This window comes from Mercenaria mercenaria, chromosome 16, assembly GCF_021730395.1.
Source record: "Mercenaria mercenaria strain notata chromosome 16, MADL_Memer_1, whole genome shotgun sequence".
NCBI lineage: Eukaryota > Metazoa > Mollusca > Bivalvia > Venerida > Veneridae > Mercenaria > Mercenaria mercenaria.
The window spans coordinates 43,133,897-43,254,183 of NC_069376.1; the positions used below are offsets into that span (position 1 = coordinate 43,133,897).

The window sequence follows — 120,287 nt, forward strand, 5'->3', positions numbered from 1 at the left end:
TCCCCCAAAAATCTTTTCGGGCGTCGGGGGATGGAAAAGGGGGATGATTTTTCATTTTTTGGGGTTTTTTTGACCCCCAAAAAAGATTTTTTTCCCATTTCATGTATCTTTTTTTCATAGAAAAAAATGTTTTCTTTTTATTTGGATTTTCGGGCGCATTTATCCCCTTTTTTAGGTTTACCCAAAAAAAGCTGTTTTAAAAAATTTTATCTTGGGGCCCACTACCCTTTTTTTTTCATTTCTATTAAACTAATATGTTGTTTAAAAAAACAAAAACGGTTGCCCCTTTTTAAAACAAAATTTTTATATTTTTTGAAAGTACTTAAAACGGGGGATGAATATAATTTTCCCGTCTTTTACGTTTTAGGGGCTTTTGGGCCCCTTTTAAATTTCAAAAAAAAATTGTTTGGGGGCCAAAAAAAATTTCGTTTTTTTCACCCGTTTTGGAAAGTTTAAAGTCAAGCCTTTTAAATTTGGCCCTTTAATTTTTCGTAAAAAATCGGGCTTTTTGGGGGAAAAGGGGGGAAGGGGAAAACCAGTCCCTCATTGGGGGAAAAGGGGTTTTTTGGGCCCAAGGGGCACGGAAAAAAATATTTTAAAAAACCAAAAGTTTCTTACAGGTTTTGGGCCAAAGTTTTTATCCCAAAATTTGGGGGGGGGAAAAGCCCCTATTTGGGCGAATTTAAAGGGGGTGACCCCCCCCTTAAAGTGCACTCTGGGTTTCATCTGTTTTTTATTTGGGGGGTTTTTGATTTTTTGGGGTTTTTTGGGGGCGGATTTTTTCCCCCTACCCCCAATTTTTGGGAAACGGTAGTAGTGGGAAAAGTAGGGGTCGGGGGGGGCAAAAGGGGCAATAGCTTGTTTTCCCCCCGCCCAAAAAGGGGGAAAAGGGGAAGGGGTTTAGAAGGGGCGTGCGTTTTGTTAATCCAAAATGGGCGGGGGGGGAAAAAAACGAAAAATTTTTTGGGATTGAGTACAAACCTTTTACCGATTGTAAATTTTAAATTTAAACCCCCGCATTTTAAGGTGATGTTGAGGGAAAAAAAGGGAAAAATTTAAAGAATTAATGTAGATGCTTTTTATTTTTGATTTTAAAAAGGGCAATTAAAAAATTTTTTTCGCTCAACTCGGGGGGGTTTTTCTCGTGCCAGTTTTTGGGTTTGGGCAGTAAAAAATGCGATGCGTGAGTGTTTAAAAACCCAGTTACTCCCGCTTTTACCCGGGAAACGAACGCACCAAAAAATTTTTTTATAAAAAGAAATTTAAATCCTTTTTAAATTTAAGGTAGGGAAAAAAAAACCCCAAATTTTAAAAACAAAGCTTTCCCCCGTGTATATAAATTTTTCAGTGTTTTAAAATGGGGGGGGCTTTTTCAAAAATTTAATTTAGGGGGGAAAAAAATGTGGATTTGGGGTTTTTTTTTAGTGTAATGGAAATTTGGGGCCCCTTCCATGGGTTTTTTCATTTTAAAGGGCAAAAAAAATTCAAAAAAAAAGGATTTGGGTTTAAAAATTTTAAAAAAACACCATTTTTAAATTTTTAAAAAAAAAAACTCCGTTTTTTCGTTTTGTATTTTATATTTTTTTTAAAAAACCCCAAAATATCAATTTTTGGTTCTTTTAAATTTTTCCTTTTTTAAAAATTTTGGGTTTTTTAAAAATTTTAAAAAATTTTGGGGTTTTTTAATTCAAAGGAAAAAATTTTCCTGAAGGTTTAAGGCCCTTTTAACTCGAAAAATGGGAAAAGGGCCCCCTTTGGTTTTAAAAACCCCAAATTAAAAAAATTTTGTTTTCTGCATGGCGTAAAAAATAGTTTGGGAAATTCCCCCGTTGCGTTTGGGAAATTTTTTTTTAGCAAATTTTAAAGTTGGGTTTGATGGGGAAATTTTAAACAAAAAACAATTTTTTTTTACTGTTTTTTGCCATTTTAACCCAAAGCATGAACGGAAAAAATAAAACCCCTTTGGGAAATTTTTTTCTTTTTTTTTTTTTTTTACTATTTACATTTTTACCCAAAACTTGTTTTTGTGAATTTTATTTCCGTTTATTTTTAAAAAAGTTTTAAAAATTAAAACAAAAGTTTTTTAAAAAAGCCCCCCCAGGGCCCCGGAAATTTTTACCTTTTTTGTGGTTGAGTTTTGGGGTTTAAAAATTCCAACATTGCTTTTGGGGTGGCCTTTTTTTTTCCCCCCTCGTTTTGTGGTCCTTTAAATCGGGGAAAAAGAAACTTTAAAAAAGATGGGAAAAAAAAAAATGAATTTTTTTTTAAATTTTAAACCTTTCCAAAACCCCAAAGAAAACTGTTTAAAAAAAAAATTTTTTTTGTGGGGAAAATAATTTTTTTTTTGGGTTTTTTTTTTGGGTTTTGAAAACGGGGTTTTTGGGGAAAGGTTTTAAAGTGAAAATTTAACATTTTTATATGGGGTTTTAAAAATTTTAAAATTTTAAAAAACCAGGTTTTGAAAAACAAGGTTTTTTTTATTAAAATTTTTTTTTTTATTTTTTTTATTCCCTTTTTTCTCAGTATTTATTTATGTTTTAAAATTTTGTTTTTAAAGTTGTCTTTTAAAATTTTCTTGTTTTTAAATGTACGAGTTTAGATCTATTTTAAAATTTTAAATTTTAAAAAACCCAAAACTTTACACCCAAAAAATTTTATCATTATATAAAAAATTTAAAGAATAATTATTAGTTTTTTTTTTCCAATTTTTTAAGGGCCATCTTGCAATTTTTAAAAAGTACCATGATCCTTTTGATCTATTTTAATTTATTTCCCAAAATTTTAATCCAAAATTTGATTCATTTTAAAAGCGTCATGATAAAAGAAATTAAGAAAACTGGTCAAATAAACGTTCTAGAGAAAAATGACCGAAATGTTTTAGATTAACCCCCCCCACTAAAAAAATTTAAAATTTTTTATTTTTTGCGGGGCCCAATTATGGTATATTTATACAATAGGTATTTAAAAAATTTGATTTTGGGCCCCGTAAAAATGAAATTTAAATAAAAATCATTAAATTTTTGTGAATTCCAAATTTGTTAATTTGGGTTTTGATTAACCCCACCACTTTCAGAGCTGCGCTTTTTACAAAAAATCCACGCACTTTTTCTAAAATTTTTAACAAACAGAAAAGAATATTTTAAAAAAAATTTGCTGATTTTTTGCTCCTTTTTCTCCCCCAAAAATCCCAAATCCCCCCAAAAATTATGAAATTATTTTTTAAAAAAGAGGGTTTTTTTTTGTATTGAGACATTTGTTTTAAAAAAAATTTTTTTAAAACAAAATCAAAAGAAAATTATGAAATACACGGAAAATAGCCACATCGAAAAAAGAAGGGAATTTTTTAAATTTTTTTGGAACCCTTGGGAAATTTTCTCGGACCGCCCATGATGCCCCCCATCACCTTGATTTTGGGGACAAATTAGAGGTTCCTCAATTCTTTCTAGAGAAATTTTTTCCCGGGACCCTCTCGTGCACTCAGCCCCCCCCCCAGACGGGTTTTTTTATATCCAGGGGTCGTGGTAAAAAGGGGATTTTGTTTTTTTTAAAAAATGTGGGATTTAAAGGATCTTTCCCAAATTATTGGGGTTTTACTTTGATTGTTTTTTAAAAAAGGGCCTTTTTCCCACAAACCCTTGAAAAACAGGACCCATTTAACAAAAAAAAACAAAAGTAATTGCTTAACTTACTCAGTAAGAGCGTTTGGGGAAAAAATTTGGGTTTGCAATAAAGGTGTTATTTCGAAAATAGTAATTTGATCAAGTTATTTATTATAGTGAAAAATTCTTTTTTAAAAAAATTCCCTCTACAATGAATTAGTCTGTGTTTGTTTTTTTTTCATTTGGGTTTTAAAAAAAAGGAAAAACCCTTTTCCCCCCGTATTTTATATTTTGTCAATGACATAAGTTCATCTATTGATTTGACAAAATTTACGGTTTTTGTTTTCCCCCTTTTTTGCCCGATGTCTCTTTTTTTTTGCGGGAGGGACAAAATTTTTATTCAAAACGAGCCAGCTTTTTTTGCAAGGGCGAAGAAAACGGGATTTTGAAATTCTTTAAAATGGGGGGTTTAAAAAAAAATTTTTAAGAAAACAAAGTAGGTTTTTTTAAAAAAAAGACGACATTTTCGTGACATTTTTTTTTCCCTTAAACGATAAAACTTTAGAGATCGTGGTTTAATTTTTCAAATGGGTGGGGTTTTTCACTACGAGAAATTTGTTGAAAACTGTAAAGTAGTATTTTTTTAAAGCGTAAATGCATTCTTTTCTTTTTTTTATTGTTTGACAAGTAAAAACGGGTTTTAAAAAAATTTAATTTTCCCTCTTTTTGGGATTCAATGGTTGCCCTTTCTTTTGTATGGCGCAGAAGGGGGGGGGGGCCCTTTAAATTTTTTTTAAAACTTTGATAATATTCATATAAAATTTTTGGGTAGGCGTTTTATTGGGTTTTAGGCAATAAATCCCGGAATAAAACGGTTTCGGTGAATAGGTAGTTTTCCCCGTTGTCAATTATTCCCCAAAAGGCGCCGTTAATTTTTTCAAAAAAATTTTAATTAAAAAAGGGAATCTCCGTCTTATAATATTTATAGGGGCCAATGAATACTTTTACAGGAAATTGTGGGTTCGAAAATTCCATTCCATTTTTGATCTTTCTCGGTTTTAGTTTACTTTTGGGAAACTAAAATTTTTGAGCTTTTTTAATTTCAGCCCTTTTAAAAGAGGCATCCGTGAAAAATATAAAAAGGTTTGGGGTTTTGGCTTTTAATAATTAGTAGGGTCTAACTTGTTACCTTGTTTTTAAAAGGGAAATTTTATTTTTAAAAAACCAAAACCAGCAAAGTTTTAAAAAGGGATTTCCCTGTGGGTGTTTTTAAACCGGGAAAAAGAGTGGGCACTTTCCCTCAAAATTAAAATTCTTTTTAGTTTTTTCGATTTGTTTAGCAATAACTCTTTGTAAAATGTGCAATCTTAAGGGAAATTGGGTCTTAATACCTTTCTTACTCTTACGGGGTTTTTCCCAACCCCTTTGGAATATCGATGAGTTTTTCGAAAAACTCAAAATCTATACCCGGGGTCTTTGATTTATTAAAAAGGGCGTTTTTTAATAAGTGGGAAAAGTATTTTAAAATTATTCTTAAAACGAGCACCTGCTCGGGACGTTTGGTTCATTTAGATTTTGAATTTTGTGTGATCCCTGGGTTCCGAAACCCCTGAAACTCCCCCGTAAAACCCAATCCCATCCAGACCTATAACTATAAAAAAGGAAAAAAACGTAGAGGGGGTTTAAACCTTTCCCTTGCTTATTTTCTGAAAAGGATAGCCCATCTTTCCCAATTTGGGCATTTAATTTTTTAAAAAAATTAAAAGGGGGTGTTCATTTTTTTTTTTTCTGACTAAATTTAGCAACAACGCAGCCATGATCGGGAACTTAAAGGGGTTTGCAGGTGATCTTGGTTTTGCATGGTCACAGAAGCAGTATCATTTGCCGCCAGGGCAAAAAGGGAAAGTATATTAATTTGTTTTTAAATTTTTTTATAAGATAAAAATATTCTAAAGAAATTTTGAATACCCTTTACTTTTAAGTTTTTTTTCCAAAAAAAAATAAAAAATTTACTGTAGAAAAATCCGTTTTCCCAGAAACTTGTGCAAAACCAAAGGGTTCGGTAAAAACTATGCCTAGGTAAAACTGCATGGACACGTTGCAATCAAATACTATTACAAAAAAGGAACAAACACAGTACATCCTAACATAATCCCTATGTGCTTGAAGTAAATCCTTTTTTGTTACTTGCCCCTCACGCTGTGGGTTTGAAGCCTCGATTTTGTGTGTATACAAATTTTCATTTGGGAACCCATCCGTGGCTTCCAAAAAAATCAGGTTGTTGTTCTCCCTAGGCGTCCGCCTTGGCTTAATGTTACCCGGGGGGAGAATTGTCAATCGAAATTTTATCTATAAATTTTGGGGTTTGTAATTTAAAACCCAAAAAAAAATCCTATATATAAATAAAGGGTTTTTAACAATTTAGGGAAAAAAAAAACAAGAAATTTTTGCAGATTTTATGTAACGTTATATTTAAAGGGAAAGGGAAAATTTTTTTCTTTTTTTAATTCCGTTGTTTAAATTTTTGAATCACTTAAAGAATTTGAAGAATTTTTCAAAATCGGCTTAGAAATGAGAAATTTAATGAGCTTTTTAAATTTTGATCAAATTTTGGGCAGCCATTTTTTTTTCCATGGCAAAAAAAAAACAAAATGGGGATTTCTAAAATTTCTAGTACATTTTTGCTGTATTTTCTTATTTCGGGTAAAAAATTTTTTTCCTTTTTTCAAGCTATAATGAAAGTAATTATCACGTTTTACTTTTACTCAAAAAAACATAAAAAATTTAAATTCTATTTTAAAAGGTTTTTTTGTTAAATAAAAAATTAAGCGTGTGTAAAAAAATGTCAATGACGTTTTTTAAAGACAAAAAAAGGGCGCCCCAGGGATCAGGCATTTTTTAAATTCAAAACTCCTATCTTTTTCAATAATTACCCGATTTTAAAAATTTTTTCAGGTTATAAGGGGCTTGATGACAGTTTCATCTAAAATTAACTTATTAAGGATTTTCTTCCCCTTTTAAACAGAAACGGAAAAAAGAAATTCCTCCATTTTATTCTTAGACAAGCTTTTTGGTTTTTCCCATTTTTGTCTCAAAATACAAATTTTTAAAAAATTTGTTAATGGAAAATTTTTATGGATAACAAAAATTTTTTGCTTTTATCTGTACATAAATTCTGTCTTCTAGGGTACAAAACAAAACTTGTGATTGGTTGGGAATTGTGGCAAATTTTCCCATTTTTAAAAAAAAAAATTCAGAAGTCGCAGTGCTAAAGTCTTGTAAATTTTAAATTTCCCGCGTTAAAATGTTTCTTGGGGGTTTTAAAAAGGATAGTGCCGTCTATCTTTTTCGTTTTTAAAATTTGCAGAGCGTATTTAAAAAAGGTTTCATCTCCTTCAGAGGGGACACCCCTTTTTCAACAGATGAGTTGCAAAATTCAAAACCCTGATGGTGAACATATTGTATTGTTCTAAAGTTTGCTGTTTTGTTTTTTGGGATTTTGGAAATTTTTCGTGCTTTCATTCTCATCTTTGTTTTTTCGTCGGGTTTTACACTGCAATTGCGGGGGTTTTTAAAAACGTTTTTTTTTGAGTTGGGACGGGACTGCTGATTTTTTTTTTTGGGCAAATATTTATTGGAGAAGAGATGCCCTTTTAAAATTTTTAGAATTTTGAGTGGGAATTTTTATCCCATGTTGTTTTGGGAAAACTAAATTTCAGGCTCCTGGACCCTTGTTTGAACAGGTAAGTTCTTTTTGGGCGGTTTGGAGCTTTTTGGCAGCATTTTTAAAAACCTAAAATTCCCCAATTGTCGACTTATTTTCACTTGTTGTAAACCCGTTCGTATTTTACTAAAAAAAACCCCCTGTCCTTGTTCTCCCTTTTTTGGGTTTTTCCTCAAAACCTGTTGAGGTGCCTGTATTAAAAAACTCCTCCCTTGTATTCTTTAAAGCATTTTTTAAACGTTTGCTTTAAGGGCCTTTAAAAGGGTTTTTTTTTCCCCAATGAAACATTTTAAACCCTTTTTATTTCTGTTTTTTTCTTTCCAAGTTCTTAAAAGGGTTTTTTGTCTATTTTTGACCTTAGTTTTCCATCATCTGATGCAAAAGCAAATGATTCAGAATACTTTTGCATTCCTGTATTCTGAAATTTCTTCCAAAACTTCTTTGACAGAAAACTCCTCAATTTTTCTTTGTACATGCCCCTGTAGGTTTGTACCCCGCGTGTATCTTAAATGTTGTCTTTTTTCCCTTTTCCCCTTGTTTTTAAGTTTCATACGCTACGGCTCAGCTTTATGATTTATTTTTAAAACCTTTTGTAGAACACTCTGTCATACTCTGCAATTTTTAAAAACAAAAAAGCATTTTAAAAAATTTATGAAAAAAAGGGAAAAGTACAGTTAAAGGGGACGCCCTTTAGTATTTTTTTGTTTTCTTTCAAACTTTTATTCACGGAACAGTTTGAAAGTAAAAACGTTTTCCCGCATTACCCGGTTTTACCGAAAAAAAAGTGTTTTTTGGGCCCTTTTTACGAAAAAAATTTTTTGGAATTTTGCCTGATTTGAATACGACATCACACGAAAATTGCCGAGCTTTTATTACGGGTCCACTACATAAAAAAAAAATTAAAGTTTTTGGAGGTGTTCAAAACAGACAAAAAGTTCAGAATCCCCAAACAAATGTTATTTCGTAATATTCTTTTAAACAAAGTGTCCAAAACTGATCCCAAAAGTATGCGGGAACATTGATATTATATTTGTTTCAAACATAATTTTGATAAATTCAAGACTTACTCTGATTTCCAAAATGTAGATAATATTCTACGTAGGAACTTTTGCGCTGAAGCTTGTGGACGTAGGTTTTCCAGGACCCTTCGCTCCCCCCTTTTTTTTCCGAACTTTAGGGGAAGCGAAATTTGGGTTTAAATAAAAAGGCATTTTGAAAAAACCCTTGGGCCTTTGGGAGTTTTCCTGTACAAAAAACAAAAGGGTTTAAAAAGTTTTGGTAAAAGCAAAATTTCAATACGTAAAAAGCAATTAAAGCGAAAAAAATTAAAAACCAAGGGAGCGATCGGGAAAATGTAAAAATTCATTGGGGTTGATTGTAACCTTTATTAAAGAATAAAATATTAGAAAAAATTTTACAAAATTTGGGGAAAATTTAAGGGCCAATACGGATTAAAGCTTTTTGCTGGTTAAAACAGAGGGCAATCCCGATTTATTTTAAATTTTGAAAAAAACTTGTTAGGGAGTCCCAAATCTCCCTTAATGCTTAGGGGTGTTCTACCGGGTATTCAAAAATTGAATAACAATATCTTCGTTAATCAAGTGATTTCATAATGGCCTAGTTTTTTGTCCGCAGGCAGTGTATTGGCCTGTGAACTTCATTGGGCTAATCACAAACCTTCGGCCCAAAATTAAAATTTCCCCAATATGAAATCATTTTGTTTAAATTTCCCATTGTATATTAAATTGAACAACCTTTAAAAAAAAAAAACATTTCTAAACCCGTATTTTTAAAACAAAAAAAGCAGAAAAAACATGTAAAACTAAAACTTTTGCAAAATAAAAATTAAAATTTATGCAGTAGGTTTTTTTTGGGATAAAAAAAAATTAATCAAAATTTTTTCTAAAAAACTGATTTTTTCAAAAAAATACACCAAAAAGGGACTTTAGGATATGATACATGTATCCAGATGTTATGAATTTTCCCAAGCGGGGTACTTTTCTTCAAACGTTCAGGGGTTTTTCCAGGGAAGGAATGTGCTTTGTGCTTGGGCTTTTTTTCCCCAACAGGGTTATGGTCTTCCCAGGGGGAAAAAACTTTACGGAAAATGGTTTTTTGGGTTTGTCCTCAGTTTTTTATACAAAATTTTTGTTAATTTTAAATTTTGAAAAAAATTTTACCAAATATCTCCCTTGACAACTAAAATAAAACCACCATATAAAAAAAAACCAGAATCCCCGACCAACGGGCCCAATTTTTGAAAAATTTTAATCCCCCCATATTTTTTTTTATTTTTTTAAAAATTTAACAGATTTTTCTATATTTTAAAACCCCCTTTTAATTTTGTAATCAATATTTTCCTTTAGTCTGGGAAAAGGCATAAAACAGAAAAAAGTAGCAAAACATTTTTGAATTTACTGGTAAGGTATTTAAATATGTTGTCATAAAATATGAAAATCACATTGAAAGAAAACAAGTTGTTTGATAAACCCTTATAAAATTTCTTTTTTCTTAACTAGTAGTGTTGTTTCTTTTTTGAAAATTTCCTGCTTTTTTGCAAAATTCCCTTCTTTTTTTTAAAAAACCCAAGTTTTTAAATTGCTCCCAAAATATTCTGCAAGTTTAAAGTTCACGGGAAGGGTTTAAATTTAGTACGGATAATTTTGAGAAGTCTAAACCCCTGGGTATCGATTACTTCCCCATGTGCTACATTTTCTACAGTAAGTGGAGATCGCTGCGTAGGAGGTGGGCAGTAGATAAGTCTCTAGAAGATTTGGACTCAACCGGGATAATCTTTGTGATAAGAAATAGTTTGATGATAATTTATCTTTTAAAAAGGGTTTTTTGGGAAAATTATTTTTAATTTGCGGTTGGCAAAAAAAGCCATTTTCATTGTTTTTTTGTTTTTTAAATAGAAATTTAAATTTTCTTTATCGTATTTAATTAGGGGGAACGTTTATTTGCCCAAAAATATTTCTTTTGTGTCAGTTTAAACGTTTGATGGTACTGAAAAACACCTTTATGTTTGTCAATCCGTTCTGTATTTTTTTTTTGTGTACAAAAAAAAAAAGGATTTCCCTTTTAATCTAGGAAATTTGTTTATAAAATGCTTTGGGGGAAGGAACCCAAAAATATTTTCATGTAGACACCCAAACCCCTTGACCCACTGCACTGTATTAACCAAAATCTCAAGGTCGTGATCACATTTTGTATTAATAAAAAATCTAAGCTCTGAAAAATTTAAAAAATCAAAGTTAAAGCTCTTGATAAATCAGTGGGTGTGTGATAATGGTAAAAGGGAAAAACCTTAAAGCGACTTCTTTGTCCCGTTTTCCATATGGTCCCACCCAGACCCGCCCCTTTCCCCCAAAAATGTGCTACCCCAAAAACTCCATGAACGAGTTTTTACAAAAAGAATTTTTCAGGGGAAACGTTTTTTGGGGTTGTAAACAAACGAAACCTTTTTTCCATGTGCATTTTGGCTCCCACTCGATCCTTTTTAGAGACGCTACTAGGGAAAAGTCCCTGAAAAAATCCCGTTAAAAGGGAAATTTGTTAGCTCAAAACGATTTTTCTTTTTTTATTTTCCACCCCTGTTTTTTAAAGAACGTGTCCCAAAAATATAAAAAATTGAATTTAATTTTTTTAAAATATCGTCAATTTGGGGTTTTCCTTTTCAAAAATAATTCGATAATAATTTTTGGCTGAGTTTTCTGTTGTCATATTACATTTTCCTTACAGTAAGTTTAAGGCAAACATCCTACGAATTTATTTAGTTTAGGACGTGGAAAACCGGCAAAATTTTAGTTATTTTCAGTTCATCTGAAAAAAAAACGGGGATACTCCCGAAAGCACCTCCCATTACAAAAAAAAACATAATAAAGGGAAAATTTCCCGGGCTTGCTTTTTCGGGCCTCCCCCCTTTTCCCCTGCTGAATTTCTACAATGAACTTGTCCGTCTTTCAGTTTGGACAGTACCTTTTAATTTTTTAACGGGGGTGTTTCCAAAGGTTACTGAATAAATGGGCCCCCCTCGGTACCCTGGGGTAGAGCGTCCGCTTCAGTGCGGGAGGGTCGGGGGTTCGACCCCCGGCCCGCGTCATCCCCAAAGATTAAAAAAATGAACTAGTGGGCTTCCTCGCTTGGCATCAGAATTAGAGGATAGTGTTTTTAAAACTGGTCAGTGCAAAATTTTTTAAAAATGCAAGGATGTGCAAGCTGATTTTGATTTCTTTAGTTGAAAGGGTAGAGTCAGTTGTGCCAGCATGATGTGGGAAAACAAAATTGTACCCCAAATCAAAAGTATTATATTTTAAAAAGGGAAATTTATTCGAATGGAAAAAAAATATTGTTATTCATTCTGGTGTTAAGAAAAAAATGTTTTCCGTTTAAAAAAAACTAAAATTTAAATTTTTTTTAGATAACCCATTTACTTTTTCCTTCATTAAAAAAAAAAAATTAAGCCTTTTTAAATTTTTAAAGTTCATAAATTTAAATAACAAGTTAGTAGTTTTGAAACCCCCGGGTCATCGCTCATTGCTAATGCATCGAGGGCCCTTTGGAGTACCGGGCCCAAGAGTGTCCGCCTTTTCTTTGTAAACCTCTAAAAACCGGCATTTTGCTCATCCCCTCGGACTTCAAGCAGTTGGTTTTTTAAATATACCACACTTTTAAATTTTTCGTATGTTATGAGGGGCTTAAGAGAAATAAAAGAAAAACAGTTCCCGGCTTTAAAATTTTAAAATTGGGCCCAAAATTGTTTTTTGGAGCCCATTTGAAAATCCCAGCTTTCGCCTGGTTTGTACCAGAAAATATATATGGGTCAAAGAAACTTTTCCCAATATTTTAATTCTCTTTCTCTTTTTTCTTCTGAAAAATTTTAAATTCTTTTAAAGCTTTACTGTGAAATTTTTTTTTAATTCGCGTAGGACTTTGGAATTTTTTCCAGGATTGTACGAGCGAGGTTGTGCGTATTTGTAGGATATATCGTTTTAAAAATACCCATCTTTTTTGAGCGGGTTTTCTTGAATTTTCCAAAAAAACCCTTCTTGATTTTCCCACAAACGGCAATTGGGGTTAAAAACCTTTTTAGAAGTCTGCACATTGTACCCTTTTGTCTCGGGTCAAAAACCCCATTAAAGTTATTTTGGTTGTTTTTTTGGCTGGAAGATATCAAAACAAAAGTATTTGCAAATGTAAGATATAAAAACAAAGGGATTTTTTAAAAAAAAAGGACGTCGAAAAAAACAAACGATTTTTTTTTTTTTGGGGGATTTTGATTAAAGCCAAAGGGGTTCGGCTTTTAAAGAATATTAAAAAAGATTTTTTCGTGTGGATATAACAGATTTTGTATATTTGATAATTATCAAATGAAGGAGTTTTTAAGCGTTATTGGTATTAAAACAAAAGCTTTTTTAAAACTTTATGGGGTTTTTTAAAACCCAAAGGGTTTTTTCAAGTTGTTTGAAATTTTAAAAAAAAAAGATTATGTAAGCTGGGAAGAATTTGTAAAGAAAAAAAAGTTTTTAAGCTGGATGGGATTAAGTTAAGATTTTTTGTACAAGTAAACCCGTTTCACAAAACATTTTAATTGAAACTATGATAGTTTTTATTTTTTTATTAGGGAAAATTTTGGAAAAAAGGGTTTTAAATTCGTTTTTCACGAAGAGCATTTTTTAGTAACCCCTTAAGAATTAAAATAAAATTTAAAATTTGGCCAAAGGGGAAATTTTTTCGCTTTAAGTCGTACGTTTAAAAATTAAATGAAACGACCTCAGCGGTTCAGTTAAGGGTTTCCCGCATGAAAATAAAGCAATTTACAATTTTCCTAAAGGGAAAAAATATGCTAATGTATATATTTTTTGGAAAATGAATAAAAGGTATTAAAATTTTTCCGTTATTCATTTGTTGGGACAAGTCGGGGGTCGTTTTTAAAAATTTTTCCCAAAAATATTCTGGTTAAAAACCGTCTGAACAATATGTTTAAAAATATAATTTTTTCGATTTTAAAATTTTTTTAAAACACATTACCCATAGATTTTCCAAAAAAAGTTTAAAAAGTAATATTTAATGTTTATAGTCGATTTGTTTTCGCGAATGTTAAGGTTATTGGGGTATTCATATTCAAAAATAAACATCTGAGCTGATATCTCTTTGGGCCTTTTGTTCTTGAAAATCTTTCTAGCTGGGATTCAACTTTTTTTTTTTTATTGATTTACTTTACCCAAAGATTTATACCCGTGAATTTTTCGTTGCTTTTTTGTGTGTATTATCAATATGACCGGGCTTTTTGGGAAAATTGGGAAAATAAATTTAATTCCCCGTTTAGTAAAAAACCCTTTGTTAAAATTTTTGTTTTCCGGGGGTTTTGGGTTTGTGGAGCACAGTTTTGTTGGTTTGATATTGATTTTATAAGACAAAAGGTTTGGTTTTCATTTTCTGGGGTTTTATTTATAATCATATCATCAACATCATCACCGTGTCATCTCCAGAAGGCCCCCCTGTGATTATACGTTTTTAAAGACAAAAAAAATGAATTCTTCGTGATTCATTTTTGCTCAACAAAAACCCAAATTTTAAGCCCCAAATTTTTAATGCGAAAGGAATGTTAACCTGTAAAACACAAAAATGCTTTGGTTTTGTTTATATAAAAAAAAAATCTTTTAAAATTTTAAAAAAGTATGTATCTGTGCCTTTGTGTTGGGCAGCAACCAAAAAGAAAAAACCCCTTAAAGAGGGCCCGGGCTAAACAGGCTAAAAAGAATAAATTTAAAAAAGCTCAGTCACGATGGGGAAAATTTAAAAATATTACATAGGCCCTTTTTCCTGTTCCATTAGACAAAATCAAAAGAGAAAAGTTTTTAGCGTCCCAAAAGTAAAAGGGCCCAAAGGGCCCCTTTAAAAACGGTATGTCTCAAACAAGTTTGGGTCATAAAACCCCTTTTAATAAAAAATTCATACTAAATCAAAAGGGAAAAATTTCCACGAACCAAAAAACTTATGTAGTTTTGTAAAACCCCATCCCATAAAAAAACGGGTTTAGATAAACATTCTCGCAGATGTGTTTCAAACTTTAGAGTACCCTTTAATTTTTAAAACCAAATCTGACTTACGAAAGTTAAATTTAGCAAAGTATTTACGTAATTTATAATAACGGTAGCCCTGTTGAAGAAGGTAATCTGTGATATTTCGATTACGTTCATTGAATTCCTCGACACGCTCTTTCAAGAAATATATATCCCATAAGATGTTGCCTGAGGTACATCAACACCAAATTTGGGAAAAATTTTCAATATACATTTAAAATCATTTCCTTTTAAAATCATATTTTTTGTTTAAATAAAAAATTTTCATTAAAAAATATGTAAATCTAGGAAAAAAAAGGGTTGTGTCCCAAATTTGTTGGGTTTTTCTTAATCCCCCAAATGATTTGTTTAAAAAAATGGCTTGGGACTTTTTTTCCCTTTTTTAACATGGAAAAAATTTTTTAATTCGTTTTAAATTTCCCATCTCCCCTAATTGTTTCCTCAAATGTTTGTCAAAGGTTTGAATATTGATGAACAAAGGAGAAAGTACGCAACTGTTAGGAATGACTATTTACATATATACCAGTTTTAAAAAGGAAAAAACAAGGGGACTTTTAAAAACACCATTTTTTTGCTTACTGCAAAGTTTTAAAAAAGTTAATTTTGATTTAGTGATAATATTGTGATCCTAAACCAAAAAAAAGTAACAGGAAAAATTTTCAATCAACCCGCGTTTTTCAGTCAATTTAAAATTTTATATCCCAAAAACTAATTATTTCAGTAGAGTTCATTCCAAAATTTTTCTTAAACTGAATTAAAAGGGAAAAATATTTAAGGGATTTTTCCCCCCACTTTTAAGGGGGGGGGTAGGGGTGGTTTAGAGGGGTGGGTTTAAGGGTGCGTGATACGTAGGTACTGTTATAAATAATTTTTAAAACAGGGAAAAAACCCGTCTGGTATTTTTTCCTTACCCTTTTTTTTTACCCAAACCCAACTAGGATAAAAAAATTTTTTTAAATTTTTCAGTGTTTTTAAGCTTTAAACATTTTTTATTAGTTATTGCAAAAGGTTATAAAAATCTCAACTCTTTTTTAAAAATTTTTAAAAGATTCTGAAAATAGTGAAAAAAAGCAAAGGGGTGAAAAAAAAAATGGTAAAGCCCCTTTTAAATCCCTTTTTTTTTCAAAATCCCGACTTTTCTAATAAAATTTGTTTTTAGGGGAAAATTTTGTGAAGGGGTTTGGGCCCTATCTTGACTTGTAACCCAAAGAATTTCGGACAGGTAGTAATATTATTATAACTATTTTTTAAAACTTAACAAAAAAGTCATCAATAAACTCTGTTGAGTGCGTCCATTTAATTTTTGGGTTTAAAGGCCCCTTTCCGAATGATAGAATTTATTTAAAAAATCTTTGAAAAGACAATTTACTTTTTTGAATAAACGGGGCAAAATTTTGCTTTTTAACATGGCTTTTCAAAAAATAATTATCCCCCTAGAACAAAAAGTAACCCAAAACCTAAAAGGTCTTTAAAACTATTTCGATGTTCCCAGAAAGTTAAAGCTTTGTTTTTTTACTTAGTAAAATTTTGGGTTTGGATTTGAAAAAAGTTTGTAACGTGTATGTTGTTTAAAAACCCCCCCCCCAAAAATTTCAAAAAAAAGACAAAATGGGGGTACAATTTTTGGATACTATTTTTATAACAAAAAAGGCCCCAAAATTTTACGCACCGTAAATTATTTTCGCAAACCCGGACTTGATATTTTGTTTTGATAAAAATCCGTGCCCCCAAATTTGGGGAAAATTTGGAAGATTATATCTCTTTCTTTGGTTTTTTAATGTGTGTTAGTCCAAATTTGTCAGAAGTTGACGCGAATGGTATTTTATAAGGGTTTTTTTTTTCCCCAAAATGGACATTTTAAAAAAAACGCAAGGCCGTCCGTTCCCCCGCATGGTTTTGTTTCCCGGGAAAAAATTTTCCGGGATTTTAGTTTCCTCTATAAAGGGGTTTTAAAAAATTAAATTTTCATGTTTACCTTTAAAGAGACGACCCTGTCGCGCAAAAAAACCCAGATTCTAAACTCCAAAATCAAGGTTTCCCCTAAAAAGGGCAAAATTTTTAAAATGGTTTGTTTGTGTCCCGGGAATAACCCCTTCCATTCATTAAGGGGTTTTGAAATTTTTTGGGTAAATGTTTTTCCTTTCATATTAAAACGGGCGTGTTAAGAGCAAAAACCCCGGGCCCCCAGCTCCAAGTTTAAGGTTTAAAAATTATAGGTCAAATGTTAAAATGGTTTTTTTTCTTGTCCCGGGCCCTATATAACTCTTCCCTCGAAAAAGGGATTTTGAAATTACACGGAAATATGTTTCCCAAAAATGAGATTTTGGTGGGCATGCGCGGGGGCCCGACTCTAGGTCCAAAATCAAGGTACACATAGAAGTCAAAGGTGTTTTACTTGTCAGGGTTTTAACTGCCATTTATCAAGGGATTTGAAAAATTTTTTGCCCCAAAAGTTAACATATTGAGATGTGTCAAGTTTATGACTGGGGCCCCTTAGGGCAGGGCCAAAGGGCACAAAAAGATATGTGATTTTTTCGGATAAACTTTTGCATTCTTGGGCCCACTTCGGGGGCATTTGTTACAATAGTGACAGTCTTTTTTCATAATTTTTTAAAAAAACTTTAAATTTATTTTTGTCTTTAATTTTCTACCTAAATATTCATTGCCGTTTAAAAAGGTTTGTATATAGATTTTTATTACATTATCACAAGGAAATTGCTTTATAATATACCGTGAATTTGGCCCCACGCCAAAAAGACACAACGAAATGTGCCCAAAAAACTGCGCGAAAAAGCATCGGGAAAATTTTATTCTTTATACCGACGGGGATTCCTGGTTTATTTTAAAGATGCTGGGAAAAACTTCCCTCTTACTACCCCGGGGAAAGAAAGACGGGTGTCTGTAAATTTACGTATAAAAGAACTAAATTGTACAGAAGATGTGTGTAGTAATAATAAATGTTTTTTTTAAAACGGGATTAAAAAATTTAAAAACTAGATGTTTCCCCTTTTTTTCATTTAAACAATTTTTGCGATTCTTTAAAACGGTTTTTTTAAGGGAAAAACGTAAGTTTCTTTTCAAAATGAAAAAAAAAAGGGGAAAACCGGAAAATTTAATTGTTTTTTCCCCTGTAAAAGTTTATGACATACTTCCTGTTTCCCGGGCGTAAAGTTTTTTTTCGCTTGTTAATAACCCTTTTCTATAAAAAAACAAGAGGGGGCCCTGATAGCCCTATACATCGCTCACCAGAGTTGTCTGGCCTTTTGCCTAGTTTTTGAAAACCCCACATGACCAAAAGTTGGAAAATTGACCTAAAGATCATCAAGGGAAAAAAATTCTGGCTAAAATTTTGGAAAGTTTTTGGGTTTCAATGTGGCCTCTAGAGTGTTTACAAGGTTTTCCCTTGGGTTTGAACGGTGAAATAGTTTTTGACCCCAAAATAAACCCCGATTCGAAGTTGATTTTTTTGGGGGTTTTCAAAACAAACCCTTCCCCGACTAAACCCTGAGTTTTTAAAAATTAAAAAATTTTGGTCTTAGAGTGTTGAAAAAAAATTTCTTTGATCTGGCTAGTGACTAGTTTTTTTTACCCCACATAAAACCAGGGTTCAAAACTTTACCTAGAATAAAATTTAAAACAACTATTTTTTGACCAGTTTTATAAAGGGCTGAGGGCAAAATTTTTGGGCCCCTTTAAAATGTTCCCCAAGCTTTTCCTTTATTTGGGCCCCGTGACCTTAAATTTTTTCCCCCACAAAGAACCCCCGTTTTTAAATTTAACCCAGAATTTTTTAAGACTAACATTTGACCATGTTTCATTAAAAATTGGGTCAAAAAAGTGGTCTCTAAAAATGTTCACAAGCTTTTCATTGTCTGACCCATGACCCAGTTTTGATTTCCCCCATGGGCCCGTTTTTAAAAATTTTCCCGGATCATGAGGGAAAACATTCTTTACCAAGGGTTTTATAAAGATTGGGTCAAAAAAATTTTTTCTCTAGTGTTTACCCAAAAGGGGGTTTTTTTTTTTTATCCCGGGCCTACTGAACCCGTTTTTGACCCCAAAATGAAGTTTCAAAAATTGACCCAGAGATCATCATGGAACCCAGCAAAATGAACCCAAATTTCATAAAGATTGAAACACAAAAATTTGGGAAAACAAATTGGGAACAAATTTGGAAAAAAAAATAGGGTCTCTAGTTTGTTCAAAGCTTTTCCTTTGATTTTAACCCCCCCACTGACCTAGTTTTTGACCCACATGGGCTCGTTTCAAACTTGACCTGAGATCATCAAAACAAAAATTTGACCAGTTTTCATAAAGAATTTGGGGCAAAAAATTTTGGGCTCAAGGTGTTAAAAAGGCAAATTTGGGGCGGACGACGCAGACGACAATATCCCCGGGTCTCGGATAAAAATGTTTACGCCGTCACTGGCTGGGCCCCGTAACCGTCTAAACGTTACCCCCGAGACCGGAAATTCCCATCGCACCCTACAACCCCCGGTTGGGAAAAAAAAAAATCTTATAAAAACCCTTTTGTCTTCTTGACAATTAAAGTAAAGAGTTCAACTAATTTAAGGGTTGTGTTCGAAGCCTCTGTTTTTTTAAATTTACTGGGGAAAAATTTGAAAAAAATTAAATTTTTTAGTTTTAAAATCGTTTTGTCCCCCACATTGATTCCGTTAAAAAGTTTTTGATATTTTTTGGGTGTAAATACAAGTATAGAAACCAGGAAAAATGGGCGTTTCACGAAAAGGGAAAAGGGCGACAAAACTTTTTACAGTGCAAAATATCCCTTAAAAAGTCAAATGTTAATTTATTGAAAATTTAAAAATTCAGCAAAATAAGAACATTTTTTTTCAGAAAACAAAAAATGTACGGAGGAAATTTTTGTTGTTTGTTTTTTTTTTGCAATTAAAATTATTATTTAAAAGAAGCATTTTTCCCCTAGGACGGACGAAGGGTTTTCCCGTATTAACTTTCAGGGCAAATATGAAAAAAAACAAAGACAAATATCAAACGGGGAAATTTCCAAAAAACAAAAAAAAAAAGCCCCCCCCCCCCCCAAAACCCCCAAAAACACAGCACGCAGAGTGCACACCACAAACCCCACACACATACACACACAAAGCCCCACCCAAAAGGACAAAAGAACAAAAAAAGGAAAACCGTGGGGCCCCGCCCTTTGGGAAATGTCAGTGGGCAAAAAAAACACCACTGGGGGGTTAAACCCGGGTTTTTTGTGCGCCCCAACCTCAATTTTTACCCCCCTATGTTCCAAAAAAACCCGTTCAAATGTTCAAAAGGTTTAAGGGCCCGTTTAGTTTTTATGTTTAAAACTTTTTTATTTTAATTTAAAATTTATTTTTAGAAAAAATTTTCAAAATATGTAAAAAAGGTTGGAATTTTTTAACTTTAAAAAGTAATGTACTTTATTTTGAAACAAGTGTACTTTATTTACGGAGTCGGGCCCGCGTTTTACCTTTTAAATTTCAGGGACGAATTTCTCTTTATTCTACTGGGATTGTTTCGGATGCTTACGGGTTTAAGTTTAAAAATTTTTTTTTTTGACAAGTGCGTGGTTTTTCACAATTTGGTTAGGGGGTTAGTGCATTGGATAACATCCGAGCGAGGGGGTTTCGCTTCCCCCCCCAGGCCCTTGAGATTTTTCGTCGTTTTGTGTAAACAGTAGGGGGTTTTGGACAGTCTGGAAAATTTTTTTAGACCTCTTAAGTGGTCGTTAAAATGTTTATAGACCTCATCAGAACAAAGAAGCCGGTAGGTAAGGAAACTTAACGCGCGAAACTTTAAAAGTATGAAAAACGCAACCCCAGTTATTTTTCTTGTTTACCAAAAAAAACACAAAAAATTGGATTTTATGGGCCCTGGGGTGTTCATAAACCCCTGGTTTTTTCTATGGGGACGAAAGGGTTATAGGTCCCTTGGGTTGCTGCAATTTATGTTGATTGCCCTGTGTTAAAAATATAAAATGGTGGCCCAAAAATTTCAAACATTTTTGCATTTTAAGGGGTTTCTCGTCTTGATGTTTCCGTACCAATGATAAATCCAAAATTTTAAAGGGTTTTTTTAAGGGTCCGGGAAATCACCAAATATTTTAAAATAATAGGTTTTTTTAGCTAAACCTTTCTTTACGCTTTCCCTTCACATTTCAAATTGGGATTTTTTTTTGAAGTTTCCCTCGGACGATGTCTTGGAAAAAAACAAAAGGGCGAAATCCTATCATATTTGGCATTTTACTCGTCCCGTTTTTAAATTTAAAACTCTCCCTCATATTTTTTGCCCTGCCTTTGTTTTATGATCTGCTCTTTTTACCACCGTGCACAAAATTTCAGTGCAAAAATCGAGCACTTTCTCAATACAAAAACTAATAAACCCATAATTCCTATATCATCTGCACTTTCCATCAGCTAAAATATGCTTAAAAAAAGCACGTTTGCATGGACCTCATCGACTGGGGCAAAAAACTTTCCCCTTTTTTTTCTTATTCCTCAATAAAAATAAAAAGAAACTTTAGCTTCGTAACAAAGTTATTTTTTTTGTCTAAACTCCTCCATGCTGTTTGTTAGCAATTTTGGGCTACCATATAGGGATAACTCCTTTCACGCTGACCCTCCAAACCCCTTTTTTTTTTGCTTTTAATACTGAAATCTTCTTCGTCAGGGCAACTAAAAAGTTTTTACGGTTGAACGATTTATCGTCCCGACAGAAACCCGGGCTTTGTTACCCGCTGTAACGATTTGTTCTCTTTTGTTTTGTAAATGGTGTCCCTTTTAAACACTGTTAAAAGTACCCCAAATCAACCCTTTGGTATTTAAATTTCTTATTAAATGCCGCCCGTGAAAAATTTAGAAAGAATAAAAGTAAAGGGGTTACTCACTATCTGTGGGGCTATACATTTTGGGGAATTTTAAACCGTACAAATCAAACTATTTTGATTTAAAATTTTTATAGCTCCTAAAAGCCCTTTTAAAGTACTTTTGTCCTTTCAGAATAATCAAAAGCATTGTAGGCACATCCGCCTTACACTGTAATGTAATACTTAAAGAAAAATGTCAAAAAACATAAAAAGGTATATTACAAAGGGTTTTAAAAAAAGTTTTTTGGGAAAATGAACCTTTTAAAATTTTGACATGCGGAGGCAATTTAAAAAGAATTCCCATAGTTTTTTTCCCTTCATAGAATTTTTTTTAATTAATATTTGATAGGAAAATTTTTGGGTGAAAAAATGAACAAATAAAAACAAAATGTACCCGGCTTTTTTTTGTGAAAAATTGTTTTGGGAAAACAAACCCTGTTGCTGAAACTGCCAGCGATTTTTCAACATTTTCATAATTTTCTTTCTTTTTTATAAATACCAACCCCCAAAAAAAACAAAACAGGCAGCACAATACGGTTTTTTTTTTTACAGATTTTATTTTTTTTACTTATTTGATATCATAGTATTTTTTGGGAAAACTCTATCCTTACAATAATGGGGACAAAAGAAAATAATTTGTTTCGTATTTACTTTTTTTTGAACTTTTTTCAATGAAAAATACCCCCTAGTGAAAAATATTTTTTTTTTTAAAATTTTTTAAAAAAAAACTCTTTCATAGAATTTTTTTCTTTTTATTCTTGTTATGATAAAATTTTATTGGAGCATAAAATGGCTTTAAAAAAGTAGGGGGGTCACCATGCTTAAAAATTTTTTGTTTTAAAACCGGTAGAATTTCAACACCGTTCGGACGGAAATGGCCCCGAACCTAGCCAAATTGATTAATGTATGTTGCAAATTTAAAAAAGTTTTTAAAAAATTTTTTTAATTCTTTCTATTTAATTTAATACTAAATAATTTTGAAAGGGGGTATTGTCTTATCAGTACTAAGTCAAATTTCTTACATTTTATAAACAAAAACTGTCTTTTATAAAATGCGATGTTTTTTTAAAAAAAAACAACCCAAAAAATAGCAACCCGCAGGCATGTACTTGTTTAAACAAATAAACCGTTCAAAATTTTATTACTGATATAACTTATCAAAAAAAGTTATTTCATTCAATATTCCTCAAATTTAAAAATTTTCTGTAACATGTTTCAACAAATGTTGACTTCAGTTCAGTTTTCCCTAGAAAGTGTCGGCCCCGCGCAGAAAAAATGCGCATAAAAAAAAATATAGGAAAACCCCTTTTAAAAACGGGGTTCATTCTTTAGGAAAATTTGGGTTTGGTAGACGTAAAAAATACGCCAAGAGAATCTAAATTTGTAAACTGGTTTTTCAGAAAGGGGTAGAGGACGAAATTTCACTTCGTTCTTTTGTGACCCGGCACCTGATTTCGAAAAGTGTACATTCCCGCAAAATATTACCAAAATGTAAAAAACACAAAAATTCAAATTTAATTTTGGGGAACCGAAAAAGAGTTTATAATTAAAAAAATTGTAGTTTATTTTTTTTTGCCTTTGAAAGAAGAAAATTATATTGAGCTAATATTTTTGTCACGTGTTCTGAATTTACGCCCATTATATTACAGTATTAATAGGTTAAGGGATGTGAATTTTAAAAGAACGTATTATTTCGATTTTAATGTCCTATAAAAAGTGTTGTAATTTAAAGGCTTAATTTTTATAGTTATGCTGCCAAACTGTTTGAAAAGTGTTATATATCTTAATCAAAAAGAAAATTATGTTAATACTAGACATATATTTTGCTATTCAATATTATCTTAACTGTACATGTATTTGTTGAATGAAATGATGAAAAAATACATTAATACTAAAATGTTTCTAAGAATACAAGGTAGCTGTACTCGAACATAACGCTTTAAACCAAGTAAAGTTACATATTGCATTACAACATATTGTCGGTATGACTAATATTGTGATATGTGTACACCAAATACTATGTCGTTATATATAATGTCTTGATATTATACTATGTGATGTCCTGAGCCTAGAGTCATTTTGTAAATAAAAGTCAAAGTTACAGATATTACAAATGTTACACTGGTTCGGTATTATGATGCCTAGGTAAAATTGCATGTGCAAGTTGCAAATTAAGTATGCTATAAAAAAAGTCGAAACCACACCATCATAAAATAATCCCTATCAGAAGCAATATATATCGCATAAAGTAATCTATTTCCAACCCATTGGCTCTATAGCTGTGAGTTCGAAACCTCGGTTTTTTGGGTGTAGCAACATTCTTTTATATGAGGAAGTCATCCGGCTGGTTAACGGAAAGTTTGTTGTTCAAGGCAGTTCTCCGTACTTAGGAGATGGAAAGTCATTATATGACTTATAGTTTTGTCGGAGTGACTATGAACCAAGTACAAGTAAAAAAGCATATATTTGCATCAATGAATATACAATTTGTAGAAAAATAGGTATACATTCACAGACATTATATAACGTAAATTTTAACATAACAATTGAAAACAAATATTCCTATATTTTCGTTTTAAAGGGCCATTACATTTACAGATAATCTATTGTGTACACACTTTTGTCTACATTGTCCTCGATGTCTCTCTTAAATATTCATCGAAGAGTTTGCGGATAGAAACACCTTTGCATATACAGTAAATTTGTTACACAGTTTTGTCTTCCAGCTACCAACATAAATAATGGGTTTTCGAACTTGTGATATATAAAAAATCTTCTTTATAAATTTAAGCAATCGCATGGCGCAAGTCCTTATACCGTTTCAATTCTTTGTTAAAATATCTTTATCAAGGTGTGAGAGGATAGAGCCATCTCTCTCTCCTTTTAAATGAAGATGTATTACCATGTTAATCTCCTGCAGATAATTTATATACCTCTTCCACGGTTAATCTGAAAATTCACATCACTGTAGCGAATTTACCCTGCTTAACCTATTTGAATTTCCAATTGGTTAAGTAGAACAGTGTTACATGAGGAGGTATAAGCTATCACATGGAGAAATGTACAGTGTCACAAAATGAACACTACCACGTAATCTGATCCAAAAAATAGGTAAAATTACGATTTGCCGATGACTCACATGTTTTCTTGGTATCATATGAAGAGTTGTTCTCTGACAGAAATAGGACAATAAAATGACCATGTAACGAGATACACGAATCCCTTGAGTTTTTGCTGTAATATTGATGAATGCGTCCACTCTGATAACAGGATTTCTGTTGACTATTACTGAAAACTATAAAGTAAAAACATCTTTATATATATATAATCATGTGACCTTATATTTCTTTGTTCAGTAGGCACTACCTTTCAAATATACTCCAATTGATGTGGCTTACAAGGCATCAGTATTTGATATATCCGTATTACCCCTGTTAAAACTTGTGGACCGATACCCCTAGTGATGTACTTGTAATATGTTACAGAGCTTTCTTTCCTTTTTTGTATCCTGCTTTTTCCGCCTTACTTTGCACTTCAGATTCGTTAAAAGTTTTATTTAGTTTTATTTAGTAAAGACTGACAGCTTAATTCTTCGTTTTGCAAAAAAAATTACTTGAGAAGAAACTGACTGAAGTATTTTAGAAGTTGCTGTTGATAGCTTTTACATTTTTATCCTTTGATGATATTTGAAATTGATTATTAAGCTCCTGGAGGTTCGGTTGTCAGTTTAAGAGTGCTTTTTGCTGCATATATGATCTAGATTCAATCACCGACATTTTTTTTTATACCCTGCTTTGAAGAGTTGGTATTACTACTACTACTTGCAACACTTCTGATTTTTCTGTTTTTGTTGTTGCACTCTATCTTGCTGGGTAACTGGTTAAACTCGTAATCACCTATCTTTTTTCAGAACGTGCTTTGTGTTCCTTTGAGCCTTTTCCTTCTTCAATGAAATATCCCTTTCAATCTGTCTATTCTGTTCTTGTCATAAACCAAATTCTTCAGTCAGGATACTGGTTTCGTTTCGTCATTCCGACGAGCATTTCCATCTATTTGATGCGTATCAAATGATTCAGAAGACTTTTCCATTCTTTTAATTCTGGCCATAGTTTAAAACATCTTCGCCAGTTAAACGGCCTCAATATTCTTTGCATTGTGCCTACAGGTTATACTCCGAGAGATTATCGTAAAAAAATGTTGTTTGTCGATTCTCTAGGTTTATTAGCTTTCATGAAAGTCTAGCTCATGCATATGATACTACTTCATACTGGTTTAGAACCTCTCGTCTAATTCTGTCAATATCTTTATAAAAGAAAGAAATTCAAAATCCCGTGACTTGACATGTCCTTTTCTCAAAGACTTTCACAAATGTCTGATGATGAAAGTACAGCTCAAGGTAATCACTATCACTTTTACATTTTAAAATGTCCTTAATCATATTTGAACATATTGCATAACAGTTCCTACGGATTTTATTCTTACGATCCAAATAGAGAAATGTGCATATTCAAATGGTTAGAAAGACACTTCAATTCACCCTTAATACATGAACTGAAACAGTCAGGTAATGATAACAATGATTTCAAAGATACTTTCTGTATATTAATCAAATATTTAAACCTGTGACAATAATAAAAAAAATCGGCAAATAGGATTTATACAAATAACCTTTTATTTTCATAACTAAAATCGGACAGCCGCATTTTTAAAAAACAAAGGCTTTATATTAAGGTTACAACATTTTAAATAATTTTCAATTTTTAGAGTGATCAAAAGATTCTTCTAAAATGTTTTATATGTTTTCTTGCGGTGTGAAGGGAAATACTTGAGTAATTTTAATTACATCATAATTATGTTTTCGTCTTATTACATACAATACACTTTAAGTTAAGCTACAGTAAAACATAAGCAGTCAATGGCTTTTGCCATCCTTATGTGCCAATTTCACATTGCATATTATGTGCGGTCATGTGATATTTGTTGTCGCGCTAAAATTTTGCTTAGTGATATTTTCAATCATACTCAACCATATAACAATTTTATATAATTCTTGTGAGAACTATAGAATAGATGTGTATGTAATAACCCATTGTATCGAGAAATAATGCCCTCCTACTTTTGGCGGAATAAGTTTGAGAGCTCCTGGAGTCGAGCCATCTATTTTCCGATGCAGAACCGGCATTTTTTGGTCCCAATACACCAATAACCCGTAAGTAGTTACAAGTGTTTCCTTCAGTTTAGTAGTATTCCCAATGATGTTTTCATTCAATGTAGTCTAATAATGAAGGTTTGTTCAGATCTCCAAACAAACCCAAATAATAAATGAACACCATCTGTAACAGATACCATTGTTCTTTGTTTTTTTTTCCAACGCATCGATGCAAAGACTCATATCTCTTTTCAATGTTACGCTTATCTTTTGTTGTATTTCTAAACTAACATTAGGAATCTGTTCTGGTCGGGTTTTCCACGTGTGATCTGTCCTTTCACTTTTATATGCGCAGCTAATCACTGGATCACATCCGAAATGGAATTCCGGCCATTAACATCAAGTTGATTAAGTTGTCGTAAACTAAGGTCCGCATATGCGTAATTCGTAATCATCGTTGGATTTCACCTTCACATGATCATATTTCTGCAACATGTGTGAAACGGAAGAAAACATTTTACCTTTTCACAAAAAATTGTTGTATTAACCTGATCAACATAAAAAATTGTAGAATAGTTTCTTGATCATCTTGGTCATTCTGAATGTTTGTGATAATGACCAAAAATAAAAGTTTCGAGAAATTTGAAATAATGTATTACACAACAATGACTATAATTGGATATGAGTCTCTTGAGTTAATTTCGCTCAACTTTAAATAGTTTCCCACTCCCATATTGATGTGGATCAAATCGCCATATTGATGTAGGAGCAAATCCTATTTGAGGATAAAGAATAGTTTCATGTCATGTTAATTATAGGAAGTTTGGAATAAGTAGGCTAAGTTTTGGCGTCCGCCCTTGCTTGCCTCTTTCTACACCATTTTTAAGCTTGGACATCCGCTAAAGACTCATCTCTCACTTAATGTGACATAACCCCGAAGACAAAAACTAATATAGATTTGATAAAACGTTCTGTCTCATAACATCAGCATGCCTATTTAGAATTTTACTATAACAAACCCACAACCTTTTATACAAATCACATACTCTCATTGCAATTGGAATGTAAATGAACATAAATATTGGCGGATGAAAACTATCACAATTATTGACCCTTAATATTTGAGACATATTGGTTACTGTTGAATTTTGTGATGATGCTAAAGAATTGTGTGGTGGATAGCCACATAACTAACATGTCTTGACAGTAGAGTATTCCGACCAAATGATCAAAACAGACGCCATTCAAGTCAGACTAAACTAGATGAATATTAACGATATTTAGATATAGGTAAATGATTTCCTTTATAGCCAAAAAGCAGATTGGTATTCAGGAAACAACATAGAAACGTACGCTGATTTCCAAAACGAAGATTATATTCCATATGCCAACTTCCTCCTGTAATGTATCCCATGCTTTTCATCCCAGTTTTGGACAGCAACATAATCCAGAACTCGAGTAACTCGACACAAGAGCAGCCTTAGTTGTGAGATGTCCAAAGGGACTGGAAGATGTCTTTGGCCTAACGTCCCTGTGGCAAAAAGTAATTAAGGTAATTGATTCTATAATGCCACTGGCAATTTCCGTACGATGACATAATCACTAATATTCTACTTCGGTATTATTGTCTTTTCATGCCGCGCCAGAGAATGACAATACCGTATAAAAGAATACAATCATGATCAACAGAAATGGTTAACAACTATTTGCTAGAAATATTCATTTTATAACATTTTTACTAAAATACCGTATGTATTTTAAAAAATCAATAGGTGAATACTCCCATCTCCAAACACTGTAATTGAAATGATGATATTACATATATCTCACTTTTTGGACACATAAATGACTTGAAGAACTATTAAAACTGTTCTGTGATTGTAACAGCCTATAACATAGGCACACAATCGAATAGTACGGTTCACCACCCTAAATTTGTCAGATATAAAGAATACTGAAAAGAATGTTTGCCTAAACTTGGTACCCCATGTGATGACTTTTTCCTCCCTCATGTTGCCATATTTCCGCAATTATAAAAATCACATTATCAATATATGGGCATTTGGTTTAATATAAGTGTTTTAACATATTTGTGTACTTTCTTTTCTTTCCTATACCCACCTAATATGTTGAAATACCTGTTCAACAGTTTTTGATATTTAACTTGGTTTCAATCAGTTTCAACCGACATAGACTAATTGCATTTATATTTTACACACAAACAACAATACCATTAAAACCAAACAAACTCTTATTTTCAATTGAAAGACTTTGCCTCTAATTCTTCCATATTCTATAATCCTTATTTTTTGTTTCATTTATAAGCATTGGCATGAAAAGGAAACATAGTCTATAATCCCCATTGGAAATGTCTAAGGGAATGCCTATGTTTCAACACAACGGCTATTTTCCTTCACACATCAAATACGGGGATCAGTTCCCCGTAGAATGCAACTCTACAAACAAAGCTTTTTATTCTCTGATCAACACAAGCTATTTTCGGTAAAACTCATCTAAACAGGCTAAAACTGGCAGCCAGACACACAATTATGTGTTAGCAATAACATAATGGTCCTGAAAACAAATGTTCTTTTTAAGGCATAGGAAATAGAGTTTTTTCAATATATTGCACATTTTACGAATCCACCAGTTTTCTGTATTACAAAAGTGCTTCTGTGTACATTTTGATCAATCAAAACCTGTATTATCTGCACTATTAATTACTTATGTACTCTTTCTCATTTTATTATTTATTTGGCCCTTGTTAAACGTGTATTTTTTTAACCATATATAAGTTTAAGAATCAAGACCATCTTTTGAGGGGTAAATCAAACACAAATGAATAAATCCTAAATGTTCTGTTTCACAACGTATGATATCGCGTTTAAAAAAAACAGTTTACTTTTCCCCACTCATTGTGTTTATTGCAAGGGAAGTTAACTACAAGCTATATCTCGCTTATAAGTACTAACCCAAGCAAGAGTTTTTCAAATTCTTTGTTGGATCTCAACATTAAATTAAAAATTAAAACTTTGTTATTGATATGAATCAAATTATCATAAACATTACATTGTGAAATCATTTTTTTTTTGATTTCAAAGGACTTGGGGAATCAATTCTAGACTTTTTTAATGTATTACTATCGTTGAAAATTTTTTTTTTTTTAAAAGGGGGTCTATCTCTAATTCTTTAATATGCAACTGATTTGCTGCACTGTACTATTAATTAAATACATTATATGTTTTAGGTTGCTATTTAACCGTCTACTAATAGTTTCCAAGCAGATGACTACTTCCTTAAATGTTTTCAAACAAGTTCCAGGTGTGGTGCTATTCCTTATAATTGAATCGTTTTATTCCCAAAATTATGAGTTTTGGTGGATATTGTACATTCACTAACGCAGTCTAGTGTGGCTTGTTCAGTATGTTCCGAGAGACCTATGTTCCCGACCAGCTGTATAGGTAACAAAAATTGTTTACAACATATTTTATAGGAATACACTTGTCCGACTAACACAAGGACTGTCCTGAATGTACATACTGGTACCACCTTTCCTTCTAGAACATGTATTTTAAAAATGGCATAGTGTGTTAAGTTACAATATCAACATAAACTTACCTAATTAACCATTTTTAACAAAAGAAGAATACGTGTGTGGGGGGTGGGGTGGGGGATGGTAGTAGGAGTGGTACTGCGTATTGATTGAAAGTGTGTACCGCTGTGGTGCAGTGTAGTCAACAAGAACACATATGTAATGAAAACGCAGTCCTCCGCACATGTTGTCTCTGTTGCAAAGTTGTCGTTGTGAGACATACTTTGATAGTACCAAAATACATACAACGCTGCAGTATACCGGTGGCACAGAACAGACAATAAAATACATTTGAACTTTCAATTGAAAAAGTCGCCGGAAAAACATTATACGGTTAAAATGGCAAATTCCACAATACTTTCCCTAATCCTGTTCCATAAATCCAGTACGGCGGCGGGCGAATGCTAGCACATGCAATAGCAACAAAGCACAATATTAAAGCATAAAAGAATGCCATCTAAATGATTAAAAAACAAACTAACGAACCTACACAAATGTTCGAAGTGTCTTTAAAAGAAGGCTGAGCAACAAAAGAAAAAACAACATTTAGAGTCTCGATAAAGCATTCCAAAAAAACAAATGTCCAAGTGGCTTTCGAACTTTTTAACATAAGTCCTTCATCACCTGTTTCTGGTTAGACATAAATGATGTCTTCTTGAGACTAACTTTTTTTCGTGTTTATTATACAATAGTATTTTCAGAAAATACTCGTCCTGATACTCAGAAGTACTCTGCAGTTTTTTTTCCGTTGTACTCCTTCTGTCTTGCCACGACAACACGTTTCTGCTTTGGGGGGATTTAGCCGCTAATATACGTAAACCTGTGGTAGAAATATGTAAGCAACATTTTATATTCACAAACCGGTTAGATTAGTTTATATCATAAGGAACCAAATTAAGGTGATCACCACAGTGTGAACACCATTGGAAGCATATGTGTCAGTCACCCACAATGTTGTTTTGACTTCATTTATTTGGGTGGTAGTATAGCCCAACATTTGTTAAAAACGTTGCTGTTAAATGACATTTGGAGTGAACATTTTCCTTTCCTTTTACATTAATCAATAGCATACAGTTTTATTACATACGCATTTCTTTTTTCCGTTCTCCCCGTAAAGTTACACTGGTACCGGAACTCAATATTTTTCCATCCACTGACACCCCTGAATTTCATATCGGTGCGTGACGTATAACAGTTGTGTGTTGTTTGCACTTTGTCTATTGTTCGTTTTGTCCAATTCTATTCAGGCTATTTTTTTATAATTTATGATATTTACAACATTATATTTAATACTGTTAGATGCGGTATGTTATAAAAAGGTTAGTATCTCTTTGCATCGGGAAATATGCACTCGTTCTTCAGGCGGAGGAATATTGCGCCCCTGAAGTCGAGAAGCAATATTTCCGCTGAAGAACTCGTGCATATTTCCCCGATCAAAGGCTAAAAACCTATAAAATAAAATTAACCTGATCCCCCTCAGGAATTGTTATGTAACTACCCTACATCACAGGGTAACTTTGTTTACCTACCAGCTCCTTAGTTCGGAGGGTGTAATAATTAATGAAACCTTAAGAAGTCTAAAACTTATTACAGCCTGTCCTTAATATCATAGAGGTATTAGAGATTCGTACTTACCTGTATAACTGGACGAGTTACTAGGTAAATAAAGTTCAACTGTTTTCACAAAAGCCAGTTGTAATATTCTAAACAGACTTGAGAATACAGATTTTAATTCATTTTTGTCCTCAGCATTTATTTGAAAGTTAAAAAACAGACATACTAGTATGATTCCATAGAACCTTCCGTCTAAATATTTGCTTTGTCAGAAGAATGGTTCATGAAACATAAAATCTAACAGAAATGATAATGTCAAATTATAAAATCACAAAATTAAAAAACATCAAAAATTTCCTCTGAGTTTATAACCATACCAGTGATGAAAGTGATGAAAATCGTAAAGATTTTTTTTCGTGCAATTCACAAGAACAAGAATTTAGTAACAAACAAATTTACCTATTCAGTATATATTTCTATTACTGTCTGGTTCTAAAAGAAATCCTCTGTTTCGCACGTTTAAAGACGACAAGTTCTTTCTTACGTGTGAGATTGAGGCGTTCGACCAAGCAAGAACAATTACGATTTTGTCGAATATTGTTTTCAAGTGCCAATCAAATTCATATTTTAATATTGTAAATTTTAGACATTACTCTTATTTTATTCTTCGTAACAAGTTTTGTCGTTTGTTTTTTCTCCGTCTTATGGCCGCTTCTATAGAATTTTATTCATGTAAATACTATCCTTTGATTAACATTAATCGTGCGAATAAGTAACTGACTAACTTCTCCACATAATCGGAAGGCGGAGGCGATGACGGAACCTTTTTACGCATAAACATTATAAAACAGAAGCTAATTTCAGTAAACATTGCTCGTATAACGAACACGGAGAACATTTGAAGCCTCTCAATTTTTAACCCTTCTTTTGAGAGAGTACGTGGCTCATAGGTCCCCCCCAGGCTGGACTATAATTGCCAATGCGATCCGGGTCGCGACGGATATCCCGAAATGCTAGAAATTTACAAATTAGTACTTTTTCCAGAATATCGCGGCCTTAATTGGATGCCAAGATACTTGGTAAATGTGATACCTTCCGTGGGCAGGCTGTAAACAACCATGCAGGACATTTTCCTTACTGTAAATTCTTATTATACATCTCTTATTTTGAAACAGTTTCGATAAATACAAAACATCCTACCATCACTTTACTTCAATTTTGGACAACATTTGTTCGAACATTAAAATGCTAAATACTCATTATGTATTTACAAAGTCTGGTCTTTGTTACCGTCCCCTTTCTACAAATTTATTCTCAATAATGTGTCCTTGAAATCCTTGATTAACTTGCACCACAACCGGCAAGTGTTTGTGAAATTGATCGTAGAATTCTGCTACACTGTATTCTTGACTCTCTGTTAGAAATTCTATTTCCATACTTCTAAATGAATCGTGAAAAAGGTGTAACAATTACATCATATAAGAATTATATCAAGAGCGTTCCTGTCCCATGGCCTTTCCTAAAACGTAAATAAATGCTTTAGCATTCCCCTTGGGCAATTTTGTTCTCTGTTAGTGATATGGTTATCTTTAGAAATAACTCATGCCAAAAGATATTTAATTCGCTACGTTAATAAATACGAGTTTTGTCGGTAGACCATTTTGTGGTGACTTGAAATGTGCATTATCCATCTTGTATACATGTCATAAAACCCGTCGAACATTTTAGTTTTTTTGTTTTAATCACTTTAATATCTGTGTAGTGCGGGTCTTAACATGTCGCTTTGTTAAGACAAACACTGTAGAGGGATGAAAAGGGACATATTCGTCTACCACTCTTTCTAATTCTGTCAATTTAATAAGGAGTCATGATTTTATCAGAAACCAAGACAGTTCTTTCACTCTATCTGTTCCATAACTAAAATTTTGTGAAAAAATTTTTGGGGGTCGATTTACAAAGAGAGTAAAATGTACTGACTCCTTAAATAGAAGAAAATACAATAGTTTACCTTACAAACATTATAATTGACCACTACGGCTATAGCTCATAGTCTCTGAACGGTGTCGCATCTTGCCTTCGATACTAATGGAAACTTAACAGTGTTACGTCTTTCATATATGTCTTATAAAATGATAGATGAATCTGGTTGAATAGAGTATGCCTATACGTATTATGTAGAGTCAGCTGAATCTTGGCTGATATATGTTATGTACGGTAGATATCTGGCTTGAATAGATGGTGTCATATGACTATGTTATAGTAGCTCAATCTGGCATAAAAAGATGTGCCTCTGCGTTTTATGTAAGCGTAGATGGATCGGCTAATAGAGTTTTGTTTTTCTTGTTCCTTCTCAAGAGATGAAACAACTATGGTGACTGTCCATCACTTGACGACCATGTTAGTGGATACAACAAGGGTATCGCAAAACAATCGATTTCCTAGGTGCCGGCTGCCCATCTTGGACTCATGCCTATTCATTACAGCCCTCGCCATAGTGTTTACGCATATCAATCTTTATTTCATCAGTCTTGCCCTTTAAATAAGTCAATAAACTCGTAAATAACAGAACAAGAAGACCAAGCATAAAGTTTAAATCATGTCACGTCTCGATTGTATATATTATAGTAAAAAGAAATTTGCAAAAAAAAAAAAGAAATTAATAAATGAATATTGCATCATCTTAAAATAGACCCCGCCAAACAAAAAAATCCGAATGATTGTCCCTGGTCACCGCGTGCTTGTTTTAGGCTTCTAACGTTTCATTCAGATTTACAATTCATATTCTTTTGCGTCTTTTTTACATGTTCCCTGAGATTATTTTTCGAATCGTAAATGCTGTACGAAATTTCTTTGTTTGAAAATAATCCGGAAGTAACTACATACTGCAATACAATCTCCATAGCAGAATAATGTACTGCACTTGCTTAGATTAAAAAAAAACTTAAGTATGATAAAACTGTTATACTTAGATTAGTTCTTAAATATCTCTAATTAAGTTTTGCACAAAAATGACCAAACATATGTTTCTTATTCGCATTGATCAAACATTTGTACATTAGCTAAAACATATCCCTTACAAGAATATTTTATATGCGCTAGAAGGAACCTTTTGGTAAGCTAAATCTTGTACGACGTATGTAATAGTAGCTGAATCTGGCTGAAGAGAGTGTGCCCATGACTCTTGTTTAATGATAAATTCATCTGGCTGAAAGGCCATCTGTATTTTATGTAAACCATGGTAGCCAAATATAATGGCATTTTAATCTAGAACATAGAATCAGTGCCATTAGTCTACTGAAAATAGGTAATGGTGTTTTATTCTAGGTTGAAATTTCCTTCCAGTTTCGTCTGGTGTGTGCATATCCTACTAGATTTGTCATATTTCCTTCTCCCCTTTTCCGAAGTCTAACCTAAATTTTAAGGCTTGTATATGGTTGTTGTACGTTTTCGATGGCAGGAGATACATCCATCAGGTGTATTGGCATTCTTTATGAGCGTCATGAACGTATATGTAATAAAGTAGTTATTAAAAGCTCTAATCGGGTGCTAGCGATACTGCCAATGTCTGCAAACTATTTATAGTTTAAGTCCACTACCTTAAACACGTTTGGAAACGTACACAAGAAATATCCCTGAAAAATTGTATCAACCTCCATGAAAGGTTTTAATGAGATATCGTTTGAACAAAATATCAGCGGACGGACATATTCGTACGATGATGGGTAGTAGGTCACAACACCATACCGTCCAAGCCCATCACGTTTTGTTCAGGTAGCGTTTACATTTTAGAACTAAAGGACTTTTGCTTAGCAATATAGATGCAGCTGCTTTGCTCAACCAAGTTGATCAGATAACCCAATTCAGTCTCTGAATTTAAGTATTAGCCTGACAACTAACAATCGGAAAAACATAAATTATGACAATTTTTCGATAATATTATGATAATGAAAAACGTAATATACAAAATTTAGAAAGGTATGGCAATATTTGATACTAGTAAAAATGATATTGTGTACTTTAAATACCGGATCTAAAGAAATGAATAAATACATTAAAATAGTACTCACTCAAAAGCGTAGATCTGAAAATGAAATCCTTTTGAAATTACATGAAAAGTGTGGGCGTGCGTGTAAACATTTAAATGACTGTATAGTATGTTAAAAGGAAGTATTTTGTTGACAGTTGATTAAATAATATCGACATGAATTTACAATAAATGATATTGTATGTTACTGCATAAAAGAATGGACGCGCTCTACATATTTGTTAAGAGTAACACACTGGGTAATAAGATCGTTTGAAAACATAGAGCCCAACCAAGCAAAACAAAAGCAAACTCGAACATTTGTACTTATTCTTTTTTTTCTTTTTAAATTCCTTTGGCAGCATAGAATGTAGCCCAGAAACGTAACAGCAGATTCGGTTTGATCGAGTCTGTTCATGAGAGGTTATGAAATGTACTCAGGAAATATCGCCACATATGATACTGATATGATTATCATATGATTCTCATATGAGACACTTCATATGCTATTCATAAAAAAAGCCAGATGTTATCAGCATATGGTAGCAGTACATATTTTTCATAGAACCATGAAGTCCAATTTCATACGAAATTGTTCTTGTCAACTGTTGTTAACATAATAAAATGATTTGTGAAAAAAGTTTTTTGGGTCCGGAATTTACAAAGAGAGTAAAATGTACTGACTCCTTAAATAGAATAAAATACAATAGTTTACTTCACAAACATTATAATTGACCACTACGTCTATCTCTCCTAGTCCATTGAGGTGTCGCATCTTGCTTCGATAACTAATGGAAATCTTAACGTGTTTACGGGAGTCTTTTCCATATATGTCCTAGGACTCATGCCCTATTTCCATTACAGATAGCTCTAGTCCATAGGTGTTACGCGTAATCAATTTTATTTCAGTCCTTTCATAATCAATACACTACGTAAAATAACAGAACAGAACAGACACAATCATAAAAGTTACATCATGTAACTCCTGCGATTGTCCTATATTATAGTAACAAAATCTAATTAATGAAATAATATGCATCATCTAAAAATAGACCTTGGCGCCAAAACAAAAATACTTAATGAAATTGTTCCTGGTCACGTGATTGCTTTAGGTTCTAACGTTTCAGATTTGCAAGTCATTTTTTTGCGTACACTTTTACTTCCTGACTTGTTTTTTCGAATTGTAAATGCATGTACGAATTTCTTTCTTTGTGGTAAGTGTGCAGGTACCGCTGGTGTGTCGCGTGATGAAAATAAATCCGGATGAATAAATACAGACTGCAATACAAATCCTCCATAGCATAATCTGTACTGCACCTTGCTTATTTAGAAAAAAAAAACAAAACAAACCAAAACTTTGGTTAGGATAAAACTGTGATACAATTAGTTCTTAATAGATCTAATTAAAATTGCACCAAAATGACAAAAACTATTTTTCTTTTTTGCAATTATCAAACCATGTGTAACATTAAGCTAAAACAATAATCCACTTACAAAGAATAGTTTATATGCGCTAACTAGAAGGAACCTTTTGGGTAAGCTAAATCTGTTAAGCACGTTGGTAATAGTAGCTGAATCTGGCTGAAGAGAGTATGCCCATGACTCTTGTTTAATGAAAAATTCATCTGGCTGAAAGGCCATCTTATTTTATGTCAAACGATGGTAGCACACACATAATAATGGCATTTTTATTTAAATATCTAGAACATAGAAGCAGTGCCATTAGTCTACTGAAAATATGTAATGGGTGTTTATTCAGGTTTGAAATTTCCCAGTTTTCGTCTGTTTGTGCATATCCCTTATATAGAATTGTTCATATTTTCGTAGGTTAAGGGAATTATGGCCAATGACAATTCTACTACCTATTTGAGGCAATTGTATAGGTTGGTTGTACGTTTTCGATGGCAGGAGATACATCCATCAGGTGTATTGGCATTCTTTATGAGCGTCATGAACGTATATGTAATAAAGTAGTTATTAAAAGCTCTAATCGGGTGCTAGCGATACTGCCAATGTCTGCAAACTATTTATAGTTTAAGTCACTCCTAAACACGTTGGAAACGTACACAAAAGAAATATCCCTGAAAAATTGTATCACTTCCTAAGGTTTTAATGAGACATCGTTTGAACAAAATATCAGCGGACGGACATATTCGTACGATGATGGGTAGTAGGTCACAACACCTCAGCCAAATCACGTTTTGTTCAGGTGAGCTTTTACATTTTAGAAGAAAGGACTTTTGCTTAGCATATATACGAGGGGTGTTCCAAAAGTAATGTTACTTGCATCGGTCTCCTATATTGCAAATGTTTTCTGATCATTTTAACTTCTCTGCTGCTGCCCCCCAAAATGCCTCCGTCGCCTGAATACACTTATGAACGGTCAATCCTCTTTTGTTGGTAGAGCATTGGTTCATACCTTCTATGGGAACACCCATGTCAGCTACTGATAAACAGCAGATCCAAGTCATTTTCGATGTGTATCTCTTGCTCACCGATGATATTTAGTTTGGGAAACAGAAAATAGTCCGCAGCAGGGGGGCCAGGTCCTGGCGAAACGGAGGGTGTGAAATGACTGTAACCTCTGACTCCAAAACGCGATCACATGCGTTGCCTTGTTGAGCGGGTGCATTATTCAGCAAAAGTCGGATGTACTTAAGTCCTGTTTTGGGGCGGCGACCTTTTGTAGTATTTCTTCAATTTTCCTTAGAACACTTTTTTTATGAATTTTCCCTTGACCGTACTGCCTTTTGGTACCGAATTTATGATTGGCCCCTTAATTGAAAAAAATACACACAAAACCTTCTTCATCGTTCGTATTCGTTTTGGAATAATTGGGCGTCCTCGCATTTTTGGTGACCCCAATTCGGTTGGAAACTTCACAGCTTTGGTTCAAAAATAATAAACACAGTTTCATTACCAGTAACTATATTACAAAAACCTTTTTGCTGTATTTAGGTACAATGTTCAGCAGAGTGTTTTTGCCATTGTACAACAACACGGGCCCTCTTTTGTTCATCTGTTAACAAATGTGGGGTACCCATCTTGCTTTATTTTTCTAAGTTTTTAAGGTGTTTTTCCTTCTTCTTCAAAATTCCATGAACTCGTGCTAAACGACCTTTTTTGTCAGTCGGCCCAATTGCCTTACGAACCGGTGATCGGGCACATTTTTTAGTCAATTGAGGATTTTTTCGATGTTACCTTTCGGACGTAGTTGTTGGCAGGACGTCTGTGTCGAGCAAGCATTTTTGAGTTGCTGCTGTCCCGGTCCTAAATTTAGCTAACCCACCTACAATAGTCCTGTGAGACACTTTGACCTTCTCCACAAATGTCGCATATCTCAGGGGAATATCACAAGCTTCATGCCGAGTAGCGACCTCCCTTTTATGTATGGCCCTAATTTTCAATCAAGCACATTTTCCAGCTCTTTTTCCCAGTCATTTGTGTCAGTGTAATGAATAACGCTATAAAGCAATGTACACGTACCAAAGTCAGTGAACGTGTGGAACGCGATATTTACCTATGTTCGATTCAGTGTCATTCTAAATCGACACGGGTGGTTTTGTGTACACTGACACTAGTTCCTTCCGCATTTAACACGAAATGACAGTATTTGTATGATGCGCGCTTCGCTCGCTCACCAATTGATCAGATTACCCAATTCAGTCTCTGAATTTAAGTATTAGCCTGACAACTAACAATCGGAAAAACATAAATTTTGACAATATTTCGATAATATTATGATAATGAAAAACGTAATATACAAAATTTAGAAAGGTATGGCAATATTTGATACTAGTAAAAATGATATTGTGTACTTTAAATACCGGATCTAAAGAAATGAATAAATACATTAAAATAGTACTCACTCAAAAGCGTAGATCTGAAAATGAAATCCTTTTGAAATTACATGAAAAGTGTGGGCGTGCGTGTAAACATTTAAATGACTGTATAGTATGTTAAAATGAAGTATTTTGTTGACAGTTTGATTAAAATAATATCGACATGAAATTTACAATAATGATATTGATTTACCTGCATAAAAGAATGGGACGTCGCTCTACATATTTGTTAGAGTAACAAGCCCCTGGGTAATAAGATCGTTTTGAAACATAGAGCCAACCAAGCACACAAAGCACACTCGAACATTTGTACTTATATTCTTTTTTTTCTTTTAAAATTCTTCGGCAAGCATAGAATGTAAGCCCAGAACGTAAACAGCAGATTCGTTTGATCGAGTCTGTCATGAGAGGTTATGAATTAATCAGGAAAATAATCGCCACAATATTAATACTGAAATATTATTCATATGAGACACTTCATATGCTATTCATAAAAGCCGATTTATCTAGCATATGACAGCAGGTACATTTTTTCATATAACAGTTAAATCAATTTCATACGAAATGGTAATCATATGAATTTCTGATGCGAATTGAATGTCCTCACATATGATATGGACATTATACAAATATGAAAGTCATATGTTAGCTGCTTTCATATGCTATTCATATAAATTCTTGTTTTAACCTGCTTTTCATACGTAACCTCTTTTAATATGCTTCTCCCTTCTATGCAGGTCATATTCTACCCATCGTTTCTTCTGTTTTCTCCCTCTAAGGCTGGTCAGATGCTAAACCCATGCTTCTCTCCCCCTCATGCCTTGTTTCATGAATGCTACCCATGCTTCTCCTTCTATTCTGGTCAGATGCCTACCGCATACCTCATGCTTCTCCCTTCTAATGCGGAATGCTGGCAATGCGAACCCCCTGCTTCTCTCCCTTCTATGCTGTTCCGATGCTACCCAGCTCTTCCCTTCTATGCTGGTCGATGCTACCCATGCTTCTTATATGCTATTCATGTGCAAGCTCCTTTCAAAGCTTATCTTACTGAAACATTTCATGGCTCATCTCTGTTCTTGGTTGATGCATTTATCTTTAAGAGTGGCGTCTCTCTTTCATGAAGACCGCTAGAGCCCTGGGACTAAATCATCTTTATAAAGAATAAATACAAAGGAATATACCTAGAACTGTCTTTATTATGATATTTTACAAAGAAATCAGTGTGATTTTTGTAATCTAAATATGAGTATGTATGACAATTACATTTTAATAGTAAGATAATTATATTCAGTAACACTTTTTAATAATGAAATGTTTTAATAATGAAAGCATGTTAATTAATGCTTTATATAAAAAAATGCAACAACATTAGCAAATAAACCCTGAGTGACACAAATGCAAGAAGTATAAAATATAAAAATACAAGTAAATTCCTACTTACGAACGACCACTCACTCACTCCACTATACACTCCGATATCCTGATTAGAACGCACCGCTGCTAATACGCCTGCGATTTTGCAAAGAACGGATATTTCCGTTCTTAAAACAATGGTCGTATTGGTTCCGAAAATATGCGACCATACCGCTAATTTCTCTAAATCGAAACCCGACGCGGGGACCAAACAAAGTGTCATACTGTTTGTATTGTTTTCACACTAATTAATCACCGCAATTACGACACTCACTTTCTTCTGTATGTTACCGCGACGCCGCGGGAATCAACCGTGGGGACTCGTGTTAACACGTTAAGCGTGTACATTTGTTATTTATCCGTAATTTGCCTACATCTTTAAACGTTATCAAACAACGTATTAATATGTTTGATTGTCTAAATTGTTATTTAAAAATATTTTGGTGTTTTACATCACTATTTGACAATAAGAAATTTGTTGAAATAATTAATTTGTTTGTAATTAGACCATGCCCGCCTGAGCGATGACTGGATTAAAACGTATTTTAATTATATCTAAACTTGTTTGTTTGTTATTATTGATGTAAATACGTTTTGGGATTTCAACGGAGAATGAAGTTTGAATTGTTTGATATTGTTGTAATTGTCTTTAAATGGAACGAAATTCAAACAAATTATCAGTGAAGTGCGTCCTAATGAATACTAGTTGATTACTCTCTGATTAACACAGTATCAGTATTTAAAGCTAAAAAATTAAAGAATAACGGTAACATATCAATTGAACCCTGTGTTTGCCATTATTGCGTCTTGATTGTATCCATGTGTTGTTATCTGCAGACCATACCCGTATAAGCCTTTTCCACGTAATCGACCAGACCGCTAATAAGACCAGTTTTACAAAGAACATGGGTGGTCCTTAATATTCGGAATTCTACTGTATCTACACTGGCAGTGTCATTGATTTAGTTTGTTAGCCCAATACACAAATCAAATTATTGACTCTCATCTGGAACTACCGACTGAGACAAAGCCAGGTCAATACTTTACTGATACGGGTCAATATCAATTCTGATGATACAATAATACAACTGGACAATCTTAAAAAGGGTTGAGAAGCTATTTTACTATTATTGTGACAGTGCAACCCTGCTACAATAACACTGAAGGTAGTCCAGAAGTTATTGCTCAGAGGATGTTTGCCTCTTTAGAGGTTGTGTACAAAGAGGTTAATTATATAAAATTTGTAAGTCAATTCAGCAGTCAGAAAGAAGGATTTACATATCATAACATCAGAGCAAATCATTCAAATCTGTCCCTCCCCACATTGTACAACAATAACTTCCAACAGCACTTATGTATCTAAGTGCCGCGAACAATTTTAACAAAGTACATGTAAGAATGTAATTAACTTAAATTAATACTTAATGTTTTAAAATTCGTTTAAGAAACTTAACGTTATTACTCTTAACTAATCATACCTTTATGAAACCAGATGTAACCAATAATAATTCTGCCATGAAATGGATGCTTAACCGTATCTTTTTCTCTGAATTCCAATTTGTTACTCTAGAGTGATAGTGTAGCAAAAATAAACTAACATTTGGACATAATTCTGTTTGTTCTAGACATAGTCTAGATGCCGACGCAATATGTTGGGAAAATACCCAGCCTCACAGCCCAGACCAATCATCCCTACAAACCCCAAACCCCTGTTCAAGTGACCGACCCGACAACAACCCTTCTTTCGGTTAGTTTAGATATTTTAAAGGTTATAATCCTGGGTCAGATTAGATTCCGAGCGAATGTAATAGGAAGGTCCTTTTCAACACAAACGCACAAAACTTCCGTAAACGCGTATTGGCTGGAATAAATTTACTTATAATTGAAGAATTCCCACCGATGGAACCGGATAGTAAAAATGTTCACTTCGATTTCAGTTACAACGCCGCATCATTCGAATATGTCCGTAACAGTTCTTTAAGGAGTCTGGAAACTAACGCTAAAGGAGTGGCTGAATCGTACGGTCCCGTCAGGAATAGGAAATAAACCCGCAGGTAGCTATCGTAACGGCAGTTTTGATATTGCACTGTACTAAGTAGTGTCAACCGATTTCATTACTTTATCTTAATTTTTGGTTGCCATAAACAGGAAAGTGATTTCGAATTTTAAGAAAAACAGCTGATTATTATGTGCTATGGCAATATTGTTGTCATGTAATGATATATATGCATAAATCAATGATTTTGTAATTAAGAATAATAAAATTGTCATATTTCTAAGTTTCACATCTGGTTTTTAAATAATCATGTATATGCTTACTTTCCATATTTCGCTGATAAGACTGGAACTTTATTATTGAAATTATTCAGAAGTGGTCTATCTATCTAATCTTCATAGTCCATGCGGGAGAGCCGTATTTACTATTCATATTACATTATTCTGTATCTTGTGTACGGAGGTTCCATCCGGATACGTTTGAGCACTAAAAACTACTGACGGTTGCTAAATACCTGGGTGTCACAGAAGTAAAAACTGAGTTGGTCAAAACATATTGTTAACATCCACAGTCAAAAGCAATAATTCACCTTATTCATTCGAAGGAATGTCAAAACAAGCAACGGGAAAGTAAGAACAGCTTACCACCTATGCTCGCATGGCTTAATGCTGCTCTTCTATAAAAAAAACATTGGTGCCCCAAAACTAAAATTTTAACATGTCTTCACTTGACATGGCAGTTTTTCCACAGTGACGGAGTAGGGCTATCGAAAAAAAACCAAAACAAATTTCGTTCCGCACCCCAGTAATACAAAAAGGGGCCTCGAAGCAGACCAGCAGTTACAGGAAACAAGTCGCTACTTTCAATTGCTTGCAACTGATGGAGCGTTTTGAGTATCAATACATTTTGATTTTTTGAATCATTTAGATAATAAATTTGCTTTCTTCCTTCCAACATTGCTTCCGTTGAAAGAACAGTTTAAACTCATTTAATTTTTTGATAATCGCGAAGCGTAAATTGACAAACCAATAGTATGGACTTTAGCAAAACTTTTGACAAGTCAATACATTGTTTGGTCTACAAGCATTTTAGTAGGTATAGACAGAAAAAGATCCATGTGGAGTAAATATTTCCTTAAAAGTAAACGAACACCAAAGTCCACCATCATAATATACTACCTTTGGTGTCAAGGTACCCAAAGGGTCTGTCCTTAAGAACTGCCTTTTATTAATTTAACATATCAGTGCACCTGTCGACTCCCTTAAAAGCAGCGCGTAAGACTCTTTGCTTCTATCATACAGTCGTTTCTCTCAATATCAATATCAATGCATGATTGTGAGACCTCCAGCAGGACCCATGATTAGAACGTAGGGGTAAGACTGGGTCCATGGGAACGCGAAGTTTTAATTCCTGACGAAGTGCGAAGGCATGAAGGATTATCAAACAGCATTGTTTTTCCTATAAGCTTCCATATCCATGAATGATATGATAATGCTCAACATTCAGGCGAACCATCAGTGAGGACTCACCGAAATCACTTTAATATTTATTAAACAGAGGCAATCAATACCCTGAAAACATGAAAAGGACATGTTAAAACAAATATTAAGTATAAACCTTGTAAGAACACCGTATAAACATATGCTCACCCATATTAGAATAATGCTCAAATGTTTGCAATCTAAACATATGAATTGAAAGAGTACGGATGGGTGCGCCAGTTATGTTCTATCACTATGACTTTAGACAAGCATCACAGGATTTTATTTGTACTTAAATGGCAACGTTAAAACAGGGGAGAATTATAATCCCTATTTTTTAAATCAATCCTTAATTACCATTTATTTTGGTAGATCCACCACAAACCTACTAGAATCTATGGAACTTTAACTTTTTGTTCCCGCCTCTCGCACTCATGATCACATGCATATTACCTCATTTTTTTCTAGACCATTAGACTCTGGAACACCTAAAATCTAACACATTATGCAAATCCAGTGCTTCTTTAACGAGTTAAGGAGTGGCCTAGGTTACTGATCATCTCACCTGAAATTCTGATTTTATTATCTTTAACATTTAACTTAAAATGGTATACTGACTGGATATTGTACACTAATTATGTTTTCAATCGCGCTTTATCGAACAAAGTGTCGAACAAGACAGTCGCCTCCCAGTCCAATAGTCATTATTCCTGTGAAGCTATCATGCAGCTGTACATGAATTGATTGTTCGAACGGGGCCGTACAATGAGCCACGCTAAATCTATTTCAAAATGCACACAAAAACATGTCTACAACATCCGTATCGCATTTTCTGTAAACTGAACTGCCTTTACTTTTAATTGAACAACCAGGCATAATTTGATAAAATAAATGTATTTTTTTGTTAGAAATGGCAGAGAAAAGCAAAATATTTGTAAATTTCTGCATTTATCTAACCGTGCTTTCACAAAATCCTATCACGGCCATCAGTCCTTGTTGTTTTTCGACGTATTAAATTTCGTCACGTGACACTGTCTTCGTTGATTTACGAATCGGCGTTAGCCTAGTCGGGTTAATTGTTTTCGACTAGGGACCCTCGGGTCCATAAATATTCTCTATTTTATAGCCCCTTCGTATTCCAACAAATTTCGAGCCATTCGAAAAAAAAAAAAAAAAAATTCAGACTAACGGGTGAAGTTACATTAGACTGTTTTCTACTCTAACAATCTACAATTTATTTGCTTTCTTTTTAACGGTGATTTTGAATGGGATTATAACAATTTAAAAGTAACAGTGTCTATTGTTATGATTGAAAAATATGGTAATTTTGGAAACAAGGGCTGTCATTATACAGCACGCGTGACTATTCGAAAAATGATACCAACATATCACTTCCTAAGGATCATCATTTTGACAAATGTGAAAAAATCGACAAAATAATAGCCAGTCCTATCAGTTCCAAAGACTGTAAAAGCTAATAGTGATTTGTTCTGACACTGTGTTTGTGACAATCACAAATTTCGTACTAATGGTTGTAGAAAAGATGTTAGATTTTTGTTTCATCTGAAATGCACCTCCTTTGTCACCGTGGTGTACCAGAATAATTGAATATATTTGGATCCTCAGTTCTTTGTCCTCAGATTAAACTGTTGTCATTTGTTTTAGAAGAGTAGATATATTTGGATAAAACTTATTAAGCTATTTGCCTGTTCAGACAAATTATTTCATCTCAATGAAAATTTGATTAAATTGCAATTTTTTAAAAACATCAAATATACTAAGGACATTCGCAAAAAAAGGTAGGGTCATGTGCTTAACGTTTGCTAGATTTATCAGGGAAAAATAATGGACTTCAAATCAATGTTTTTTATAACGGAGTCTATTTTAAGTCACCATTTGATGACATTTTGCATAAATAAAACATCTACAATGTTAATTTTAATGATACCACCCTAGTTGTTAATTAACGTATTATCTTTCATTAATTGGCTAAGAGAATTATAGGTTTGGCGTGTGCTTAAGTTCTAAATAATTGCACAACAACTGATGATTGTTCAGATATTTCAACTGCATGTATGTTCAATCTTGGAATTATTTTATGTCACGGTCAGAATATATATTCTTTATATATTAAGTAACCACTTGATAGTTTGTCAATCAACAGCAACTGTTTTCATTTATTCTTATTTATTTTACGCTTCCTATTTTTGATCTGGAATTTCCATACTACTCTCTTTAATAAATACGGAATCAAATAAGTGTCAGAACTTACCATACCCTTGTGCCCCCCATTAGTTCCATCATAAATTTCCTGTATGTTTTAATTTACGGTGCTCTTCTTTTTCAACATTCTGTTAGTGACACTGGCCGGGATTTTCATTTTTGTGAGATTATATTTAAAAGACTGTCCTATACTGTGCATCAAAGCTGTCTTCGTTTTAGTAGTTTCCATGTTCTTTTTTTCGCAGTGGTTTTTCACTTTCAATACATGTTTGCACTCGTACGCATTGTCACGTTTAGCGTTTACACATAATGCGATCTATTTCTGATAAAAGAAATGGGTGTGTTTAAGGGGAGAATGGTACTTTGTCAATTTTCAGATTTGCTATATCGTATATACCAAAGATAACTTGAAGATATTTCAAATTTGTATCGTCCTTTTAGAGGCAATAACATGCGTATGACGTTTACCATGACGTCGCAAACATGACCCGTTTTCGCGCGCTTTTACGTCCGTTAAGGTAGCACTAAAATGGTCATAAACTCGATACTAACAAACGTATTGTTTGGCGTCAATGCATTAGATTATATATCAAAGACAGAATAAAGCAATTTCTAGTGATCAGTAACATGAAAAGGTATTTTCTAATCCGAATTTTTCGAAGGAGGTTGAAAACAGACATTGTTGTTGAGAAAATTCAGTCAAAAATCGCTTCTGATTCCTTTACTAAAAATGCCCTTGGAATTTTTGCCATTTTGTTGTATGTAAAATTCATTTGTTGTTAATGGCTGTTGCCAAAATAGAAAAAGTTCACCGAGCGTTTGTTTCTAATTACACCGTTTGGAATTTAGAGCTTGTGACGCAATCAAAAAAAAGGGTTTTTGCGAAAATGGCCAAAACGCTAACCACTAATGCGAACCACCAATTTCAGAACTGTTTGATTTTTTCACACTAATTAATCACCGCAATTACGACCACTCAATTTCTTCTGTATGTTACCGCGAATCGCCGCGGGAATCAACACGTGAGACATCGTGTTAACACGTTAAGCGTGTACATTGTGTATTTATCCGTTAATTGCTACAAGTCTTTTAAACGTTATCAAAACAACGTATTAATATGTTTGATTGTCTAAAATTGTTATTTAAAAATATTTGGTGTTTTACATCACTATTTTGACATAAGAAATTGTTGAAATAATTAATTTGTTTGTAATTAGACAAATGCCCGCTGATCGAATTGACTGGATTAAAACGGATTTAATTAGATCTAAACGGTGTTTGTTTGTTATTATTGATGTAAATACGTTTGGGATTTCAACGGAGAATGAAGTTTGAAATTGTTTGATATTGTTGTAATTGTCTTTAATTGAACGAAATTCAAACCATTATCAGTGAAGTGCGTCCTTAATTAATACATAGTTTGATTAACTCTTTGATTAACACAGTGATCAAGTATTTAAAGCTAAAAAAATTAAAGAAAATAAAGGTACATATAAATTGAACACTGTGTTTGCCATTATTGCGTCTTGATTGTATTCCAATGTGTTGTTATCTGCCAGACCATACCCGTATAGCCTTGTCCACTAATCAGACCAGACCGCTAATAAGACCAGTTTTACAAAGAACCATGGGTGGTCTTAATAGCGGAATTCTACTGTATCTACACTTGCAGTGGTCATTGATTTAGTTTTCAGCCATTAAAATTATATTGGCTCTCATCTGGATGCTACCGACTGAGACAAAGCCAGGTCAATACTTTACTGATAAGGGTCAATAGTCAATTTCTGATGATACAATGACCATCTGAAAGGTTATAGAAGCTATTTTACTATTATTGTGAACACAGTGCAACCTCTCTGCTACAAATACCACTGAAGGTAAGTCCAGAAGTTATTGCTCAGAGAGATGTTTGCTCTTTAGAAGTGTTGTGTACAGAGGTTAATATACTAAAATTGTAAAGTCATTCAGTCAGAAAGAAGATTTACATATCATAACATCAGAGCAAAGCATTCACTGTCCCCTCTACACAATTGTACAACAATAACTTCCAACAGCAATATGATATCTAAGTGCCGCGAAACAAGTTAACAAAGTACATGTAATAATGTATTACTTAAATTAATACTTAAATGTTTAAAATGCGTTAAAGAAACTAACGTTATTACTCTTAACTAATCATACTCTTATGAAACCATATGTAACCATAATAATTCTGCAATGAAATGGCATGCTTTAAACCAGTATCTGTTTTCTGAATGTCAATTTGTTACTAGAGTGATAGTGTAGCAAAAATAACTAACATTTGGACATAATTCATGTTGTTCTAATCATAGCTCTAGATGCCGACGCAATATGTTGGGAAAATACCGCCTCACAGCCCAGACAAATTCATCCCCTACACCCAAACCCCTGTTCAAGTTGACCCTGACCGACAAAACCCTTCTTTCGGTTTAGTTAGATATTTAAAGTTATAATCCTGGTCAGATTAGATTCCGTAGCGAATGTAATAGGAAGGTCATTTTCAACAGCAACGCACAAAACTTCCGTAAACGAAGTATTGGCTGGATAAATTTACTTATAAATTGATAGATTCCACCGATGGAAACGGATATAAAAATGTTAACTTTCGATTTCAGTTACACAGCCGCAATCATTCGGATATGTCCGTAACAGTTCTGTAAGGAGTCGGAAACTACGCTAAAGGAAGTGGCTAATCGTACGGTCCCGTATGAATAGTGAAATAACCCGCAGGTAGCTATTCGTACGGCAGTTTTGTATTGCACTGTACTAAGTAGTTCAACCCGATTTCTTTACTTTTCTTAATTTTTAGTTGCACATAAACAGGAAGTGATTTCGAATATAGAAAAAGGCTGATTTTATGTCTATGTGCAATATTGTTGTCATCGTATGATATATATGCAATAAATCAATGATTGTAAGTAAGAATAATAAAATTGTCATATTTAGAAGTTCACATCATGGTTTGAATATCATGTAATATGCTTACTTTCATATTTCGGTTGATAAGACTGGAAATTATTATTGACAATATTCAGAAAGTGTCTATCTATCTATCTTCATTAGTCATGCGGGAGAGCCGTATTTACTATTCATATTACAGTATATCTGTATCTTGTGTACGGAGTTCAATCCGGATAAGTGTGAGCACTAAAAACTACTGACGTTGCTAAATACCTGGGTGTCACATTAAGTAAAAATCTGAGTTGGTCAAAACATATTGTTAACATCACATCAAAAGCAAATAATTCACTTAAATTCATTCGAAGGAATGTCAAAACAAGCAACTGGAAAGTAAAAGAAACAGCTTACAAAACCTATGCTCGCCAATGGCTTAAATGCTGCTCTTCTATAAAATGGCACTAAAATTTACATGTCTTCACTTGAAAATGGCAGTTTTCCACATGACTGGAGTATGGCTATCGTTGCCCCAGTATACAAAAAGGGCCTACGAAGCAGAACCAGCAGTTACAGGACTATTCTCTTACTTTCATTGCTTGCAACTGATGGAGCGTGTTTGAGTATCAGGTACATTTTGATTTTTGAATCATGTAGATAATAAAATTTGCTTTATTCCTTCCAACATTGCTTCCGTTGAAAGAACAGTTGTAAATCTCAGTTAATTTTTGATAATCTCGAAGCTGGTAAATTGACAAACCTAATAGTAATGGATTTTAGCAAAACTTTTGACAAAGTCAATCACAATTGTTTGGTCTACAAGCAATTTTAGTTAGGTATAGACAGAAAAAGATCCATGTGGATTAAATATTTCCTTAAAAGTAAACGAACACAAAAAGCCACCAGTCAGATATACTACCTGTGGTGTCAAGGGTACCCAAAGGGTCTGTCCTTAGGACTTGCCTTTTATTAACATATCAGTGACCTGTCAGACTCACTTAAAAGCAGCGGCGTAAGACTCTTTGATGCTATCATACAGTAGTTTATCTCAATATCAATATCATGCATGATTGTGAGACTCTCCAGCAGGACTCCATGAATTAGAACGTAGGGGTAAGATCTGGTCCATGGGCACGCGAAGTTTAATTCTGACAAGTGCGAAGGCATAAGGATATCAAAAACAGCATTGTTTTTCCCTATAAGCTACATATCCATGAATTATAATGATAAAATGCTAAACATTCAGGCGAACCATCAGTGAGGACTTCAGCCGGAAATCACTTTAATATTTATTAAACAAGGCAATCAATACCCTGAAAACATGAAAAGGACATGTTCAAACAAATATTAAGTATAAAACTGTAAGAAACACCGTATAAAACATATGCTCACCCATAATTAGAATAATGCTCAACTGTTTGACAATCTAACATATGAAATTGAAAGAGTACGGATGGCTGCAGCCAGATATGTTCTAATCAACTATGACTTTAGATCAAGCATCACAGAAATGTTAATTGTACTTAAATGGCAAACGTTAAAAACAGGGAGAAATTATAAAATCCCTAATTATTTTAAATAAAATCCATTATTCCATTGTTTTTGTAGATCACCAGCACCTACTAGAATCTATGGACTTTAACTTTTATGTTCCCTCCTCTCGCACTCATGATCACATGCATATTAACTCATTTTTTCCTAGAACCATTAGACTCTGGAACAACCTACCACATCATGTAAAATCCAGTGCTTCTCTTAACGAGTTAAGGAGTGGCCTAGGTTACTGATCATCTCACCTGAAATATCTGATTTTATTATCTTTAAACATTTAACTTGTAAAATGGTAGTACTGATCTTGATATTGTACACTAATTTATGTTTTCAATAGCGGCTTAATCGACAAAGTGTCGACAAGACAGTCGCCTCCCAGTCATAGTCAATTATTCACTGTGAAGACTATCATGCAGATGTAGATGAATTGATTGTTCGAACGGGGCCGTACAAAGAGCCACGCTAAATCTATTTCAAAATGCACAACAAGAACATGTCTAGCACATCCGTATCGCATTTTCTGGTAAACTGCCTTTACTTTTATTGAACAACAGGCATAATTTGATAAAATAAATGTATTTTTGTAGAACTGGCAGAGAAAAGCAAAATATTTGTAAATTTCTGCATTTATCTACCGTCTTTACACAAAATCCTATCACGGCCAATCAGTCATTGTTGTTTTCGACGTATTTAAATTTCGTCACGTGACACTGTCTTCGTTGATTTACGGAAATCGGCGTAGCCTAGCGGGTTAATTGTTTCTATTAGGGACCCTCGGGTCATAAAATATTCTATGATTTTATAGCCATTCGTATTTCAACAATATTTAGCCATCGAAGTCAGACTAACGGGTGAATATGTACATTAGACTGTTTTCTACAAATCTACCAAGTTATTTGCTTTCTTTTTACGGTGATTTTGAATGGGATTATAACTTTAAAAGTAAAATGTCTATTGTCTATTTGATTGAAAAATATGGTATATTTGGAAACAAGGGCTGTCATTTAGACAGCACGCGTGACTATTCGAAAATGATTACCAACATATCATTACTATAGGATCAGAATTTGACAAATGTGAAAAAATATAACAAAATAGCCAGTCCTATCAGTTCCAAAGGCTGTAAAATCTAATAGTTTTGTTCTGACACTGTGTTTGTGACAATCACAAATTTCGTACTAATGGTTGTAGAAAAGCTGTTAGATTTTTGTTTTATCTGAAACGCACCTCCTTTGTCACCGTGGTGTACTCAGAATATATTGAATATATTTGGATACTCAGTTCTTTGTCCTCAGATTAAACTGTTGTCATTTGTTTTAGAAGAGAGTATATTTGGATAAAACTTATTAAGCTTATTTTGCATGTTCAGACAAAATTATTTTCTCAATGAAAAATTTGATTAAATTGCAATTTTTTAAAACATCAAAATATACTAAGGACATTCAGCAAAAAAAAGGTAGGGTCATGTGCTTAACGTTTGCTAGATTTATCAGGAAAAAAATAATGGACTTCAATCATGTTTTTATAACGGAAGTCTATGGGAAGTCACCATTTTGATGACATTTTTGCATACAGAAAACATCTACAATGTAGATTTTAATGATACCACCCTAGTTGTTAATTAACGTATTATCTTTCATTAATTGGCTAAGTATAATATATAGGTTTGCGTGTGCTTATTTCTAAGATATTTGCACAAAACTGATGATGTTCAGATATTTCAAACTGCATTTATGTCAAATCTTGGAATTATTTCATGTCACGGTCAGAATATATATTATTTATATATTAAGAAACAAACTTGTTAGTTTGTCAATCAACACAAATGTTTTCATTTATTTCTTATTTAATTTACGCTTCCATATGTTTGATCTGGAATTTTCATACTATCTCTTAAATAAATACGGAATCAAATAAGTGCAGAACTTACAATCCCTTGCCCCCCATAGTTCCAGTCATAAATTTCCTGTATGTTTTATTTACGGTGCCCTTCTTTTTTCAACATTCTGTTAGTGACACTGGCCGGTGATTTTCATTTTTGTGAGATTTATATTTAAAAGACTGTCCTAGACTGCATCAAAGCTGTCTTCGTTTAGTAGTTTCCATGTTCTTTTTTCCAGTGGTTTCACTTTCAAATACATGTTTGCACTCGTAAGCATTGTCACGTTAGCGTTAAACATAATGTGATCTATTTCTGAATAAAAGAAATGGGTGTGTTTAAGGGGGAATGGTACTTTGTCAAAATTTAAGATTTGCTAATAGTCGTATATACCAAAATAAACTTGAAGATATTTCAAATTTGTATCGTCATCTTTTAGAGCAATAAACATGCGTATGACGTTACCATGACGTCGCAAACATGACCCGTTTTCGCGCTTTTTACGTCCGTTAATGGTAGCACTAAAATGGTATAAAACTCGATACTACAAACGTATTGTTGGCGTCAATGCATTAGATTATATATCAAACGACAGAATAAAGCAATTTCTTAGTGATCATTAACATGAAAAGGTATTTTCTATCCGAATTTTCGAAGGAGGTTCGAAAACAGACATTTGGTTGTTTGAGAAAATTCAGGAAAAAAATCGCTTCTGATCCATTTTACTAAAAAATGGCCCGTGGAATTTTTGCCATTTTTTTGTATGTAAAAATTCATTATGTTGTTAATGGCTGTGCCAAAATAGAAAAAAGTTCACCGAAGCGTTTTTCTAGTACAACCGTTTGAATTAGAGCATTGTGACGCAATAAACAACGTCGCTTAAGACATGACGTAAGCACGTGAATATTTACATTATTAGCCTTATTTTTACACCAGTGGCTGCAAAGATGGTGCTCTCCATACATATGTGGAACTATGCTTTCTAGCGCCTGTATTAATTCAGCTTCTCCTTTTTCTTCAAGATTTATAGAAACTCACTTTGCACTGGAAAACAAGCTTGCAATGGAAATTATTTTCTATTGTTAATTGTTCTTTAAAAAAAAAATATTCAGGACAATTAAAATGTAGAGTAAAAGTATGTTTGTACATCAGTCCAGAATTGCTTGCCTCTTTATGCAATTGAGCACGAATATCGGGCTCCATAGCTTTTACAGAATTGCTCCATTTTTTGGCATCTGTGAATTTGACCATATTTAATTGTTTTCGTGTAAACTTTGATAAGTTTTCACACAGTTATTGTTACTTTCAAACATTACATATGTTGCAACAATATTTGTTACTTATTTATAAACTTGAACCCATATAATAAAACAGTTATTGACTGTTAAGCCATCGGATATGATGTGATATTCAACGGAGGGGGACAATATTGACCTCTTCCAGTGAATACCATAGCATATCCAATGGCTCAAGGGTCAATAATAATATAATTTTCAAAACGAAATTACCATAAATAATTGACAAAAAACTCAATAAAAATATTGCTCTTTTTCATTCTAACTTTTACAAAATTATTAAACTTATATAGCAGTCATAGATAATTATCACTCACACTGGTGTGTTAAATTTACATATATATTATTTTTGTATGTGTATTTATTTTATGTAATAAGTTGCTTTGAAACAAACATAATATTTTGATGGCAAATTTATATTTATAGATAGATTTATTGATAATATTTCTTTAGTACTAATATTTACGAGATTATCCCATTTTTGTTTTCATGCAAAAATATAGCTAAGGGAGACAAACAGATACTGATTAAGTACGGCTGTTGTATACATTCTTATTACAGAAACACAACCTAAATTATAGATTTGTACCAGCATCGTGTTGACTTGTCAGGAAATTATCAGTAGCGCGGTATGGTGACCTCAGAAAAGGGCGCATAACATGCGAGATTGTCGGCTTATATGGAAATTCCAAATGAATTCATATTATTGTTTGTTTTGATTGATAGAATCCTGTTTTACGGCCCTTTCAGTATTTCAGTTATGTCAGGCAGGTAGACAAGCTTACTGCCGCTCATTGGCTGTTTTTTTTTTATTAAAAATATAAGCATTCTTAATTTATTAAGACCTATTATACAGCCATTCTATTCAAACTTATTCTTTCTAAAATACGTGTAAAATAAAAGCTCAGTACATAATCCAGGATCGGGAACGGATTTAGCATCTTTGAGTGATCGTTCTCTAGTCTATACTGCTAGTTTCTATTTGGACCAACATTGCAAACTTTAATATATTTTTTATTGAATTTTAGGAAAGACAATATTGTGAAACAAGCCGCGACGGCATATGGACGAACATTCATCATTCTATATCGTTATGTCGTCAAGTAAACGGAAGGGGCATGTCCGTGATGGCATGTTTAAAATTCATAATTTAGTCGTTTCTATTCAGGCTTTTTTCCCCGTCCTGTGCCACAAATAACAAATAACAGAAATATTTAAATGAAATGAGCCGCGCCTTGTGAAAACCAACATACGGTGGCTTTGCAGTCTGGTCAGGATCCATGCTGTTCTATAACGGTTTCCTAAATTGCAATAGGCTTTAAAAGCGAACAACATAGATCCTGACAAGACTGCGCAAGCTGGTCTGGATCAAAGCTAGTCGCAAAGCCACTATGTTGGTTTTTTTCATGGCGCGGCTCAAATAACATATGTTAAAACAGGTAGAACGGTATACATTTATGTAAATGTTTTGACGTGTAATCTTTGCAAACAGTACACGGCGGAATCTTAAAATTCATACGTAACATTCGAATTTTAAAATTCCGTTGTACTGCTTGCAAAAGAAAAATAACGTATATATATAAACAGTCAACTTTTAGGACTGCCTACGTGGTCTGATTCACTGAGATATCTCACTGATGGAGGACTGTAAGTTCGAGCCCCCTACCGAACATGGCTCTTTATGTGAGAACACTTGGTAGTTTGTGTCGGAGGTTAGGGGTTTAGTACTGGTCGTTCCCAGGAACAATGTTAAAGGAAACTACCCGCCATACTGTTGAAACGAGCGTAAAAACTTGATTCAGAAAATTAATCAACTTTTTTAACAGTCTTATTACCGTTTCTATAAATCTGCCTTTAATTGTATCATTAATACAATTTAAACGAAATTCACATTCGGATAGAACTGTGCGGAAATGTTTGTATTTTAATTATCCCATGCTTACCTAATGCAGCTGCAATGTTTATTAAATAGGGGTTCCGTAAAATGCCGTAGCATTTTAGATTTTACATTTTAAAATGTAGTACACTATATAGACCATACTTAGTTTTGGAAAATAGGTTTTTCCAGTAAAAATCTTTGTTTTGAGTTTAACGCCATTTTTTCAACAGTTTTTCAGTCATATAACGGCGGGCTGTTTTCCTGGTAACTTTACATTATGAACAGTGTATAGATAAATCAAGTACAGGTTGTTTGGAAAAATATCGTTCCCTTTTTTATTTATTTATAGGATTTTAATCTTAAAATGTTATTTTTTCCTTAAATAAACAGATTTTGTCACTTTTTTCGACTGGAATTAAAATATTTAAAACTTCCGTAAAGTGATGACATTATATTTTCACGGAAATTTAAACATTTTATTTTTTCAAGAAAATATACCCTGGCCCAGATAAAATAAGAAAAACATCTTGATAGGAACAGATACAAATCAGTTTCTGCTGTAATAAATTAATAATACATTGGTTTATCACTGACTCGAAACGCTTTGGGTATTGTTTAAATACTTAAGGAGAAATTTGCATTTGAAATGTAGGCTAGAAGCATATGATAGTGTCCGAAGTCCTTTAGTCGTTCCAGCAGTGTCTGCTACACTGTCTTTTTAGCCTATTCTGTAATAAGATTTTGTTTTTATGCCCCCGAAGGGAGGCATATTAGTTTTCAACTGTCTGTCTGTTCGTCACAATGTCCGTTTGTCACAACGTTAACTTTTTGCATGAAGGCACTTTACTCGCGAACCACTGCACCCAGGACCTTCAAACTTCACATGCTGATAGTACTTATTGAGTACACGACCCCTACTGACTTTGGGGTCACCAGGTCAAAGGTCAAGGTCACCAGGTCAAAGGTCAAGGCGCTGTGGGGCATTTGTCACTATTAGTGACAGCTCTTGTTTTTCCTTGATTTCTCTTTGTATAATTAAAATTGTATAATACCATTCACATTTCAAAATCTGATTTTGGTTTTCTTAGTTGATACATTGTTACTGAAAGAGGGGCCTCTGTGGCCGAGTGGTTAAGGTCGCTGACTTCAAATTACTTGCCCCTCATCAATTTGGGTTCGAGTTGAATTCTGCATGTGAGGAAGCCATCCATCTGGCTTATGGAAGGTCAGTGGTTCTACCCACAAATGGTTCTCAAGTTATGGACCAGAAATGGATTTGTATGTTCTGTCTGCTGTGACCTTGACCTTTAATAGAGTGGCCCCAAAACCATTAGGGGTCATCTACTCTGCATGTGCAATCATCCCAAGAAGTTTCTTGATATTGTATCTTAATCAGCATCTATCATCCACATCCAAATGGTAGGGAAATAAACATTAGAAATCAAATTTTTAATAGATCTGTATAAAACTTATCTATTTTTGTACTATAAATACAGTACTTTTTGTTACCTTGCGTCATACACTTTGTTGTTATGTATATTCAAAGTCAGACGATCGGGTTTAGTTGAGCAACTAGGGGACATTGTTACACTCTCGTTCATTATTTTACATTTGTATTATAAATAACATAGTAACTCTTTTAAATGGTTTTAAGCCTTATTCTTCTGTGGCCTATTAGAGGAATGCTATCACACTTCCTGTGACTAGGAAATATCAGGACATACACATCAGTTTACTAATAGAACTTGTTTTCTTTAAGTTTGGTGGCAACAAACAGTATGCGGTTCCGTTTGGCAGCAGGACCAGATAAAACCCTGCTTGAGTTTGGTCTTCGGAGGGCTCAGGGCCCAGATGGGGCACTCTCTGCATCAAGATACTGCTATCTTGGAGGTGAATAAAAATCTGTTATAATCTACATGTGCATGCATGAAGTTTTTAATGCAGTACCAACACATTAGATGTTTTTGAACATATTTTTCTGTTTACATAAGAGTTGTTATAACTTAATATTAGTAGGAACTATATATATTTTTTTTTTTTTTCAGGAACTATAGCTAATAGTATTCATTTTGATTTTACAACAAAAGATGCAGTATTTTGTAATTACCGAAAATTTAAATATGGATGGCCATTTAAACATAACTTATGTTATAAACAGTGTGTCCTTGTGTATGATTTGGTTAGCTCAGCAGGTGGAGCTTTTGACTACAATTATACAGGTCACAAAATGGAATTCCTAGAGGACAAGTCAATGCTAATGTTGATTTGACGGTTGAGGGTATGTCATATTTTGAGTGACATACACTTTGAATTTGTGTATGTAGTGGTGCTGACAGTTACTCATTTAAATGGGCCTCTTTGGCCAAGTGGTTTAAGCCACTGGCTTTTAATACTTGCTTACACCTTAGCCAGCTAAATTTCTAAAATGTAGTGGTCCATCATTCAATTTGGACAGTAGCACTTATTATTCAAAGGGGTGTTAGGTGAAACAAGGTTAAAACAAGTTAGTTCTAGTACAAAATCTTTGAACACTGGCTAGTTGGACACCGGTAAGGCGAGCACTGTTAGTCATAACCTGAAAAAATAGTGAACAAACAAACCCTTCTATGAGTTTTAACCCTTACCCTGCTAAATTTCTATAATGAACTTGTCAATCTTTCAATTTGGACAGTATCATTAACTGTTAAAAGGGGTGCTTACCAAAAAGATACTTACTGAATGGCAAACAGTGCAGGTCTTGATCAGACCGCATGGATGATCTACACTGGACACAAAGGCAGAATCAATCATGTCCAGCATCAGGCCTTTTTTTCATCATTTTGGGAATGCCACCGACACCAATGGAATTGGGAAAATGCTGTCGGAAATTGTCTTAATTGGGAAAAATTTGCAAATTACCAAAATCTATATAAAGGTGTTTTGTGTGAAATATTAATGAATTGCATTTCAGTAATTGTTCAGCAGTATTATTTACCTAAATATACATACAAATTAGCAAAACTATCTTAAAACAGCAAAAACCCTAAAAGGTATAATCATTTGGGAATTTTAAATTCAAATTTGGGAAAAAAACATACTTTTTTGCATTGGGATTACCTCCTTTTACCGGAGGTAGATTTATAGGGGGAAAAAACCCTGAGCATGATAAGGGTTAAAAGTACTGAAATTTCAATTCACTTAAAACAGAACTATTTACTTTTTACTGTAAAATCATTTAGTTTCATGAGCATGAAATATGGTTTTTGCCAAAACAGGCATTTTGCATGGTTTTCAATGCTTGAAGGCATAAGAAATGGGAACTTTGTTTATTATTTTTGTATTTGTTGCAATAATGAAATCTGCAGTATTAACCACTAACAAATAAAAATGATTTCATTGTATATTAAAATGCAAAATCGTTTATTGTTGTTGCGTGCATATTGAAAAATTTAATTATTTTCACTGAAATTGGCAGATGGCTGAGATTGGCAGAAGGCCAAGTAATTAATTCTAAAGGAAAAAAATAAGTCCATATATAATAGCATTTTATAAAACTAACATATTTATCAGTAGTCATTGTTGAAACAAATGTTATAAAATAGAATAGGGATCAGCCTTGGAATGGAACTTTGTCATTGGTCAGTTTCAAATCTGTGATCAGAATCAAACAGTCTAATGCATGAGCTTGGAGGCTGGTCTCATACAACCTTGAACCTAGTTCAGTTGCCAGTCTGACTAAAGTACTTGATCTTCTAAACGAAGATCTGAGAATGACCCATTCACATTCGTCTTCTGTATATTTTGGATTTCCAATATTGCTATTTTCATTTTCGCAAATCTATTTTTATTTAAACCAGTCAGACGGCTTGTCATCAAAATAGTGTAGAATGTCACAGGGTGAGGAAAATGTGCATTTAGTCCGCGGCTTGAACCCGGGATCCCTCGCTTATACGCGAGTGCTCTACCGACTGAGCTAACTGGCTGCCTGACACATATTTTCCCCTTACGTGACCAAGTCTGTACTGTGACATATGATACCTCTCAAAACAAGACGGTGCAGTCATGATGTGGCCGTCATAATAAACATGAAAAACCCAGGCTAAATATAGATTGTTTAAACTTCTACTTTCACAGTCATACAAAATGTTGTAAGTAAGGCACTGCGGAAGGCTGTCAATAGCATGTCTTCAGATCCAATGTGCGTAGCGTTAATTGGAGATGTACTTTAGTCAGATTGGTTCAGTTGCTTAATGTGATAGAGCCTTCAATTTGGCCATAAGTATCCAGCCTTAAAACTGTCCTTTAAATATGTAACCAGGCCTTTTTTCATCATTTTAGGAATGCCAACAACACCAGTGAAATTGGGAAAATGCTCTCAGAAATTGTCTTAATTGGGAAAATTTGCAGATTACCAAAATCTATGTAAAGGAACTTCTTATGTAAAATATGAATGGATTGCATTTCTCAGTAATTGCTCAACATAATTATAACTGTTAATTGTTTTATTTACCAAAATATACATTCAGATTAGCAAAACTATTTTAAAACAGCAAAAACCTGTAAAGGTAACGCTCATTTGGGAATTTTAAATACAGAATTGGGAAAAAAACCATACTTTTTTTGCTTTGGGATTACTTCCTTTTACCATAGATTTCCTATAGATCAGTTATTTTCTTTCAGGTTTTGATGGGACAAGCAATGTGCTTGCTGGAAAACTTTATGGTATACCGGTGAAGGGTACACATGCCCATGCTTTTGTTACCTCTTATACTGCCCTTGAAGACCTACAGTATAAGGTAATGGGTTCTTAACCTTTCCCTTTTAAATTAGGCTCTCTGTGTACTGGTTTTATTGGCATGAGTGGGATGGGCTGACCTTTGATGCTTGTGCATTAAATCATTGGATCTTATATTAATAGACTGAATAAGCTTCTCCCATAGGTCAAAATGTACACTTGGACTGAAATAGCTCCACCTACGTAAGGCATATAAAAACTCAACCTAAAGAAGATTGATGTAAGCTGCACAGATAGACTGAGGAAACTCCATCCATATTCTTAATAAAATTGACATAAGCTCCACCCACAGATTAAAAAGCTCTACCCTAAGACTGTTTAAGTTTGATGTATGCTCCACCCATAGACAAAAGAAGCTCCACCCATTAATTAAAAAATATAAGCTCCACCCACAGATTTAAAGTTCTACCCATTCATGCCAGTAAATGCCCACCTTATTCTTTTGCTCTTATATATATATATATATATAAATATATATATTATGTACATGTATTTATTTTTTGTATCTATCGCAATAACGTTGCAAAGCAATATTTTTTGCTTAATCTTTCTGCCATTTTTACGGTAATATCCATCAGTCCTTGTATGTTTTATTTTCTTATGTGTTAATTATTTTTAAGAAATTCAGTTGTATGTGTTTAACACAATATCTTGCTTAGATTTGAAGTCCAGCTGAGGTATTAGTGAATATGCAATTTAGGGAGGAAAAAAAATGAGGTTTTAAAGGTGCATGTATCCACCTGTGCTGTTTCAATCAATATTTCTTAAGTATGTAAAAAAATAAAGTGCATCTTAATGCCTAAAACAATATGTGGAAGAGCACTTGGGGTCTTCCTCCACCAAAGTTACCATATGACATAAAAAGATGTCAGGATGATTTAAAACCCAACAAAAACAAAAATGAGTATGTAATAAAACCAAGAAGTCACTGCATTGCTGTGTTTTTGTGCCCCCCCATGAGTGGTGGGGGCATATAGATTTGCTCTTGTCCGTGCGTGCGTCCTTCCGTCCGTGCGTCCTTCCGAAGTTTGTGACACGCCTAGCTCAAAAAGTATTTGATATAAATTCATGAAACCTTGCATGAGTCTTTATCATGATATGAACTTGCGCACCTTCTATTTTTCGTTTGGCTCCGCCCCCTAATTTTAGATTTATGGCCCCTGAAATAGTCAAAAATGCACATTTTTACCTTGTGACACGCCTAGCTCAAAAAGTATTTGATGTAGATTCATGAAACCTTGCATGAGTCTTAATTATGATATGAACTTGCGCACCTCCTATTTTTCATCTGGGTCCGCCCCCTATTTCTTGAGATATGGCCCCTGAAATAGGCAAAAATGCACATTTTCACCTTGTGACATGCCTAGCTCAAAAAGTATTTGATATAAATTGATGAAACCTTGCATGAATCTTTATCATGATATGGACTTGCGAACCTCCTATATTTCATCTGGGTCCGCCCCCTATTTCCAGAGTTATGGCCCCTGAAATAGTCAAAAAATGCACATTTTCACCTAATTATGTGCCTCACTCAAAAAGTATTTAATGTAAATTCATGAAACCTTGCTTGAGTCTTTATCATAATGTGACCTTGCACACTTGGCATTCTTCTTGAGAATTTTAGCGTTTATTATAGAGTTATGGCCCTTGAAATAGCCAAAATAGTGGATTTCTTGTTTGTGATGCTCATAGCTCAAAAAGTATATGGTATAGAATAATGAATTCATTTCATAATTTTTATACGCCCGAAGGGACGTATTATGTTATGACGCTGGTGTCCGTCTGTCCGTCTGTCCATTAGCAATTTTGTGTCTGTCCGTTAGCAATTTCGTGTCCGCTCTGTAACTCTTGAACCCCTTGAAGGATTTCAAGGAAACTTGACACAAATGTTCACCACACTGAGACGACGTGCAGAGCGCATGTTTTGGATGTCTCGCTTCAAGGTCAAGGTCAAACTTAGGAGTCAAAGGTCTGTCCGTTAGCAATTTTGTGTCTGTCCGTTAGCAATTTCGTGTCCGCTCTGTAACTCTTGAACCCCTTGAAGGATTTCAAGGAAACTTGACACAAATGTTCACCACACTGAGACGACGTGCAGAGCGCATGTTTTGGATGTCTCGCTTCAAGGTCAAGGTCAAACTTAGGAGTCAAAGGTCATATCAGTTTGTTTCGTGTCCGCTCTGTAACTCTTGAACCCCTTGAAGGATTTCAAAGAAACTTGACACAAATGTTCACCACACCAAGACGACGTGCAGAGCGCATGTTCCGGATGACTCGCTTCAAGGTCAAGGTCACACTTAGGAGTCAAAGGTCATTTCAGTTTGTTTCGTGTCCGCTCTGTAACTCTTGATCCCCTTGAAGGATTTCAAAGAAACTTGACACAAATGTTCACCACACCAAGACGACGTGCAGAGCGCATGTTCCAGATGACTCACTTCAAGGTCAAGGTCACACTTAGGGGTCAAAAGTCATATCAGTTTGTTTTGTGTCCGCTCTGTAACTCTTGAACTGCTGGAAGGATTTCAAAGAAACTTGGCAGAAATGTTCACCACACTGAGACGATGTGCGGAGTGCATGTTCCGGATGACTCGCTTCAAGGTCAAGGTCACACTTAAGGGTCAAAGGTCATATATGACTTTGCTTTGTGTATATTGCTCTGCATTGCAGTGCTCTTGTTTTTATTTGGCAGATCTCTTTTTTGTACTTACAATTTTTTTTTTTTTTTGAATTACTTCCCTTTTATGTTACTATAAATAGCTTATTTTGAAACTTTTTTATTATTGGCCGTAGGGAAAAACCGAGACCACTTTTCTGTGGTACAACATGGATGGTACTTCCAATTTTTAGGTCTATTTTTACATACCTGTACCTGATAAGGATTTTTTTGTAGGCCTTGAATATTTTTTTGTGGATTTGTTTTTTGAAGTTTTCCTTTTGTTGTTCCAGTCCTTTGGGCTACAACAGTCAAGTTCTTAAAATTTTGCTCCCATCCTATGATGTAATCCTTCGGGCGTATATTGCCCCGCTTGGCGGCGCTCTTGTTTTTTTTGAGGCTATACCCCATTAAGACTGCAAACATTTGAATGATTTCCCCATATTTGTGACAAATGTACCAGTGGAGGGCACACCCTGTGTCCTACAGACACATTTCTAGTTATGTCTCATTTTCCATTTATTAGGAATGAAATTAATTTCTTAGTTTTGTAAAATTTGACATAAGCATAGATGCATGCCCCTTTAAACAGAAATATTTATTTTTGATTTCCACAGACTGAAATGATGGAAACTCTCTGAAAATTTGAAGATAATTTTAGAAACAAATTTAGAATGAAAGTTAAGGTATTAGATCACTAATAGAGAACCTCCTTTTTGAAGAGTATTCAATTCCTACTATAAGCCTACTTTTACTGCAATTCTTAGGGGGTCGTAGGTTCAAGCCGTACTGGGACCAAATTTTTTTTTCCTTATTTTCCTTTTTTTCTTGTAAGTTTTTACTTCTTTCAAAACTTATTATTGATTTCTTGTACAAAAATGGAAAAAAAAAATCTTATAAGTGATTTCTTGGTGTTCAAAGTGAATTTACTACTTAAACGGAAGGGGTAGAGTTACACATCTTTAAAAATATTGAGTTACACACGGTGAAAGCTCTCTATTTTGCTTTCAGCCTTAGATTATATATTGTGGAAGAAATTTAGGTAGGTTTTACGTCTGCCGTAAGGTTATTTTTAAATGGAGTAAGCAAAATTCAAAACAGAAACACAGCATTCGACATCATTTTTATACGCCCGTTTGAAAAACGGGACGTATTATGGGAACGCCCCTGGCGGGCGGGCGGGCGGCGTCCACAGACTTTGTCCCGAGCATATCTTCTTCATGCATGGAGGGATTTTGATGAAACTTAGCACAGTTGTTCACCATTATGAGACGGAGTGTCATGCGCAAGAATCAGGTCCCTAGGTCTAAGGTCAAGGTCACACTTAGAGGTCAAAGGTCAAATTCAAGAATGACTTTGTCCGGAGCATATCTTCTTCATGCATGGAGGGATTTTGATGAAACTTGGCACAATTGTTTACCATCATGAGACGGAGTGTTATGCGCAACAACCAGGTCCCTAGGTCTAAGGTCAAGGTCACACTTAGAGGTCAAAGGTCAAATTCAAGAATGACTTTGTCCGGAGCATATCTTCTTCATGCATGGAGGGATTTTGATGAAACTTGGCACAATTGTTTACCATCATGAGACGGAGTGTTATGCGCAACAACCAGGTCCCTAGGTCTAAGGTCAAGGTCACACTTAGAGGTCAAAGGATACAAGAATGAAAACTTTGTCCGGAGCATTTCTTCTTCATGCATGGAGGGATTTTGATATAACTTGGCACAAATGTTCACCACCATGAGACGGAGTGTCATGCGCAAGAACCAGGTCCCTAGGTCTAAGGTCAAGGTCACACTTAGAGGCCAAAGGTCAGATACAAGAATGACTTTGTCCGAAGCATTTCTTCTTCATGCATGGAGGGATTTTGATGTAATTTGGCACAATTGTACACATCATGAGACGAAGTGTCATGCGCAGGTCCCTGCTTTAGAATTACTTCCCTTTGTTGTTACTATAAATAGCTTAGATTGTACCTTTTTCATTACTAGTTGTAGGGAAAAATCGAGACCACTGTTACATCCAATTTTTAGGTGTATTTTGACCAATCTCTACCTGGTAAGGATTTTTGTGTGGACTTACAAATTTTTTTTTGGATTTTTTTTTTTTTTTTTTTTTTTTAAAGATTAACTTCCCTTAGTTGTTACTATAAATAACTTATATTGTAACTTTTTTGTAATTGACCGTAGGGAAAAATCAAGACCACTTTTCTGTGGTACAACATAGATGTTACTTTCAAATTTTCTGTGTATTTTAAGGTATCTCTACCTGGTAAGGAGTTTTTATGTGGATTTAGAAAAACAAAATAATTACAATAATTACTAAACAACCACAAAATTTAAATTCCATTTGCAAATACAGGTGCTAGAGTAAAGAAATTTGCTGTGACGGGCGTATATTGTGACATTCTGGCCCTCTTGTTTCAATTTTGAAGTATGAATTCTGTCTCATTAAATCCGTTTACTTGAGGCACCATAGAAAAAAATGATATTGACATTTTTATTAGCTCACCTGTCACATAGTGACAAGGTGAGCTTTTGTGATCACCCGTCGTCCGTCCTCAGTCCGTGCGTCCGTCCGTCCGTCAACAATTTCTTGTCTGCACGATAGTGGTTTCATTTATGATTTTATTTTAACCAAACTTGCACACAACTTGTATCACCATAAGATCACGGTTCCTTTCTTGAACTGGCCAGATCCCATTATGGGTTCCAGAGTTATGGCCCCTGAAAGGGCCAAAATTAGCTATTTTGACCTTGTCTGCACAATAGCAGCTTTATTTATGATTTGAATTTTACCAAACTGGCACACAACTTTTATCACCATAAGATCTTGGTTCCTTTCTTGAACTGGCCAGATTCCCTTATGGATTCCAGAGTGATGGCCCCTGAAAGGGCCAGAATTAGCTATTTTGACCTTGTCTGCACAATAGCAGCTTCATTTATGATTTGAATTAAACCAAACTTGCACACAACTTGTATCACCACAAGATCTTGCTTCCTTTCTTCAACTGGCCAGATTCCATCTTGGGTTCCAGAGTTATGGCCCCTTAAAGGTCCAAAATTGGCTATTCTGGCTTTTGCAGCCATATAGAGACTTCATTTAAGGTTTTATTTGATACAAACTTCCAAAATATCTTCAACAACAATAAATCTTGGATACCATGACAAATCAGATCCAATCATATGTTCCAGAGTTATTTTATATCTGATTACCTCCCCTGATTGTAATCAAAATGGATTTATATCAGTAAGTACTTACAGGACTTACTTGAAATTTCATTATTGTTATTAGTTGGACTGAGACAATGACAATACTTATTTGAAATTCATTATTGTTATTAGTTGGACTGAGACAATCAGGGTAGATAACTATGGGCTGATTTTATGTCAAATTACCTCCCTTTATTTCAAATTAAAATTGTTATATCTCCATAACTAATGAAGATACTGATCTGAAATTTCATTTATGTCAACAAATTTATTTGGCAGATCCTTCTTTTGTCCACTTACAATTTTTTTTTTTTTTAATTACTTCCCTTTTACGTTACTATAAATAGCTTATTTTAGTAACTTTTTTATTATTGGCCGTAGGGAAAAACCGAGACCACTTTTCTGTGGTACAACATGGATGGTACCTCCAATTTTTAGGTGTATTTTGACATATCTATACCTTGTGAGAATTTTTTTTCTTTTTGGTTAAATTTCTTTCCTTTGTTGTTCCTGTCCTTTGGACTTAGGTATTTTTTCTGAGAACCTTCTTGTCCTCAAGTGCAATGATAACAGGTGAGCGATATAGGGCCATCATGGCCCTCTTGTTTTGTGTTTTATAATTGTTTACCAATAGTTTGATGTTTCTTTTATTAAAATTAATGGTAAAATGAGTTCTCTGCAAACATTTTGGATAGTGGCTATCACTTTGAAATTTGTCTCTACTTGAGCTTGTGAACATACCATGAGTTATACAAAATTTATAAAAAACGGCTCGGTAAAAGTTGTTTAAAAATTGCAAAATAGTGCAAAACACGGTTATCTTTCAGAATATACCAAGCAAAGGCCATTTTGTAAAAATTACTATTAGTGACCTAATACCTTAATCTGTGCATATACATTGTCAGTGACTGTTTGTAAATGCTAGTACAGATGACCATAATTAGATAAATAAAATATAGGTGACCTAAATTTCATATTTCTTAAACAGTTATCAACCAAATACCCTGTACTGTTAAGTGATAATCCTAAATGTTGACTTCTGACCTTTGATTAAAAAAGAATGATATTACAATCTTGCTGAGGACACCAGAGGATATTACATTTGGAAAAACTTGTATTCCAGATCTTCAATAACTTTTCAGCTTCAGGAATGATCTTTCTAAGTTTACAGAATGTTAATTTATAAAAAAAGCATTTGTTTAGAAGACACACTTACAAAGGATATATACAGCTGGTGATGTAGGTCTTTCCCAACTTTTAAAGAAAGCCCTGATGCAGCATTGTGTAGATAGATGTAGATATATATATATATATATATATATATATATATATAAACATTCAGTCATGTACACTTTATAAAACAACATACAGTACCATAGTACCATTTATTATACCCCCCCTCCCCCCCCACTTCAAAAAACATTTTTGAGGGGTGCTGTATGAATAACTTTGTCCAGTCTGCCCATGTCCCATCCTATTTTACTCTGTTCTATCTCTGTAAACAGTACAGATATTACTTTTAAACTGACAATATGTTTTTATGATCTCATAGCAGGTCCAGTAACTCTTTGACTTCTATTTTGACAAAATTATTTCCTGTTTTCATTCAGAAAATTATGCAAAATGTTCCAAGAACACTTTCCTTCATTATTCGTTAAACATATGCATAAATTGGATTGAAACTTTTTAATCTCGGATCATAATGCATTTATAGACTTAGAAGTTAGAATCAAGTTAAAATGTTTTATTTTGACAAAACTGTACCCCATTTTGAACTTGAAATGAGGCTATTATATCCATGGAAAATAATGTCTTCCCAATTTTGGACTTGAATAGCTGAAAGCAAACCATAATTTTATCATGAATATTTATAAAATTGACCCTTTTTTGTTACAGAATCATAACTTTCACATTGTTTAACATTTTAATATTTAAGACAGTTACCATTGAAAGGAATTCCCTGTAAATAGATCTGTCTCCTGTAATTTAAACATAAATGGTACAGTGAATTTTAAAGGATAAAATGGGTTTTATTTATGACCATTTTCAAACAAGCTTTAAGTTGGGGTATGGATCACCTTTAGTGATAGCTATAGTTATCATCTTTGAAACACACAGTTCCAGTAACTTACACTTTATAACACCTATTAATAGTCATGTACATTTTCCAGCTATCATTACCAGTCATGTTCATTTGTAGCACATGCACTCCAAGTCACTTTTACTTTGTATCACCAATTACCGGGCATATATAATCTTAGCGCAAAGCATTACTGTATACATATATTACATAGCCCTTCACTTCCCATTACCAGCCATATAGCACCATTGCAGTGCTTCACATATACACTTCCCATTACCAGCCATATATCCATATAGCACCATTGCAGTGCTTCACATATACACTTCCCATTACCAGCCATATATCCATATAGCACCATTGCAGTGCTGCACATATACACTTCCCATTACCAGCCATATATCCACTTAGCACCATTGCAGTGCTGCACATATACACTTCCCATTACCAGCCATATATCCACTTAGCACCATTGCAGTGCTGCACATATACACTTCCCATTACCAGCCATATATCCACTTAGCACCATTGCAGTGCTTCACATATACACTTCCCATTCCCAGCCAAATATCCACTTAGCACCATTGCAGTGCTTCACATATACACTTCCCATTGCCAGCCATATATCCACTTAGCACCATTGCAGTGCTGCACATATACACTTCCCATTGCCAGCCATATATCCACTTAGCACCATTGCAGTGCTGCACATATACACTTCCCATTACCAACCATATATCCATATAGCACCATTGCAGTGCTGCATATATACACTTCCCATTGCCAGTCATATAATCCACTTAGCACCATTGCAATGCTGCATATAGACACTTCCTATTGCCAGTCATATATCCACTTAGCACCATTGTAGTGCTGCATAATCATATACACTTCCTATTGCCAGTCATATATCCACTTAGCACTATTGCAGTGCAGCACATATACACTTTCCAATACCAGCCATATATCCACTTAGCACCATTGCAGTGCTGCACATATACACTTCCTATTACCAGCCATATATCCACACAGCACCATTGCAGTGCTGCACATATACACTTCCCATTACCAGCCATATATCCACTTAGCACCATTGCAGTTCTGCATATATATATACACTATTACCACTATTATACACTATTACCAGCCATATAATCCACTTAGCACCAATGCAGTGCTGCACATATACACTTCCTATTACCAGCCATATATCCACACAGCACTATTGCAGTGCTGCTAATATACACTTCCCATTACCAGCCATATATCCACACAGCACTATAGCAGTGCTGCACATATATACTTCCCATTAACAGCCATATATCCACACAGCACCATTGCAATGCTGCACATATACACTTCCCATTACCAGCCATATATCCACACAGCACTATTGCAATGCTGCACATATACACTTCCCATTACCAGCCATATATCCACACAGCAGTGACCAGTTGTGATCATTTGTAACATATACATTGCCAGTCGCTTACTTTTGCAATACCATGAGATGAACAATGTCTTGATGGTATGTTTTGATAGATTTGTTTATATCTTCTAATATCTTCTAATATTTCACTTTGTTTTTGCTATTAATTATTTCCATTTAAAAACATACAAATATTTTTATGCCCCCAGCATCTACTGATGCAGGAGGCATATAGTGATTGTCCTGTCCATCTGTCCGTTCGTTTGTCCGTGCATCCGTACGAGGTTAACCAAATGGGACCGTTTCATCTAGCATCAATACCCCTTACTAGAATGACTTGATACTAATGCAGATGTAACCTGTAACCATTCCTCATCTTCAGACATCACCTGACCTCAGTTTGACCTTGACCTTGACCTCATTTTGGACTTAGGTTGCTTTATATGGGCCATCTCTTGGTTAACCAAATGGGACCGTTTGGTCTAGCATCAATACCCCTTACAAAAATGAATTGATACTAATACAAATGTAAACTGTGACCACTCCTCATCTTCAAACATCACCTGACCTCAGTTTGACCTTGACCTCGTTTTGGACTTAGGTGCAAAATCTATCGACAAGGATGCCACTGTGGGCATCAAGCGTTTATTGAACGCAGCTCCTTGTTTTAATTTGTTTTGCCTAGAAAAAAAAACACTCATAAAAAAAGGAGAAAATACTAGACTAAAGTTAGATATTAATTACATATCTACTGTATTTAATAGCTTTTTTTTCAGTTTAGTCATTTGAAAATTAACAAAGACATAACATATTGTGTGTGTTTTTTCATATGCAGATACTCTCTGAGGAATTAAACAGTAAGGTGTGACTTTAACTTTTCCTCTTAGAAACCAGATCTGTTAGCAACTTGAAACCATGACAACAAAGATCAAAACAATGCACTTAATGATATTTCTTGTCCAGTTTGCTTTGTCTAGCTTTAATTATGTCTCCCACCACACAGTGGTGTGGGAGACATATTGATTTACTCCAGTCTCTGTGTTTGTGTGTCTGTCTGTCTGTCGCAAAGCTTGTCCGCACTCTAAGTCGAATATTTCTCATCCAGTCTTCACCAAACTTCAACAAAACGTGTCTGCCAATAAGTGCTCTGCCAAGTTCGATAACTATCCAAATCGGCCTAGGCACTTTGGAATTATGGCCCTTGAATTACCAAAATCACTCAGATTTCTTGCGCAGTTTTGCCCCCAAACCGGCGCCTATACTTTTAGTAGTATAGGTGTCCTTTTGGTGTCAAGAAAGCGCATGCACATGTGGATTAAGTAAACAGTATATAAAGACTGACTTACTATTTAGACGATTAGGCAGTTGTGGGAGACATGCACTTTTCTCAAAAGCATCTCTAGTTTCTGCTGAAAAATAGGGGGCTACAGATTTTATCATTTTCCCTCATCTTTTTAAAGAAATCTAATGGTCTTCTTCCACAAAAATTATATTTATCTGTAGATATTTACTTCAAATGAATTATATCCTCGTCAAATGTATTTAATCTACTAAATTTATAAATTAAGCTTGCAAATGCAGCTACATTCGTAATTAAATGTCATGCAGTAACAGTAGTACACATTTATACTGGGTTTTAATCTGTACATGTATACATTGTGTACTATTTTTAACATTAACGCATAGTAGTGTTAATACTAAGGCTGTGTATTGAATGGAAAAAAATCGATTATGATAAGTATTGCAATAAAGAAGGATCAATACACGATACATATTGGCGATTCAATACAACAGCTAGTAGGACATATAACTTCAAAATGATTGTTTGTTTCGGGTAACATGACCATGAGCATGGAGCTATGACACAACTCCCTGTCATGAGAATCTGGAAATGTCTAGTTTGAACTCGGTTAAAAATGTGAAAGAAATGTTGAAGCAAGATCTTTTTATCTAATAGATGTATCGGTCTATATTTCAGAGCTATCCGTTGGGAAAATGCATATAAAAATTGGTGAATTTTGACCGAGAACTTATTACGCATGCAACGCATTTATTAGTATACCAGGTCTTTAACTTTGTTTTGTTAGCTCACCTGAGCACGAAGTGCTCAAAGGTAAGCTTTTGTGATCGCCCTGTGTCCATCGTCGTCGTCAACAATTTGACTGTTAACACTCTAGAGGTCACAATTTTGGCTCAATCTTAATGAAACTTGGTCAGAATGTTACTCTCAATAAAATCTTGGACGAGTTTGATATTGGGTCATCTGGGGTCAAAAACTAGGTCACCAGATCATTCAAAAGAAAAGCATGTTAACACTCTAGAGGTCACAATTTTGGCCCTATCTTAATGAAACTTGGTCAGAATGTTACCCTCAATAAAATCTTGGATAAATTTGATATTAGGTCATCTGGGGTCAAAAACTAGGTCACCAGGTCAAATCAAAAGAAAAGCTTGTTAACACTCTAGAGGTCACAATTTTGACCCAATCTTCATGAAACTTGGTCAGAATGTTAATCATGATGATATTAAGGTCCAGTTTGAATCTGGGTCAAGTAGGATAAAAAAACAGGTCACCTGCCAAATCAAAGGAAAAGCTAGTTAACACTCCAGAGGCCACATTTATGACCATATCTTCATGAAACTTTGTCAGAATGTTAATCTTGATGATCATATGGTCCACTTTGAATCTGGGTCATGTAAAAACAAAAACTAGGTCACCAGGTCAAATCAAAGGAAAAGCTAGTTAACACTCCAGAGGCCACATTTATAACCATATCTTAATGAAACTTGGTCAGAATGTTAATCGTGATAAGCTATAGGCCACTTATAAATCTGGGTCAGATTGGGTGAAAAATTAGGTCACTAGGTCAAATCAAAGGAAAAGTTTGTTAACACTCTATAGGGGCGACATTATGACTGTATCTTTATGAAACTTTGTCAGAATGTTAATCCTGATGATCTTTAGGTCAAATTTAAGTCTGGGTCATGTGGGGTCAAAAACTAGGTCACCAGGTCAAATCAAAGGAAAAGCTAGTTAACACTCCAGAGGCCACATTTATGACCATAACTTAATGAAACTTCTTTAGAATGTTAATCTTGATGAACTTTAGATAAGATTCAGATCTGGGTAAGGTGGGGTGAAAAACTAGGTCACTAGGTCAAATCAAAGGAAAAGCTTGTTAACACTCTAAGAGGCCACATTTATGACTGTATCTTCATGAAACTTAGTCAGAATGTTAATCTTAATGATCTTAAGGTCAAGTTCAAATCTGGGTCATGTGGGGTCAAAAACTAGGTCACCTGGTCAAGTCAAAGGAAAAGCTAGTTAACACTTTAGAGGCCACATTTATGACTGTATCTTAATGAAACTTGGTCAGAATTTTAATCTTTATGATCTTTAGGTCAGTAGGGCAGGTGAGCGATATAGGGCCTTCATGGCCCTCTTGTTTTTAATTTATTTCTTAAATTATTAAAATGGCTAAAATTAAAAAGCAACACACACAGTTACAACATCCATGTAAATGGAATTCTCCGCAACTGAAATTATGTAGCAGGTGTGCCCTAAATGGAAAACTACTGCTCCGAATATTGCTCCTTATTGCGGTGCTCTTGTTTAGTTCTGAAACATTTTATGCTAGATTAGCAAATTATTTATTTTGTGTTTTAACATCTTCAGAATCCCTTGGGATGCACTGGTACACTAGCCCTTCTGGGCTTGGGGCACCGACCAGTTCCTTGCAGTTTTGCAGCTGTTAGAACATGTAAAACATGTGTTATCCCTACATGAATATTTTATGCCTCAAAAAAAGACTATAGAATGACATTTAATTGTGATTGAATCTATAAAAACACACAATTTAGTTTATATACTACTGTGAAATCATTAATATTCGTGGGGGACTAATTTTCGTGGATTTCACGGTTCAGTCGATCCAAGAAATTTAATCCCAATGAACAAGTAAAATTCCCATTCATTTTATGTTCAGAAATTGAAATCCACGAATTCATATCCCAATGAAATAGCCATTCTGACAAAAACCACGGAATTTCATGCCCACGAAATTAAATGATTTGACAGTATGCCAAATTAAATATATTTGGTGAGGATTTTCTAGATTTAAATCAATATCAAATGAGTGAAAGATGAACATAGTACATCTTAAAGAACAACAATTTGTACAGCATATTTTAAGTTTGAAGAATAGATAGAGGTATTAGGCTCGCCTCAGTGCTGACATCAGTGCCGGCAGTCTGATTTGGTTAAGGTTGTATAATTATGGATTAAAACTTCACTCACTTGTTCGCTGTGACGATCAGATATGCAGTGCACAGGTTACATAACTATACATATATATTTACAAAATTATACCCCTTTTTTATCGACTTTATAATTATTCAGTTCACAAGGCTATTAAGTGGTAAACCGACAGCAGCTTCAGCCATATTCAGTTATATCACTATGATTGGTTGAAATTATGAAATGAATGCTGGAAAGGACAAACAATACAAACAAAATATTAATTTTGATATTTTGAAAAGCATTTTAATTAAAAGTTCATCACTTTGAATGGAGGCCATCATTGACAAGGATTTATTGTTTTTTAGTTGACAGTACTTTTTCTGGAAAATATCAGAGAAAACAGGAATGCAGAAGTATTTACATAAGTTATTTTTTGTTTGTAATTTCTAATACCCTTAATGGAGCAATTTTTTTTTAGTGGTAAGGAGATGGGGAGGGGGCATTATTCTGTAGCCTGTGGGCAAGTCCCTTTACCTGCATGGAACTGTTTTAGTGTTCTGTATAGAATACTTTTGTTTTGACTGACAAAATTTCTGCTACATTTTGCTTATTATTTTATTTTGCTGACCTCTCCTTACAATCTCTAAAATTCTTAAACTGAGCTGTGCCATGATAAACCAGCATAGTGCATTTGTGACCAGCATGGATCCAGACCAGCCTGCGCATCCACGCAGTCTGGTCAGAATCCATGCTGTTCGCTTTTAAAGCCTATTGCAATTAGAGAAACCATTAGCACACAGCATGGATCCTGACCAGACTGTGCAGATGTGCAGGCTGGTCTGGATCCATGTTTGTCGCAAACGCACTATGTTGGTTTTCTCATGGAGCGGCTCAATTGTTTGCCATTATATAATAACTTGAAAGCAAATTATATTTCACTGTCTGTAAATTCAAGTTTTGTACCAGTGTCTGAAAATTCAAGTTTTACAAAATGGCTGCCTGAAAATTCAAGTTTTGCATCAATATCACTGTCTGAAAATTAAAGTTTTGCATCAAAATCACAGTTTGAAAATTGAAGGAAAGAAAATTTGAAGCTTGAAAATGTTAGGGAAACTGGGGCCCTAAAGGTGGTGGAGCGATACAGATAATTGACAAGTTCTTTTGGTTGATGTATCACTGCATGCCATTTCAGACATGTTCTTGTATATATGAGTTAGTGCCATTAACCTTTACCCTGCTAAATTTCTAAAATGGACTGATCCATCATTCAATTTAGGCAGTACCACTTCTTATTCAAAGGGGTGTTCACTGAAAATTTACTGACTGAATAGCGAACAGTGCAGACCATGATGTGCAGGCTGATCATGGTCTGCACTAGTGGCAAAGGCAGAATCACTTGCTGCCAGCAGGCTAAAGGTTACGGAGGCTGAAATAGTATACAACAATACCTAATTAACAGAAAATGCTCTTAACTTCGTCTTTGAGGGTTAAATACCTAAAGTGAGTGTTTGTAAAGTTGTCATGATTTCATATTGTGTGTATAAACATATATATCCTAGTGTACTCGGAAAATAAATTGAAGCTTTCAGGTAACATCTTCAGCACAGTCTTATCTAACAGCTTGTTTTAGTTCACCAGGGCGAGGTATTGGTATATGTGGATGGTGTAGAAACTCACGGGCATAAACCTGTTTTCGACCCCTATCATTACAGAATGAATGAAAATACATAAAGGGGCATAATAAATATGCAAATTTATCATTCATTCAGAATGTTATAAATCATATCTATAAGTTGCAGAAGCCATTAGGGGTGGTGGTTATGGACGAGATAGATATACATTCATTCTGTATAGGGGATGATGCCATGATTATGCCAGCTCATGATATAAGAAACTAAAAGAGTTTTTTTTTTTTTTTTGTTGGGATGTAGGATGGGATAAATCCCAAATGAAACCCAAGCTTCATAGACAAGTGAGCGACTTCGAGCCTTAATTTTCCCTTTTGTACAAAATGAATCATTATGTTATAGGAGTTTGAAATAGTTTTTATTTGGACAATAATATTTAATTTTGATTATTTCTCTAATCGAATGGATAGAAAACAAAAGCTTAGTCCCAATGAGTTACATTTTAATGCCCCCACTTTGGGGGGGCGCATATAGATTTGCTCTTGTCTGTCCGTCCTTCCGTCCGTCCTTACGAAAATGTTGTGTCGTGTGTAGCTCTGAAAGTATTTGACATAGAGTCACAAAACTGTACAGGAATGTTGGTCAGCATGTGTAGTTGTGCACCTGGGGTTTTGCGTCCGGATTCATTCAGTCATGTAGAACTTATGGCCCCTGACTTTGTAAAAATTGGTCATTTTAATGTTGTGTCGCGCCTAGCTCCAAACGTATATGACCTAGAGTCACAAAACTTTACAGGAATGTTGGTCAGCATGTGTAGTTGTGCACCTGGGGTTTCGCGTCCGGATTCATTCAGTCATGTAGAAGTTATGGCCCCTGACTTTGTAAAAATTAGTCATTTTAATGTTGTGTCGGGCCTAGCTCCAAAAGTATATGACCTAGAGTCATAAACCTTTACAGGAATGTTGGTCAGCATGTGTAGTTGTGCACCTGGGGTTTTGGGTCCGGATTCATCCAGTCATGTAGGAGTTATGGCACCTGACGTAGTAAAAAATTGGTCATTTTAATGTTGTGTCGCGCATAGCTCCAAAAGTATTTGACCTAGAGTCACCAAAGTTTACAGGAATGTTGGTCAGCATGTGCAGTTGTGCACCTGGGGTTTCGCGTCCGGATTCATCCAGTCATGTAAGAGTTATGGCCCCTGACTTAGTAAAAAATTGGTCATTTTAATGTTGTGTCGCGCAAAGCTCCAAAAGTATTTGACCTAGAATCATCAAAGTTTACAGGAATGTTGGTCAGTATATGCAGTTGTGCACCTGGGGTTTCGCGTCCGGATTCATTCAGTCATGTAGGAGTTATAGCCACTGACTTAGTTAAAAATGGGTCATTTTAATGTTGTGTCGTGCGTAGCTCCAAAAGTATTTGACCTAGAGTTTTTGGTCCCTGACCTGGGAAAAAATTGTCATTTTAATGTCATGTAGTGGGGGCATCTGTGTCCCATGGACGCATTTCTAGTTTCATGTAAATTGGTACGGAATGTTAATGGAGCGGGGCACTGGCGCCAGACCAGACAGAAAATGCCTCTGTACATGTTATACCCTACCCCTAGGTATTCTATAAGAACCATGGTCATGAACGGGAAAATATACTAACCCGTTTCAATCGCCCATTTCATACCTAAAACATGCAGTTCGGTAAATGTGTACTATGGATATCAAACAAGTGGTAATTTATCTTCCATTGTGTACCGGTCACATTTCTTCAATACACTTATCTTAGAAAAACAACGCGTAGTTTATAGTTATTTCAACGTTACATAAAAAAACTTGCTTGAACTTCCCTGGTGAATTTCCGTTCTAGATTACAAAACCATTCTGATTGGCTAATGTGAAAATGTATGTCAATCGTCATTATACTACACGTGTTCGCTAAAATGTGAAAATGCAGCATAAATGTGCAAAATGAATAAAATAAACAGAACAGATGCAGACCAATGTACGATTTCAAATTGAAGATCATATACAAGATAAATTTCATTCATCATTTCGGATTTTATTGTAAAAATGTGATTTTTTTAAATTCTGCTTTTGTTTGTTTACATTTCGCCAAACATGTGCACATTGCCGTGACCTCTAGACCGGATGTTCATTAGGGAAGGTCAAGCAAGTTTTTTCTGTAACGTTGACGAAGGCATAAAATATGTTGATAATCTCAGCAATATGGAGTATTGAGACAATGTGACTGGTGCACGATGGAAGATAAATTATCGCTTGTTCAATATACTATGTACCCATTCACCGAACTGCGCATTTAGTTGAGAAATTTACAATTGAAACGGGTTAGTATGATTTTCCCGTTCATGACCATGGTTCTTATAGAATACCTAGGGTAGGTAATAACATGTACAGAGGCATTTTCTTTCTGGTCTGGCGCCAGTGGAGCGGGGGCTTTTATTTGTAGGGTATGCTTGGTTAGTATTTCATGGACTTTTAGGCCAATTATTTGAAGAATAGGTAGAGCTTTTGCACTCACCTATTCATCAACATCTATATCAATGTTAGCATCTGTTTCCACGTCCTGCTTGGGCAAAGTTTTTGAACTTGACTATTCAAAAATAAGTGGAACTGTTTCACTCACCTGTCGTCATCCACCATTTTTCATATCTTCCCTACCCTGCTCCCCACCCTTCCATAAAAAGGTGCTTTAGTATTTCTCCAGTCATACCCAGGAAATACAAACACAGAGGCACAGAAGTATAACAACGGTTTATGTAATTTACCTGTATAATATGTATCCCAGACTTCCAAGCTACAATCTTTATAATCTGCAATTTTTCCCAGCACTGTTCCTTAGATGTAATTGCTGCAAAATTGCTATTATTTTTCTTGGTTAATTGAGGTACAAGAAGTTTTTAAAACAGCTTTAGTTGTAGTTTAATGGATGGTTCAACCTGTAAAAAGCTGTATATGATAATACTGTATTATTGTCTGATCTTGGTCTGCACTGGTCACGAAGGCAGAATTACAAAAAATGTACTTGCATGCCGCCATGCAGCAGGCTAAAGTTTAGAAAATATAAAATAAGTAATTCAGTTTGTCCTCCACCCATGATTCTTGTGGGGAAGTCAAACAAGGGGCAGTAGTAACTTGCATTAGACATAAGGGAACAGCGGTCATGTAAATTACTGAAAAACAGTATTAAACCCAACAATATTTCGAGAAATATAAATTATTCGTAGATATTATATGATAAAGCTTTTGTAATTTCTGGGCAGACTCATCCTGTGGATATGATAGCTTATAATACACCAGTGCGAGAAAAATCTACAGTCCAGCATTGTTGCAACTGATAGAAATCTTTAAAAATGAATGACAATTAAAGGGCATAATAAAGTTTTCTTGAAAATTGTTTTTTTTTGTTACAGCATAAAATATTTTCTTGTTTGATTTGATCTAAAAACTCAACAAAAAATTTTCCCTTAAAAACCCATGACATTGCTTGTTTCAACACGGGAAATTGATTTTACAAGAACTTTTCTTTTGGAAGCCAGTGCTTTTTTAAAACAAAAAGAACCAAGGACTTTTAATACCTTTCTGAGAAAACCTTTTTTAAAAAACTAAAGCAAAAATTTCCATTAGAATCTTTTAAATCTTCCCCAAATTTAAAGGGGTGGGGCCCCCCCCAATTGGGCCCTCAATTGTTTCCCTCTATTTAATTGATTTTGTCATAAAGAAAAAACTAGAAATTTTTTACGGGGAACAATTTTTTTTCCCTTGTTTTTGGGCATTCTGCCCCTTTTTTTGGGTTACTATTAATTTGCAGCGGGCAAGAAACAAGGAAAGTCAAGATACAATTGGGGGGTTTGGGGGTTGTAATTTAGGAAAAATTGTCCACCAGTAAATATATAAATAAACCCTAGACTTTCTGTTTTTCAGTTCCCTTTCTCTTAAATTTTAACTTAAAAGGCTAGTCAAGTTCTAAGCTGTTGTAATTTTTAAAAAATTAAATGTCCAAATAACACTTACAAAAAACACTTAAAAGTTTTTGCCCTTTGGGAAATTCCTGTTCTAGTTTCCCAAAATATTCATGCTGGGTTTTTGTTTAAATTTTTTTAAATTGTAAGAAAAAAAAATTTAACTTCCTTTAAAACACATTGCCTTAATAAACAAAATTTTTCTTAAAATGGGGGGGGGGGGGGGGGGGGGGGGGGGGGGGGGGGGGGGGGGGGGGGGGGGGGGGGGGGGGGGGGGAGGGTAGAAAACTTTAAAAATGCCCTACATGTTTTTTTGGACAAAAAAACCCCGCCTTTTGCACTTAAAAAATTAGAAAATCCTGGTTATTTTTTGTTATGCAAGTTACTATCTCCAAAACCTAAAAACAATTTTTTTTTAAAAAAAAAACTTCAAATGGGGGCCCCTTTGGGGGGGTTAAAAAACTAGGGGGATAGAAATCAAGTCCCCAACTCGGGATATGAAATTTTGAAAAATTTAAATGCCCCCCCTTTTGGGTATTTAAAAAAAACCTTCTGTTTTATATTTTGGGCCCATGCAATTTTAAAAATTTATCTTAAAAAACCAAAGGCAGATACGGGAAATTGAAACGATAGAAAATTTTTTTAAAGAAAAAGAGAAAATTTTCCCTGCTTCGGACAACGATTCAAAATAGAGCATTGGCTGTCAAAAAAAACAGCCCTTGTTCAATGAAAATTTTTGCCCTTTTTTTTTTTAAATTTAAAACCCTTTAGTAAAAATACAATTAAAGTGCCTAAATTATTTTGATTTTCTATTTTTTTATTTTTTAAAAAAAAAAAAAACCCCCTTTCCCCCACTAAATTTTCAAAAAAAAGGATTGGTCAATAAATTCATTTTTAAAACCCTTAACCACAATTTGGGTTTAAAAAACCCCGCCCGGGGTTTGAAAAAAATTTTAACCTTAAAAATTAAAAAATCTTCCCCTGCCCTGGGGAAAAAGTTAGCAAACGGGGGCAGACCTGATAAATGAACAGCCTGCACAAATGTGCAGCACGGGGTCGAAAAGGCAAAAACACTTGCTGCCACAGCAAAAGGGTTTAAAAAAAAAAAATGGCAACAATTATTTTTTGGGGGAGCTTTCCATTTTTTTTTTCAATATTTTCTTGTTTTTTTAATTATTTTGATTTTTTTGGAAAAAAAAAGTAGAGCTATTGAATTTCCCCAACCCCCTCCCAATTTTGGGGGGGTGGGCGTAAACCTTTTGGGGTTGAATTTTTTTTAATAAAGTCAATCCTCTGTTACTATCAAAACTTTTAACTTATTTTATATAAAAGTTTAAAAGTAGAAAATTACTATCAAGCTAACCCTAGGAAAAACCCAATCCCCATACCTCTGTTTTTAAAATTTTGACAGGGGTTCCCCCCTTTTTTTAAACTTAAATTTTTTTTGGGGGGGTTTAAAAAAGAAATTTGACTTGAAATTTTAAGTATTTTTTTTACGGGGCCTTGGGAAAATTTTTTCCTTTTTTGGCCCTTTTTTGGCCCGTTTTTTTAATTTTTTTCAAACCGTTTCCCTAAAGTGAAAAAAAAAAAAAAAAACCCGGTCCCGTAAAAATGGGAAAAAATTAAAAAATTTTTGTCTGTATAAATCAAATAAACCATCTACACCAAGCGGGAAAATTTGGGTTGGGCGCACCCTTTCAAAAATCAATAAACGTGTCGAACAGCCCCTGACTGCCCATTTTGAAAATCGGCCCCGTAATTACACTGACGCAATCAGTCCCCCTACCCCGGCCCCACCCCTTTAATGTTTGCAAAACCGCCGATTTGAAAAGGGTATTAAACATTTTTTTGGACTGGTTTTCCCCCAAAAAGTTTTACTGGATCCAAATCATTTTTGACTGGGATCCACTTCTTTAAATTTTAAAATCCGATGGATGGTTTATTTCAAAAGGCTATGTTTCATCATGGGGAAAAAAAAAAAAGGCCCTCATTTAAAACAAAGAGTTATAAATTTTAAAATTAAGGTCTTTGATTTTTAAAGAAAACAAACACACGGAAAAAAAACCAAACAAAATATTTTTTAAAAATTACTTGATTTGAAAAAAAAAAACAAAAATTCAATTTTTTTGCAGCTCCAATTTAAAAAAAGTGCAGAAAATCGTTTTTTTTTTCAAACCCCCAAAGGTTCAAAAAAGGAAAAAAAGAAAAAAAAAAAAGGCCCGGCAAAAACAATGATAAAGAAAACCGGGGGGGTGCTTTTAAACAAATCGGGCTTTTTAAAAAAAGTTTCAAAAATGAAATTTTTTTACATCAGAAGAAACAAAATAACTTTTAAAATGTAGCTGCAATTAAAATAAAAAACATAATGAAAAAGAAATAAACCTGGCCCCCAAAACGCGTGACCTTTTGGGGACTAAAACCCGCGGGAAAAAATTTGATTTTCAAACGTTCATAGAAAAGTTTAACAAAATTCGGGGGGCCCGGCCCCGGGGAAAATATTCTTAAAAAAACCGAACTGTTTAGGGAGAGAAAATGTGTCCCTGTAATTTTTTTTATAGAATTCCGTCAAAAAAATGAGGAAACCCTCACCCCCGTATCTGCCGTTAAACGGACCCGGGCCAAATTTTCTTTGGGTTTTAGCTAGTTACGCACAAAGGGGGCCAATGCCCGGAAATTTTACCCTTTTCAAGTAATTTTTTTCGGAAAAAAAACGAAAAATTTTAAAAAAAAGTAACAATACACTTAAAAACTGGGAAAAAACTGTCTTCAATTTTATGGAAACACGCGGGGACCGGGAACTTCCCGTTTTTAAATGCATGACATGTTAAATCTTTTCTCTATCTCGTTTTTAAAAAAAATATTAAAATTGGGAAAAGCAGTGGGTGGGGGAGCGCCGATGTCAGGATTTTTGTTTGGCCCCAAATTTATTTTTCAAAATTTCCGGAGCCCCCGGGTTTTTTTTAACCCCTTTAAATCTACACAAGAAGAAATAATTCCCCAAAAACCCCTGATTTAAAATTTTGACAGAGTAATCCCCTTTTTAAAATTTTGAATTTTTTTTAAAAAAGTTTATGAAAATTTTTACGGCAAAGCTTAAAAATTCAAGCATGAGAAAAATCAAGTGTGGGGTTTTCTTAAGGGGCAGTCATTTTTATTTTTACAGATCTGAACAAAACCCAAAAAAAAACCCTTGATAAAAAACACCCGCTCGGGCCCCCGGACACCCCCGAAACAAATAAACTCCAAAAAAATGAAAAATTTAAAAAACCTTCAAAAAACTTTTTTTTTTTTTTCAAAATTTTAAATTTTTTTTTTTTTCCCAAAAAAAATTTTTTTTTTTTAATTTTTGTTTAAAATTTAAAAAACCCATTATAAAGCAACAGAAAAAAATTTTTGAAATACCAAAAAAAATCTTTTTAAAAAAAATTTTTAAAAAAAAGGGGCCCCCCCAAAACCCCCCGAAAATGGGGTTGTACCATTTAAAATTTTTTTCAGAAAAAAAAAAATTGGGCAAGGGGCATAAAAAAAAATTTTATACTGTCCCTTATATACATCTCAAATATCTTGGATCACGGGGACATTTGGGGAAAAAGTTGGGTTTTTTTTTTTGGAAAAAAAAGCTTTTTTTTTTTTTTTTGGGAAAATAATTTTTTTTTTGTAAAAAAAAAAATTTTTTATAGTGATTGGCTTTTTTTAAGGGATAACAGGGAAAGAATAAACCACAGAAAGATTTTATTCCACATAAAAAAATTTGTGGGCCAAAAAAGATTAACCAAAACTTGCCTAGGGGCCCCAAAGACATTAAACGTTACAGCTCTTTATAGAATAATTTTCTTTTCCCGCAGCCCCGTGTTTAAAGGGATTGAAATTTCAATGAGGGGGAAAATTTATTTTTTCTTAAAAAAAGTTTGTCAGCTCTTGAATTGATGCAAAAAGGTAAAGGTAAAGGGATTGCCAAATTTGAACTTCAATTTTTTTCTTCCAAAGAGCCAAAGGCTCATGATGAGCTTTTTTGACCACTCAATGTCCGTTGTGTGTTGTGTGTCAACATTTTCTAAAAAAATCTTCTTCTTGAAAACCACTGGGCAGAATTACACCAAACTTAACAGGAATGATCCTTTGGTGGTCCCCTTTCAAAATTATTCAAAGAATTTAATTCCATGCAGAACTCTGGTTGCCATGGCAACCGAAAGGAAAAACTTCAAAAATATTCTTGTCCAAAATCGCATAGAGCATTACCTGGTGGATCTCTAACAAGTTTGTTTAAATTATGCCCCTGGTGTGAAAAGAGGCCCCGCCCTGGGGGTCACTTGTTATAATTATGAGTTATATAGGAAAAATTATCAGATCATATTTCCAAGACTGTTTAATTATAATTACCTGATGACCCCAAGCAATTAGGGATCACTTGACTGTGACCTTGACCTACTGACCTACTTTCTTGTTTTTTAAGGTACAGCCTTGAAATTTGAATGACATGTACAGTTTTGCACACCGATCTTAAAACTGACTTTCAGTTACCATGAATGTGACCTACTGACCTACCTTCTTAATATTTTAGCATCAGTTTTCTATTTGAAAAATATGGCTCATATTACTCAAGTGAGCGATCCAGGGTCATCATGACCCTCTTATTTATTTTTGTCTTTTCTTAATGCCCTTGTCAATAACTTAAACTTGTGAAAATTGACAGTCTCCATTTAACCCTTACCCAGTGCTAAATTTCTATAATGGACTTGTCCATCTTTCAATTTGGACAGTACCATTAACTGTTTAAAGGGGTGCTTACCTAAAAGATACTAATTGAATAGCGAACAGTGCAGATCATGATCAGACAACACGGGTCCCAAAGGAAGAACAGGGCCTCCGCTGTCGGTTGCCAATGTCGCCATTTGCGATAATTTTAAGAATTTGGCGCTAAATTTTGCAAACTGGCGAAAATAAGTGGCGCATAGTTTTTTTTCTCGTCATTTGTTTTTTTTCCGTAGTGATATAAGCGGCCCAATAATTGGTTCCCGATACACGTGTTTACCTAGGCGCTGGTAGTGAATAAAATCGATAACCAGTCTAGGCGGTGTAATTTGACAATTCGACTGTTGAAGTTGGTTGACACTTTGAGAATATAATTGCGTAATAATGTGTGAACTGATGGTTAATCAGTAATCAAAACATCTGCCAGCTTGTATGTTTGAACTCTGCCGAAAATTCACCAAAATTAAGGCTGATCACCGTGTACTTTATGTATTGTGATTTTTACAAAAAAGATCGACATGTTTGTGGCATGCAGTTGTATGACTGACGAATTTTTAATAAGTACGAAAGATACATTTAATTTGTTACTTTTTGCAAATATATTAGATAATTTTGTAATTCCTCAGTTTTCATAAAAGATTTTAACGATGAATCCGAAAACAAAAACAGTCAACAGCCTCAATTTGTATCCTGGACCTGGTAAATATTTGAATGTCCAGAATATGAAACACAGAGAAAGAAACTAGAAACAGAAGTTGAAGAGGCTTCAAACAGACACGGTGAACCGGTGGCAGATATAAACCTGAAAGTTCTGATAGGCAATGTAGAGGGGAGGAGGGAGTTTGGGGCAGAAATTCAGAAGCTGTTTCAGCAATTTATTAAAGACACCAGAAGATTTTAAAAATTAAAGCGACCAACTTCACACAGTGACTTATTAAGTGTTAAGTATACCTAGAGAATAATTTCCACAAAGAGAAAAATATACACCCAGAGACTATTGTCAGCTGTATAATGACATAAAGGAAAAACAACAACAACAACAACAAATGTTCAGAAACTGGAAGATATCACTTGCTACCATGGCTTCTTAAAAATCATCAGATGAGTGTTCAACTCGACCTTCTAAAATAGAAAAAATTACGAATTTTCCTTTCCGAAAATAAATGAGTCCTGGAATATTGGTAATTCATGGATAGATATGATTCTTAAACTAAGGAAATGATTTGTGTCATTTGTATCCAACTACAAATTGAATTTACTTCTACAATGAACTAATACATCTTCAAAAGAAATTATTTACTATATTTTATTTCTCTATGCACAATTTGACAGCCAACTAAGAGAAATAAAAGTGGCTCAGAACTTTGGCTCAAAAATGGCACTAAAGTGGCTCCAACTTTTTAGCTCACCTGTCACATAGTGACAAGGTGAGCTTTTGTGATCACCCTTCGTCCGTCGTCCGTCGTCTGTGCGTCCGTCAGTCCGTCCGTCCGTCCGTCCGTCCGTCAACAATTTCTTGTCTGCACGATAGTGGTTTCATTTATGATTTTATTTTAACCAGACTTGCACACAACTTGTATCACCATAAGATCTCGGTTCCTTTCTTGAACCGGCCAGATCCCATTATGGGTTCCAGAGTTATGGCCCCTGAAAGGGCCAAATTTAGCTATTTTGACCTTGTCTGCACAATAGCAGCTTTATTTATGATATGATTTTTACCAAACTTGCACACAACTTGTATCACCATAAGATCTTGGTTCCTTTCTTGAACTGGCCAGATTCCTTTATGGGTTCCAGAGTTTTTGGCCCCTGAAAGGGCCAAAATTAGCAATTTTGACCTTGTCTGCACAATAGCAGCTTTATTATGATTTGATTTTTACCAGACTTGCACACAACTTGTATCACCATAAGATCTTGGTTCCTTTCTTAAACCGGCCAGATTCCATTATGGGTTCCAGAGTTATGGCCCCTGAAAGGGCCAGAATTAGCTTTTTTGACCTTGTCTGCACAATAGCAGCTTCATTTATGATTTGAATTTAATCAAACTTGCACAAAACTTGTGTCACCATAAGATCTTGGTTCCTTTTTTAAACCGGCCAGATCCCTTAATGGGTTCCAGAGTTATGGCCCCTGAAAGGTCCAAAATTGGCTATTTTGGCTTTTGCAGCCATATATTTACTTCATTTATGGTTTTATTTGATACAAACTTCCAAAATATCTTCAACAACAATAGGTCTTGAATTCCATGACAAATCAGATCCAATCATAGGTTCCAGAGTTATTTTATATCTGATTACCTCCCCTGATTGTAATCAAAATGGATTTATATCAGTAAGTACTTATAGGACTTATTTGAAATTTCATTATTGTCATAAGTTGGACTGAGCCAATCAGGGTAGGTAACTATGGACTGATTTTATTTCAAATTACCTCCCTTTATTTCAAATTAAAATGGGTATTTCTCCTTAACTAATGAAGATACTGATCTGAAATTTCATTTATGTCAACAGATTTATTTGGCAGATCCTTATTTTGTTCACTTACAATAATTTGTTTTTTTTAATTACTTCCCTTTTACGTTACTATAAATAGCTTATTTTTAGTAACTTTTTTATTATTGGCCGTAGGGAAAAACCGAGACCACTTTTCTGTGGTACAACATGGATGGTACCTCCAATTTTTAGGTGTATTTTGACATATCTGTACCTTGTAAGCATTTTTTTTTCTTTTTGGTTAAATTTCTTCCCTTTGTTGTTCCTGTCCTTTGGACTTAGATATTTTTTCTGAGGACCTTCTTGTCCTCAAGTGCAATGATAACAGGTGAGCGATATAGGGCCATCATGGCCCTCTTGTTCAAATTGGCGAAAAGGTTGGCGACAAGTATGAAAAACCCAGAGGAGGCCCTGAAGAATCAGTCATGTCCAGCATGATGAGGGGTAAAAAACCTTTGCAGTTCCTATCCATGTTCATCAAACAGCCAGAATGTAGTCTGGCATATTACAATCACCAGATTCTATAACTAGCCTTTTTAGTTATATCCCTTGAATAAGTTCAGATTTGGACAAGTGGAAACTTGGCTGCTCAATAAGTATAGTAATAATCAAAGTCAGAAGTAACTGGCTGTCACATTCATTGTTTGTGACAGTTTGTTGCCCTTGTTGCTTTACATTAATAACTCAGAGCCATACCATGAGAAAACCAACATAGTGCATTTGCGACCAGCATGGATCCAGACCAGTCTGTGCATCCGTGCAGTCTGGTGAAGATCCATACTGTTTGCTTTCAAACTGTATTGCAATTAGAGAAACCATTAGCGGATGCTCAGGCTGGTCTGGATCCATGCTAGTCACAAGAGCTGTATGTCAGTTTTCTTACGGTGCAGCTCATTATGTTTTCTTTTTCACTTTTTCTTTTCAGAATTTGTTACCTAAAGACTCGAACACAGCGGTGAACTTTGTAGAGAAATGTATGGCCTGGCAAAAGAAGTTAGCTCCATGTATAGGTAGTAAATACTGAGGATTTTCACTTTGAACTACAGTTTGACCTGCCTTAATGGTCACCTGTATTAAATAGCCACCTGCAGTAAGCAGCCAGATTGTATAGTCGTTTTAGCTCACCTGAGCACGAAGTGCTCAAGGTGACCTTTTGTGATCACCGTGTCCGTAGTCGTCAACAATTTGACTGTTAACACTCTAGAGGTCACAATTTTAGCCTAATCTTAATGAAACTTGGTCAGAGTGTTACCCTCAATAAATTTTTGGACGAGTTCGATATTGGGTCATCTCGGATCAAAAACTAGGTCACCAGGTCAAATCAAAGGAAAAGCTTGTTAACACTCTAGAGGTCACAATTTTGGCCTAATCTTAATGAAACTTAGTCAGAATGTTACCTTCAATAAAATCTTGGATAAGTTCGATGTTGGGTCATCTGGGGTCAAAAACTAGGTCACCAGGTCAAATCAAAGGAAAAGCTTGTTAACATTCTTGAGGTCACAATTTTGGCCCAATCTTAATGAATCCTGGTCAGAATGTTACTCTCAATAAAATCTTGGACATGTTCGATATTAGGTCATCCGGGGTCAAAAACTAAGTCACCAAGTCAAATCAAAGGAAAAGCTTGTTAACACTCTAGAGGTCACAGTTTTGGCCCAATCTTAATGAAACTTAGTCAGAATGTTACCCTTAATAAAATCTTGCACAAGTTCGATTTAGTTCATCTGGGGTCAAAAACTAGGTCACCAGGTCAAATCAAAGGAAAAGCATGTTAACACTGTAGAGGCCATATTTATGACTGTATCTTCATGAAACTTGGTCAGAATGTTAATCATGATGATCTCAAAGTCCAATTTGAATCTGGGTCATGTAGGGTCAAAAACTAGGTCACCAGGTCAAATCAAATGAAAAGCTAGTTAACACTCTGGAGGCCACATTTATGACTGTATCTTCATGAAACTTAGTCAGAATGTTAATCTTGATGATCTTTAGGTCAAGTTCAAATCTGGGTCATGTGGGGTCAAAAACTAGGTCACTGGGTCAAATCAAAGGAAAAGTTAGTTAACAGTTTAGAGTCCACATTTATGACCATAGAGTCCACATTTATGACCATATCTTAATGAAACTATCTTGATGATCTTTTGGGCAATAGGTCAGGTGAGCGATACAGGGCCTTCATGGCCCTCTTGTTTGAAATAAACTGATATTTTACTCAACTAGGAATGTCTGATTCAAAGGTACAGGCTAAGGTGTGTTGAATTCATCCATAGAAAATTTTAAAAGAAACAAATGAAAAGCAATCTGTATTATTCATTTGAAATGCAGTTTTTAGCTGGATGAAGTATTGTGTATGATAGAGAGCTACTCATCCAAGTGTTTAAATTAAGCTTCAGCATTAGTGTTAAAGTTTTGATGCACTTCTCATTTACTTTAATTATCTCAATTATTACTTGGTGGATTTGCTTCAGACTTAAAATAGTTGTTTCTCGTCATCACCTGCATCATATGACACAAGGGCAAGAAATCTCACAACCATATTTTATGAATTAAGTCCCTTTGTCCCTTTTATGCATAGAAATTCTGCATAATGTTTTTACTGAATGGCTTTGACTGAAACTGCAGATAGTTGTTTAGCATCATTACCTACATCATACATGACAAGGTTAATGAACTGTGAGTCTTATTGTGGTTTCAGGGATCAGTAAGACCAAGGTTAAAGGTCAAAGTGACCAGGGGTGTTTAGTTGTGGACTATGCATTATGTAATTGGTCATCATTTCTGGTTCTAATATTGCTGATGTGAAATATTTTATTACAGGATTTTTACCTGATCAAGTTAGTTTAGGGGAGCTGGCAGCTTTTATATCATATGCACAAGCTTTCCCAAATGGCTTCCTCGCTCTTATAGATACCTATGACGTTAGCAGGTAAGACTAAAAGTTTAAATTACTGTTTGATCTGACTTATCTGTAACAAGTTTTTCTCAATTTCTCTCAAAAGATAATACATAGTTATTTTTAAAAGATTCGTGCATCTTTCTTAATGCCTCTAAAGGTTTTCATAGGAAGTTTTATAATTGTCCAAAATATTTTGAACAACAGTTTTGATTTTATCATCAAAAACAGCTTTGAAAGGTGTTTTTCGATAATAACTTTCAGCCATTTTAGAAGCTAAAAGTTTAAAGGCTTTTGTAAAATGTTTGGAAAACAGACACATTTTCGTTGGCCAGAAAAGAGGCAGTGAAAAAATGTGTGTTAACAATGGCATTGACAATATTAAAGATGACCTAAAATTGTTTAATTTCCTACTTCCACTCATAGAGACCTTTAGAAAGACATGCAACATTATCTTTAGTGTCGATTTTGCAAACTAAAGAGAAATTTAGTGAAAATGCTGTTATGGGTTTTGTGGATCAAATGGTACATTATGTTATTGTTTGAAAATTTCACAAAGGAGTTAATATGAATATCTTTGCACATGTTGATTTATTCTTAACTCAAAAGACAGGGCTGCCTTTTACAGAGTGATTAAAGCTCTGATGTACTCGACTGTCACTGCTGTGTGATTGAAATTTTTCTTGATACAAAAAATTCTTTCATTTTAAGGAAAACTTTCCACCATGATTGTAGAATGAGGTTGGTTCTGCCTTGCACCTAAATTAGTGTACATAGGGCATTCTGGGGTTTTCCTTCATGATACAAGCTGAAAAGATTCAATATTTGTTTTAACAAAATTGTCTTGATTTAACCCACTTGCCACCCCCTCCCCAAAAACAAAAGACCGTAATTGATATGCACCATAACCAAGTGTAGTTTCAGTGATGTGGCAAAGCTGGGGCATAGGAAGCAGTTCATTAGAAACAGTTTACAATCTGAAGGAGTAGACACCCCAAACACATGTAAAAATTTCATCCTGTGTATTTTCTAGCTTCTGGATGTGTTTTTAGCTCACCTGAGCACAAAGTGCTCAAAGGTGAGCTTTAGTGATCACCCTGTGTCCGGTGTCGTCCGTCTGTCGTCCATCGTCAACAATTTGTTAACACTCTAGAGGTCACATTTTTGGCCCAATCTTAATGAAACTTAGTCAGAATGTTACCCACGATAAAATCTTGGATGAGTTCGATATTGGGTCATCTGGGTTCAAAAACTAGCTCACCAGGTCAGATAAAAGGAAAAGCTTGTTTACATTCTAGAGGTCACAATTTTAGCCCAATCTTAATGAAACTTGGTAAGAATGTTACCCTCAATAAAATCTTGGACGAGTTAGATATTGGGTCATCTGGGGTCAAAAACTAGGTCACCAGGTCAAATCAAAGGAAAAGCTTGTTAACACTCTAGAGGTCACATTTTTGGCCCAATCTTAATGAAACTTAGTCAGAATGTTACCCTTAATAAAATCTTGGACCATTTCGATATTGGGTCATCTGGGGTCAAAAACTAGGTCACCAGGTCAAATCAAAGGAAAAGCTTGTTAACACTCTAGAGGTCACAATTTTGGCCCAATCTTAATGAAACTTGGTCAGAGTGTTATCCTTAATAAAGTCTTGGATGAGTTTGATATTGGGTCATCCGGGGTCAAAAACTAGGTCACCACGTCAAATCAAAGGAAAAGCTTTTTAACACTGTAGAGGCCGCATTTATGACTTTATCTTCATGAAACTTGGTCAGAATGTTAATATTGATGATCTTAAGGTCCAGTTCGAATCTGGGTCTTGTAGGATCAAAAACTAGGTCACCCAGTCAAATCAGAGGAAAAGCTAGTTAACACTGTAGAGGCCACATTTATGACCATATCTTAATGAAACTTGGTCAGAATGTTAATCTTGATGATCTTTAGTTCAAATTTAAATCTGGGTCAGCTAGGGTCAAAAACTAGGTCACTAGATCAAATCAAAGGAAAAGCTTGTTAACACTCTAGAGGTCACATTTTTGGCCCAATCTTAATGAAACTTAGTCAGAATGTTACCCTCGATAAAATCTTGGATGAGTTCGATATTGGGTCATCTGGGTTCAAAAACTAGCTCACCAGGTCAAATAAAAGGAAAAGCTTGTTTACATTCTAGAGGTCACAATTTTAGCCCAATCTTAATGAAACTTGGTAAGAATGTTACCCTCAATAAAATCTTGGACGAGTTCGATATTGGGTCATCTGGGGTCAAAAACTAGGTCACCAGGTCAAATCAAAGGAAAAGCTTGTTAACACTCTAGAGGCCACATTTTTTGGCCCAATCTTAATGAAACTTAGTCAGAATGTTACCCTTAATAAAATCTTGGACCAGTTCGATATTGGGTCACCTGGGGTCAAAAACTAGGTCACCAGGTCAAATCAAAGGAAAAGCTTGTTAACACTCTAGAGGTCACAATTTTGGCCCAATCTTAATGAAACTTGGTCAGAGTGTTATCCTTAAAAAAGTCTTGGACAAGTTTGATATTGGGTCATCCGGGGTCAAAAACTAGGTCACCCTGTCAAATCAAAGGAAAAGCTTTTTAACATTGTAGAGGCCGCATTTATGACTATATCTTCATGAAACTTGGTCAGAATGTTAATATTGATAATCTTAAGGTCCAGTTCGAATCTGGGTCATGTAGGATCAAAAACTAGGTCACCCGGTCAAATCAAAGGAAAAGCTAGTTAACACTGTAGAGGCCACATTTATGACAATATCTTAATGAAACTTGGTCAGAATGTTAATCTTGATGATCTTTAGTTCAAATTTAAATCTGGGTCAGCTGGGGTCAAAAACTAGGTCACTAGGTCAAATCAAAGGAAAAGCTTGTTAACACTCTAGAGACCACATTTATGACTGTATCTTCATGAAACTTAGCCAGAATGTTAAACTTGATGATCTTTAGGTCAAGCTCGAATCTGGGTCATGTTGGGTCAAAACTAGGTCACGGGGTCAAATCAAAGGAAAAGCTTGTTAACACTCTAGAGGCCACATTTATGACTGTATCGTATGAAACTTAATCAGATTGTTAAACTTGATAATCTTTAGATCAAGTTCGAATCTGGGTCATGTTGGGTCAAAAACTAGGTCACCCGGTCAAATCAAAGGAAAAGCTAGTTAACGCTGTAGAGGCCACATTTATGACCTTATCTTAATGAAACTTGGTCAGAATGTTAATCTTGATGATCTTTAGGTCAAGTTTAAATCTGGGTCAGCTGAGGTCAAAAACTAGGTCACTAGGTCAAATTAAAGGAAAAGCTTGTTAACACCTTAGAGGCCACATTTTTGACCATATTTTAATGAAACTTGGTCAGAATGTTAATCTTGATGATCTTTAGGTCAATAGGTCAGGTGAGCGATACAGGGCCTTCATGGCCCTCTTGTTTAGTTTTGTAGTAAAGTTCAACTTTTTGAAATTAAACTGTCATGTGTATAATTGTGAATATTGCATTGAACTTTTTTTTGTTCGTTTTTGGTAGTGGACCGATAATGATGATTTCTGGGCAATCTCATATATATAATATTCTCTTCTGTTACTTCAACATTTTTTCAGTGGTAAATACAGCTCTTAGGATGTACGGTTTCCACAACAACCGGAGATAATGCTGAAATCCCTTTCGGCGAAAACGTAAACAAATGGAAATTACCATTTGTCATTACGGGTCAACTACATTTTAATAAAAATTCCATAATGGCCAAAAGAAATTGTTTTGGCATCTTAAATAGTGGCCATTAATACAAATTTATTTAATTTTATTTGCAGGAGTGGGTTGGCTAATTTTTGTACTGTGGCGGTTGCACTATCAGAATTGGGTTACAGAGCACTAGGTATACGTCTAGATAGTGGAGATTTATCATACCTTTCACAGATTGTCAGAGATACATTCCGTAAAGTGGCACAAACGTACGTACATTTCATTTCTAGATCATAGATTTAAGACATACTTTTTCTCACCTATGGGAAAAGAGTATTCCAAATAAAAGTTCTGGTGTGAGATATTCTTATACCACTCACAGGCTTGTTTGTTTTGCTTTTTCTTTATAGTTACATATATAATATATATATATATATATGAGCCGTGCCATGAGAAAACCAACATAGTGGGTTTGCGACCAGGATGGATCCAGACCAGCCTGCGCATCCGCGCAGTCTGGTCAGGATCCATGCTGTTCACTAACAGTTTCTCTAATTCCAATAGGCTTTGAAAGCGAACAGCATGGATCCTGACCAGACTGCGCGGATACGCAGGCTGGTCTGGATCCATGCTGGTCGCAAACCCACTATGTTGGTTTTCTCATGGCACGGCTCAATTATAATATTTACATCCTCTGTACAGTCGAACTTCATTCACTCAAACAACACCCTTCCCTCAGACTCATCGTCAGGTCCTGGCAAAATCCATATCGATAATTCAAACTAATTTTAATGGTCCCCCTCGAGTTCTAGCGGACAAAGTTTGACTGTATATTAATAGTTCAGTAAATCTGTTATACACTGTGTCAGATAAACAGGTTATTTAGAAAACTCAACCATTTACTTTTGATTATGTCATCGTGGTATAGATTCATTTGGAACAGTCTGATGGTTTCCAGAAATGGGTAAATAGATAAATAAGGTGCAAAAATCTTCCAAGCCATTTAAGTTATGGTAAAAAGAAAATCCCGTCTTTGGTCAGAGGTATGCTAAAAAAATTAGCAGTGATATAGAGGTAAGAGTCTGTCAAAACTAAAAAGGAGGTCACGGGTTCAAATCCTATAGGAAGCAGAATTCAATTTCTTTTCTTGTGCAAGTTGCAAGTACTGGCTGGAGCAGATAATGAATTGGAGGAACAATCGTGCAATTCAAATTTGGCTATGAATTTCAGGACCTTTCTGTAAAGTGAGATATTTTCATGAAGCTAAATGTTCTCTATCTTTGGCATTGGTATGCACAATGTATGATCAGCTTGTAAATTAGATAGAACAAGTAAACACTTTGAAAGTGATTTTGCAAGTAATGTGAAATCATTGATATTAACAGGGGCTATGTTTCATGGATTTCGTAGTTGGGTAAATCCAGGAATACAAATAGCAACAAAAAAGTGTAATTGCCACACATTTTAGGTTCAGAAGTTAAAATCCACAAATTTTTATCCCCACAAAGTAGCCATTCTGGCACAAACAATAACATTTTATGCAGATGGAATTAAATGATTTCACATTATTTAGTTTTGAGAATACAGAAGTTAAGTGAACACAGCTATAATAAATTCCTGTCAATTTTGTTTTGCGTTACTTTAAGATCATTTGTGTTTTGAACTTTTGAAAGTTTCCATTGGCGCTTGTATATTACCTCCCTTGTCTATTACAGTTTTGATCTCCCTTGGTTTGAACATCTAACCATTGTTGCCAGTAACGATATTAATGAAGACACAATTCATTCCCTAAACCAACAGGTATGCAGCCTTTTAAATGTTTCCTTAGTGTTGGATTCTTTTTAAACATAATAGTTTTCTTTTGTTACATAAACTAGAAGTTCTTTTATTTATAGTATTTATAGTAATGCAGCTTTGGCCTTCTATAGAGGATTAGTATGTCCTTTGAAACAAAGAGGCAGAATTAGGTAAAAAAAAATCAAGTGGCATGTGTATTTAGTTGTGTATGAAATATTGAATTTAACAGAGCAATATTTCCTGTCATATAATGTGTACCCCTAAATAACCACATGCCAAAGGGTTTGGCAAATGGCACTTGCTTAGACCTTTTCCCCTTTTAGCTCACCTGAGCACAAACTGCTCGGGATGAGCTATTACGACAACTCTTTGTCTGGCATCTGTTCATCCGTCTGTCATCCATCCGTCTGTCATCCATCCATTCTTTTCTTCAAATGACATCTCCTCTGAAACCATATGGTGGAGAAAATTGGTCTGGATGTTCCTTGGGTGTTCTTCTTCTTTTAAAATTAATCAAATCTTTCTGTTTGGTTGCACATAGGGGCTGCAGAGCTAAAATTACATCTCCTCTTAAACCGCTAGTTCGATTTTGAAATAATTTCACACAAAATTAATGGTCCTTATGTAACCATCTACAAAGGTTGTTCACATTATTCATTGTTTAGGTCCATTTTCCTTGAATATTTATTAAGAGCTACAGCTTCAAAATTTTGTACACATGTTTATTATCAGTAGATGTTTAAACAGCTTAGGAACTATGACTCTGTCTTGCATTTAGTAGAGTTATGACCCTGGATAACTTGGAGAAAGCTTGGATTTCTCAATTTCTTGTTTTAATAGGACAACTTTGTACTCTTACTTATGGCCATTAATGTAAGTGGGTCAAGACCTTAAGTCTCTTTTGCATTTTGTCAGAATAACGACCCTTTTAAACTTCAAAGGCTGTAGCTTTGAAACTTTAAACGTTTTGTCATGATCAGAAGACCAGGAAAAAAACATCCAGAACCATAACGCTTTTTTAGCTCACCTGAGCCAAAGGCTCATGGTGAGCTTTTGTGACTGCTTAATGTCCGTCGTGTGTCGAGCATCCATCAACATTTTCTAAAAAAAATCTTCTTCTTGAAAACCACTTGGCAGAATTACACCAAACTTCACAGTAACGATCCTTGGGTGGTCCCCTTTCAAAGTTGTTCAAAGAATTTAATTCCATGCAGGACTCTGGTTGCCATGGCAACTGAAAGGAAAAACTTTAAAAATCTTGTCCAAAATCACAAGGCATAGAGCCTTGATATTTGGCATGTTACATCATCTTATGGTCCTCTATCAAGATTGTTCAAATTGTGCCCCTTGGATGAAAAAAGGCCCTGCCCCGGGGATCACAAATTTTACATAGACTTATATAGTAAAAAGCTTTAAAAATCTTCTTGTCTAAAACCACAAGACCTAGGCCTTTGATATTTTGTATGTAGCATTGCCTTGTGGTCCTCTACCAATATTGTTCAAATTATGTCCCTGGGATGAAAAGAGGCCCTGCCCCTCGGGGTCTCAAGTTTTACATAGACTTATATAGAAAAAAAATCTTTTTGTCTAAAACTGCAAGGTGTAGGCTTTTGATATTAAGTATGTTGCCTTTCCAAGTGTTCCTCTACCAAAATTGTTCAAATTATGTCCCAAGGGTGAAAAGAGGCCCTGCCCTGGGGGTACCAAGTTTAACATATATATATAAACTTATATAGGGAAAAAAAAGATCTTCTTGTCTGAAAGTTCAAGGCCTAGGTCTTTGATATTTGGTATGTAGCATTGCCTGGTGGATCTGTAACAAGTTTGTTCAAAATATGCCCCTTGGGGTGATAAGAGGCCCCGCCCTGGGGGTCACTTGTTATAATTATGAGCTATATAGGAAAAAATACTTAAAAAATTATCAGATCATATAATTGCCTAGACTGTTTAATTATAATTACCTGATGACCCCAAGCGATTAGGGATCACTTGACTGTGACCTTGACCTACTGACCTACTTTCTTGTTTTTTAAGATACAGCCTTGAAATTTGGATGACATGTACAGTTTTGCACAACGATCTTAAAACTGACTTTCAGTTACCATGAATGTGACCCACTGACCTATATTCTTAAAATTTTAGCATCAGTTTGCCATTTGAAACATGTGGCTCATATTACTCAGGTGAGCGATCCAGGGTCATCATGTCCCTCTTGTTTGCAAAATGTTAAGCACTTGCTTATGAGCTTTGGCAACCTCAGGCAGTGCTCCTGTTTTAAACATTTCAACACGACCAAAGCACTGGGTCCTCATAAATGCACATTTTGGTGTATTTTATTAACCCTGGGTACATTGAGTAGCATTTATATTGTCACCTAAATACATCACCAATCTTACAAACCCAATTAGGGTTTGAATTCAGGCTTTTTTTTGTCCCCCCGCCAAAGGCGAAGGGGATATTAGAAATGCTCTCTGTCCGTGCGTCCGCAACGATCTTTGTCCGGAGCATAATTCCAAAAGTATTGGAGGGATTTTCTTCAAACTTCATACACTGATAGAACACATTGGGAGGAAGTGCAGTGTGCAAGAACAATAACTCTACCTTGCCTATTTTTGAATTATTCCCCTTTATCGTATTTTCCAAAAAAAAAATTGTCCGGAGCATAACTCCAAAAGTACTGGAGGGATTTTCTTCAAACTTCATACACTGATAGAACATATTGGGAGGAAGTGCAGTGTGCAAGAACAATAACTCTACCTTGCCTATTTTTAGCTCACCTGAGCACAAAGTGCTCAGGGTGAGGTATTGTGATCACTCACCGTCCGGCGTCCGTCCGTCCGTCCGTCCGTCCGTCCATCGTCCGTCCGTCCGTCGTCCGTCCGTCCGTCCACACTTTCCTTTAAACAACATCTCCTCCTAAACCAACAAGCCAATTTTGATGAAACTTCACAGGGTTGTTCCTTGGATGGTTGTCTTTAAAAATTGTTCAAAGAATTGAATTCCATACAGAATTCTGGTTGCCATGGCAACCAAAAGTAAAAACTTTAAAAATCTTCTTCTCAAAAACCAGAAGCCCTAGAGCTTAGATATTTGGTGTGAAGCATTGCCTAGTGGACCTCTACCAAGTTTGTTCAAATCATGACCCCAGGGTCAAAATTGACCCCGCCCCGGGGGTCACTTGATTTTACATAGGAAAATCTTAAAAAATCTTCTTCTCAAAAACCAGAAGCCCTAGAGCTTAGATATTTGACTTGTAGCATTGCCTAGTGGACCTCTACTAAAATTGTTCAAATCATGACCCCGGGGTCAAAATTGACCTCGCCCCAGGGGTCACTTGATTTTACATAGGAAAATCTTCAAAAAATTTCTAAAAATAAACCAGAAGGCCTAGGTCTTAGATATTTGACATGGAGCATTGCCTAGTAGACTTCTACAAATTTATTCAAATCATGACCCCCGGGGTCAAATTGACCCCGCCCCATGGGATTACTTGATTGTACATAGAAAAATCTTCAAAATAAACCAGAAGGCCTAGAGCTTAGATATTTCATATGTAGCATTGCCTAGTGGACTTCTACAAAATTTGTTCAAATCATGACCCCCGGGGTTAAAATTGACCCCACCCCAGGGGTCACTTGATTTTACATAGGAAAATCTTCAAAAAATTTCTAAAAATAAACCAGAAGGCTTAGATCTTAGATATTTGACATGTAGCATTGCCTAGTAGACTTCTACAAAATTTGTTCAAATCATTACCTCCGGGGTCAAATTGACCCCACCCCATGGGGTTATTTGTTTAGCTTTAGCAAAGAATTTTTTTCAAGAAAGCAATTAAACTCAGGTGAGCGATATAGGGCCATCATGGCCCTCTTGTTTGAGTTATTCCCCTTAATCATATTTTCTTAAAAAAATTTGTCCGGAGCATATCTTCTTCATGCATGGAGGGATTTTGATATATCTTGGCACAAATATATACCACCACGAGGCGGAGTGTCATGCGCAAGAACCAGGTCCCTAGGTCTAAGGTCAAGGTCACACTTAGAGGTCAAAGGATACAAGAAAAAAACCTTGTCCGGAGCATTTCTTCTTCATGCATAGAGGGATTTTGATATAACTTGGCACAAATGTTCACCACCACGAGACGGAGTGTCATGCGCAAGATCCAGGTCACTAGGCCTAAGGTCAAGGTCACACTTAGAGGCCAACGGTCAGATACAAGAATGACTTTGTCCGAAGCATTTCTTCTTCATGCATGGAGGGATTTTGATGTAACTTGGTACAATTATACACCATCATGAGACGAAGTGTCATGCGCAGTTCCCTTCTTTAGAATTACTTCCCTTTGTTGTACCTTAAATAGCTTTTATTGTAACTTTTTCATTACTAGTCGTAGGGAAAAATCGAGACCACTTTTCTGTAGTACAACATGCTAAATCCAATTTTGAGGTGTATTTTGACCAATCTCTACCTGATAAAGATTTTTGTGAGGACTTGCAATATTTTTTTTTAAGATTAACTTCCCTTAGTTGTTACTATAAATAACTTATATTGTAACATTTTTATAACTGACCCTAGGGAAAAAACAAGACCACTTTTCTGTGGTACAACATAGATGTTACTCTCCAGTTTTAGGTGTATTTTATTATATATAAGGTATCTCTACCTGGTAAGGAGTTTTTTTGAGGACTTTAAAAAACAAAAGACTTACAATGATTACTAAACAACTACAAAATTAACATTCCATTTGCAAATACAGCTGCTAGAGTAAAGAAATTTGCTTTGACGGGCATATATTGTGACATTCTGGCACTCTTGTTCCCTGTTAGCTTTCCATTCCTTCTTTTTACAGTAGCCATATAGAAAAACATCATAGCTATACTGTTCATGAAAATTAATAAAATTTAGCAGTAAACCACCTCACTACTGACTTATTCTTTCTTCCACATCTTAAAACCCCTGATGCGGACCACAACTAAATGGTTCTTCAAAGCTTTCCCCAAAATTAATACTTTCAGACACTAACTTGCCATGAACTTTAGCCTTCAATTATAATATGCCGGGCGGGGGGATTAGCCATGTGTAACATGGCTCTTGTTATATTTAGACGTGTTTTGTCACATGTTTTACGTTGAGTGAGTGTAATAAAGCCGTAACATAAAAATGATAATACTTCAGCTTTGATTTTTCAACAGGTAAAGCTTACAAAGTCATGTGATAAAAAGAATATTACATTTGTGACTTTCTACATTGAATTTATTAAACTTGTTGAATAGATTCTATATGAAAAGACACTCATGTAATATCTGCTATATATATTATTTTGAGGCAATGTGAACAAAGATAGGACTTTTTATTATTACTTGTTTTTACCTTCAGTGATATTTTTCAGGGCCATGAAATCAACAGCTTTGGTATAGGAACACATCTAGTCACATGTCAAAAGCAACCAGCACTGGGATGTGTATTTAAGGTATAATTACTGTCTGTTCCTCACAAATTTTGGACGGAGACTGTTAGATTTGCTTTTGTCTGTGTGTCTATCCAAATTTGTGTCTTGTATAGTCATTGTTGTATCTCAGAAAGTATTTGACCCAGAGTCATACCTCACAGGATGTTAAACAGCATGTGAGGTTGTGCACCTGCTGTTCTAACTGGCATTTCTTACAGCCAGACCAGAGATACAGTATTTGACTTAGTCAAATATATGCAGACAGTGACAAGCAATAGGGCACCAGTGTCCTATGGACACACATGTAGTTTGTTTTTAGCTCACCTGTCACAAAGTGACAAGGTGAGCTTTTGTGATCGCGCAGCGTCCGTCGTCCGTCCGTGCGTGCATGCGTAAACTTTTGCTTGTGACCACTCTAGAGGTCACATTTTTAATGGGATCTTTATGAAAGTTGGTCAGAATGTTCAACTTGATGATATCTAGGTCAAGTTCGAAACTGGGTCACGTGCCTTTAAAAACTAGGTCAGTAGGTCTAAAAATAGAAAAACCTTGTGACCTCTCTAGAGGCCATATTTTTCACAAGATCTTCATGAATGTTCACCTTGATGATATCTAGGTCAAGTTCGAAACTGGGTCACGTGCCTTCAAAAACTAGGTCAGTAGGTCAAATAATAGAAAATCCTTGTGACCTCTCTGGAGGTCATATTTTTCATGGGATCTGCATGAATATTGGTCAGAATGTTCATCTTGATGATATCTAGGTCAAGTTGGAAACTGGGTCACGTCCGGTCCAAAACTAGGTCAGTAGGTCAAATAATAGAAAAACCTTGTGACCTCTGTAGAGGCCGTATTTTTCATTGGATCTGCATGAAAATTGGTCAGAATGTTCATCTTGATGATATCTAGGTCAAGTTCGGAACTGGGTCACGTCCGATCCAAAACTAGGTCAGTATGTCAAATAATAGAAAAACCTTGTGACCTCTGTAGAGGCCATATTTTTCATGGGATCTGCATGAATGTTGGTCAGAATGTTCATCTTGATGATATCTAGTTCAAGTTCGAAATTGGGTCAACTGTGGTCCAAAACTAGGTCAGTAGGTCTAAAAATAGAAAAACCTTGTGACCTCTGTGGAGGCCATATTTTTCATGGGATCTTCATGAAAATTGGTCAGAATGTTTACCTTGATGATATCTAAGTCAAGTTTGAAACTGGGTCACGTCCGTTCCAAAACTAGGTCATTAGGTCAAATAATAGAAAAACCTTGTGACCTCTCTGGAGGTCATATTTTTTATGGGATCTGTATGAAAATTGGTCAGAATGTTCATCTTGATGATATGTAGGTCAAGTTCGAAACTGGGTCACGTGCGGTCAAAAACTAGGTCAGTAAGTCAAATAATAGGAAAACCTTGTGACCTCTGTAGAGGCCATATTTTTCATGGGATCTGCATGAAAATTGGTCTGAATGTTCATCTTGATAATATTTAGGTCAAGTTTGAAACTGGGTCACATGCAGTCAAAAACTAGGTCAGTAGGTCAAATAATAGAAAAACCTTGTTACCACTCTAGAGGCCATAGTTTTCATGGGATCTGTATGAAAGTTGGTCTGAATGTTCATCTTGATGATATCTAGATCAAGTTTGAAACCAGGTCAACTACGGTCAAAAACTAGGTCACTAGGTCTCAACATAGAAAGACCTTTTGACCTCTCTAGAGGCCATATTTTTCAATGGATCTTCATGAAAAATGGTCAGAATTTTTATCTTGATGATATCTAGGTCAAATTCAGAAGTAGGTCACATGAGCTCAAAAACTAGGTCACTATGTCAAATAAGAGAAAAAAACGACGTCATACTCAGTTCATGTGGGGGCAGGTGAGCGATTCAGGACCATCATGGTCCTCTTGTTGGTTTAAGTCACACCATTTACTTTCTGTCCAGTCTAAGAAAAAGTTACGTTCTGTTTCATTTGACCGCAGCATTCAGTTTGGTTTGAATTGTATGCCCTTGAATGAAGAGGACTGGTGTTAGTGAGAAATTTCCATTTAACAGGAGTGTAAATGCATAAAAATCTGTTTAATTTGATTGAGGAAACATAAACTGTTACGTCATTTATTTTCATGGGAACAAACTTTGGTTGTTTTGGCTAAAACAGCCATAATTTATAGGGATATGAAATCATGGATTCCAACTTTTGAAGCTAAAATAAATGGTAATTCTGTTTGTTTGTTGGGATTTTATGTCTTGGATTCTTTGTTTTTTGTTGGGTTTAATGTTAGACTGGTACTATTATAGGTCATTAGGCGACTTTCCAGCTTTGATGGTGGAGAAATTCGACAGTGGTCCCTCTGTGCATTATTTCATTATGGGCAGGCACCTGGGTAGAACCACCAACCCTCCATAAGCCAGCTGGACTGCTTCCTCACATGAACAATTCAATGCCAAGAGAGAGGCTACAACCCAGATCAGTGAGTGGCAAATGATTTGAAGTCAATGACCTTAACCGCTTGGCCATGGAGGCACCTAATTGGATTTACACAAGCAAGAAATCTAAGGAAAATAGTCCTTCACAAATTTTAATGAAGTGAAATTTTATTCATAAAAATAAAGTAGAGTTTCAGAAAGCTTATTATGCTACCAATTAAGAATAATTTCCTTAATTGAGAAATATTGTTCATTTCATTATTGCAGTTAGTAGAAGTAAATGGCAAAGCTCGGATAAAGCTGAGTGAAGATGTGGAGAAAGTAACCATTCCTGGGAAGAAATTTGCTTATAGGCTGTTCGGGCATGATGGTAAGAGAAGTGAAAAATTTTCTGTTATAGGTTATAAGTGCATGTGTTAGGTGAAGGGAAGAAATTTGCTACAAGATGTTCAGGTATGATGTTTAGTGAAGTAAGGAGAAATTTGCTTATACTACAGGCTGTTCTTGAATGATGGTAAGTGAAGGGAATACATTTCCTTATAGGCTATTAGGGTATAATAGTATGTAAAGACAAGAAATTTGGTTATAGTAAGGTTGTTGGGATATGATTATAAGTGAAGGGTAGTTGCCTGTAGAATAGGGAATTTTGTCATGATAAGTGAAGGGTAGGTCAGTCAGGCATGATGTTAAGTGTGGTGAACATGCTTGTTTATAGGCTGCATAGGCTAGATGGTAAGGGAGGGGTAAAGAAAGTTTGCTGTTTGCTACTTCAGCTTGATGATATGTGAAGGGAAGAAATGTGCCTATAGGCCACTCAAGTGAGATGGTGAATATACAAAAAATTGTCCATATCTAATTTTATGTAAAAGGCTCTTAATTCATAGTGGTAAGTAAAGGGAAGAAATTTGTTTTATCAGCTTCTGGGCTTGATGGTAAACCAGGGCAAAAGTATCTTTTTGAACTCTTTTGGTTTAGCCCTTTTCCCCATCTCACCCCTACCCCTCCACAGAGATGCACATAACCCCTAACATTGTCAAAAAGTAACATATTACCATACAGTGATATGAGGTGCAGACACCAGTGTCCTGTGGATACACATCTAGTTCATGGGTAATAGGTAAAATGTTCAGATAAACATTTGTTTTTGCCCCCCCCCCCCCCCCCCCCCACCCCCCACCCCCGCCCCCACCACCACCACTCCACCGACAACAGAGTTGTAAGGGGGGTGTATACTGGTTTCAGGTTGTCTGTCTGTCTGTCCGTCGGTAGACACAATCTTGTGCACACCATCTCTCCTCATCCCCTTGACACAATTTAATGAAACTTCACACAAGTGATCAGTAACAACAGTAGTTGTGCATGGGGCATGTTAGGTTCTTTCAGAGAAAAAAAATTGCACAGTTACTGGACTTTGTTTTTTGTTACTATACTATATACATAAACACAATCTTGTGTGCACCATCTCTCCTCATTCCCTTGACACAATTTAATGAAACTTCACACAAGTGATCAGTAACAACAGTAGTTGTGCATGGGGCATGTTAGGTTCTTTCAGAAAATTTTTTTGCAGAGTTACGGGACTTTGTTTTTTGTTACTATACAATATACATAGACACAATCTTGTGTGCAACATCTCTCCTCATCCCCTTGACACAATTTAATGAAACTTCACACAAGTGATCATTAACAACAGTAGTTGTGCATGGGGTATGTTAGGTTCTTTCAACAACAAAAATTACAGAGATATGGGACTTTGTTTCTTGTTAACATACTTTGTACATACGGTCTGCTTATGCAATCTTGTGCATGCCTAATCTTCCGAACACTTGCACACAATTTAATGAAACTTCACACAAGTGATCAGTACCAACCTTAGTTGTGCATGGTGCATGTAACGTTCTTTTAGATAAATATTCTGCATAGTTATGGGACTTTGTTTTTTGTTACTATACTGTATACATACAGTCTTTATACATACAGTCCATATAACTATGCAATCTTGTGTGTGTCAAATTGCAGTGTACTGTGTCAGTGCCATGCGGGGGGTACATTCATCACCTTTAGTGATAGTTCTAGTTATTTTCAGGTAGATTGTAAACTCTATAAGATATTTACATTTCTTAATTGCAATTCTCTAGTGTATTCCCTTTTGCAAAGCTATATTTCTTCTTTATTTCCTTCTAAAATATATCCGTATGACTGATAACATTTTGTGTCCTATTGCAGGCAATGCATTGGTAGACTTAATGCAAAAACCGTGCGAGGATCCTCCAAAAGTTGGAACTAGAGTTCTCTGTAGACACCCCTTCCAGGTAAAATATAAACACATTATTGGTGCTCTCCGATTATGAAATACTGCTCGAAGGGGCACTTGCCTTCATCCTCTACTAGCAAAAGCTGGAAAATAGCCATATAACCTATAATTGTGTGGATGTAATATTAAAACCAACAAAACAAAAAAAAGAATTTGGCATATGGTGACAACAGTTGAACTTCGTTAACTCAAACTTGACGGGACTGGCAAAATTTGTTCGAGTTATTGAACAAAATTCATTATACAGGGATTCTTCTGTGACCGGGCGATAAGTTCGAGAGAAGGGTGGTGTACAAATTATCTGACTTCGAGTTAACGAAGTTTGACTGTATATCCAAATAGATTATATATGCCATATTGTAGGTCACTTCTTCTAGGTCTTTTGTACTGATTCGTTTTAGGTAAAAATGAAACAAAGTTATAACTTCTATTAATTTCTCTCCACACATTATTCCTGATTGCATTTAGGGTATGAGAGAAGAGACCAGTTTCCCTGCTAATTCTGAGTGCCAGGCAAGGGAGCTACTGGTACTGTTTTTCATGTCTTTGGTATCAATGATGCAGCCCATTTTCATGATTTACTTTACTTATATAAATATTACCCGGACATTCACCTCCTCCAGTTATGAAATATTACATTGTGGGTGACCTTTTCATGGAATAATGTAAATTTTGCATTGGTGATCACCACCAGGACAGAGATCACCAGTTCAAAATAAAAGTGAAGATAAAGGAATATACAGTACAAGGAATTAAATGAAACTGTACTTATTAGTAGCTTTTCGGTTAAGATTGTACAAGGCCAAAAGGGTTGTCATTTCACAACTAGAGAAGTTTCCAGTCAATGAGAAAAGAGCCATTTAGATGAATAATTATTTCTTTAAAATGATTAACAGTTTGAACAACTGGTTTTGATAGAAAGTTTACAACCCTTTTTTCACATATGAAGAGAGAATGTAGGTTTCATTTTAAAAAGAATTTATTATAATCAGTATTTTTTGTTACAGGAATCTAAGAGAGCCTATGTTATTCCTGCAGATGTGCAATGTTTACACAGGGAGTACTGGAAAAATGGACAAGTACGTAACTACAAGTGACCATGTTCTGTAATAATTGCTGGGCTCAATTTTCAAAATTCAGGAAGGATATTTATTTTTAAGTTAATATCGTAAATCAAAAGTGAAAAACAAAGTAATTTGAGCCACACCATGAGAAAATCAACATATGCGTTTGCGACCAGCGTGGATCCAGACGAGCCTGAGCATTTGCATAGTTTGGTCAGAATCCATACTGTTCACTTTCAAAGCCTATTGCAATTAGAGAAAACATCAGCAAACAGTATGGATCCTGACGAGACTGCGCTGATGAGCAGGCTGGTCTGGATCCATGCTGGTCACAAATGCACTATGTTGGTTTTCTCATGGTGTGGGTCATTTGACAAGATACATGCATATTGAAGAAACTCTTGAGAAAGGGGTAAAAGCTTAGTAAATTTTCACAAAGGAACAGTCACAGAGACAGAAAAAAAATATGGTTTAGTTAAAGAATATATTGAGTAAAGATAACTGGTAATTTTAGAGCTGAATCATTTATCATGTAAAAAAATATATGTATGATTGGATTTTAGGTTCAAGAGATGTTACCTCCATTGAATGATTTGAGGAACAAAGCCATATCATCTATAAAGTCGTTGAGACAGGATCATAAAAGGGCACTGAACCCAACACCATATAAGGTAAAATAGTTGTTTCACATTTTTTTGATGTATTTTTTTTATTTCTTTTTAAGCCGAGTTTAGAAAGTGTAACATTTTAGTGAGTTTTGCTTAGAGAATAGATCTATATCATTTGTCTTAAATTGAGGGCTGAACTGAAAAACTGTTGTATTAGGTATTGTTGTAATATGAAAATTTCATTAACATAAAGACTGTAATTGTCTGAATTATGACTCTGCAAACTGCGATTGAAATACATAACAAAATTCTTCTTTGAATCCAGCCATGCGAAAACTAAAATTTGGGCTTTGCCACCAGTATGAATCAAAGTCAGCCTGTGCATCCATGAAGTCTAATGTAGATCCATACTGTTAGTTTATTAGTTCCATACAAGTGCTGAAATGGATATGTACTGATGTAGATCTTTGCTGATAAAAGTCCTAACGACAGTCTTTGCACAAAGACGCTTATTATGTGTCCCACCACACAGTGGTGTGGGAGACATATTGATTTACTCCAGTCTGTCTGTCACAAAGCTTGTCCACACTCTAAGTCGAACATTTCTCATCTGATCTTCACCAAACTTGAACAGAATGTGTTTGACCATAAGACCTCGGCCAAGTTCGATAACTAGCCAAATCCGCCCAGGCACTTTTGAATTATGGCCCTTGAATTACTGATTGAGTCCACTCGTCCAAGCTGTCTAACTCGGGTCCATTCATCTAAGCCATCTAGAGAAACTAGACATTTTTCATAGGTGCAGTTGTGGGACCAACTTTTAAAGAAAGCCCTGATGCAGCATTGTGTAGATATCTATAAATAGCTTGAGATTTTAATAAATAAATATAAGTATATATATATATATATATATATATATATATATATATATATAGTTTATAAACATTCAGTCATGTACACTTTATAAAACAACATACAGTACCATTTATTATATCCCCCCCCCCCCCACTTCAAAAAACGGTTTTGAGGGGTGCTGTATGAATAACTTTGTCCAGTGTGCCCATGTCCCATCCTATTTTACTCTGTTCTATCTCTGTAAACAGTACAGATATTACTTTTAAACTGACAATATGTTTTTATGATCACATAGCAGGTCCAGTAACTCTTTGACTTCTATTTTGACAAAATTATTTCCTGTTTTCATTCAGAAAATTATGCAAAATGTTCCAAGAACACTTTCCTTCATTATTCGTTAAACATATGCATAAATTGGATTGAAACTTTTTAATCTCGGATCATAATGCATTTATAGACTAAGAAGTTAGAATCAAGTTAAAATGTTTTATTTTGACAAAACTGTACCCCATTTTGAACTTGAAATGAGGCTATTATATCCATGGAAAATAATGTCTTCCCAATTTTGGACTTAAATAGCTGAAAGCAAACCATAATTTTATCATGAATATTTATAAAATTGACCCTTTTTTGTTACAGAATCATAACTTTCAAATTGTTTAACATTTTAATATTTAAGACAGTTACCATTGAAAGGAATTCCCTGTAAATAGATCTGTCTCCTGTAATTTCAACATAAATGGTACAGTGAATTTTAAAGGATAAAATGGGTTTTATGTATGACCATTTTCAAACAAGCTTTAAGTTGAGGTATGGATCACCTTTAGTGATAGCTATAGTTATCATCTTTGAAACACACAGTTCCAGTCACTTACACTTTATAACACCTATTAGTAGTCATGTACATTTTCCAGCTATCATTACCAGTCATGTTCATTTGTAGCACATGCACTCCAAGTCACTTTTACTTTGTATCACCAATTACCGGTCATATATAATCTTAGCGCAAAGCATTACTGTATACATATATTACATAGCCGTTTACTTCCCGTTACCACCCATATATCCATATAGCACCATTTCAGTGCTGCACATATACACTTCCCATTACCAGCCATATATCCACATAGCACCATTGCAGTGCTGCACATATACACTTCCCATTACCAGCCATATATCCACTTAGCACCATTGCAGTGCTGCACATATACACTTCCCATTACCAGCCATATATCCATATAGCACCATTGCAGTGCTGCACATATACACTTCCCATTACCAGCCATATATCCACTTAGCACCATTGCAGTGCTGCACATATACACTTCCCATTACCAGCCATATATCCACTTAGCACCATTGCAGTGCTTCACATATACACTTCCCATTGCCAGCCATATATCCACTTAGCACCATTGCAGTGCTGCACATATACACTTCCCATTGCCAGCCATATATCCACTTAGCACCATTGCAGTGCTGCACATATACACTTCCCATTACCAGCCATATATCCACTTAGCACCATTGCAGTGCTGCACATATACACTTCCCATTACCAGCCATATATCCATATAGCACCATTGCAGTGCTGCATATATACACTTCCCATTGCCAGTCATATATCCTCTTAGCACCATTGCAATGCTGCATGTATACACTTCCTATTACCATCCATATAATCCACTAAGCACTATTGCAGTGCTGCATATAGACACTTCCTATTGCCAGTCATATATCCACTTAGCACCATTGTAGTGCTGCATAATCATATACACTTCCTATTGCCAGTCATATATCCACTTAGCACTATTGCAGTGCTGCACATATACACTTCATATCCACACAGCACTATTGCAGTGCAGCACATATACACTTTCCAATACCAGCCATATATCCACTTAGCACCATTGCAGTGCTGCACATATACACTTCTTATTACCAGCCATATATCCACACAGCACCATTGCAGTGCTGCACATATACACTTCCCATTACCAGCCATATATCGACTTAGCACCATTGCAGTTCTGCATATATATACACTATTACCACTATTATACACTATTACCAGCCATATAATCCACTTAGCACCAATGCAGTGCTGCACATATACACTTCCTATTACCAGCCATATATCCACACAGCACTATTGCAGTGCTGCTAATATACACTTCCCATTACCAGCCATATATCCACACAGCACTATAGCAGTGCTGCACATATATACCACAGGTGGCAGTAACGTACCTAGGATACAGTATGGATCCATGAGCCATATGCACTTAAATTTACTACAATTATAATGTTTTCTTAGGAAAAAAATGACAAAAAGCCATTTTGAAAAAAAAATTGCTCCTGTGACAATGAGCCATGAGAAAGGTGATCAAGAACAGTTTGACATGTGCACTGCTTCCAGGTCCGTATTTTTTTTTTCAAAACAATATTTTCTTATCAATGGTTGGCCGCCTTTTCGGCAAAAGATTAATCTTTCAGAAAAACCTTACTTCAAAACCCAGTTCCAAACCATTTACGCATCATGAGCGAGCAACGGCATACGAAACGATAGTGATTTCTCCACCCGAATAAATCCCACACATTTTTCGCACCGAAGTCTCCACCGTAAAACAAATCAAGTACACCCTGTCAGTTAAAAATAGCACTGCAAGCAGTCAGAATAGGCTAAATATAGGCTTACAAGACTAAAAATAAGGTTCAATTCTATTTAATTACTTACCAGTTGTTATTTATTTGAATTTGGTAAATAATCCTCGTGAGCCATCGCTGCTTGTTTATATTCGGGTACTCTTTGGATTTTATCGCTACGTTTGAAATACGTAAACTGTCTCCGCCAATGAAAACGTTCTTTACAACCACCGTCTTGTCAACGGCAATCATGGCAGGCGAAGGTAATTTCCGAAAGTGAAAATGTTAAATAGCGAATTTGTAAGTAACAAAGTAAGGTTGAACCTAGTTTTCGGTCTTGTCAGTTTGTGTTTAGTCTGTTATGAACGGTTATATCGTTATTTTAAACTCGCACTGAGAGCTTGATGTGTTTTAGGGGGGAGACTTCGATGCGAACAATGTGTGGGATTTATTCGGGTGGAGAAATCACTATCGTTTCGTATGCCGTTGCTCGCTTGTGATGCGTAAACGGTTTGGAACTGGGTTTTGAAGTACGGTTTTTCTGAAAGATTAATATTTTGCCGAAAAGGCGGCCAAACATTGATAAGGAAATATTGTTTTGAAAAAAAAATACGGACCTGGAAGCAGTGCACATGTCAAACTTCTTGATCACCTTTCTCATGGCTCATTGTCACAGGAGCAAAATATTTTTTCAAAATGGCTTTTTGTCATTTTTTTCCTAAGAAAACATTATAATTGTAGTAAATTTAAGTGCATATGGCTCATGGATCCATACTGTATCCTAGGTACGTTACTGCCACCTGTGATATATACTTCCCATTAACAGCCATATATCCACACAGCACTATTGCAATGCTGCACATATACACTTCCCATTACCAGCCATATATCCACACAGCACTATTGCAATGCTGCACATATACACTTCCCATTACCAGCCATATATCCACACAGCAGTGACCAGTTGTGATCATTTGTAACATATACATTGCCAGTCGCTTACCTTTGCAATACCATGAGATGAACAATGTCTTGATGGTATGTTTTGATAGATTTGTTTATATCTTCTAATATCTTCTAATATTTCACTTTGTTTTTGCTATTAATTATTTCCATTTAAAAACATACAAATATTTTTATGCCCCCAGCATCTACTGATGCAGGAGGCATATAGTGATTGTCCTGTCCATCTGTCCGTTCGTTTGTCCGTGCGTCTGTACGAGGTTAACCAAATGGGACCGTTTCATCTAGCATCAATACCCCTTACTAGAATGACTTGATACTAATGCAGATGTAACCTGTAACCATTCCTCATCTTCAGACATCACCTGACCTCAGTTTGACCTTGACCTTGACCTCATTTTGGACTTAGGTTGCTTTATATGGGCCATCTCTTGGTTAACCAAATGGGACCGTTTGGTCTAGCATCAATACCCCTTACAAAAATGAATTGATACTAATACAAATGTAAACTGTGACCACTCCTCATCTTCAAACATCACCTGACCTCAGTTTGACCTTGACCTCGTTTTGGACTTAGGTGCAAAATCTATCGACAAGGATGCCACTGCGGGCATCAAGCGTTTATTGAACGCAGCTCCTTGTTTTAATTTGTTTTGCCTAGAAAAAAAAACACTCATAAAAAAAGGAGAAAATACTAGACTAAAGTTAGATATTAATTACATATCTACTGTATTTAATAGCTTTTTTTTCAGTTTAGTCATTTGAAAATTAACAAAGACATAACATATTGTGTGTGTTTTTTCATATGCAGATACTCTCTGAGGAATTAAACAGTAAGGTGTGACTTTAACTTTTCCTCTTAGAAACCAGATCTGTTAGCAACTTGAAACCATGACAACAAAGGTCAAAACAATGCACTTAATGATATTTCTTGTCCAGTTTGCTTTGTCTAGCTTTAATTATGTCTCCCACCACACAGTGGTGTGGGAGACATATTGATTTACTCCAGTCTCTGTGTTTGTGTGTCTGTCTGTCTGTCTGTCTGTCGCAAAGCTTGTCCGCACTCTAAGTCGAATATTTCTCATCCAGTCTTCACCAAACTTCAACAAAACGTGTCTGCCAATAAGTGCTCTGCCAAGTTCGATAACTATCCAAATCGGCCTAGGCACTTTGGAATTATGGCCCTTGAATTACCAAAATCACTCAGATTTCTTGCGCAGTTTTGCCCCCAAACCGGCGCCTATACTTTTAGTAGTATAGGTGTCCTTTTGGTGTCAAGAAAGCGCATGCACATGTGGATTAAGTAAACAGTATATAAAGACTGACTTACTATTTAGACGATTAGGCAGTTGTGGGAGACATGCGCTTTTCTCAAAAGCATCTCTAGTTTCTGCTGAAAAATAGGGGGCTACAGATTTTATCATTTTCCCTCATTTTTTTAAAGAAATCTAATGGTCATCTTTCACAAAAATTATATTTATCTGTAGATATTTACTTCAAATGAATTATATCCTCGTCAAATGTATTTAATCTACTAAATTTATAAATTAAGCTTGCAAATGCAGCTACATTCGTAATTAAATGTCTTGCAGTAACAGTTGACTGTTAATTTAATTACAGCCAGTTTTTAATAGTAGTACACATTTATACTGGGTTTTAATCTGTACATGTATACATTGTGTACTATTTTTAACATTAACGCATAGTAGTGTTAATACTACGGCTGTGTATTGAATGGGAAAAAATCGATTATGATAAGTATTGCAATAAAGAAGGATCAATACACGATACATGTTGGCGATTCAGTACAACAGCTAGTAGGACATATAACTTCAAAATGATTGTTTGTTTCGGGTAACCTGACCATGAGCATGGAGCTATGACACAACTCCCTGTCTTGAGAATCTGGAAATGTCTAGTTTGAACTCGGTTAAAAATGTTAAAGACATGTTGAAGCAAGATCTTTTTATCTAATAGATGTATCGGTCTATATTTCAGAGCTATACGTTGGGGAAATGCATATAAAAATTGGTGAATTTCAACCGAGAACTGAATACGCATGCAACGCATTTATTAGTATACCAGGTCTTTAACTTTGTTTTGTTAGCTCACCTGAGCACGAAGTGCTCAAAGGTGAGCTTTTGTATTCGCCCTGTGTCCATCGTCGTCGTCAACAACTTGACTGTTAACACTCTAGAGGTCACAATTTTGGCTCAATCTTAATGAAACTTGGTCAGAATGTTACTCTCAATAAAATCTTGGACGACTTTGATATTGGGTCATCTGGGGTCAAAAACTAGGTCACCAGATCAATCAAAAGAAAAGCTTGTTAACACTGTAGAGGTCACAGTTTTGGCCCTATATTAATGAAACTTGGTCAGAATGTTACACTCAATAAAATCTTGGATAAATTTGATATTGGGTCATCTGGGGTCAAAAACTAGGTCACCAGGTCAAATCAAAAGAAAAGCTTGTTAACACTCTAGAGGTCACAATTTTGACCCAATCTTCATGAAACTTGGTCAGAATGTTAATCATGATGATATTAAGGTTCAGTTTGAATCTGGGTCAAGTAGGATAAAAAACTAGGTCACCTGCCAGATCAAAGGAAAAGCTAGTTAACACTCCAGAGGCCACATTTATGACCATATCTTTATGAAACTTTGTCAGAATGTTAGTCTTGATGATCTTATGGTCCAGTTTGAATCTGGGTCATGTAAAAACAAAAACTAGGTCACCAGGTCAAGTCAAAGGAAAAGCTAGTTAACACTCCAGAGGCCACATTTATGACCATATCTTAATGAAACTTGGTCAGAATGTTAATCGTGATAATCTATAGGCCACTTATAAATCTGGGTCAGATTGGGTGAAAAACTAGGTCACTAGGTCAAATCAAAGGAAAAGCTTGTTAACACTCTATAGAGGCGACATTATGACTGTATCTTTATGAAACTTTGTCAGAATGTTAATCCTGATGATCTTTAGGTCAAATTTAAGTCTGCCTGCCAAATCAAAGGAAAAGCTAGTTAACACTCCAGAGGCCACATTTATGACCATATCTTAATGAAACTTCAGCCCTTTTTTTGTAAATTTGGGGAAGGGTACCAGGTCCCTTTTGGAGGGAAAATTTACGTCGCGAAATCATTGTTTGGAGGAATATATTTGCTGAAAAGTTGTTAAAATCAGGACTGAAAATCAAAACTAATTTCATTTTTTTTTGCATGGGGAATTTTTGGCCAAGGTGGGGAAAAAAGTATACTTTTTAGATTGGGGAATGGGGCCGAATTTCGGCCCTAAAATCATCATAAAAAAAGGCCTGAACTTCTTTAGAATGTTAATCTTGATGAACTTTAGGTAAGATTCAAATCTGGGTAAGGTGGGGTGAAAAACTAGGTCACTAGGTCAAATCAAAGGAAAAGCTTGTTAACACTCTAAGAGGCCACATTTATGACTGTATCTTCATGAAACTTAGTCAGAATGTTAATCTTGATGATCTTAAGGTCAAGTTCAAATCCGGGTCATGTGGGGTCAAAAACTAGGTCACCTGGTCAAGTCAAAGGAACAGCTAGTTAACACTTTAGAGGCCACATTTATGACCGTATCTTAATGAAACTTGGTCAGAATTTTAATCTTTATGATCTTTAGGTCAGTAGGGCAGGTGAGCGATACAGGGCCTTCATGGCCCTCTTGTTTTTAATTTATTTCTTTAATTATTAAAATGGCTAAAATTAAAAAGCAACAGACACAGTTACAACATCCGTGTAAATGGAATTCTTCGCAACTGAAATTATGTAGCAGGTGTGCCCTAAATGGAAAACTACTGCTCCGTATATTGCTCCTTATTGCGGTGCTCTTGTTTAGTTCTGAAACATTTTATGCTAGATTAGCAATTTATTCTTTTTGTGTTTTAACATCTTCAGAATCCCTTGGGATGCACTGGTACACTAGCCCTTCTGGGCTTGGGGCACCGACCAGCTCCTTGCAGTTTTGCAGCTGTTAGAACATGTAAAACATGTGTTATCCCTACATGAATATTTTATGCCTGAAAAAAAAGACTATAGAATGACATTTAATTGTGATTGAATCTATAAAAACACACAATTTAGTTTATATACTACTGTGAAATCATTAATATTCGTGGGGGACTAATTTTCGTGGATTTCACGGTTCAGTCGATCCAAGAAATTTAATCCCAATGAACAAGTAAAATTCCCATTCATTTTATGTACAGAAATTGAAATCCACGAATTCATATCCCAATGAAATAGCCATACTGACAAAAACCACGGAATTTCATGCCCACGAAATTAAATGATTTGACAGTATGCCAAATTAAATATATTTGGTGAGGATTTTCTAGATTTAAATCAATATCAAATGAGTGAAAGATGAACATAGTACATCTTAAAGAACGACAATTTTATAATACACCATATTTTAAGTTTGAAGAATAGATAGAGGCATTAGACTTGCCTCAGTGCTGGCATCAGTGCCGGCGGTCTGATTTGGTTAAGGTTGTATAATTATGGATTAAAACTTCACTCACTTGTTCGCTGTGACGATCAGACATGCAGTGCACAGGTTACATAACTATACATATATATTTTCAAAATTATACCCCTTTTTTTCGACTTTATAATTATTCAGTTGACAAGGCTATTAAGTGGTAAAGGATTGCTGTACTCCGACAGCAGCTTCAGCCATATTCAGTTATATCACTATGATTGGTTGAAATTATGAAATGAATGCTGGAAAGGACAAACAATACAAACAAAATATTAATTTTGATATTTTGAAAAGCATTTTAATTAAAAGTTCATCACTTTGAATGGAGGCCATCATTGACAAGGATTTATTGTTTTTTAGTTGACAGTACTTTTTCTGGAAAATATCAGAGAAAACAGGAATGCAGAAGTATTTACACAAGTTATTTTTTATTTGTAATTTCTAATACCCTTAATGGAGCAATTTTTTTTGTGGTAGGGAGATGGGGAGGTGGCATTATTCTGTAGCCTGTGGGCAAGTCCCTTTACCTGCATGGAACTGTTTTAGTGTCCTGTATAGAATACTTTTGTTTTGACTGACAAAATTTCTGCTACATTTTGCTTATTATTTTATTTTGCTGACCTCTCCTCACAATCTCTAAAATTCTTAAACTGAGCTGTGCCATGAGAAAACCAACATAGTGCATTTGTAACCAGCATGGATCCAGACCAGCCTGCGCATCCACGCAGTCTGGTCAGAATCCATGCTGTTCGCTTTTAAAGCCTATTGCAATTAGAGAAACCATTAGCACACAGCATGGATCCTGACCAGACTGCATACAGTGCGGATGTGCAGGCTGGTCTGGATCCATGTTTGTCGCAAACGCACTATGTTGGTTTTCTCATGGAGCGGCTCAATTGTTTGCCATTATATAATAACTTGAAAGCAAATTATATCTGAGAATTTAAGTTTCACTGTCTGTAAATTCAAGTTTTGTACCAGTGTCTGAAAATTCAAGTTTTACAAAATGGCTGCCTGAAAATTCAAGTTTTGCATCAATATCACTGTCTGAAAATTAAAGTTTTGCATCAAAATCACAGTTTGAAAATTGAAGGAAAGAAAATTTGAAGCTTGAAAATGTTAGGGAAACTGGGGCCCTAAAGGTGGTGGAGCGATACAGATAATTGACAAGTTCTTTTGGTTGATGTATCACTGCATGCCATTTCAGACATGTTCTTGTATATACGAGTTAGTGCCATTAACCTTTACCCTGCTAAATTTCTAAAATGGACTGATCCATCATTCAATTTAGGCAGTACCACTTCTTATTCAAAGGGGTGTTCACTGAAAATTTATTGACTGAATAGTGAACAGTGCAGACCATGATGTGCAGGCTGATCATGGTCTGCACTAGTGGCAAAGGCAGAATCACTTGCTGCCAGCAGGCTAAAGGTTAAGGAGGCTGAAATAGTATACAACAATACCTAATTAACAGAAAATGCTCTTAACTTCGTCTTTGAGGGTTAAATATACCTAAAGTGAGTGTTTGTAAAGTTGTCATGATTTCACATTGTGTGTATAAACATATATATCCTAGTGTACTCGGAAAATAAATTAAAGCTTTCAGGTAACATGTTCAGCACAATCTTATCAAACCGCTTGTTTTAGTTCACCTGGGCGAGTTATTGGTATATGTGGATGGTGTAGAAACTCACGGGCATAAACCTGTTTTCGACCCTATCATTACAGAATGAATGAAAATACATAAAGGGGCATAATAAATATGCAAATTTATCATTCCTTCAGAATGTTATAAATCATATCTATAAGTTGCAGAAGCCATTAGGGGTGGTGGTTATGGACGAGATAGATATACATTCATTCTGTATAGGGGATGATGCCATGATTATGCCAGCTCATGATATAAGAAACTAGAAGAGTTTTTTTTTTTTTTTGTTGGGATGTAGGATGGGATAAATCCCAAATGAAACCCAAGCTTCATAGACAAGTGAGCGACTTCGAGCCTTAATTTTCCCTTTTGTACAGAATGAATTATTATGCTACAGGAGTTTGAAATAGTTCTTATTTGGACAATAATGTTTAATTTTGATTATTTCTCTAATAGAATGGATGGAAAACAAAAGCTTAGTCCCAATGAGTTACATTTTTTCATGTAAATTGGTACGGAAGTTAATGGAGCGGGGGCTTTTATTTGTAGGGTATGCTTGGTTAGACTAAAAAACTATTTCATGGATTTTTAGCACAACTATTTGAAGAATAGGTAGAGCTTTTGCACTCACCCAATCCATTCATCAACATCTATATCAATGTTAGCATCTGTTTCCACGTCCTGCTTGGGCAAAGTTTTTGAACTTGACTATTCAAAAATAGGTGGAGCTGTTCCACTCACAAATGTTTGTCGGCATCCACCATTTTTAATATCTTTCAGAATTTTCCCTACCCTATACTCCTGCCCTACCCCCGCCCTTCCATAAAAAAAAGGTGCTTTAGTATTTCTCCAGTCATACCCAGGAAATACAAACACAGCTAGCTAGAGGCACAGAAGTATAACACCGGTTTATGTAATTTACCTGTATAATATGTATCCCAGACTTCCAAGCTACAATCTATATAATCTGCAATTTTTCCCAGCACTGTTCCTTAGATGTTATTGCTGCAAAATCTCTTTTATTTTTGTTGGTTAATTGAGGTACAGGCAGTTTTTAAAACAGCTTTAGTTTTAGTTTAATGGATGGTTCAGCCTGTAAAAAGCTGTATATGATAATACTGTATTATCAGCTGATCATGGTCTGCACTGGTCGCGAAGGCAGAATTACAAAAAATGTACTTGCATGCCGCCATGCAGCAGGCTAAAGGTTAGAAAATATAAAATAAGTAATTCAGTTTGTCCTCCACCCATGATTCTTGTGGGTAAGTCAAACAAGGGGCGAGTAGTAACTTGCATTAGACATAAGGGAACAGCGGTCATGTAAATTACTGAAAAACAGTGTTAAACCCAACAATATTTCGAGGAATATGAATTTTATTTGTAGATATTAATATGATAAAGCTTAAATTTGTAATTTCTGGGCAGACTCATCCTGTGGATATGATAGCTTATAATACACCAGTGCGAGAAAAATCTACAGTCCAGCATTGTTGCAACTGATAGAAATCTTTAAAAATGAATTACAATTAAAGGGCTAATAAAGTTTTCATGAAAATTGTTTTATTTTGTTACAGCATATAATATTATCTTGTTTGAGTTGATCTAACACTCAACAAACATTTCATTCAAAACCATAGACATTGCTTGATCAACACGGGAATTGATTTTACAAGAACATTTCTATTGGAATGCCAGTGCATTTAAAACATGATGAACCAAGGACTATTTAATACCTGGTTCTGAGATACCTGTTTAAACTAAAGCAGATATTTTCCGATTGAGAATCAATTATCTAGACCAATTAAGGTAGGGCCCCCCCCTAGTTGGCTCTATTGATTGCTCTATTTAATTGATTTTGTCATAAAGACAAACTAGAAACTTTTACTGGGACATTTTATTTCTTGTTTGTTGGCATTCTGCCCTTTTTTGGTTACTAGTGAATTTGCAGCAGGCAAGAAACAAGGCAGTCAAGATACAATTGGCGGCTTGGTTGTAATATTTGGAACATTGTCCAGCAGTAAATATATAAATAGACCCTAGACTTTCTGTTCTCAGTTACCTCTCATATAATCTTACATCAAGCTAGTCAAGTTCTAAGCTGTTGTAATTTTAGAAATTATGTCCTATAACACTTAC

General features: G+C 34.9%; 1 protein-coding gene across 1 annotated transcript; it reads left to right on the top strand.

The window, feature by feature from the left end:
* Positions 1–57,807: 57,807 nt before the first annotated feature.
* Positions 57,808–112,841, top strand: LOC128549321 (nicotinate phosphoribosyltransferase-like). The gene is made up of 13 exons (XM_053525906.1): positions 57,808–57,963; positions 60,733–60,848; positions 71,053–71,079; positions 88,225–88,309; positions 90,117–90,225; positions 94,009–94,149; positions 95,596–95,680; positions 101,067–101,147; positions 103,815–103,917; positions 105,774–105,859; positions 106,869–106,940; positions 107,489–107,596; positions 112,809–112,841. Exons 1-13 carry the CDS (start codon positions 57,852–57,854, stop codon positions 112,839–112,841), a joined length of 1,158 nt encoding a protein of 385 aa, XP_053381881.1. The 5' UTR covers positions 57,808–57,851.
* The last annotated feature ends 7,446 nt before the right edge of the window (positions 112,842–120,287 follow it).

Coding starts and splice junctions, on each gene's coding strand:
- LOC128549321 (XM_053525906.1), top strand. CDS start 57,852: ATGCGGTTCCGTTTGGCAGCAGGACCAGATAAAACCCTGCTTGAGTTT. Junction 105,860..106,868: donor TCTGTAGACACCCCTTCCAG/GTAAAATATAAA, acceptor TTTTTGTTACAG/GAATCTAAGAGAGCCTATGT. Junction 106,941..107,488: donor AGTACTGGAAAAATGGACAA/GTACGTAACTAC, acceptor ATTGGATTTTAG/GTTCAAGAGATGTTACCTCC.